At 45.5% G+C, this 108,354-nt stretch overlaps 1 protein-coding gene across 7 annotated transcripts; it reads right to left on the bottom strand.

Annotated features, from left to right (window-relative positions):
- Positions 1-25,056: 25,056 nt before the first annotated feature.
- RALGAPB (Ral GTPase activating protein, beta subunit (non-catalytic)) lies at positions 25,057-89,831 on the bottom strand. 7 transcript variants are annotated; one of them, XM_010564531.1, is made up of 30 exons: positions 89,603-89,831; positions 82,316-82,528; positions 81,437-81,639; positions 77,055-77,218; positions 76,226-76,412; positions 72,309-72,440; positions 70,961-71,139; positions 66,986-67,134; positions 66,659-66,875; positions 59,540-59,741; positions 57,950-58,117; positions 56,756-56,870; positions 56,360-56,507; positions 53,703-53,767; positions 53,381-53,513; positions 51,218-51,351; positions 48,506-48,688; positions 45,418-45,569; positions 43,579-43,766; positions 41,326-41,432; positions 39,532-39,684; positions 38,691-38,900; positions 37,571-37,729; positions 37,090-37,255; positions 35,869-35,991; positions 34,986-35,122; positions 34,083-34,191; positions 31,727-31,805; positions 31,018-31,166; positions 25,057-29,265 (listed from the first exon to the last, which is right to left on the bottom strand). In XM_010564531.1, exons 2-30 carry the CDS (start codon positions 82,496-82,498, stop codon positions 29,072-29,074), a joined length of 4,488 nt encoding a protein of 1,495 aa, XP_010562833.1. In that variant the 5' UTR covers positions 82,499-82,528; positions 89,603-89,831; the 3' UTR covers positions 25,057-29,071. The 7 variants fall into 7 exon arrangements, with proteins under 7 accessions (XP_010562833.1, XP_010562834.1, XP_010562835.1 ...); XM_010564532.1 differs by having other exon boundaries at positions 51,218-51,339; XM_010564533.1 differs by lacking the exon at positions 57,950-58,117.
- Positions 89,832-108,354: the final 18,523 nt, after the last annotated feature.

Below are 108,354 nucleotides of genomic sequence, written 5' to 3'. Positions count from 1 at the left end.
CGGCGGTGCGTGTCCTCGGTCCCGCGCCTCGCTCGCCGGCGCTGGGGGCCGCCCGAGGCCTCGAGAGGTGCGAAGGCGCCCGGTGGCGGCCTCGCTTGGAAAGGGCCGGGAGAGCGTGGGGGCAGCTTCGGGAGGCCGCTGGCCTGAGAGGAGGGAATGCTGCTCCCCGGAGGGGTGCTCCAGGAGAGCCGCTGAGACAGACCTGGGGCACGGGCTGTGTTAGCCACGTGTCTGGGGAGAACCTCGGCAGGGAGCAGCCTTCCCGGGTGGGTTTTCTGTTGGAATTCCTCACAACTGGACCTCCTCCGGGTGCCTGTGCCTTCCTGGTCACACAGCACTTGGGGGCTTCGCGCAGTGGCCATGGTCCCTCTTCTAGCTCAGCACCCTGGCAGCCAGACCAGTAGCACCCTTGCCTTGGTGGCCGGCAGCATCGATGCCTGCCTTTTCTGCCCAAGAAGGCGTGAGCTGCTCGCCTGCTTGGGAGGAGGACCAGGGCTGACAGTGTGGAGTCACTCCATCCTCCCAGCTGATGCGAGATGCTCTGAGCAAGTTAGCTCCGGCACCAAAAGGAAACTCTGCGAGAGCTGATTAGCTCTGCTGAGACTTGGGGCTGATTAACCGAGTGCAGTGCAGTCCTCATGCAGCCATCCAGCTTGCCCCAGGCCCCAGAAGGTTGCTGGCACAGCCCTGCACTGCACCCTCTGAAGTCCTGGCTTGTTCAGCACCAGCTGGCACTGATGTCCTGCGCTGGCTGGCTGGTGCATTCCCTTTACACCTCCCGGCTTTCCCCAGATGCTGTTCTCTTCCACTTGTCATGACAGGCTCCTGGGCAGAGCAGGCAGCACCACTGGGCAGTGCTGGTGTGGTTTGGAGGTACCTGTTACTGCACAGGTGTAGGTCAAACACAGAGGACACAGCCAAGGGACACATCTATCGCAGAGCTACATCCACTCTGTTCCACGCTTCCTTCAGGTCCCCTGCACAGACCAGTATACCACTGTGCTCCTCCCAGCAAGGCAGGACTTCCTTCTCTGCAGCATTCCCCTTTACCCTTTCTCACTTGCTCCAGCCCGCATCTTCACTCTCCACCCTTTTTCCTCTCTCAGCCTGGCTCGTTGCCCATGGATGGCACTGGTGGACACTGCTGAGATCTCACACGTACGTTTTGTCTCTCCTGACCCCCAGGTTCAGATACTTTTTCTGTTTATAGAAGGTCAACATGTGTGAAGTATTCCTCTCCAGGGTCTTCCCCTTTCCCTAGTCCTGCCTGCTCCTTCTCCAGCCACCAGGCATGCCTGTACCTGATCTTTTCGTTTTCAACCTGCACTGGTCAACCTTTGGCCAACAAACTCCATCCTTTGCTATACCCTCCCTCTCTCTCCAGAGGAGCACCTTGGCCTCCATATGAAGAATGCCTGTAAAGGTGGAATTAATGGGTACTTTATGACCAGAAAACCAAAGCAGCTTATTTTCAGATTAACCACTTTTTGGGCAGTTGGTCTCAAAAGAATGCCTAAGGGTAGTTAAGCGACTCATTGCTGTACGTGCAAGATAGGTGGGCCAGCTGTTAGAAAATGGTAAAGCAAGACACAAACAAATCCCTTCCTGGATGAGAATTCATCCGGCAAATATCATTTGGGAAGACATTTTAACACCTTCATTATAGAATTGTGGAAGCGTTGGTGGGAAGGGACCACAGGAGGTTGTGTTAGAGATTTCCAGAGGTCCCTTCCCAGCACCACAATTGTGACCAACACAAGATGAGATCAGCCGTGGCTGATCTCCTGTGTGCTAAGGAAGTCTTAACACCCTTCACGGCCAGAGATTCCCCCACCTTTCTGATGACCTGTGCAAGGCTGCACCATCCTCCCAAGGAAAGGGTTTTCCTAACTGTCATGGTTTTACCCCAGCCAGCAACTAAGCACCACACAGCCACTCACTCACCACCACCACCACCCAGTGTGATGGGGGAGAAAATAGGGAAAAGAAGTAAAACTTGTGGGTTGAGATAAGAACGGTTTAATAGAATATAAAAAGAAGAAACTAATAATGATAACGATAACACTAATAAAATTACCATAGTAATAAGAAAAGGATTGGAATATACAAATGATGCACAGTGCAATTGCTCACCACCCACCAATCGACGCCCAGTTAGTCTCCAAGTTGCAATTCCCCTGCCCCCACCCCCCCAGTTTATATACTAGACATGACATCACATGGTATGGAATACCCCCTTGGCCAGTTTGGGTCAGCTGCCCTGGCTGTGTCCTGTGCCAACTTCTTGTGCTCCTCCAGCTTTCTCGCTGGCTGGGCATGAAAAGCTGAAAAATCCTTGACTTTAGACTAAGCATTACTTAGCAACAACTGAAAACGTCAGTGTTATCAACATTCTTCTCATACTGAACTCAAAACATAGCACTGTACCAGCTACTAGGAGGACAATTAACTCTATGCCAGCTGAAACCAGGACACTAACATCCCACCTGAACCTTTCAGGACTCACTTTGTGGTTATTGCTCCTTAATGTATCACCAGGCACTGCCAAGAAGGATATGACTCTGTCATCCTTGTAACTGCCCTTCCAGTACTTGTAGACTGCTGTTAGATCAGCTCCTAGGTACCTCTTCACCAGAAGAAACCAGCCCAGCTCCTCCACCTGTACTCAAGAGCTCTTTGCTCGTCTTGGTCACCTGTTGCTGATGCCTTTCTGGCTTCTCAATTCCCAAAATTGGACACAGTGAGGACAGAATGCATGATTTTATAATGGAAACTCATCTATCAATCCAGTCTTAATCCAGGCCATGTCTGTTTTATTATTTATGGAGTGGGATTGCTGTGTTTTGGACAAGGTGTTTTAGAGAACTGTCCCAGTATCTGTATTTCACCGTGCTAGCAATAGCCAAACAGGACTTAGTGGTGCACCCACCTGGTCCCCTCACAAGGCCAGCGTGAGCTCTGTTGTTCGGTGGCCCCAGCACCCTTTGACGCCAGTACTGGAAGTGCCCCTCAACCTCTCTGGAAAGCAGGTTTAAGTCCCAAGCTCGGCTATTCACAAATCCTCCTGGGCACAGGATGTAACCTCTGTGAGTGCAGGATGCTCAGCTGAACAGAGCTGCAGTCAAGCATCACCTGGAGCACAACCTTGCTGCCAGCAGCCATTGTTGTGCACAATCTTTGGGATCACCACCTTCTGATTTGATTTGAAATAATAATAGTAATAGTAATAATAATAATAGTAATAGTAATAATAATAATAAAGTTTTGGCCTCTCTAAAGAGGGATTGTGACAGTCTCCCTGGGCAAACTCCTTTGGACTCAGGATACCCCCATACCTCACTGCCCACAGGGGACCTGCCTCCTCCCAGGGAGCACAGCCAGCTCTGCACCCGGATGCATGGCAGGGCCATCGTTACCTGCGATGTGCTGGGTGGAGGCTACTGTGCTGTCCACCGCATGCATGAACACCCACTGTGGCCCTGAGTTACAGATGTGACCCACCCTGAAGGATAAATGTGTTACTGTTACATACTTACCTTGAAACCAATGTTAACAGGAATCAGGAAAAGCAAAATGCAAATGAAGGTGGTTACTCACAGCATCTCAGCTAGGCAACAGGGAGAAATGCAAAAGAAAGCAATGAGAAAATTAAAGAAATAATACACTTTGTTGGCCTTCACAGAATGTCAGTGGGAAAGGCAGAGTCTGCTCTGCAGCCGACTCTCCTGCCGCGACATTGGCTCTTTGGGTGCCTGTGCCTTTCTCCTGGCCAGTGTCCCTGAAGCAGGAGAAGCAGCATCACTTGGGGCCTGGTGGTACCTAAGATGTGCTCCTGCTTACAGAGAGGCCCTGAGGACTCCCAAGGTCTGCAGGGAGTTGGGCACAGTCTCCTGGGCTATGTCCCAAGGTTGGTGGTTGTGACCTGAATCATGTCCCCTGTGCATCTGGGGCAGTGACTTTGCTGTAGCAGCTGCTGCACACCAGCACCTACAGCCACACAACTGCCTGCAGGCCGCTGCATGCAGCTCTGCACCTGGGTGTGTGAAGAACAGCGAGGTCTGAGCTTGCCACCAGGGACGGAGACCTCCAATGTCGCATGCCACTCTTGAAAAATGTCACTGATTTATCCAAGATGCAGATTTTGCAGCAGCAGGTGCAGGATCCCCATGCAGGAGCACCCAGGCTGAGTGGCAGCGCAGTGCTGTGCTGTGCCTGCAGACTAGTGCTGACCACGCTGCTTCTCCTGGACAGGAGCCCCAGAGATTTCCAATACCTTCTTAATATGCAGTGGCAGTACAGATTAGCCAGGCACACCTCAGTGCCGCAGCACATTTGGGCGGGTGTGCCCGGGCCAGTGCACCGCAGGTCTGTGCAGCCCTCGGGCAGCCTCACACACTGCGCTGGGCATGCTGGTGCCGCAGGGACAGGCACTGGCTGCCACAGGGACAGCTTTGGCAGCAGGAAGGAAGGAGTCCCTTGAGACTGAAGAAATGCCAAGTGTTTCCAGGATAAACTTGTCCTCTTGCTGAGAGGAATGCTCCAGTGCTGCCTGCAAGAACTGTGCCTGTCTGGCCACTCCTGTGCCCGGGGTGCTGGGGTTTCTGCCCATCTCGCAGGTAGGGGCAGGCAGAGCGAGAGTGGTTTCCCTCTAACTGATGTGCTACCCTACAACACAAGCCCAGGGAGATAAAGATTTTCTCTCTAGTGGCAGCCCTTATCCAGGAACAGGGCAGCCACTCCACAGGTTTTGGAAGCAGTCTGAAGAAGTCATTAAAGGAGCAATTAACTGCTGTTAGCCATGGGAGTTTTTTAGGTAGAGGGACGCAGGGCTTCCTCCACCTCAGTGTATTAATCACAACTGCTGATGTAGCAGCCTTTTGCTTGCTGTGGCCATCTGTACATTTGCACATCTCAGCGGGGTCCTTCACTTGCCTGGTTCTGGGGAGGATGGTGTGTCTCTGACCGTTATCTGTGGCCACTTTACAAGCCAGTGGCTTTGCTGGGGCTCTGGAGCTTTTACGCACAGAATAGTCTTCCTGGGCTGTCGTGGATGTTTGTCCCAGCACAAGGCGAGTGAAGGATCCCTCAGCTCCTTTCTACCATGCATCCTCCCATGCCAAAGGCTTGGCCACACAGCGCCGGGTCCAGGCTGGAGGAGAAACTCGGCTCTCATCACCACCAAGTTGCTCTGTCCGACCTCCGTCCAGGCTCTCCAGGTAGAGGTCAGCAGGAACTGAGGATCAGGAGCCTCAGTTCTCCCATCCCCCCTTGATGATAAATTCGTAAAGCAAAGCAGAGGAGTACGTTTGTCTAGAAGTTGTCCAGAAGCTGTCCTGCAGATTTTATAGTGGACGCACAAGATTGTTTCCAAGTCTGGACCTTAGATTCTGAGATACATATACCCCTGTCAGATGCACATCAGCAGACAGTTCTGGTTTTACTGCATCCTTTTTCTCTAGAAGCAAATTTCAAGACAGTTTGCTCATGCTGATACAAACCTGGGCAAAACCAATAGGGTTATTGCCCTGGAGTCATTGGCATGAATGGACCATGTTCTGGCCACAGTGAGGCATCATGGCCATCCCAGGTGTGCTGCACCTGGCAGTCAGGACAGCTCAAGCATCCTCATGCATCCTCTCTCTATACACACCACAAGCACAACCAGAGAGTGCCAATCAGTCACTTCAGACCAGAGTTTGAGTGTGACAGGGCTGTTAGGCTGCTCAGCCTCTGCTCTTCTTTTCCACCTCCAATGGTTCAGACATTGACAGAAGGCTTAAAGCAAGCCATGGGGTTTGTACACCTATTCCAGTACGAGCCCTGTGTCTGTGAACCAGCAAAACTTAATGTGTCTGTCTCCCCCCTAGAACAAACCCCCTTAAGTTGATTCAAGAATGTCACAAAATTAATTTTTATTTTGCAAAGATTTGCACTGCCTGAAGCAAAGATCAATTGCTTTGGGAAACGCTTTGGCTAAACCCATCTCTGCCTGCATCAACCATCTCATGTCCTAGAAGGGGATTTTCTCTAAGGCTGAGCATCTGAAGGCTGGAGCTGTGGGAAGGGTGCTCCAAAGTTGTGCTCTGGCATCAGAGATGGGGGATGGCATCCATGGGACCACGGCCCCATGCAAGGCACAGGGAGAACTGCCTGGGTCCCACCACCCAGCGAGGCTTGACCAGGACTCTGCAGACAGGCCACAGGAAGACTTACCAACCCTCCTTGCTGATGCTGTTACATCCCCAGAGCAGATGCATACTTGCTGCTTCTAATGGTAGCCCTCCCTGTGCGCAAGTCCATCAGCTGCAGCCACAGGTCCTTTTCAGCAGCTGGGGAGAGGGGGCCGTGTCAGAGACAGGAGATGGGAAGCGGAGATGGGGGCTGTAGTCACACCAGCAGTAAAAGATCAGTTATGTTTACAAAGGTCTTTTGGTAGGATTTTGCCTGGAAGCACTTGATGGTGAGCAGTGACACCCAAGCAACCTGGTTAAGGGGGACATGCAGGTCCAGCTGCCAGGTCCTGCTGGGGACGGGGGTGTCAGCCCAGCCCCTGCCATGCTGCAACGTGGGTGAGAAGCAGAGCTCAACAGCCAAGTACCTCTGGTGAGGCAGCAAACCAGAAAGGAGCTGGAGCTACATGCAGAGCAAGCGGGCAGGGAAACCCCTTTCCACCAGCTGCAGCCGTAGTCAGGTCCCAGCCAGATCTGGTGCAGCAGGAAGGAGAGGGAGTTACCCTGATGCAGCAGCATGAGTCCTTCCCTTCCAGACTGCTGAAGCACACCTATGCCCCTGTGAAATACAGAGCCTGCAGAGAGCTGGAGGGGGAAGGAACAGAGTTGTAAATACCCTGCGCAGCCTGTAAGCATGCATGAGTAATTAACCAGTGTTAGCATCAAGGCAGAATTCAGCATCTTAAAGACCGGTGTGGCAGGTCAGGTTAAAGCAGGCTGACTTTCCAGTGCAAGGTATGAAGAGCAGTTCTGAACCCAGGTGAGATGCTTGGATGCCTCTGCTCAGGCCTGCAGGCACCGCAGGACCCCCTGGCTCTAGGAGCCACCCTGGGCTGAGCCTTGTTGAAACTCCCATACGTCAGATGCCCTTTACTGGAGTTGCCAGCAAGGAGGTGGCTGGCTCCTCCGTGGGCAGCTGAAGCAGTGGCCAAACCGTGCGTGGGATCAGAGACACCCCAGCCCAGATGCCCCTTGGATCTGGCCTGCAGGGTTATCCTGCCAGCACTCCCTGCTGCTGGGCTGTGGCAGGAGAAGCCAACCTCCAGCCTATGCAGGGGACCCCAGGGATCCCACAGACCAGTGTTTCTTCAGCCTTAGTCTAGGGAGTCTCTAAGGCAGGATTCAGCTGGAAAGTCCCCATTGAAGGATGGAGGTTTCCTTAGGTGTGGTCATTTGAGGAAATTCCCCTGCCCTCAGGAGTTTCTATCAAGTAAATTATGTGATGGCTGTTGTAAATTTCCTGTGGGATTACTTGGGATTATTAAGTGGTTTCCTAGTCTTTGCTGCTGCAGATGATTGATGGAAGAGGAGATGGGGTACTCCCAGGAACTGGGAATTTCCTGGCCAGTCCCCCACACCATCGCATTTCCCTGGAGCTGAGCTGCTGTGCATGGGGCTGTTGCTCACCCTGGCCCTGCGTTGAGCCCTCTGCTTTGTCGTTGCTGTAAACCCAAGGACTGTCCCACACTACACCCTGCTCATGGTGTGGGTGTAAATTTGTGATGGATCACGCAGCAAGGACCTGGGACCCTCCTTCCCTGCAGGGCCCCCACATGCCCCAAGGGAGGGAGGCTGTCCCAGGAGGCATGGGGCTGTCCCTGGGGCACAGTATCACAGCCCACCTTATCTCACAGACATATATGGGGCACGAATTACACAGGAAACTTCATGTCTATGGAGATCTCAGCCTTAATCTCCTTTTACTGCTGCTCTTCTGTGGCTGCAGTCCCAGGCTGAGAAGAAAAGGACTCTGCAGGCTGTTGTGATGTGCTGCATCCTTCTGCCCCACGCCTGTATCGGCACCCATGACCCTCTCTGTGCAGACCCCACATGGCACTGCCATGGCAGACGATGGTGACAGGAGCTGTCTTCTTCATCTGGTCAAAGCTAACCCCAGGGCCACCCTGTGGGCAGCAGCTTTAGCTGGGAGGAGAAGGATTTGCCAACAGCAGTTTCCCAGTGCTCTCTATGGAATCCCCAGGACTTACTTTCTGCTCAAGTTTTGTGGCTCCTGTCGCTTCAGAGCTGCCAGCTCACAGGTGCTTTTAATCACTCCTCCAGTTAACTAGAGTGAAAGGTGCTTAACATGCTGCTCATCATTAGCCAGGTCCTGAACACCCATCACCCACCTCCCACGTGAGCTGTGCTCATCCTGTGCGTGCAACTAAAGCAGAGCCACTGGCCATGACCACCCCTAGACAGAGACAACAGAAATAATTTCACAAATTCAAATTACACAGCCCTCAGCAATTTAAACACTGTTTCTCTCTCAACACATTTTCCTCTCACTGACTCCAATTGATTTTGCTTCCAGGCAGGTTTCCTCACTAGGCTCCTCTTTCCCCAGGCTCCTGGTGAGCACCCAACATGATGTGGGATCTGCTGCCTACATGAGCTTCACCTGCTTTGCTTTATCTCAAAGGTGAATTACTGTGACTTCTCCAACCCTGGCTTCACTGTCAGTTCCTGGGGGTGGGGGGGAAGCTGGTTTGACATCCAACACCCAGCACCTCCCTGTGTGGCTCTGTGGGATGATGCTGGTGTTGCCCCTGTGGTCCCTACAGACACTTTCATCCCTTTGGGTCTCTAGGGGTTATTTTCAGGGCTTGCCCAGTTGTTCTACCTTTCCTTCTTCACAGGACGTGAGCCAGCCAGGCCTGTGCTTTGAGGGTTTTCCATATGCTTGTACCCAGAAATGGTAAAATCCTAGAAAGGAGGGAACCTTTGGGACCAGCTAATGCTAATGCCAGCTAATGCCATGCCGCCTGGGAGCTGGCTCCCCCAGAAACCTTGGCAATGGAGACTCCAGCCCTGCCCCCCTCATGACTGGGGGGATTTTTTCCCAGTGCCTACCTTGAATTCCCTGTGATAATTTAAGCCTGCTTCTCCTTGCATTATCCAGCACAGACAGATTAATCCTTTCCTCATTGCAGGAGTCATTTACATTCCTGCAGACTGCTGCCGCAGCCCCCACCACGCTCTCCTACCAATTAAGCAGCCCCACGTCTTGCCAGTTTTTCTTGACGGTCATGTTTTCCAAGTCTCTGACATCCTTCCCTGGATCCAATCCAACTGGCCCAAAGGGCAATGTCCAGACATAGCTGCCTTCTCCAGCCACTGCTTCCCGGTGCTGTGGAGAAAGGCAGAGTCATCTCCAGCATCTCTTGAAGCCCTCCCTGGTTACACATCCTGGTGTTATGTTTGCCCCTTTTTTGCTGTTACCCCCTGCGCTGTTGTGATTTATTAGAATGTCAGGTCCTTCCCCCCAAAATTACTCACTTGCTTCCCATTTCTTCTTTATATGTTGGCCTGGTTGTGCTGGGGTGCTGCCGGCGTTGGGCTGTGCTGCACAGTGTCCTGTTCCCCAAGCCTGTTTATCTAATTTGTCAGTGAGGGTGGCACGGAGGGAGAGTTTGAGGTTAGGAATCTGCCTTCCAACATTATTCCCACTCTTCTTGTCTTCCTATTTTGTCTGCAAGTCCTGCATCCCTTTATCTCACCTGCTGGCAGCTGCAGCCCAGAGGCGGTTATCCAAGCTAGGACCAGCACTCATTTTATAGCAGGGTTAGGCTGAATATGATCTGCAACTTGCTTCTGAGCTTCTTTGATGAACCTCTGACAAAAGCCCTAAAAACATCGAGATATACACACTGCGTTTCCCATTCTTCTGTCAAAGGAGAAAATCAGATTGGGTTTGCCCATGAGAAGTCAGTGTCGCTGCCTGCTCCTCCACATGCTGTCCTGCGGGTCCTGGGGCTGCTTCGCTGCTTGTCCTAGTGTTTCCCAGGAGCCTGAATCTGTGCTGACCACTGTGGTTTTCCTCTTCTTTTTAAAGAGCTGCACAGCATTGCCCTTCTGCTGCCCCAGCTCCCCCCCCCCAATTTCAGCTACACACCTTCTGCTTCAGGCTCTCCTGCTCCCAGCTCTGCCTGCATCCGCAGAGATGTCTGCCAGGCCTGCCCTGCCTGCACCACTCGGTCTCTCCAAGCTCCCCAGCCCTGTTCCTGGCAGAGCCGTTGCCCTTTCACCAGTGCTAATTGCACACTCCGGCTGATCCCGGCTGGTGCCCTGAGGCAGTGAATGCCCCTGGCACTGCAGTATCCCTGTCAAGGGCTTCCCCTTCCCCCTCCACTGCATCAGCCCTAGCTTTGCCTGTCCCCTTCTTCCCCACATGCTCTCATTGCCTTGTTCACTGAATCCTTTTCTTGTCCCTTTGGCCTTCTTGATTTTGCATTTCAAGCTGATTCATTTACATTCAAACGTGCCTGCCTGTTTCCCAGCCACTCCCCAGTGACCTGGTCCAAGGCTTGTAGTTTGGAGACAGCATGGGATGCTCGCCACCTTGCCATAGCCTCTGGTGTGGCCTTTGGCATGGTCTCCCCACAGCCTCCTTGCAGCCAGGCTGGTGAGATGTGGACAGCAGAAATGCCCAATAATGGGGGGGTAGGAGAGGGCTGGAGCATGGGACGCTCAAGGTGCACAGGGGCAGGACAAGACCCAGTGAGCTCAGGGAACTTGATATAAGGACATGACTTTCCCCATGAGGGTGTTCAGCCCCTGGCCCAGACCTCACAGAGGTTTGGGGTCTCCCTTTGTGAGGGTATTTGCACCGTACCTGAACAAAGCCCTGAGCACCCTGGTCTAACTGGTGCTGCTCAGAGCAGCATGTTGAACCAGGCATCCCTGGAGGTCCCTTTTCTTGGTCCCAAGCTCTGGCTCTTTCCCTCTGCAAGACAAGGAGATCCTTCATATCTCGGCCACATTCATCCCACTTTTCCCCCCACCCTCTGTATCCACGCCTTGGAGGTTAGAAGCAAAGCCAGAGCCTTTCTATTCTACTCACCTCTTCCTGAAAAAAATCACTTTTAATGCCTTAGGAGTGTTTGCTGGACAGTCTGTCACTACCATCCTGATTCAATACCAGCCACTCAGGCAGGGACATTCTCCATCACCATGATGTCCTGGGCTTTGGGTGAGCTCAAAGTTCAGTTGCTCACCTAAAGCCCATCGGCATGCAGTGCAGCCGCTCTGGCGGGATGGCAGCCAGGTTCTCTCTGGATTGGAAACCAAATGTATCCAGCCTTAATATACAAAGCAACACATTCCTCCTTAATCCCCTGCCTGCCTTTCCATTACAAGCTGCATCCTTCCATATTAATATTCCAGTCATGTGGCTGAGCCCACCAAGCCTTTGTTATGCCAATTAAATCATAATCTTGATCACGCATTAAGACTTCCAGCTCCTTTTGTTTATCCCTCCTGAGCGCCCCGACAGGGCAGGCATGCAGTGGGCTGACCCCCTGTCTGTCTCTGTGCCCAAGGGCTGTGCTGGAAATGCTACCTCCTGGGTCACCTGCAGCTCCTTCGAGCTGCAGACATGGGGCTGCAAACCCACCCACACACCAGAGCCAGTGCTGGCCCGGTCCCAGGGGAGACGGGCAGTGCCAGGGCTGGTGAGGCTGGCACCCCTTCTCCTTCCATCACTGGTGCCAGGAGGTGGAGTGAGGGTGGCTGGGGAGGAAAGCAGAAGGAGGGTGAGCAGCAAGCACCCAGGCTGGGCTCTGAACATCATCTGGCTCTGTGATGCAGCCCCCAATGCTGCCAGAGGCAGCTGTTGGGCAGGGGTGATGCTGCCTGGGGACTGCCTGTCCCCATGCAGGCGTCACGGCAAGGGGCCAGCAGGAGGGACCGGGCCCCTCTGTGCTGGCTGCAGTCAGTAATGGTGCAAGAAAGGGCTCTGTGTGTGTGCATATATGTGTGTGTGACAAGAGCATCCATCTTGGTCTGGGGCAGACTTCCAGCACAGCATCAGAGCCGGGAAAAAGCCAAGTTTGAGTTATTCCAGCTGCAAGGCAATACTTGGGCATTTTAAGTACCTGGTGTAAATCCAAGCTCTGGACACGCTTCCCTGGGGCATAAGCCCTCGCCCGGAGCTTTGTGCTTCGTTGTCAACACTGGCCTGGAAAAATAAGCCCCCCCAGCCCTGCCTTGAGCAGCCCCAAGCAGTGGGATGCTCCTGCCCACGCCATGTCAGCGCGCCCTGTCGATTTAAGGCAGGGCCCTGCTCAGACTGGCCGAGTCTTCATTACCTAGAGGCAAGCCATCTCACAGCAGAGCCCAGGGAAATCAATAGTGTGAAGGAAAATTAGCTTATTAAACAGCCATCAGCGCAAATGCGAGGAGGACTCGTATCCTCCTGCTGCATCCATACGATTGTTTGCTGCATCTGGCTAGAGACAAACCCAGGTGCTGGGCAGGTAGCAGCAGGGGACACATTTGCTGGTGCTCCCTGGTGTGCCTGGCACCCATATGGGCACTGGACATCCCGGAGCTGGTGGTGGGTGAGTGGAGCAGCTTTTGGGAGCTGCTCAGCTGGAGCAGCCCAGGGTGAGGGACAGAGCTTGGCTGTGTGTACAGCAGGGCCAGGCAGCAGGAGTGAGATGTGCCAACCAGTCCTGCCAGCCCCCCTGGCACGGGGAGCACCCCGGCCCTGCTGCCAACACCTCCATTTTGTCACAGCACCTTGCGGAAAAGGAAAAAGCCATTGGGACACACTGGCCCTTTTGGAGAGGAGCCCGATCCCCCGAGCACCACCCCGGGCCAGGCTGTTTCCACAACTTTCCAGGAAGTTTTTTTCCCCGTGGTGCCAGGGGACATGATCCAGGTGTGAGCCAGTGGGCCCCGGCCGCAGGGGTCCCACAGCATCCAGGGCTGCAGGAGTGGAGCCAGAGCTGGGCTCTTTGCCTGTGTGGTGGGGGGACAAGGCTCAGCGGGCAGATGCTGGGACAAGAGAGGGTCAGGCTGGGGCTGGATGCCTCCAGAGATCCCATGCGTCACCCTGCCACCCTCTGAGCCATGGTCTCTGCTGAAGGTGAACAGGGAAGAAAATAATAAGGGAATTTTTTTAAGGTCTCGTATTTTAGGGCAGCAGTGCTGTGCTGGAGCTGAATGCCGTGTGATGGGGAAATTTCCTCTCTGAAAGCAAAACTTGTTTTCATTCTCCTTGACACAATGAAATAATTTACTCCTTTTGGCGACATCATAGCAATTCTTAGGGAATTAAAGCAATTTAATTCCTTATCATTTTGTTACATACCTTGGCAAACCAGCACAATTGTTTAGCAGAAATTAATGGCACTGAATATTTCCATGTGGGCAGAGGGTTGTGCTGTAAATCCCCCACAGTGCACCTCTTGCCTGCCTAAAAGCTGCCTTTCAATCAGCCACCTGTCCCCACTACCGGGCAAGGGGCTGGTTGACACTTGCGGTCACCAACGCCCAGCCTGGTGTGGGACCTCATGGGTCCCACTGCAGGCAGCACCCTGGAATGGCACCCCAAGACCCCTCAGACACCCCACAGCTACCCAGCACCATGCAGCCCTGGTGGGTGCATGGCGCAGCCCTGGGGCATCGGCTGTGTGTAATTGATGGGGAAACCTAGTCAGAGAGTGGCCAGGCTGTCACCTCCTGCCCAATGTGCCTGTGGAGGGGCCGAGGCTGCCAGCAGCATGTCCTTCCCCCTGCCAGACAGGGATCTGGAGTGGGAGGCTTGGAAAAATGAGCCCCCCCCCAGCCCCATGCCAATGCTCTGTGCTGGGAGCACATGGGCACAGCCACGCTTAGGGCACAGCCATGGCCGAGGGCCCATTAAGCAACAGCCACTGAAGAGAACAAAACCCAGAGCCACAAGGGTGTCAGTTAGCAACCGGTTCATTACTGAGCCAGGTGCTGACATGAAGGGCGGGTCTCACTCACCCCGTTTTTTTCCTGTCAAGGGGAATTCTCACAGGCAGACAGTGATGTGGTGCCATCACTGGCAGCACCGTTCCGGAGGAGGGAGGGTGGGAGGACAGGATTTATTTGGGCCCAAAGCAGATAAGTTGTGGGGGAGGAGGAAAAAGGGGACGGGGCAAGGCAAAAGCAAACAAGAAAAACTTCAGACACATATTTTTGGGGGCAAAAGTGAGGGTTTCCAGCAGGACTTGTCAGGCAGGTAGGAAGGAATAGGGGCATGAGGAGCAGCCACCTCCAAGAAGCTTCCGGCAAGGGCAGAATCCAGGGGAGCAGGAGGGAGGGTCTGGGGGTGCAAGTGTGCTTTGGGGAGCTCCTGGTCCCCTTTCAGGCTGAGGGACGGGGAAGGAGGACCCAAACCTCAGCCCAAGGTTGCAGCACATGCAGGAGGACACCATGAGACACCATGCAGGGAGGTGGCCATGCTCCCCTGCATCTCCAGTGTCCCCAGCCATCACCTTGCCCTACTGCTCGCCAAAGATGACCCCATGTTCCCTGTCCCTCCAATCCTGGGTGACCCTGGCTCCTGCAGCTGTGCAGGAGAGGGCTGGTGTGTGGCACCCAGTGAGCCAAAATTAACTTGTCAGCTGCTGCCCCCCCTCCAAACACTGATGGCTTTTATAGCCAGCATCTGGCTGCAGGCTGGGGCTTGTGCTGCTTGTGAGAGCAGTTGTGCTGGTGCATGTCAGCAGCTTGCAGCCACAGCTTCCCCTGCACTGTTGCTGTCAGCACTGTCCCTGTGAGCACCATTCCCTGTGTGCACCACCCTTGTGTGGTCATGGTCAATGGCAACTCAGAGTTGGCCATGTGCTGTGGCAGTTTTCTTGCCATCTGAGCTGCCATGAGGAGCCCCGTGTAGGAGGGGGCTCACGGCTGGGCCGGCAGCACCTCTGCTCTTCCACTCCGGGGCTCCGGGAAGCCCTTGGTTTGTAACACAAAGGGCCAGGCTGGGCCATTGGCACGACGGTCTCCTCACCACCCATGATCTCTGTCTGTCTCCCTGGAGGGGAGTTATTCATAGAGAAAACTCGAGTCAGGAGCAGAGATGTCTGCATCAGGCAGTGAGTGGATCTTTGCTAAGCCTGGGGTGATTTTCTGTACCTCTCATTGCACCCTGCCCCCCAGGGAGACCTTCAGGCTGCCCAAGGTTCAGCCTGGACCAATATCTCTGAGATGTCCTCTGCTCCAACACCAGTGTGGTGCCCTCATCCCTACTGCCATGAAATGCCTCTCGGGTAAATGCTGCCTCCCTGCATTCATGAAACCGCAGTTTGGGGTTCATAGCTGGAAATCCTGAAGCCAAATATCCCTAAAATGCTTCAGCAAAAGTGAATGTGTCCAGGGGTGCCTGACAGCAGCAGCGTGTCCCCCAGCGCAGGGCCTCATCCTGCCCTGGGCGGATGGCGCAGAGTGGAAGTGGCTGCACAGCCCTCACAGAGACACTTGCTCTCATAGTTAAGAGGCAGTAATTAGGGTGCTCCTCTCTGCCCCATGCTGTGGGACACTGAAGCTGGGGCTGCTTGCAGGCAGCACAGGCAGCTCATGGCCTCTCATGTTGCCTCCCCATTTCACTCCTCCATCCCAGGCATTCTGCTGGTGCAGGAGGAGGATGGGACCGTGGTGCTGCTGGTGGTGCCCAACATAGCACAACTCCCGGTGATGATCTGCCTGCCCCGCTGTCAGGCTGTGCCTGACTCCCAGTGTTTCTAGGGGAGGTATTACTCCAGCTGAAAGGCCACAGAGAAAGTCAAACAAAAACCCAGCGAGTCCTTCCCCTGCCTGCCTGCCAGCAGGGCTGGGGCTCCCCTTCCTCCCCGCCATGGGCAGGCTGACGCTGCCCATGGCTGTGGTCTTGGCACTGGCTGTCCATCGCAGAGCTGGTTTCATCAAACCCCATCTGCAGAGGCAGTCAGGCTGTCCCTGCCCACCATGCGGCGAGGGGGGAGTCAGCACGGAGCAGCTCCCTGGGACACCCAGCACCCACCAGTTATCACCGCCAGGGTCCTGGGACAGCCCAGCACCAGCCACCCCCCCACGTCCTCTTTGGCCCCTGCCGCCGTCCCCACCACTGGAGAGCCCCAAGCGTGGCAGCACTCCACTCCAGCCTGCCCCTCATGGCAATCAATGGCCATAAATATTGCTTAGCATCTGAATGGCTAAGCAACTGCTTAGAAAGTAAATTACTGCTTAATTACATGAAATTATGAAGAAATTTATTTTCAGAGTGGGTCTGGTCTGATGTGAATTCCTAACTACATGACATTATTCACCCTGGGAAAGAGAGCTGCTGCCATGCCGGGGTTTGTGCTGGCACCAGGACACAGTTCAGCACAGTTTTGCTGCAACAAGTTTCTGCAGAATAAAGACAGGGCTGTGGGTTACAAATGGCCCCGCCAGGGTGTCCCTGTGTCCCTGCTGTCCCCAGCCTTGTCAGGAACATGCAGGGGATGGATGTGCATGATGGCTCTGGACCAAATAACTAATCCCAATCCCAGGACAAACCAGCCTGTAACTATTGCTGGTGTTTCAAAAACAGCTATTGCCACGGTGGATGTGAAATTTAAGGCAGAAAAGCTTTAGTATTCCCAAGGCAAAAAGGCTGCTGGTGGGCAATGTGCGCTCACAGCCCAGAAAGCCAACCATATCCCAGGCTGTATCAAACAAAGCACGGCCAGCAAGTTGAGGGAGGTGATTCTGGCCCTCTACTCCGCTCTGGTGAGAGCCCACCTGCATTACTGTATCCAGCTCTGGGGTCCTCAGTACAAGACAGACATGGACCTGCTAGAGCAGGTCCAGAGGAGGGCCACAAAAATGATCAGAGGGATGGAACACCTCTGCTGTGAGGAAAGGCTGAGTCAGGATTGTTCAGCCTGAAGAAGAGAAGGCTCTGGGGAGACCTTATAGTGGCCTTTCAGTACTTAAAGGGGGCTTATAAGAAAGATGGGGACAAATGTTTTAGCAGGGCCTGTTGTGACAGGACACAGTGTAATGGTTTTAAACTAAAAGAGGGTAGATTCAGACCAGATACAAGGAAGAAACTTTTTACGATGATGGTGGTGAAATCCTGGAACAGGTTGCCCAGAGATGTGGTAGATGTCTCATCCCTGGAAACATTCAAGGTTAGGTTGGACAGGGCTCTGAGCAACCTGATCTAGTTGAAGAGGTCCCTCCTTCATTGCATTGGGTTGGACTAGATGACCTTTAAAGGTCACCTCCACCCCAAACCAGTCTGTCATTCTATGATTCTATAAGCACAGTCAGTACATAGGGATGGAGCAGGAGCTGTGCGAGGAGGGCTGCGTCCTCCCTGTCCCTCGTGGAGGGCAAAGCCAAGGGACAAAACCCAGCCTGTTCTGCCTGGGGCCTGTAGCCCTGTGCTCCTAATGGCTACTTTGAAACCATGGTGAGAAAACTCTGCTCAGTGTCTCTGATTTCCCCCTCCTAGCGATGTGCTGAACTTTCCCCTGCATTTTTTTTTTTTGTTAAACCTCCTTTGTCACTATTCCAGCTCATTCCTTTTGCTCTCTGTCCCAGGGAGGTGTCCCATGGCAGCAGGACCAGGCAGGGTCCATCTCCATGTGGGCAGCCCAGCAGTTGGGGGGGACCCTGTGAAGCTGGAGGGATGCGTGTGGGGCTGTGGGGCCAGGCTGACCCTGCTTGGACGTGCTCAGCTCCGGCACAGAAACTCTGGGTCTAGGGCGGGCCAGGAGCTGGAGAAGTACCCAACACCCATCCCAGCCACTGTCCTTCTCACTGCCCAGCTGCTACCACCAGAAAACAAGGAGGTTTCCTTGGTGTGGAGCTATCTGGGGTTTATTAAGCATGACTGTGGTGAACAGGGACCTAGACACATCATTTTGGCTGTCCCAGGCAATGCTGCTGGCCACAGGCAGCAGGAGGAGGGCTCTGCCCGCTGTGAGAGGCAGGTGATAGAGCTTACATGGGGCTCTGCCCAAAAAGATGTTCCTGAAGCACATGGGAGCTTCAAACAAGAGAGTTTTCAAGCTCTGCATAGAAATGAAGGTAGCGGTGGGTGATGGCAGAGACTGGGGGCTGTGGTGGTGGCAGCAGGGGCTGCAGTGCCCTTGCGCCCACCGGGCTCAGCACTCACCAGCTGCATTTGCAGGGCTTTTCCCAGGGGGACAGCTGGTGGCTTGCACAGCCAACATCTGCTCCTGCCTGCTTGGGGGCATCTGTCCCCAGGAATGGCTGGGCCGGGGGTTGAGTGGCTGCTGGGGTCACCACCATCCCCACCAGCCCCTTCCACTGTCACGCTGACCCCAGCACCAGCACTAGCACTGGCTCTGGCCAGATGCTGGGGCTCCTGGGCAGGTACCATGTCACAGTGGTGTAGGGCTCCCAGGGGCTCAGGCTTATGGGGTGATGAGGTCCTTTTGGCTGGACGGAGCCTCAGGACATGCTTAGTCCCAGCTGCTGCCCAAAGCAAGGTCACCCATGGGGTCAAAGTGGGCTGCACATCGCCCATGGTGGAGCCCGTGCCACTGCGGGAATGTCCTCAAAGGGACAAATATTTAGACTAGAGGTTTTGGAGTAGCTCCGCCTGGGAGCACGGGGCTCACTGGGCTTGGCACCAGCCACATGGGCAGCAGGCCCTGCCTGCCCGCACTTTAGGCAGAAAACCATGGTTCCTGTGCACCAAGCAGGCAGCCATGCCAGGGCTGGGCTGCTCCCTACTCCCCTGGCACACACCACGAACCCCGTCCTGCCAGCCAAGCCCAGGGCTGTGCCCATGCTCCCTGGGAGCTCCAACCTAAACCATTTTGGGGCCATGCCTGGCAGCTGCGCCCCCCCCCCACCGTGCGCAGCCCTGCTCTTCCGTCCAGCTGCCCCCAGGGCCCCGAATGCCCTGTCTGAGCTCACCCTGTCCCTGTCTTGCAGCTGGCACTGCCTCCTTCAGAGCAGTCTCGTTGCCATTCACACCTCATAGCCCTGGGCAAGTTTATTACCAGGGTTTGTTTTCCCTGTGCGTAGCCCTGCTGCCGTCTGTGCCTCAGTGCCGGTGCACGACCCACCGGCGAGCTGCTGCGTTAGAGCTGCTGACAGCACGGTCTGTGCCTGCAGTGGCCGGGGGATGGGGCACTGTGGCCCCCTCTGCCCAGTGACACTGGTGGCACCCTCCAGTGCTGCTTTTTCTGTGTCTCCAGCATGGACCCCATTCAGACCAGTAAGCCAGAAGGAAGCATCTCTTTGACCAGTCCTCAAATCCTGTTCATCCCTCTGGGTTGTTTTAGGGCCAAAGCCACGAAAAGCCACCTACACAGAGAACTGTTTCCCCCACCCTAAATTCCCCAGTGGTATAAATTATAGGTGTTATTTATGAGCAAAAGGCTGGAGGGAGCAAAATGCATCCCCTACCCCATCCTGCCCATGCCGGGGAAGGGACACGGGTGCCAAATCCGAGGCCAGGAGCTTCAAAGCCCCCAACAGCTGCTGCCCGCAAGCCAGCTGTGAGCTGGAAACAAGCTCCAGGAGCCATTGGCGGGCGTGTGAGTGTGTCCCAGGCCCCCCCAAACGCAGCAGCTCCTGCCCGCTGCCAACACCCTGCTTAGCACAACCTGCAGCGCCGCAGCCCAAACTGCTTGAGGGCAAGGCTGGCAGCCAGCAGCAGGCAGCACCACAGGTGGGACCTGCCAGCCCAGGGTGAGCAGTGGCTCTGCTGACAGCCACCTCTCAAACACAGACAGCTTTTTTCCCAGCTCTCAGCCAGAGGACCCAGCCCAGGGGCCCATGGGGAGGGGACCCCAGCTGCATGCTGGTGACAGAGGGGATGGGGCAAAATAAAACTGGGGGCAGAAAACCCAGCAGATGCTGCACAGGGGTGCTGGGGAGCAATGGCGGGGTCTTAGCATCCTGCGTTGGCTCCTGCTGACCAGCTGGCTCTTAGAGCAGGAAACCTCCGATGGAAGCAGGGAGACGTGAGGCTCTCCAGCACGCCGACGGACGCTGCTGCCCTGAAGTGCCTGTGGATGGTGTCCAATAGGAAGGGTTTCTGCACAGCACCATGCACAGCGCCCACCCTGCACCCACCCAAATGCTCCCAGACTCCTACAAGGTGCCAGGAGCTGCTTCGGGCACATGGGGATGGCCAGACTGGAGCTCAGGATCACGAGGCACATCCTGAGCAATGAGGGCCCCTGGGGAAGAGGAGTCTGGTGGGGGCAGCACCCCTGCCCTGCCCTCTCCCCTGCCATTATAATAAATTGACAAAATAACCTAATCTGGACTGTAACTACATTTTCTTAATCTGAAAGGAAGAGTCCTGCAGTCAATAAGCGACAGAGTCCCCAAGGGCTCTTGCTGCTGAGGAAGAATTGAGCCACTGCTATGCTAACAAGTATATTAGCTAATGAAAACAGTATTTAAAATAATCACAATATTTCTTTATTTGCATGTAAAGATGACATAATAAAAGATAATTAGCAGCATGTGAAGCAGTTCTACTACTCAATTTTCTCAGTTTAGCTAATTAATTATCTTAGTAAAATGCATCATTATGGCTAATTTTAGAAAATCTAGCAGCTGCAAGGTCATAGTGGGAACAATTTCAATTTGTAGTTGGAAGAAACATGAAAGTGAGTCAGATAATCTTTTATTAGATAATAATAATAATGAATCACACAGGCATGTATTTAAGCACTTTAAAAGGCAGAAAATGCACTGAGTCATTTAATAATGTCATCAGCTGTGTTTCCAACACAGGCTCTTGGGGAAGCATGAGGGCACTTGGCCCTTGTCCCTGCCTGAAAGGACACATGTCCTGGTGCCGGCTTGGGGAAACCTCTGTCGGCATGTGGGGGGCTGGAGTGCCATGGAGGAGCTGCTCTGGGCCCCCCGGCCCCCCCAGCCTGTGCCTGCAGTGCTCCAGGGCTGGGCAGGAGGATGGCTGGACAGGGGTGTCGCAGCAGATCACCCTCCTACCAGGTTGGCCATGGGGCGATGCCCTGGGCCCCTCGGCCTTGCTGACGGCGGAGTACCCCCAGGGCTTGCTGCAGCCTGCAGGTGGGGGGGCAGGGGCAGTGGGGCTGTGGGATGCCCCAGCACAAGGCAGGAGGAAGAGCATGTGCTGATGGATAATGGCTCCCGGCGGGGGTGCTGCTGGGGATGCTGGAGGCAGGCACGGTGGCACGGGTGGCTTGTGCTGGGGGAGTCAAAGCCCAGTCTGGGGCTGGGGCCAAGACAAGATGGGGAGGGAGCACAGGACCCCTGTGCCAGTGCCCATCAGACGCATGTGCTGGCCCCATCCCCCAGCCCCTCTGGGACACCCCTGCTGCTGCTGGGGCTCTGCCCTGCAGGAGGAAATGGTTTTACCACCCAAAAGCAGCCTGATCCCCCCAGAGCTGGCAAAAGTGGTGGTGCCAATGCACCGCGGCTCATCCCATCCCACCAGCACCAGCTCCAGGAGCAGCCCAGCAAGCCTTCTGCTGCTGGGATGAATTGGCCCATCTATGCCTTTCCTGGTAAAACCTTTGTAAGAAAACCTGGTGTGAGCCCCAGACCCATAGTGCATCACCTCTTCTCATCACCCCACCATGTGGCTTAAAGACAGAGCTGGGCCCCCCGTGTACATGGTGGGTGTTTTTGACACAACGCATATAATAAAGCAGAAAATATCACTGCTCTCGCAGGAAGCAGACAGCAGGTTTAAACTTCGCGTGCACCCAGGTGAGCCTCCACCCAGCTCCCCCTGCCATGCCCCAGGTTCTGCCCACAGCTTCTGGAGCAGTGCCGGGAATGGGCGGTTTCCCCCAAAGCAGCATGCAAAGCCACACTGTTGCCCCAGCTGAAAGCCAGGGCTGAGACCCCTGGGATGCTCCTGGTTGCCAGGGCAACATACTGCCCTCCTCCATGATACTGTGATCAGGCCTGTTGTCACTGCAATGACCCAACCCACAGCCCTGGGATACCCTCCCAGTGTGGCCTGTGGACACCCCAGTGTCACTGGCACAGCCCAGGGACATCCCAGCAGCACTGATGTGGCCCAAGGACATGCTGGTGGCACCAACATGGTCCAGGGATGCTCCAGCAGCACAAGCACAGCCCAGGGACACCCCATCAGCATCTACCTGGCCTGCAGACAGCCCAAGGACACCCACAGCACCTGCACTGTCTGGGGGACACCCCATCGGCACCCACCACCAAAGCGGGTGCACTGGAGGACGCCCACAGCCACAACTCAGCCCAGCTCCATCTTCAGCTTCTTACCCCCTCTCCTGCGCATGTTCACTGCCAGCAGTCAAATATTTTCTCAGCTTAAAGCAGTAACTAAATTACATTTCACCCTGGAAAACTATTTGTAATGCAATTTGGCTCCATTTGTGGTCAGAATTAGCCATGCTGTGGAGAGAAAAACAGGTGTATTAGGCATCAGTGTGCAGTGTTTCTCCTGCTTCCGCTCAGCAAGTTTACAGGAATTCAGCTGGCAAAGACAATGGCAGAAGGCGTTGGGGACGAGACATCTCTTCTGCATCTCCCATGGCAAGGCTCCCAGGTCCCTCCGCTTGCCCAGACTGGGCAGGACAAGGGGTGCAGGATGGCTGCGGGGTGCTGCTGGCTGCTGCGTACCCCATGGAGCAGGTCCCCTCAATTAACAATGAATTAGAAATTAATTCTAATTTCTGGCTGTGGCAAGACAAACTGTCCCTGGGCTGCTCCACGCTGCGGCCACTCCTGGATTTGTTACTCCTGTTTTTACAGCAATTGCCTGCGTGGTGCCTCCAAAATGATGTCCTAGTGCACTACAGCAATTTGAAGGCTCTATTTACCACCTCAGCATCAAATACCTTCAGTGCACAGGAGCGTTAATAAAAAAACAGCCACCCAAAGAGCTGCTTCATGCTGCTCCCAGCACAGCTCTCATGCCCCGAGGAAGCCAGGCGGTGGAGGAGCCACTTCAGTTGCCTTTGATCTCCTGGGCTTGCTTGAAGCTGAAGTCTGGTCACCACCGCACACCCACACAGCTCCCCCTGCACACAAAACACTTCCCATTTCCACAGGTTCTGCTGGTGAAAAGGCACTTTCAACCTGAGGCCCTGAAGTGAGCTTTCTAGCCTCCTAAAAGAGCTCAGCAGTGGCCGATCCTTCCCCAACACCCCTCCTCCAAAGGGCCCTGGGCTGGGACAGTGCCCTCAGCCCTCCAACCAACCCCTATGCCTGCCAGGAGCTCCCCTGGGCACCCCCCCACCATCCCTCTGGGCTGCCATGCAGGATGGGGCCAAGGAATCAGGGGTGCCCACTCCTGCCAGCAGCACGAGGGCCAGCATGTTGGCAGACCTGCAGGCAGCTCCCAGCCGGAGGACAGGCATCCCCATGCTTGCCAGCACAGCTCAGGGTGGGGAGATTTATCTAACACCCAGCTGAAGGCTATCAGCATCTTTATCAATAACACTGGGAAAAAAAAGAGGGGGGCTGGCAGTAGCTTAGGATGACAAGCACTGGTGCAGGATGAGTCTGCAGCACCCCAGGTGCAGCGTGTGGCAGGAGGGATTTGGGCTGTTGGGTGACCTGCCACCAGACTACCTGCATTTCAGCGTGGCCAAGCGCAAGTTCATTTATTGAGGGACAAAGAGCTTGTCCACTTCGGGCTGAAAACCTGTATTATGAGCACCGCAGCAAAGAAAAGGATTTTTGCAGAGGAGCAGATGTCAGCTGAAGCGCAGCTCCCTGTACAGCTGAAGCATGGCCAGAAATGGCGCTCTGCAAAATGAAAATTGGGGAAAAGCCACTGGGAAAGCAATAGGAAGAAGCCTGCAGTGGGTGAGAAGCCTGCGGCAGCAGGCAGGACACATGGCAAGGACAGCCGAGGTTTCCCTGGCCCCTGGGAGAGGGATGGACCGCTCTGCCCGGTGCCCTTCTTTTCCTTTGTAGGGAAGGAGAAAGCATCAGACCCTCAAAACCAACCCCAGAAAGCCCTCTCTGCTACTGACCCTATGCTTTGGACTGCAGAGAAAGATATTTCACTATTTATCACTCATTTCTGTGATTCTTCAGAGATCAGCGTGGGACCTGCCCTAACCTTCCCTGGAAGCAACATGGCAAAGAGCTCAGGCAGGTGGCCCAAGGCAGGGGGGAACCTGCTGAAGTTATCAAAGAGGGAGCTGGCAGGAAAACCAACATTCATGTTGCCCTGTTTGAGGTTCCTGGAACCATCATCAGTTCAGTGGTTTTGTTCCATGTAAGTCAACATGCAGACAGCTGATGAAAGGCTAACGTCCCAAAGGTAGCATCTCACATTCAGAGCTGCAGTGAAGGTAAAGTGCCATGGACAGCACAGGGTAACTGACGGGTAACCACCAGCTGGTGCCCCAGCAGCAAAGCACTGAGACACACAGACAGGGTCCTGCCAGACCAAACACCGCAGCCCTGCCCCAGGGAACCCCCAGAGAGAGTCAGCAAGAGCTTGTCACCTCCCTGGGGAGCTTAGAGATGGTCCGACAACAGAGGGGCACTGACAAACCCTACCTTCTACCACAGGTTTCCTGAAGCTTTCCTAATCCCCCAGAGCTCACTGGGTGCATCGCCTTCGCAGGACACAGGACGCTCCTGCACTGCTGCCCAGCTCTTCTCCTAATCCAAAGAATTGAGCAGTCAGATTCTTTATCCTCAGCCTGCACAGACATAAATAAGAGCTTTCTCTAACACTAGCAGGACTCTCTGCTGCATTTTAACCACACAGCTTTATTGTGGGAACTTCCCCAGTCCTGCTCACAGGGTGTCAGCAGAGCCAGCTGCGCAGCCAGGAGACCTACACCAGAGATCGGAAGCAGCATCTTGAGCAACCGGAGAATATTTGCATTGCAGGAGCATTGGGTCTCCCTTTAAAAGCTGTGTTTCCATGTTTTCATTCCCCATACCATCAAGATGCAACATGATTCCTTAAATATAAGCTGGTACACTGTTACCATAGCTGCTGCGTTTACTACATCCATCTGCTATTTCCCTGGGAAACATCTCTATTGGCTGATAATTTCAACCAAAGGCACTGGAAAATATTAAAAATCGACAATCGCAAAGTTACTAGATAAGAATCTTTAAAATTTATTGGACTAATTGTATTACATTCAATATTTGATGTGTTTCTCCTGGACAAAGAATTGGCATAAATACAAACAAGCCTTTGTGTGCCTTCCCTAAACAAATAAGAGATAAAGTACTAGACAAGGAAACATAGTTCACATCTTCATATTTACATTTTGCCTTTACTTTACAACTTAGCGCCAGGAATATTTACAGAAAAATACAATAAGAACAAAAAGATCATGTCTTGGCAACATACAGAAATTCATACAAATTGTACATGATTTGAAGCACATGATATCTGGCATTCTCATTTTTAATTGCTCCTGCTAAATTCCATGTGGAAAAGGTCTGTGTTTGCCTTCAAAGACATCACTCAATTACGCAATCATTAAATCACATCAAATTTGTCTGTTAGATTGAAATTTAGTTCTCTTGTCTTTCTGAGCATGCAGAACCTCACAGGAAAGAAATACAGTCACCTATGGAGAACCCAGCACATATAGCCTGTTGAGCAGTGAGGGGCTGCTCTTCCCTATGGCCTTGTGCACACATTGCTATCCACATAGACACCTCAATTTCCACAGGCACTGTCCTTCCCATCTCCCGTTTGCTGTAAGGTTGCAACACCTTTTTTAAAAGTACCTTTTAAAAAATGCTTTTCTTTAAAAGAGTCTTTATTAAGGTACTAAAACTTCTGTAATTTCAACACTGTGTTTAACAAGGTGACAATGGTCCCCCCTCTTTCTGCACCATTAAAAGGATGCCATCATTTAAAGCAGAATTATGAACCCAAACAGAAGGGTCTTAAGAAAAGAGAAAGTCTCAGTTTAGTTATTATGGCAACATCTGCAACTCATCTTTTGCAGCACTATGTTACCCGCAGGGTCTAGACTAACATCAAGCTATGCACAAAGCAAGTGGTCAATACTTGTCAGCTCTGATCAATAGGAATGCAAACCCAAGCCACACAAGTTGTGAAGTTGAAAACTCAATACAGCAGTTTGTGAAGAAAAAAAAGTCTGGATTCTTGACTAACATGTTCTTGCAATCGCAACTGCAATAAATCTCATTTGCTCTAACCTTTTTGGGGAAAAAAGCTCAAGGCTGTACCCTGGACTAGCTGAAGCCATCGGAGTTTGGCCCCTGACTTTGACCGGACAAGGATTTCATTCCCAAATCAGTGTTTTACATTTTATTATGAGGTTGGAGACCTCTCTGTGCACAGGGGAAGGAGGGACACTCCTTGCAGACACCTTCCACCGGCACAGGTCTGCCAGGGGCACTTGCTGCTGCAACTGGCATCCAAACCAAGTGGGATGGCAATACATTTCTGTAATCACAACACTTTTATACTAAACTGCAACTTTCTTGAAGGTTCACCTTTCAAGGTAGTAAAAACCAACACTTATGGCCAGGTCACACCACTAGTGTGTAATATGTTAACCAGCTGGTTTTACAAATCAAATTAAGCAGATTATAAATGCCTACTCCCCCAGCAGTGGGATCAGCAGCAACAATGTGCGCAAAAGTTATCTTCTTTCAAGACTTCTGAAAAGTTGCATTGCTTTCACAGTTGTTACTGCTCAAGTGGGTGCCATACCCATGTTTTAAATGAACATGGAAGCAGACCCAAGACTATTCTTCAGCCAAGCACAGACCTTTTTAAAAAATTAAATTTTCAGGCAGTCCATTTGGCTGTCTTGGGACTTTGGAAAATATCCAGGGTTTCCCCAAATGCACACACCTTTACATTACTGAGTGTACCCAAATGCCTGAAAGTAGTATCTTTTGCAGCTCATTACTATATAAACCAGTGACTTTGCATATAACATACACTTAGCTATGGTACATGGGTTCTGTTGTTATGTTATTGAAGATGTGCAGACATTTGATTGCTCAGTATGTTTATTTGTTACACATGCATTGGTCATGCGTTTTAAATCAGTAGACTAAAGTGTGTTTGGCCATTAATTAGATCCAATAGGTACATACAAGATGTGGGTAAATTTAGTGTCCGTGCATTAAATTGATACTGGCAAGAGTCTGGCAGAGGAATGAAGCTGTCCAATTTCCCTTCACAACTTTGCCAATACACCTTAATACTGCCTTGTGACTCCTCCTGCCATTTGCAACCTAGGCATCGTGCAAGGGTGGGCCAGCCATCACGCTAACTTCTACAGTAGTTTTCTTTATGTGGTTTCACTTTTCTACTTGCGATTCACTTGGATCAAAATCCAGAGCTCCGGAGTTGAGAGGCTAGTGCGCCTGTCCCCTGCAACAAGCACACGTCACCTAAAACCCCTTCGGTTGACATCCTGAAAGTCCTTTCACATGTATTTTTAGGGGGCTGTGTTTCCATTAACTCTTTGTGAAAAACCACATGAAAAGACAGGAGCAGGGTGCGTGCTTGGCAGGTAAGTTGTAATGAAACAAGTAAAACTGTTTCAGGTCAGAACTGTTGAAAAAGTAACTCTGAAATATCAAAATTAAATGACTGACAGGTATTACTGCAATGCATATTAAAAATCTAATAAAAACACTTTTGGAATAACATGAGGAGATCCCCAAATTCCTGCTCACACTCATAGTCTTACATTACCTGCTTACTGGAAGGAAAAGGACACGTGTTGCTGCCAGTGATCACAAACTGCATCTACCCAGGAGTGCCAGTGATGATTCATTACTGCAACACAAGTTAAGATTGCGCTGGGAGCCTGAAAGTGCTCCCAAGGCTGCCAGCGCCCACTGCAGCTTTTATATTCCAGGTATTAAATTTGTAGTTGTAAACATCTTTTCCCAGCACATCCTTCCAAGTCCCGAACACATGAAATCCACAGTCTGAAAATGAAAGCTTCTGACCTAGGTGAAAGGGAACCACCACTGCTGAGCATGAGAAAGCACAGTAGATTCAAAACAATTTTAACTCCAAAGGGGCTTTCACGGAATGGCAAGTTAATGAGGAAAAAGAAGAATTATTGAATTTTCTTTTCAAGTTGTTTTAGTCTGTTTAACAGGAGCTTCTGAAAAGTGTTGTAGAAGCTGCGAAAACTGCTTATGCTATAAATATCAGGCAGGAGGCAGCCCCACAATCTCAGATTTCAATCCAAGGGAAGGAAAGCAAGTGATGTTTATGCTTTTTATGGAAACAGTGAGTAGGCGATACAGACACTTCAAAATAAATTAAATAGTTGCATAAAAAAATTTAAAAAAAAAATCAAGCTACTAAAATTAAATGTGACATTTTGCAACAGACCTGAAAGTCATAACCTTGTTTTCATATAACCAAGAGCTCTTATCTAGTAACAACTCATGTTGGAAAGTCAGGTAATTTCAGGCGGTGTTTGTTGTCAGCGTGACAGAAATCTCCTATGCAGATGGACTCGCTCCCAGCCACAGAGGGAACTGTAAAATACAGCATCTTGGCTATGAATTTCATGACCTGATGTTTCCAAGCAATCTTCCTCCTCTTGCTTTTGGTACACAAATTTGTTACAAGCAGTGAAGGATCTTCTGTTGAGCTCTGAAGCGGGGCTGAAAATGTCTTAAGTTCTTGCAGGGATAGTTAATGCTCTGAAACAGACTCCTCAACGGAGAGATCCTGGCTCCCTTCTCCTTTAACATGTGGGTGTAGTGAGATGTCTGAAGGCAGGTTTGTCTGTATTTTGTTTTCCATCCTTATATACAGAGATGGCTTTGTTTTGATTGTTTTCCTCTCACAGAATGAAACACAGTTCCTAATTAGTCTGGAATAGATGATTGGGTGAAGAGATTATGTTGCTAGCATCCAGGAAGACTGGAATTAAGTGATCTTTTGAGGGTAGGTGAATTAAGTCAATATCCCAACTGCAATCTTTTGGATTCATTTCTCATTCCTCCCACATGGTATCTGCTGACTTGTGCTAGAATATGATTTCCTGAATTCCAGAGGGCTGACAAAATTGTTGTTGTTATTTAACTGTTTTCATTACTGTAGCCACCAAGCTCTGATCTAATTGTCCTGGAAGGATAATGACCTAGGGGTTGCAGTTCTTGAGCCCAACCTCCTGGAAAAGCGAGGTATAAAATTCTGGCTCCAGCTGCCTGTTCCGGTATTTATTGACAATGTCTGCTATTTTCTGTTTTCGGCGGACATGTGGGGGGTTGTATGAATCACTTTCCAGCCTCTTTCTCCGACAAATATTTATTACTGTCTGCCTCACTAAAAAACCTGAAAAAGAAACAACATTTGAATCAAGTTTAAACAAATTCAACTCTGTCCCCCTTTGCTGCCTTCGCAGCTAATGACAATTTTGGGTACAGTCCCATCTAGAAATCCAGGGGAGATGCTCAGCACCACCAAGTGAAGAACTTTTCTCAATGAGTAGTTGATAACAGATAACCATGGTCCCAGGCCTGTAAGGACATTTTACTGTGAGAAATGAGTAAGAAATGGACTAAGTCATTGGTACCCTAAACTGGCTGGACGAGGAGGAAGATTTCTCTGTTTTGCCAGAGCCAAGCAACTGCCTGCAACAGCACCCTCAGGACCAAGAGGGGAAAGACTCCAGGGCAGCTAATAAAAGAATCACAGTGGTACAGTCCCTAGCCATGGAGCATGAGGACTTGCAGAGCTCGGGTAGGCCCTGAGGTTGCACCAGGTAATGCCAGGGGAGCCTTCAGCATGAAAAAAGTACCCATCAGTACTTTTTTCCAGTAGGAGTTGCAGAGCTGTCTCCCCTTGGAACAGGGGATGAGGAAAGACTTGACAAGAATGTGGTGGGGAACAGGTTCCTCACTGCTTTGCTACTGTTACCTCTAACTTATACTGCTGTATATGGCAGGGAGGAGAAGGTTGGGAATCAAAGCAGTAACATTTGGTCAAAGCTGGCAGTAGACTTGATCCTATTTTATTCTAAAATGAAATTCATATGCCTCTAATGAAGTAAGTGTCTATTAACCCCTTTGCTGTTTCACAAGGACTTTCTTACAGCACAGTGTCTTCTTTATCTAGGAGACCTGATTCCTGACTGCACACAAGCCACATCTGCTGAATTTAGAGACGAGACAAATTTTATTATATTAATTTCATTATATTAATAGTCCTTATGCAGCTGAAAAACCAGCCCAACTCTAGGAAAACACACCTGATTCTTTTCCAGTACAAGCCATCATCATCAGCTGCATTCACAAATGTTGTTTAAAGGCCCAGTCTGGCTTCAATTTCCCCATCACTGAATTAGGCATGCAAAAACCAGAACCTGAAAATTAGCCCCAACAGACCCCTACAACATTAGTTTTATGGTTACGTACAAGTATCCTAGTGTTCGTTTATTCATTTTGCTCTGTCTTGTGAATTGCTCTCACTGGAGTAAGATTTCCAGTTACTGAAGCTATAGTAGCACAGATACCAATACAGATCCATTAATCCATCCAGGAACACAGCAAAAGGCAGATAGCACACACAGATCCCTGTTAACACATGCCTGCACTGTAGGTTAAGTACTTTTATTGAACACATTAAAAAAATCCTCAATTGCTGTGGCTTTTAATCCCTATCTGGCTTTAAAAACAGAAGGAACAAACACAGCATGCCAGCACAGTCCAAAAATTCAGCAGTACCCTCTGGCAGTCAACATGCAGTAGCACCTTGGCTCTCAATGCTAAACACCAGGGTCACATTTCTGATCTCTCTTATCTAAGTAACAGGCATTTACCTTTTCCTTCCACCATTACTAGTTCCAACCCTTCACTTCTCTCCTGCTACAATTGCAGTGGAGCCCTTCTATGCTGTCAGCTAAATGCTGACCACCTGCTCCCTCTGCTGTTCCTGCTACCACTGTTGCTGCAAAAACCATGTTTTTATTTCGCTCTGCCATGCCCAATACTTATTTCCAACGAAAAATTCCAGACCATGTATTTTGCAGATACGTTATTTAAAAAAAAAAAAAAAAAAGATTGTTCCTAAAAACCTTTAGCTTACCAAGAGCTCTCCTACTGACTATCATTCCATCCACCAATGGAATAACCATATTGAATTTCCCAGTTGCTCCTTGTAGTTTTATCCTGAATAAGCCAGTGTTTAAAGGATGGATGAAGATCACAGGAACTTCCTTCTCAGGAATGGTAGATCTTAAAAGAAAAACCACAACTGTTAAATCAGTTTTATAGCACTGTTTCAATTAATCTACAGATGAAAAATGACCACTTTAAGTGTTAAAAGAATGTTAAAAAATGTCTTGTGGCTAAACCAGCAGGACTCCTGGGTGCATCCTCTGGACTTCAGAAAGGTTTTATCAACTGTACTGTTTCTACGATCTTCTGTCAGAACAGAATTTGAGAACCCTGCAGACAGGGCTTTAAGCCTCACGACACATATGCAGCATTAACCACCTCACAAGGGAGTAAATCAGGAGGGAGCCTAATCGCAGACTCAAGATAAGATCTACCCATTTTCTGTTCCTTAATTTATGTTTAAACTGCAATGATATGAAAAGGTCTTTCATTTTTTCAACAAAAATATCCACTGAGGAAACTCATCTGTCTTTTTTAACATGACTAACTAGAGTTTTTGGGGTTGCCTCTAAAAGCTGAAGAATGCAAATAATATTACTCACGACTTCTTCTAAAGTGCAGCCTAAACTGCTGTCCACAAGAATCAAGAAAAATAATGAAAAGAGCAGCAGTCTTACCTTAGGGAAGTGCTACTATTGGCTGTGGTTTCCACACCAGTGCTAGTCTCAGACACCAGATCAGCAAGGGGGAAGTTTTCTGTAAGAACAGGCAGCACTGAATAAAGTTTATCTACCCCAGGTTTTGGGTTTTTTTCTGTTTTTGTACAAAGAAAGATTATTTATCATCAGCCAAAACCATGCAGTCCTCAAGCACTTACACCATGGATGTTCTTGCACTGCTAGTGATGCAAAGTCTTTGTTTTTAAGCTTAAGCATTCATGGAGTGTCTAGACACACCTCAGCCATCCTGTGCTCAACAGATTAGGTAACACATGTCCCAGACCCTCAATTCTCTCAATCCCAAAGACCAAAATCTCTAGAGGAACAGTGAAAGCAGAAAGGAGGTCAAGTACTTCAATCACAAACAGAGCTTTCAAATTATTATTCAACAGCATCTTCACCTATCCACAAGTAATCAGCCTCAAGAACAGTGCTGGGAATTTCAAACAATACCACTTCTCACATCTACAGTTCCCTTGAGCCCTGCTCCAACAAACATGGTATCATTCCTCAAATCTAAGCTCTGTAGATCCTCACCATAACCTACAACTCCGCTGCCATGCACTTGGTAACAAGTGACTGCATAATGAAAGTGCAGGAGAAGGAAGTAAGAGCTTGGATCCCTGGACAGGTACGTGGCACTTCCCATTACCTTGTCTAGGGGCAGGAACTGAGAGATGTTGAGAGTCATTCACAAAAGTACAGTTCAGACAGCAGGGCAGTGCTGACACCTCTTTCAGCAAAAAGTATAAGGCCCCAAAACAGCTTTTGCCATCAGACCTGGGATGCTAAGAGTATGCAAAAGCTGGAGCTAGCAGAGGGAGAGCATGGAGGGCCATGGAAACACTTTGAGATGGAGCAAGAGGAAGGACAGACAGTTGTAGTCTAGGCTATCACCCCCGTGGCAAAGTGACAACTTTTCCACTGTCCAGATTCAAAGATGTACAAGAAGCATAAGGCAAAACCCAAGAACATAAGGAGGATAAGGCAAAGCCTCTGGACTAGGAGCCACTTTCAAGAGCTGCCCCCCCTCCCCTCCCAGTCTAACTGCCATGCCTACTGAGGCTTGCAAACTCATTGCTTCAGGCCCAGAGCTCTGGGAGATTCCTACAGCTGCTGAAAAAAGCAGCCAAGCAGAAACATGCATGTGTAGCACAGTTGCTGCCTCTGCAGTGAGCTGGCTTTAGCTGCCACCCAGGAAAGTAGTGAGTCAGGGACACCAGTTTGGGAACCAAAGCGGCTGAGGGACTCCGGGACCTAAGGGAACACCCTCTGGGCCAATGTCTGGATAAGGGAATGATGCTGCAGAACTTGAAGTCCACCTCCTGGTTCCAGTAAAGCTCTGAGGGATGTGCTGTGGAGAAGGTGGTCTTGAGAATTTACACCTACACTTTATAGGAAGCTTCCTGTTGATAACTCCCATTCTCTTGGTTGCTTTCCTCTGGGAGGAGCTAAGGGCTTAATTAAGGTCCACCCTTACTGCCAGACTAGGAACCAGGATTAGAAATGAAAGATAAAGTATCAGTTACTGGCCAGTACTACAAACTCTGTTGGGCTAGGCCAGTACAGAGTGGCTGTCACATAGCACTAAAGCCAGGCCATGGCTTAGAACCAACACACAAGAAGCTCTTGGAACAAAAGGACTCCTCAAGCCTAGTAGCCAGCTGCCCACCATTGTCCACGCCATGGCTGTAACAGGATGGGCAAAGCTGGGTCTCTCCCAGGTCAGCCAGTACCCAGAGTCAGAGAGGAAACACGAAATTAAGAAACATTAAGTTGCATGAGGAGCAGGACCCTGTCTGAACAATGGAGCAGAAAGGAAGCTGGACTGCATAGCATGAAGTGGGCACCCTGAGCACAGAATAAATAAACCCTCCCACAAGATGGAACAGAAAGTTTCAAAGGTACCATCAAACCAAGAAGGATGATGATCTCTTCAGTACAGAAGCAGAAGGTGGCAGAAGTAATTTTTTTTAAAGGAAGAACAACAGATCCACTCTGAGGAGACAGCAGCTGAGGGGAACTCAAAAACACACTGGCCTTGTGTGTTAAGCTTAAGAAGGTGCATGACAGCATTTCACATGTACTGTCAGAGCTAAAATAATCTGCAGACCTACATGCCACTGATTCATGTACACCCCATGGACCACCACTCAAATATCAAAGAATATTTTAGAAGAATGTTTTAGAATCTTAAAAGACTCAGTTACAGACATTAATAAGGAGTTAGCATTTTACAGAGGAATGGAACAGAGTTTTTCCTCTGGTTCCTGCCCTGTTGTTAATTTAGCAAACAATAAAAACTTCTACGCACCTATATCATCATAACGTTCCACCCAGACCACATACACTTTGGTTTCAGGTCCCATTGGTGGAATGGTCCGGCCCTGAGGCACCCTCTTGGATCTGGAGGTAGGACTGAGCTGTTTTGAACACAAGGGAAGAGCAGCATTTGCAAATGTCCTGAGCTCAGTAATGCATCCAAAACGCATCTCCACAGCTGCTCCTTAATCTTTCAGGTCTTGGACAGGTACAACCTATTGAGATGGGGCAGCTGCGGTGGAACTATCCACTGAGAAACAGTAATATGGGTCTCCACAATATTTATATTCAACAAATTAATATACTCAATTTTAAAAAGTTGGTTCAAATTTTTCTTAATGTTCTCAAAGATCTTAAATCAGTAACTAAATATACATTTGGAAGTGAATTCTATACAAGAAATAAGCAGTTGTAAGTCCTTTGCTGTTACAGCAGTCCATGGTTTTCTGCTTTGCTACCATACAAAAGCAACTTCACATCTGATACTTCAGACACAACTGACACATACTATTTTAAACTGCGTAGGTATGAAAAGTGTTCATGTCTATCCATCCCAAATTTCCAAGCATGGATTTAAGTCTGAATTACTTTGTAAATACTGCATATGCTTTTTCCTGCATGCATTTCAAGATTTCAGTATGCAGAGTATTACTACTTAGTATGTTTAAGTTTTATATTTAATTAACATAATCTTGCAAGCTCCTACTGCAGGTGCAAATTCTGGTACGACCAAAGCAGATGTTAAAGATTAATGGCTAGGAACAAGTAGCTCCACATGCTAGGAAACCAAATCATACTATCAAAAAATGCTGTAGCATTGCCAGTGTGCTTCTTGGAAAAAGAAAGAAAGAAAAAAAAAAGCAAAAGCCATTTTTCAATGCAAGTTTTGCCTTACCCGCTGGGAGGGATTAAGGTTGTCTGTATGATTGGGGAAGAGTTCAAGTGTCAGAGACTGCTGCTTCAATATTCCTGGCAGCAGATCCATGTTGGAGTCGCTTTCTTGGTCGGAGACATTGCTTTCCAGTGAATCAGCTGTAAGCCAGAAGAAGAAAGGTGGGTTTTGTCTTTTCTTCTGCCAAAAACTTAAGCTGTCGTCACATGTAAGGTTTTGAAACTAAAAAAGGTTGGGAAGTTTTTGAAACTAAACATACATAGATTTATGGTCAAGTTAATACAGTGCTCAAAAAACAGGAAGAGGATTCAGTAGTGGACAACTGCCAGTTATTCTGGCAACAGACTGCAATTAAAGCACTCCCTGTGGATTTAAAAGTGTCCCATCCATTCTCCTATGGAAGGAGTCTCCTCCTTCCCATGGCTATCATTTCCTCACAGCCCTTTTATGCCATGGAACTATTGCACACAGGTTTTAGTGTGCAGAAGATGTCATGAAAGCTGTTGCTCACCTACATAGCAGTTGCGTGCATGCTCCTCCATGTGCTGCAGGAGCACATCATCAAGACAGGAGAAAAAAAAAGCATCACCAGTTGATGGTGAACCATACACCCCAACCTAATGCACCCAGGGTAACAGCAATACTGCTGTGCAAACCTGGACATATATTGAGGCTTAGACTGAGAAAAAGGGTCACAGAACAGATAACCACTTTAGGAAGGAGTCTAAGGATAACGAAGTTTAATTTAAACAGCAGCAGCTTTCTGACAAGGATCTTGCTAGACATACTACTAGTTAGCTTATTTAGGTTCTGCTTCTGAAAAAGCTCTCTAACAAAAGAAGTGCTGTTTCGGCTTTTGTAAACAGCATGTACAAAGTGATCTTACTTAGGGACTCCACTGGTGATGGGACAACAAAAGCAATTTCTGTCAGGGCATCCGCATAATACAGCACCTTCTTCTGCCCATTGAAGATACTTGCCCCAACATCTTCTGAAATAACTAGATCATCTGAAATGGACAGAAAAGGAAAAGTTTAGTCAAAAGGAAGCTCTACCTCTATACACTGCCTCAGGAGAAGACCTTCCAATACAAGGTGCAATCAAGGAGAAGAAATCACACAAATCATTTTAAAAAATGAAAAAGATTTCACAGTCAGGTCTCATGACTAACAACTATTTTCAAAAAAATGTTTTTGCTATCTTGAAGGAAACGGAATTTTGGACTGGGAGAGGATTTATTTTGAACATATTTCCATTGTACTGCATACCCTATTTCCCTCAGATTGAGTAATCTAGTAAGCACTTCTGCCACAAGAATTCATCTAGTAGCTATTTCTAACCATTCCCTCTAACAGACATCATTCAGTTAGTCATTAAATTTCCAAAGGATTCTAACATTTGTAACTTCAGTCTGATACTATTCTAGAATTCAAGCCAGTTTCTACAGACTATCCTTTATTTCTTTTCTTCTGCCAAGGAGAGTTAGAAAAAGGCTCTCTTAAATCAAACCCAATGCAAGAAAGCTTCTTGTTCTCAGCCCCCATTTATTGCCTTATCACAGTTGGTCAGTGCATCAGGCCTTCACAGTACAAAGAAAACAATTCTTTGGTGGAGCCATGCTGTAAGTAAATTACAACCCCCAACACCCTCCCCTTTCCCGCTTCCCCATACCACTACCAGAAAGACTAGCAAGGACTTTAAGCTGAATGATTTCTATGATCCATTTTACAGAAGGGTTCCTGGGATAGCTGCCTCAGCAAAACCAATGGAGCAGTGAAATTCAGCATGCTGACAAGAGAGGTGGCTGGAGGCATGCAGGAGCCTCCAACCCATGCTTCACCATCAGGAAAGCGTTCCTGCATCTCCAGAGGTATTTCTTGCCGAGGCTACTTCCTTGCAACAACATACAGACATTAGTTTTGCTCACTTTGACTTTTGCTCACTTTAATATTTACGCATTCCTTTCTAGTAAACATCAGCATTTATCTGAAAAAAATATGCAAGTGCTCAGATAGTAAATTTAAAATTTCTTGCTCCTGAATGCCTATCTCCTAAAGGAGCCTAAACATTTTAATTTAATATTACACCATATATTACTATGTGTTACCTTGTTCAGGTCCCTCTTCATCACTGCAGCTATTGATTGACCAGCTTGTTGAGACATGGCCAGTCCACCCAGGGTGCTTCCCCACATCAACGGACCAGCCAAGAGACAGCAAGAACTCCAGGAAGTGTGGCTGAACAATTCTGGAAGACTCCATGTTCTTCAGGATCTGAAACAACCAGCAGCACTGTGATAGGTACAGGAGACTCCAGGAAGCAGCTCTCTTCCTCCCCACTTTTTTAGTCAAAATTTTGTGTTACCAGCATGGCTTTGCCAAAATATAGCTATTTGGCAAGCCTAGAACCCCTGACTTTCTACATGGACACTACTTCCTGCTTCCCAGCATCCTTTGTAAACAAACAAGAAGCCCAGAACCCCCGGTTCTGATACTCCACTCTAGTCATTAGCAATAATGCTTTATTCACTTGAGGATTACTGGAAACAAGACAATATAAGCTAGTTGGCACTCTACACTTCCACTTACCTCCTGGCTTGTTTTCTGGCCTGCCTTCATGTAGAAAATGAAAACAGTATCAAAAGGACGACATGGTAATAAATCCAAGTAGCCAAGGTCATCAAAAAACCCAGGAAGAGCAGAGTCAAGTGCAATCAGGTGAGGAGGAAGACGACTGTTAGCAGGTTCCTATCCAATAGACAGAGTTTAACAGCTTAAAAAAACCCTTTCCTAACTGAAAAGGTCTTTATGGTTTCAGTAACAATCCATTAAAAAATAAAAAGACAATTTCCCTTTTCTCCTAAGTGCAAAATCATACACAAATTTCTGATGCAATATAATCCTGTTACTGTAAAAGAGTAACAGCAAGCATAATAGTTTGACAATTTGCTGCATTCTACTCTCCTCATTAAATAGAAAGGGTATTTTGCCAGCAAAATGGATATAACGTTTTGCTCAAAAAGAGTGCTAGCTACTACAACAAAAGCAGCAGATACTTTCAAAATATCACAACTATACACAGTCACATGTGTAGTTTTATATTTATTAACTTATACACCAATAATATGTAAAATACTAAGCACTTTTAGACACTGTTTTTGCAAAAGCTCCATTATCTACTTTTGTCGATGGTTTTCTGGAAGGAAATGCAACAACTAGAAGGCAGAATTTCAAATTAAGAATATGGATCATCTCTATAAACTCTTCTTAACCTTAAAAAGAAAGCTCTATAACCTATATGTACTCCCAGGTGTTTATATACGACTAGACCACTTCAGCACAATCATCTCTGGAGCAGAACTTGTAAGGCAGTCATTTCAGAAACTCTTAAAGTACCACCCCAAAACCTAATTCAAGATGGGGAAATGATTTAAAGTATGAACACATGAATATGATAGCTGATATACCCCCTGCAAAAATAAAGATACAGCTACCTCTTCAGAGCATGTTCAGCTTGAGGCATAGCCTTTCACAACCCTGCTCTCAATCCTGGAAGACTGGAAACCATCACTTTATTTGTTTAGACTAGAGCTTAACAGTAGTTGGAATTACACAGAAAGTCTTCCACTAACAAAACAGTTTTCTTTTGCCAAGTCAGACCATACGGGTACTGAGGGCATTTGCACAACACTAAGAAGTATTAGGTCACCTTCAGTGCCTCTAGTGAGAGAAACCCAAAGTGAGAGAGGAACAGGCGTGCTGTCTGGAACTCCTGTGCCGGTGGTGGGGGCTTACACTCCGTGATCGGATCGGGAAAGCTCTTCTTCCGCCACTCCTCTTCACTTTTCTGATCTATGGAAGTCTCAAAAATAATCTGCTGGGCCATGCCATTCCTCAGCTTCTCATGTCGGTCTTCAAGCTGAAAAACATCGTATGAAATGCTGATTCCACCAAGATCACCAAGATCCACTAAGAAAACAGCTCCATCATTTAGGAAAGCTGTAAGTCACAGGTAAAGCAGCAGCTGCACCACCACCACGATGTTTACTAAAGCACTATCAACTTGCAGTGTTACAAAGTGAACAGCTAAACACCCTGTTTGCATGGGAGAGCTGTTGCAAATTTATGTATCCAGTACCAGCTACAGCTTCTCTCTTTCAAGTGAACAGAAACTAACACATTTGGCACTATGAAACTTTAAAATATTTTTTAGACATGTACCTCCCTCCTCCCCCGGGAAGTCTCAAAAAAGCCCCTTCCATTTCCCTAGCAGCAACAAAATGCAAGTTATTGCTTCCTAGCAATACCAGGATATTAGGATCTGTAATAAAACAGGTTGAGCAGTGCCTCCCAAAAAACACATCCAAGGCATTATCATCTTCCTGGAGAAGTGTACAGATTTCATTAGTTTGCAGAGGTTATTATTCCATTAATATGAAATTAGTCAAACTCAAGAGTAAGACTATTTACAGTAAGACATTACTGTACAATTCATGAACAGACAAAAAACCCCAAGAACAAAATTAAGTCAGAGACTAAGAGTTACTTACTTCCTCATTGACAATTTCATGTAAATCAGGAATGCTCAAGTCAGCTTTCACAAATGGGATCTTGTCCACTTCTTCAGGAAAAGGGCGGTGCTTCACACTGTATTTCAATCCAACATCATTTTTAGGAGCTGGTCGAGGTTCTGGTACAAAAGTCTGATAAAAAAGGGGGATAATTTTTACATTCAAGGCATTGTACCACTAGACAATACTTCATTATAATAGATGGAAAATGTTCCCTCCCCCCTCATGATCAGAAATACACTAATCCATTAGTGAGAGGTATCATTAAAAAACATTCAGTAACTACTTTAAACTAATAGATTTGTATTAAAAATGTGGCTGTAAATTTTGAGACACAGTTCTGCCCATTTTGGTGGCTGGACTCCTGGAACCTATGAACCCTGCTTACCACCTAAGCTCTAAGCAGTTGCAAATCCCAGTAAAAGTGGCAAGCTTACGTGGCAACATCTTATTTTCAATCCATTCTAACCGAATTGAGCGAAAGCTACCAACTGTTTGAGAAGCCTCCATTTTAAACCTGCTGACTATGATGTTCATGACAAGTCCAGCTGAGAAGTCCTGGAAGAGAACAGCAGCAACGCTGTGGACCAGGAATGAGATGCACTGCCTGAGTATCAAAAGGGCTTGCATAATGTATGGTAACGCAACTTTGACATTGTTACTAGATTATGTTCTAAACTGTTAGTATGTAATTCAAAACTTGAAGTTACCAATGAAAGCAACAAAAGATCTAGGTGCAGGTTTGCAGGTGCATAAGGTCCAAGCAAGCAAGACCTTTAATTACATCTTGAGTGCTGCTTTATAAATTTATTTACTACCATTACACTTCAAAAGGGCAAAACTGTTAACGTTAAAGTTACAGAATGCCTTTCAGTTTGAAAGGTTCCCTTAAAACTGGTAAGGAGGTCAGCAGCCAGGACATGACTTCTACTTTGGTGTGGAGGTAGCACACTCGGACTGACGCTATTTAGCGAAATGGCTCAGCTTCAGTGACAGCACAGTTCCAAAGGCATCATGGAGAGGGTCTTCCCAAAGGCTGCTTTGCAGAGACCATATTCATCTAAATGTGAACATGACAGCTGAAACTGACAAGCCCTCATTTCAGCTACATTATTATTTCCTTTATTCTACTGAGGGGCACATGAAGAGTTTGAAGATTTGGAGAAGTTCGCAAACAGACAGAAATTTTGGTAACAGAAGGACATGCTCCACTAGACAACTGCAATAAGAAATTTTACTATAAAATGAGATTGGGGTATTTCTCCTCCACTGTTCCTCTCCAGAGCCATTCCAGAGTTCATCTAGATAATTATATTTTTTTCACAGCAGGTTTACAGCCATCTTTGCAACATTGGGCTTTGTAGCTTGAATAGCTGTTCTCTCTGCAGCATCTCATTCTACACCTCCAGACTTTGCTCCATCTTCTGCAAGGGCTTTGCCTGACATCCTAAAATCAGTACCAACACCCATACCTACACAGTAAATATGCCATCCATTGCCCCATCACCTTGGAAGATGGTTTCAGAAAAAAAAAAGGAAAATGTCTCCTCCCCTTGAACAAGTCTAGAAGACAACAGCACTTTCACAGCCTGTATTTAATATTAATCACAAGTTGTAAAGAGTCACCAGAGATGTGTCACATTACCTACAGCTAAAGGCCCCGTGGCTCAGCCTTAATGTATAATCACCAGCTCTGTGGGGCTGTCTCACATTAGTGGAATTTCTGCTGAACATCTCTAAGTTAAAGATTTCTTTACGGGCTTTGATAGAGACCTTTTGATTTGCTTTAGCTCCTCTTGGTAAAAGACAGAGTTGCTGGGCCCATGCAAATCTTCCAGATGTCCCACGGATCAAAACCGTGACAGAGGGGAAAGAGTCATCTGCAAAGCACATGGTTAAGAGAATAATACATTGTCAGAAATTGCAAACAGTTCACCAGAAACACAGGCATGATGACAGACATTTTGTTTTCAAGGTTAACTCCTCCCTGACCCTGAAGACAATTCCTGGCAAGAAGTGAGCAATTGTCCTCTCTGCAGCAGGAAGTACTAGTCTACTTTGTGGTCTGTTCAGTAGTTGCCAGCTCAGTTTCATCATTAAAAGTTTCATCCAAATTCATGCAGATCACTGTTTCTCTCCAAATTATTTCCAGGAAGTAAAAAAACATTGTCCAGCCACTGCCTGTTTAGGTAAGACAAATGACCATATGGAGAGACAGTTTCCATGACCTTCCAGAAAGGTCCCACACAAATAGCAGCAATAAGAACAGTGGAAGGACAGGAGATAATGGTCAAAGTAAGACAGGGGAAGATTCTGACTTCACATCATGGAAAATTTTTCACCACAAGGAACAGGGACACAGAGAAGCTGTCCTCACAGGTTTTCAAGACCTACTTGGACAACGTCAGGTTGCATTGTCCTGGTCTGAATTCAGTATTGACCTTGTTTAGAGCAGGAGGTTAGACAGCAGATTCCTGAGGTGCCTTTCAACTTGCAGAATGATAGTTTTAACATTGCAGGGATTTCAGACTTCCTTTGAGACTTCAAAGGCCACTGATATTAGCCACCTTAGAAGAGGGATCATCATACCTCTACAGCTTTTCTTTTTAAAATTATTTATCTTTCGTGCATATAAACCACAAATTGACACCATCAGGTAACTAGCAGATATATATTCCTTCCCCTGTATTTCATGGGAAGCACAGGGTGCAGCATAGCTACAGAAGCACACATATAGACAAACCAAACCAGCTACCCACAGTCATGCACTTCAGTGATCTGCCTCAAAAGTGATTTGACATATTTGTGCATTACTGCAATTAATCTTGTAATTGAAAGGGGATTTGTAAGCAAGTTATGCACAGCAAGAAAAGCCAATCTAATCTGAGATTCTAATAGCTTTACAGGAGTCCTCAGTAATGCATTTAGCAGATGCAGAGTAAGGATGAGAATTGCTCAGCCATTCCAGCACGCTCTAATCCATTCTATTCAGGAACATGCTTGCTCAAACACAGACTGCAGGTGAACATGCAGCAATGGCTCCCAGCATCAGCACTTTCTGCAAGATCTATTCAATGATTCTCAATGAGGTTGGAGCACTCTGGACTACAACTCAAAACAACAACTTCTTAGCCAGCTCATGAAGTTCTGTGCAATCTCTGTTTTCAAGACTAGTATCTAGACTCCATTCTGTCCATAGATGAAGAAAATATATCTGTTGCAGAGCAGCAGATCTAACACACATTAGTCTTAAACTGAAGTAGCATACAAGAGAATTTTCATCTATTCTGTTAGGTAATGCCATGATACATGAAGACTTACAGGGGGATCAGTTATTCAGTTCAAAGCTTCATGTAATTTAATACCAGATTTTTTTAATAAATTCTTGTTGGTCAAAGCATATGAGGCTGAAACTAGGCAGATTCAGCTGTGAAAGCCAATACCCTGTGACAGATCTCATTTACAGTAGGTGTCATTGATAGAACAGGATGGTACACTGGAAAGTCATAACAGCTCCTAAGCAACTAAAACCCATTTGAGCTGAAAGCACCCACAGAAACATTTAGTAACAGGAGACCTGAAGCAAGCAAAAGCAACTGCGCAAGCATAAAGGTATCACATCAACCATCACATCACCATCTGTTGAGCACTTATCACTATCAAGCCTCCTATACTCTTTATATTTTCATTCTTTTATGAACAAGGATGTTTTCAAAATCTAATGCTATTGCTTTTGTCCACCAGCAATAGTTTAGATGGCAGTCAGCTGCAAGTATCTGATCTAACTGGGTGAAAGAAACAGACAACTGCATGAACAATTTGGATGAGCTTGTGTATGTTGGACTATCAGTGGCATTAAAGTTATTCCCACCACTTCATCCCAGAACAACACTGTTCAATCACATGCCCACAGAACAGGTAAGCCCCTGAAATGTGAGAGAGACACTTGATGAAGCACCTTTGTTTTGCAGCTCCATACAGAGAGTTTTAACCAGAGGAAGAAGGAAACGGGAAGCAGGAACTTACTCTGTTCATTCCCTAGAGGCTGCTCCAACATTGCCAGGATGACACTATTATCCAAAACGAAGTAACGGAAGCTATGCTTATTTATGGTAGGTAAACGAGAATATTTAATTAATGTGGTTTCATTCACCAAGCTGCAAGGAGAAGCAGGGCCACTGGGAGAAGGAAATGCTCCAAGTAACTGCATAATACTGCAAGTGAGAAAAAAAAATTAACAGTTATGACAGATTAAGACAACGAACTGTTCCAGCCAAGCACAGACTTTCATTCATGTTTTTAATTTTTATCTTGACATAGCAGTTACCCTACTCTATCAGGGCAAGCCTGCCCTCTCCCATCAGCTTGTTTTAAAACAGAACCAGTAACTTCAGAAAAACACATGAAAACCTACAAAAAAGTACTCTGCCTACATAATGAGTTTCTTTATAACCTACGTTATAAAGATCTTAAGATGTGCTTTAAAGCACAAAAAACTTTACCCTTCCACAGCTTTTTTCTTGTTCATTCTTATAAGAAGAATATGGATGATTGGAGATAATCATCCATATTTTAGCCCACTCATATCAACAAACAAGGCAGACATGGTAGATGCGCTAGTTATTATTGTCTTTGGTTTCTTCGAGTACAGATTACATTAACTTTAAATCCTTTAAGAAAGACCCAGGATCACACAAGCATAACTACCATAGATTGTAACCTTCCCTGGCAGAAAGCCTCTAGGTGTGGTCCAACAGTGCCCACCTCCTTGGAGCCACAGCCTTGGGAGGCTCCTAGAAGTAGTGCTATAAACCATCTGAAGTTGTATAGGATCTGCCTAATACCATTAGAAATTGAAAATTTCTACAGCAGGAACCAGTGATGAGAGCCATCCAGTGTCAGACTGAAGATCACATGATCTAACTCAGGACTTTACTCTTAACACCACCACCCAGACCAAAAGTAAGTTTATTGATCTCCTCCCCACACTTCCACTTTACTCTGAGAATGGATAGTTTCATCTCTCTAAATGAAAAGAGGCACTTTTAGGCAACAAGAAAGGTTTGTCCACAAGTTCCAATGAGTAGTTGTTTTTACTAACAGTAAAGTTTATAACAATTTTACTGCGAAGCAGAGCAAAAAAGAATGCAGCTATTGCCTTTTGGAAAACATATTTATCCTACCCATCCTCAGTCTGTCATGTCTACCATCATGCTGTTCATCCAGTAAAACAGTGCTTTTCAACTTCTCTGGAGCAAATCTCCATTTTCCTCTCTGTGCTTCCCCTCCCCAACCCACACATTATCTGTTACTGCATTTCCAGCAGAACCTCTCAAATACATTAAGCAAGCCCAATGCTGAATGACATCCCATCCCACACCAGTTTACATCTCCTGCATGTGCCCTTCCCTGCTGTGTCAGTGTCTATCAGTTTCCCAATCAGTGCAAGGATGGCATATCTTGTCAGGCTGAGGAGAAGAAGGGGGAATGGAAAGACAGGATCACTAGGTCAAGTGGGAGATAGAGGGATCTGCTGTCTGCAGAGAGGACTGGCTGAGAACAGAACACCAGGGGCTGCGGGAGGGCTTGGGTTTTGCTCTCCAAGGAAGAGAACAGGCAGGAAGGGAAGACAGCAATCACAGGGATCTTTTTTCTGTTGAACACCTGTAATGGGAGGGACGAAGACAGCTAAGGCAGAGCACAGGACAACCCTGCCCAAAGGGCAAAACAGAGGGAGCTTCTGGCTGACATTTCAAATGCTCTTGCTACATCACAGAGATCTCACCAGCTAGGAGAGACTCCTAATCAAAACACTCTCAGACAAGGCAATACCAAACAGTAAACATGCTCTGACAAGTTACATACCATGTTAGTGTAGCTTCAGCAGCATCCTTCACTCTCATGGATGCAGGGTTAGGCTCCTTATCTCCTTTGTACTTGACCTCTTGTTCACTGTTTTTGGATTTACTTCCCGAAATGCCCAGCTCCACAATCTCCAGTACCTCTTTTAAGCAATCCTAAAACACAAGAGGAACCACCTTAAAGCAGAAGCACTCCAATAAATGTCTCCACGACCTCAGTGAAACAGTGATATACCATCACTTAAAATAAAGTACTGCTGGTATATGAGCTCAGAAATAAAGACAGAATAATCTTCTAACAGACAGTGTTGGAATAAGATCACATTTGCTATAGGAATGATGTTTTCTCCACCTATAGATGTCTACTTATGTTTGTATTCTAATGGTACAAAGTGCTCTAAATGAATATATAAACACAATATATTCCATTACGTATGTACAAAATTGCCAAGAGGACTACTAAGAGTGCAACTGAAAAATGTAAACATATTTAAAGAGATAATAAATGCATTTCTGAGACCCTCTGCAGAACTTTTAATTAAGTTCTAAGCCCATTAAGAATGAACTTATATGGAAAATTGCAAGAAATCCTTTTCCAAATCTTTCAATTGCCAACAGCTTTCATAAGTAAAATATATCATGGTATCTAATTCATCAAGAGAACAATATTCTAAAAGCACACAGCAAAGCTTCAACAAATCTATTGCAGGAGAGGCCAACACTCAGTAGAACTGCAGGTATGACTCACAAGTATTGTTTGTTACAAAATCATTTGCTGAAAATACTTGGATTGCTACAACAAGGGTTCAAATCCCATGGCTTGAGCTATAGAGTAACAAGGAAAGCATTCTCATGAATAAATAACTGGCTAAAGTCTGAACGCAAGTCAGTGGTCAGTTTTTACCAGAGACCAGGCAGGCTTCTATGCCTTGGCCTATGTCCTTCCTTATATTCATAACGATGTAGAAGAAGAGGTGATGAGGAAGATTGAAGTTGTCTGACAGAGCAAAATTAACCAGGGTCAAGATGCAAAGAATAGCCATGAAGAATTACAGGAGGAGTTTACAGCATTGGCTAGTAAAATAACAGGTGAAACTCAAAGCAAATATAAGGTGAGGCACCTGGAAAATGACAATTCTAATTCCTGCAAATACAAAGGTTCCCATCTGACTACGATGACTCAGGAATGAGCTACTAAGTGTCCAGTTTATACTGCACACAGTAGCTAACAATAACATGATATGCAGTGATGTTTTGGGTTTGTGTGGCAGGGTTTGGTAGTGGGGGAGGGGCTGCAGGGGTGGCTCCTGTGAGAAGCTTCTAGAAGCTCCCCCAGCTCCAAGTCAGACCCCCACTGGCCAAGGCTGAGCCCATCAGGGATGGTGGTAGTGCATCTGGGAGAACAGATTTAAGAAGGGGAACCTACAGCAGAGGAGGAGGTTGGAATGTGAGAAACCCCTGTGCAGATACCAAGGTCAGTGAAGGAGGGGGAGGAGGTGTGACAGAGGAGGGGATGCCCCTGCAGCCCGTGGTGAGACAGTAGGCTGTCCCCCTGCAGCCACGGAGAAGGACCCATGCCAGAGCAGTTCACGAAGAACTGCAACCTGTGGGAAGGACCCATGCCAGAGAAATTCATGGAGAACTGTCTCCCGTGAGAGGGACCCCACGGTGGAGCAGGGGACAAGTGAGCAGTCCTCCCCCTGAGGAGGAAGGAGTGGCAGAGACAACATGTGATGAACCGACCCCAACCCCCACTCCCCATCCCCCTGCGCTGCTGGGGGGAGGAGGTAGAGAGAACCGGGAGTAGAGTTAAGCTGGGAAGGAGGGAGGGGTGGGGGAGGAAGGTTTTCTAAGGTTTGGTTTTACTTCTCATTATCCTTGTTTTGATTTGATCGGTAACAAATTAAATTGATTTTCATTTTGGGTTTTTTTCCCCAAGTCACATCTGGTTTTTGCCTGTGACCATAAGTAGTGAGCAATCATACCCTGTCCTTGTTTTGACCCCCGAGCTTTTCATTCCCACAGCGGGTGGGGCATGGGTGAGCAAGCAACCACATGGTGCTTTGTTGCCAGCTGGGCTTAAACCACAACGAGTGATAATTAAAATAAAAAGAGAACCTAATGTAAGGAAATAAAGCATTATGCAACTGAAGAAACTCATGCTGTGGACGACCAGATAAACCATCCTCTCCTAGTCACCTACTGCCATGCCAGTATCTCAAAGTGCATGCAGAAAGCACCTTTATTTAAAAGTCCTCCTTGTGGGCTTTCAATTTTCATTTTTTTAAAAATATACATATTTTATATATGCTATCAAATATATAATCAACATAAAGATATATAAAATATACATTCTATATAAAAATATATTAAAATACTATATAATATATATTAATACACATTCTATATAAAAATATAGAAAGATCACCAAGCTGCCTCTGCAAGGAGACCAACAAGGAAAATATGCACTCAAATTTTTTTTTTTTTTTTTTAAAACAGCAGGACAGAAGGCTGTTGGAAACATGCATCTTTCATTTCCTGTTCTTTTCAAGCTTCCCAAGCAAATTCTGTCTTGGATTGACCTGTACCTTGCTCAGTTTCTAGAAAACTGGTTTCTTGGCGAAACAAACTGATTATCAAAATATTATCATCAAGGGAATTCCATTAAGTCTAGAAGATGCTTTAGTCAGGTAAGAGCTGAGAAATGAGAAGAAATGAGAAGAGACATGGCTTTTAGTGAAGTTTATCTGCAGCAGGTAGCTATACTTTATATACACCATTAACTCCCATATTTCTCTTTTCAGTTTCTATTTTTTCAGGTTTTCTTTTCTTTCTTTCTCCAGTTTCACAAAGCGAGAAAGATCAAGACATTCTTAGAAATATGAAAGGTGATTTTAAGGCCAAAAACGTTCTTGGTGAATTAAGAGCAGAAATCAAAATTCAAAACTACTTTGCACAGAAACTGGTTTTGAAATTCCTAGTATACTTTTGAAAACTAAGAAAACCACATCAAAGTATCAAGAACAGGCAGGTCAGGCATGAAAGGCATTACAATTTGGAGTGCTCAAAATATATACACCAGAGACTCTTACCTTCTCATCCAGCATGTCAGGGTGCTCAGTGAGCCAGACGCAGAGGCACTGGAAAGCTGCAACTATCATGGAGTGAAGGTCACGGGAGTGGAGCGGGGCTGGGCGGCTGCACTGGTACACTATGTAGCTGCACACTGAACTAATAGCTCTCTTCCGATCAGAGGAATCGACCACGACTTTCACCTGCAAAAAGCAAGCAGGAGAGGATGACAATTCCTCCAAAAAAAAAAAAAAAAAAAAATCTTTCGGAGGAGAAATAGTTTTTAAATGCAGTTTTAAGAAATAGGAATAAACAGTTGAGCTCTTTTATGATTACAGCTTAAAAGCTCTGGGTAAAAACATTTAACAGTAATGGATATTGAAACTTAAAGGAAAGAAATGCCGCACTGAGGTGCCACCACATTACATAGTTTGGTTTCCAAGAGCAAGAGTGGTACCAATATGGTCTGGTAAGAAATTAACTGCAAGCTGAATAAATTAGTATTTTAAACTTATTTTCAGCAAATACCTCTCTCCTTCAGCTGTAACAACCCATTCTGTATCTCTGAGAACCCACTCACTGCCAAGCCTCCCTTCCACAGGGCTTCATTCTGCTCACATGACTTTCTACTAGGCATATTTTTTCAGCAGAGTAACTTTCACCAGTGAAAAAGGGACAGAAACCCCATCCTCAAACAAGCAGATTGGCAAAAAAACCCCCATAAACCGTCCGCCAAAACTTACTGCAAAATGCCCTCAGCTTCTCTCCCAGCTCAGGGCTTCACGGAGCAAGGCTCCAGACCAGAGGGTTAGTGAAGAGCCTTGTACACTGAGGCACAAGGATCTACATTATAAAACTAACTGAAAAACTGAATTTGTCTTTTCTTCCCAACCTGTGACTTGGTACAGGAACAGTCAGTTAAAGCTGGATTTTTCTGCTCTGTAGCATTTGACCATGCCATATAAAGCTTTACTTATTAAGGTGCACACTTATCCAAGCAGGAAGGTGAATGGTCTTGCTGGTGACACCACCAGAGCCAAGCAGTTGTACTGCACAAAGAGGGCTGGGGGTGGTGGGGTGGGACAATTCAGAGCCCTACGATGAAGGCAGCATTCCCTTCAGAAGCATAAGATCTACGGCAAATAGTCTCCTTAAGATGAGCTTATGAAAAGCAGGCTGGTGAATGAGCACTTGCAGGAAACAGGATTTTTGAATTTACCAAGTGCCACTAATAACCTGGTGCTGAACAGACACAAGACAGAGCATCCCCTAACCTGAGAAGGGCTTTGGGAACTGCCACCTCCAAAGGCACAAGCAGAATCAGTTCTCCACTCTGCTGTTCTGCAGTAAGAGGTGATCTCTTTCTACCCTCTTAGTTATGAAAGGGAAAGAGATCCAAGATACCCCAGAGGAAAAATTACTTCAGTTGCATGAGAATTATACAAAGATTACAATATTTAATATAAACTTGGTTAGGCATTTGAAATATACATTTGATATATTTGATAATATTTTTTCACATTCCCATCTCATTGCAAGCCAAGAAAAAAAAACAGTATCCTGGCTTAACCACACAAGCTGCAGGAACCTCTGGTTCTGTATGACACTCTAAGACCCAATAACCATACATTAATTCATTGCAGAACACTTTCAAATGCATCCTTCAGCTCATGTTGTTGCAGTAATAAAATAAGCACCCAGTCCAACATGGCTCAGTGCTGACTCCATACTCTAAAAAAAAAATAAATAAAATAAATGCGTGAGACACTTATTCCAAAGAGATCTGTCGAGTTCCCAGAGGAATATAACAGGAAATGCTGAATTGCCACACCAGGTCATCGTGGCTGCTGTAAATACACTAGACTTCTGCTTAATAAATGTCATGAAGTCCAGCTTGGGGACAAGAGCCCTCAAGCAGAAAAAGGCATTTTACTTCTCAACAACCCCCCCTCCCCCCACCTAGTAGCTGCTGAATCAAGAAACTGCGTGCAGATAAAGCTCTGAAGAAGGCAACACCTTCATGTTAGAAATACGCTACCATTTTCTAAGCTCAGAAAACTATTTCCAAGATGAGATGAAGGGGAAAAGCAGGTATAACACTTCCAAAAATGGCAATTAAGTTGTTTAATACCTACATATTTGCAATCTGCCCACTAACAGCAACAAAACCTTGTTTCCAAGTCCAGTTACACAGTGAACAGACAGACCAGCCACCCAACCAAGCAAAGCAATGATAAATGGTTCACAGCAGGGTTGAAAACTAGTGGCCCAAGACCCTACACTTGTCACTGGAAGCTTAGTGGCAAGTTTTTCCTCAACTGTGCAACCTAACATGGCAGATGCATTCCCTGTAGTGTAAAAAAAAACCAAACAAAAAACCCAAAAACCAAAACCAGATACACATGGGAATCCATGAGAAAGGTTAGGAGACATCCAGCTAGCTCAACAAAACCAGCCAGAATCATACAGTACAGCCACCTGTATCTGAACAAGGCACCCTGAGCTTCGCTTTCAGCCAACAGGCATTTATAGGGCACACATCCCTTGAGCCACAGAGCATTTATGTTAGGAAAAGATAAAGTGCAAAAGGAGTACTATTTTTTTCTCGTGTCCAAACAGAACATTTGCTGACAAACTCAGACACAGACGTCTGTTTGGTGGCATGACTTCCACCTAAACAGGACTATAATCACTCTTTGAGAGGAGACCAGAGCACACAAAACACCTCTCACCTTTGCCAGTCCAGACAGAAGCTCCAGTGCAGCCAGAGAGATACTCATGTCCTGCCTCCACTGCGAGTTGAGTCTTTGGGTTACCAGATGAATACTGCGTATCAGTAGTCCAGCAGCTGTATCTGTATTAAGAGCTAGGATATAACCCCAATACCACATACCACAGGGAGGGAAAATAACTAAGCATTAGTGACAATAAGCAAAGCACAGGCACAAGCCAAAGCAGCCACAATACACACATAAAATAAAATTATACCCAACCCAGAATCTAGAAATCGGGTTGGTCACTTTTGTACAGGCTAACTCCGTTATATACACCACCAGACACTAAACAATTATATTCAGACTACCTTATCACAATTTTTTTTAATTTTTTTAAAAAGACATTTTGGATAATCCCAGCATTCTGCTGCATTTCAGCAGCAGAATAGCTAGCATCAGGTTTTGCTATTGTTTGCTATTGTACTTAAATTGCTGCGATGTCTTGTAGTCTCAGAAAAATTTAGACATTGGTAATGTATATTAGACATCAGTACTTCTATATTTAGGCATCAGTAACGAACTAAGAGCACATGTAACTTCAGATATCTATGCCAGAAGTTACCCATTCTTTCCATATTTCTATGTTTATCAAAAGTTGTACTAGTTAGATAAGTGTAGATAATGAAAGAATGAGTCCTGGAGAAAAAAAGATGCAATTATTTCTAGACCTTTAATTTCCGTGAACCTCTAGCTCAAAATTAAAAATAGAAAGTGTTTTTCATATCAGTTGTTCTCATTTCAAAATATTAGGAAAATAAATGCTATACATGCTTGTTAAAACTGAAGTAGGCAAATTAATTTCAGAAACAAAACCAGCTAAATGACTAGCTTAAAGACACATGAGAACTATGACACCTAAAGTATATCCTTCCCCAAACTTAAATCATGGTATTTAACATTCAAGAGCTAAGTACAATGTTACATTAGTAGCAGATTCAAGTGTCTGCTACAGTTAAACAGTAAAAATAGATCATCTTGCTTGCAATTTTCTCTTGTTTGAAGCACCCAGCAGAAACACAGAAATTCTTTTCATAAATTTCTTGCAACCTTACCCTCTGCACATAGGAAATTAAAAATCCAATAAAATGAATATATTACAAAAATATCTTTCAAGTTATGTCATGGTTTAAAGAATCAGTAAGTCAAGTATTTAACGGGGGGGGGTGTTAACCTTACAAATAGCTATTTTTACAAGCAGTTGTCAATGAAAACCCATACAAATTAAACACACAATCAAATGGTGTGCTGAAAACTAGCACTTCAATAATTTCAAACAAACAAATCCTGTAGGGAAAGCACCAACATGTTTATATGAATCCCTAGAATATACTGAAGTCTTCCCTGCTAACCTCCCTCCTCTCCTTAGATATAGAACTAGAGAAAAAAAAACTTTTGGTTGGCAAGAACAGAGTCGTCAACTTAGGCTACAATAAAATAACAGTGACCTGTTCTCACATTTCCTTGGTCGACATCAGTTAAACTGATGGAGACCAAAGGAGCAAATGAAATTCCAGGATCTCAACATTTGGCCAGCTTACCACACACAGATTTAGAAGAACATGGATTTTATCACAAAGATTCAGAAATGCACGGTACAAGACATAGCAATCTAAAGTTAATTACTAAATTCTCTTGTTACAACAAATAACACGTCATAAGCATTCTGCTTACTTGCTCTATAAAAATAGGAGTCCCTCAAATACTCTTTAAATATAGTTTAAGAAAAGGTGCTGCAAGAGTCAGGTAAGCATTTGGAGTGCTACCAAAATGAATGAAGCAATTAATTTACACTCGATGTACATTTATCCCATTATTGTTCATGACAACCAAGTGTCTTGAAAACATAAGTTAAAATAAAGCAGTTTGCAAACACCTTTTTCATAAGCTTTTACATTCTTATTTTTAAAATGTTAGCAGAGTCCTTTAGTACGATTAAAAAGCAACCACCAAAAGGGCACATATGAGCACAAACTGGCAATAAACAAAGGGGCTATCCACTCTGGGTTTCAAAACACCCATGCACATTAATGTATTAGACAGAACAAGGAACAGAAGGAAAAAAAAACCAAAACCATTACCCTGGTGTATAATGAGAGTTTTTTCCAAAAGAGCTATCCTTACCATAATCCCTCAGAAGGGCTTGTGCTGGTCTCTCACTATCTGGTGTTGTGGGCTCTGTACTGCCTCCACTTGCAGTGCTAATGCCACTGTTAGTACGACTGTGGCTTTTGAAGAGGTTATTTTCCCCACCATTCTGCAAATTGAAAGTCAGTTTTGAGCAATGAGAAGATTTTTCTGAGTTCCCTATACCAGAGGATGCTCTCAGATACAATGGAGAAATAAAGATGATCAAACCTCAAGATGCTAAGTGCCTTACAACAGCAGATAAAATGACTAATGCATTCTTTCTGAAGTGGTAACTTCATAAACAAAAAATACTTACTGTTTCCATCTGACAGCCAATGGCTTCTAACAGAGCTGAATCTTGAACAATATTTAACATCGCACCTGAAGAATCAGATACAAGAAGGTAACTAAAGACTGCAGTAGAATATTCATTGCTAAAATTCACAAAGCAGCACTGAAGGTCTAAAATACAGGATCACCATTCCATTTTACAAAAACTCCTATAAAGAGTTTCATAAAACACAGGATTTGCTTCAGGCTTAGCCATTTGAAGCAGGTGAGAGCTAAGACAGAGAATTCTTTCAGCTATTTTAAAAATGCTTTGAGCATAGGTTTTTTAAATTCCTCAGTTCAGAAGGATTTTGGTTTCACAGAAGGGCTGGAATCGTTCCTTGTCTCCTATCAGATTGTGCTCATTTAAAAACTCAGGTTACATTTAAGGATATTTACTGATTCTGGGAATAAAATAACAGTATTTGTTAGATAACAAAGCACTAAAATGAGCTGCATAGTCCAAAGCCACCTCAAGGATTATATAGTGCTGGCCTTGGCTACATTCTTGCCTGGCACAAAGAGGCTCCCTTCCCCAGTTTGGCCATGAGGAGCCAAAAGGCAGCTTGTGACTGGCAAACAAAAACATGTTTTCAAGTCTTAATGTAACTACCAGTACATACAGCAACCTGCTGGAAAACAAAGTGAATAATGTCTGGTCCACTCAGCAACTCTTAAGACATCAGCGCAAGGGACCATGCTTGTTCTCATACTGATCAGTGACTAGTGAAACAAACCTGCAAACCACTGTAACACAAGTTTTATTTTTATAAAGACATTTCTGCCTCCCCCCCCCCCCCCAAAAAAAAAAAGGCCAGTATTTGCATCATTGATAATGAGTGGGTTTGCAAAGCAAATTAAAAATTGCTTTCATTTCAATTTGGCTAAAACATAAAAACAACTTCCTAAATCAGGAGGCCAGTTCATAATCTGAGGTGGGATACACTGAAATTCTCTCTACCTGGAAGTCATCCCCAGCCTCTCACCTTCTGTGCTTTGTTTTCCATCAGTGCCCAAAATACTGTATTGAAAAAGCTGAAGCTCTAAGTGTGGGGGTAGTCAACCCTACTGCATCCAAAGTAGCCAGCAGGTACTTATCTCTTCCATCTTGGGAGAGATAACTACACACAAGTGTAAGACACTGTTAAATTAAAATTGCCAATGCATTCTGGGTGCCTTAGGTAAACTGGCATGGACAGCCTGTACCTGCTTGGCAGCATCAGCCCCAGGTGATGAGGAAAGAAGCAGTAAGGACATAGACCTGTAACAGGCTGACACTGACACACTCTGATTTTGTTGAGAAGCTGGTGGCACATGTGATAATCTCTGGCTAAACTGGAGATTCATGAACCCTCTCCAACCAAAGCCAGCAGGAAGTAAACTCCTGTTTCCATATGTGAAGGTAACAACAGGAATACAGGGGAGATGGACTGGTATGGACTACTGTGGAAATAGTAATGGTAAAAACCCGTTCAAGGCAGAACATCTACCCCGCCAGATGCAAACACCAGCTCGCAGTGGAGGGGTACAGGAATGCATGGGTAGGATTTAACAGAGCATCACCTTGCGGTTCTGTAGGTGATGCAACCCTCTGTGCACTGATGCTCTGTGGGTCTCACTTGGAGAATCACTTTGAAACCATAAATATCCTTATCCCTTCACCAGCATTGATTGTAAATCATTCTTTTGTATTATTCTCCTCTAGTCTTTGCTAGTAAAGGAACTATTTCAATTGCTGCAAGGAAATTTTCCAAAAGTCTTTGCAGACTGGATTTGTTTCCCTTCACTTCATTGCTCATGCCATTTTCTTGCCCTCCCCTACTAATCAGGTAGGCTCTCTGTCTCCCAGAACAAGGCAGATCCCTCCCACAGCAGTGCAAGTCTGTTTCCTTTTTAAACAGACAAAAGGACAGTGGTATTGTCATTACTGAAGTACAAGAACACCATAATATGGAAAAAGGCACTTCCAAAGACAGAAAAATAAGGCGAGGTAAGAATAAAAGGCAAGTACACTTTTTACTTGTCTGAAAATATATTTAACTTGACAGATTATGCACTACTCTAGTTTTCAGCTTCTACTTACTTTCTAGGTATTCAGAATAATGTTAATACACTCATTACCTCAAAGAACAGTTTGTTGCCAAACTACAAAGCATCTCCAGACTCTATTCCAAAGCTTTTGTCTGAGGATTTACACAGTGCTAAACAGGTCATCTGTATTTTACCAGTGCTGGACCACCAGTCACCCAGTATTTCAATTTGTTTCTAGACTTAATCATGCCAAAAACTAAAATGTTCCCTGTAACCTATTAGTCAAGAGTCCTTCCCAATATTAAACCAACATTTTTTCCTATTTCCATTCCTAGTTATGACTGACTCTTCCTGCTAGTACATGCTTTACTTGCACCGCTACTTTACAAGTACTATTCCACATTTGTAAAAAGCGAGAGATTATTTTAACAAAAATGTGAGGCTTTTCAAGATGTTTTCATAGTATAAGAGAGATTATGCAGATGACAACCTGCCAGGAATTTCATCTTTTTTCTTACGAAGCAACACATTACTAATAACCTGTATTTTTCCAGGTCAGATTAAGACAGACACTTCTACAACACAGTCAATAAATAAAAAAGTTGAAATAACCTAGTATCATTTGAGTGTTGTTGGGATCTGTTTCTGTCTGCAAAGCTCCTATAAGTATATTCACAAGCCTCAGCTTCAAGGAAAGGAAGGTTACTGGCTTATCATACGTTGAGCTGTCGTCATTGCTGAATTTCCCTTCCAGGACAACCTGAAGGAAAAATATATTTATTTCAGTATCAATTAGAGATCACACCAGCATGGTATTGGTTTCAAAAGTCAATAACCACAGCACACATTGCTACTGACAACTTGTAATACAGTCTTACTGTTACAGACTTGCTATAGAGTTTGTGCTAAACAGAACACCGGATACAACCCACAAATCGTCCAAATCCTTCTCCAAAACAACCAGGAACACAAAAATGGAAATGCAAAACAAAGCGGTAGGCTTACTACCTCAGACTTTACGGTTCCAAAATGATGAGGGAGAGGCAACAGAGACAGCAAGATGTTAATCGAAGCTCTTCTTAGCTCTGTGGGGTTTACATAGATTTTAAACTTTGAGAGTTCTCTGCAAATCAAAGCATCATACAGTTAATCAACTTTCGACAGGAATTTGGAGCCAAATTTAATTAAGTTAAATACACAGCCACCCAGTAGTCTTAAATAATTTGCAGTATACAATGTAGCTGTTTCTTTCTAGGCTCAGGATTTTTTAATTATTTTTTGGGGGGGGAACAGCAGCAATAGCACAATGAATTCATGCAGGAACCATCACTTGCTAAGGATTATGTACCCCATATAAAAACAATGAGCTGATGAAAGTATTATACTACATCTTCAAAGCAGGAAGTTTCAATCATGAGCCTCTACCGGCTTATTACAACTCAAAGCAACCCAGGATTATCAGAGATCTGTAGAATATGCTCATGTGTATACTGCATAAAACACAAACTGCTCAGCGAATAGATCAACTTTTTTCAGTAGCCACCAGCAAATTCTTCTACTTAAAAGACCTATCCAAAAGCAGTGGCTCAGATTTAAGCCCAGAAGTAATATTTTATGCATAACTTCAAAATGAAATGCAGTACCAAGACATAAAACATTATGTTGAAGAAGGCATGCACAGAGTAGTATTACTTAGCAAAATGTCCAGAAATCTATAAAGCTCTGACAAGTGAGGTTATATCTTTTTGTTTAAGAACCTCTGCCAATTTCACCAGCCTAAATTATCAATTTTTCTACTTAATGATGTGTAGGATTACTCTCTTAGTTCACCACAGCAACAGCCACTAATGAATATCCTGTGAAGTTTTACTTAAAAATCAGTAGGCTTCCAATATACTTCAGCTAAATCATTCGTTTTTCCTATTCTTACAGATATGCTTTCCATCAATGAATATGTAGATAACACAACTCACACATTTCATTTAAAATAAGCACTATTATTGCTTTAAAGAAAATTGCATTAAATAAAATTGAAAATTAGAGCTTATGAAGTTCCACTATTATCACCATCAAATATATACACGCTACGGGGCCCACATTACAGAATTCCTTCAGTGAAAACTACGCAGGAATGACAGAAACCCCAGAAGATAAACACCTTCCTACATTTCTGGTGATGTTTATATGGAAATAGCAATTTACCTGTCAGGTAAAATAGTTTCAAGAGCCGAAATGAAATAAGGAACCACGACATCAATCCCTTTCAGGTCACAGCAGAACAAAGGAGGGGAGTTTAGAATAACACTGGCAAGAACGGGGTGGCAAACGAAATCTGCTATCTGCAAACCCTGAATTAAAAGCATGTAAAATCTGACAAAGAAAGATAAGATTAAATTATTTGCACATAAAAACAATCAGCATCCCACATGAACAAGAATGTGCAGCCACTATTTGTCTTTTCTATATAAAACAGAGTAAGTTTCAAAATCAGAGCTAGAAAATGTTTATATGAGCATCCCCCACAAGTTACTTTAGCACAGGCATACACACCTAACCAGCTTAACAAAAACCCCTCACCAATCACATGTATTTCATGTGAAAAGCCAGTACAGCACAGTTTTATTGAAAACTCTAACACAGACTGGGAGCTGTGCAAATACAGCCCAGATGGTTACTAACAGTGCTTGGATCACATGCTCTCCCACTACTCCCTTCCCTATGTAAGGATGGGCATGAGACCTTGATTTTTAACTCCTCAACACAAGAAAAATACTGCAAAGTCTTTCGGGGCAGGGGGAAGAGGAGAAGACATGCTGATCAGCAATACAGAAAATGAGATCAAACTTAATCACCATAACCAGTTCAAATGAAAAAGCAGGGGGGCAGGAACCTAGCTGCCCATCAGCCTGAAGGAGGTAGTTTCCTTTGCAGTTTCTTGTTAGAGAATACTTATATCCCCTTTCTTTTCTTCTTTTTTTTTTTTTTTTTTTTTTTTTTTTTTTTTTTTTTTTTTTAAAGGCTTGCAAATACAGAGGAATCTCACTGACTGGGTAAGAGAAACACAAACTATCTATACACAAAACACTATAACATACAAGAAATTAAATAGTTCAGTCTTCCAGGAAGTTTTGATGCCATCTGGGACAAATGTACCTGAACAGTTTGAGAGAGTCATGATTTGAAGTTGATTCTCAAGTTTTGTTCAAAAGTTTTGAAAAAAGGTACACTATGATAGGCAAGACTGCCTCAGTTCATTAGAAACAAAACTGAAAGCAGAGGTAGTTCAGAACACAACTCTTAAATAATGGAATATTAGTGCATTTCTATATTTAAAGAAAAAAAACAACCACAAACACATTCCACCCCAGTGTTGTGGTATTTGACAACATAAGACCCTTCAAGTCCTAATAAAGTGTACAAAGTCTTATGTCTACACACTTTTTTCTTTTTTCTCTATCTGAACAATATTCAGTGACAAATTAAAAAAAAAAAAGAATACAAGAGGCAAGAAAGTATCAAAAAGACAACGTTCCTTCCAGCTGGGAGGCACTTTAAGGGACTTCCTTTCAACTGGAACTTGAAGAAAACCCAATGAAAAACAGCATCGTTGAGAAGACAAAAGGAAATCACTACTCTGTTTAGCCAGGAATCCCCACCTACAGCATCTGAAGGCTAACCAGGTTGTTCTGAACTTGTAACAGAGGATTCAGACAGTAACTGAGTGTTCTTTACTGTGAATTAATTTGCACCATGAAGTTATACCAATAAAGCAACTGGAAGATAGGTTAGTACCGGGATAGGTAAGCTGGTAATATTTCCTCCCCAGTCTTCTTGCTACAAAATATCCTACACAGTGTCCCGCATGCCTCTGCCCTTCCCGCTTCATAGTTGTCTGGGAATTCACTTGCATCAAACATGGGATTGGAAGCCATTGTGTCTGTGGACATTTGTGATCCCTTCCGGCGAAACTCCATGCTAGCTTGAGTTGCTATAGCTGAGAAGAGAAAAAACAGCGTTTCACAGTGTTTGTTAACATATATAATAGGCTCATGGGATCCTGGACACAAAGATCAAGTCAAATTTAGTAGTTATCATGAAGCTGTTAGTTCACTATGTTTGAGTCAGTGCCTCTGTTTAGAAAGTATTTGTGGGTGTAACTAACATTTTTCTTTATGAAAGTCAGTTGTTGTCATCCCTATATTCTAGAGCCTGTCCCAACTTTCTGCTGGAAAGGGCACATTTATATCCAATATTAGCTTCCTACCCTCTCTGGAGGACAAGGATCTTCCCTCACCTAGTTCTCATCTCCAGAAAAACAGAAGTACACCTTGCCTTGTTGCCTTCAAATATCAAAACACATTTAGGTGGTGCCATTACCATGACCTCCAAGCCAGTGCTTAATTTTCAGGTGGCCAACTAATCTCTTACACTGCTCAGAACACCAAGCTGCTTTGATCCAATTTTGTTGTATAAACATACTTATTAAAAAAAAAAAAAAATCACAAATTCTATGGACCCATATCAGAAAGAGAAGTTTGCTGAAACCCACTCTCCTGATTTGGTCCCCCTCTCTCCTCACGTGACTACAGAAATTGCCAAATGAAGTTGAGGTTAGACAGCCTCCAGAGAGCAGCTACCAGGGAGGCTGGCCCTCTCCTACTCCCTATCCCACAATATGCTCTACAAAAGTCTCTCGGGAGCCTGCTGTTACCTAAACAGGACATGGTTCTGCCGAGCTTTGTGCTCCCTCCCTGTAGGATGGTTCTGCCAGTCCAAGCCAGTTAAATTCCTGTCTTCCTAGAGAGACCTCTGGTCCCCTTTCACACATCAGTATCACATGCATACGATGCAGGAGGCTACTCGCTTTACTAGCTTCATCCTTTCTTCCAGGATGGCAACCAAAAAAACCCCATTGCTCTCAATATGATTTTTTTTTCCTTCTTTTTTTTCATTTTTTACTTGGACAACTTCACTCTTGGATTGCTAATGGCAGAAAGAGCATACTCGTTTTTAACTAAGACTGTATTGATATTCAAAACTTCTCTAAGCTACAAAACAAACAACACAGTGTGTGTGCTCCTAACAGAAGCAAGCCAATGTAGTTCTACCAGTACCAGAGAACTTACTCTGTCTCAAGCCTGGGACACTGGGGAACATCAGGTTCACGATCTGTCTTGCAAACAAAGGCCCATTAACACTTCGACAGTTGGAATACTTGTTAATTTATGGATAGGTTGGTTTGTTTTATTTTTTTAAAGGAAGCATCCTAATGACAAGTGTCTACTCCTAATTTTTGTCTTTAAATTCATCATTTAACCTACTGTTACCTTATAAATTTTCACGACATAAGCAGCAAATAAGCACAAATCTTTATGCATCTTCCCATGAGCCATTTTTTGTCCTAAATAAGCTATCCAGCAATATATTGTAGTTGGAAAAAAAACACTACATGCACAATGCATACAAATCAAACACTAGGTCTGTAAAATAAGCTTTAAGTAAAAAAAAAACATGGTTAGTGCAAAGTCCTGAAACTCATGACATGATCACAGACTAAAGTACAGAAAAGATGGGACTGATTCAGGCAGATTAATTTGCTTTTGCCAACAATCCTCCCCAAAGACACACACAAAAAAATTACTTGTCTTTTTCAAGTAAAAGTGCAAAAGCTACAAGAGACAATGAGAATGAATTTACAAATAAAATATGGGTTTATGGAAAAAGAAAAGCATGACCGCAATTAAGGAAAAGCTACTGGTTCCTACTTACAAGATTTATAAGAAAGAAGAATTTGGATAAAAGATGCTGCAAGATAATAGAAATAAAATGGAAAAAAATCAAAGGACAGCAGTAGTTATAAAATACTTTTAAAGATGGTGAAATTGTAATATAAGTTAAGAAGCTTTTAGCTTTTTTTAAAAAAATAGATTAAAAGCTTTATGATATAGCAAGCTCGTTAAACACACAGGAAATTGGCATTCAGGTCCAAAATTATGGTTTTGAAAGTATCATGCAAAACAATGAACAAAAAGTTACAAAACACTAATAACATTTAGAGCTCTTCGTATCAATGTACATCAGTTCTTTAAAAAAATGTATTAACCCTTCCCAGCTCAAGTACATTTCCTTATGTTGCACTGTATATGGAATATATACTAAGCTATCATAAGGCTTCTGTGATTTGGGGTACGCCTTGTAGGGGGAAGGTTACTTACCTGCAGAGCCTCCTTACAGCAATACTTCTGCTTCCAAACCATGTGTTCCTGACAGTATTACAGCTCCATCTTTCCTAAGCCAAGTTGCTAATAATGAGTATACCCAGGCATACCTCCCCTGACCACCAGCTCAATCAAAATCTTCCAAAGCAGAAATAAAAGGCAGAACACTACCAGAAATATCAACATCTCAAAAACAATCCCCAGAGAAAGAAGAGAGGAAAGACTCCAGTAGCCAGGTACCAGGAGAGAATGCCACCACCTCTTAAGAGCTGCTTCTCTGAATGTGCAGGGTCAGTTCAAGACTTGTGACCAAGCCCCACAGTAACACTCAAGATGTCTCTAATCTGGCCTTCTTATAGCTTGCTCCTAGACCCTCAGAAACATTCTTTGGGACATTAATATTAATGACAATAGGGCCAGAAGAAAGAAGGGTAAAACTATACCCCAAGACTCCCACACTGCCAACAGCACCTGGGTGATACGAGAAACCTGCCTGGGTAAGACTCCTTCAGGTGCTATAAAACACACAACTGGCAGGCTTGTGACTGACTTCTTTAGCTACAAGGATTAAGAACAAGCCCATTAGATTGGAAGATTCAGCTGTTGAAGTGCTGGCACAAGGTATTCTTGAGTTTCTCCCAGTTCTCACAAGTTGTTGAGGACAGCAACTAGCAGCAGCATGCACTGTATGTATGGCCAAGCTTGTCTAACCAAAACGCATCCTGCCAGTGAAATTACATTCAGCACATGCAGACACACCCCAGAACTGTCACATTCAGGGTTAACTTCATAAAAAAGGTTTCATAGCAAATTTCTTATGAAGGCATTTTCTCAAGTACCAATCATAGGGAGCTATTTATGCCACACTAAGAGCTAAATAAATACCATGCAGCCATCTAATTCTAAAGACTACACCAGCAGGATGCAGCTCCTTTCAAACCAACTATGCATTTTCAAACACATCATTTTTCCCCTCTCACCACAATACAGAGTAATGTTCATTGGCTGTCTGCTATAAAGCTTCACCATCAAGGTCTCGGTGCAGAAACTAAAACCTGATACAGGACACTCCATGCACAAAAGCATTACACCAACAATGGCAAGATCACCGTTTTGCTTCAGAACCCAAACACCACCACAAGACTATCTTGAAGGACAGGGCTCAAAGAGCAAACAGAAACACTGCTTTCCAGGTGATAACTCCAGCAGTACTCAGCCATACACAGATGACCTCCAGCTAATCTTGTGTGAGAGAACAATTCTCTCTCTTCCCAAAGAGAGACAGACAAAACCACAGCAACCACAAATGTGAAATACCTATGGTTATCCTGAATTGTGCAAGGGTTGGTACAAGAATTTTACCAATGAAGATGCCAAAATTGAACAACAGTGGGGCAGCAGTTATATTGACAGAACCAGAGAAGATCTGAAGCTGGAGGGGACCTCTGGAGATTACAGAATCAGCCCCTCCCACCCCCAAAGCAGAGTCAAGTAGAGCAAGTTCAGTTACCCTTCCACCCATCCAGATATTTTTCATCTCAGAACCTACAAAAAGCTGGACATTTTTTCCACCAGTCATTTTTCTTGACTTCCTTTCTGGAAATTAAGGAGTTCCAGAAGATATGCAAGGCTCCAGGACAAGGAGAAAAGCAAGCATAGATAGGTACTCATTCACATCAGCCTTGATCAACTGCTCATCAAAAAGACTTATGTCGTAAGATGGGAGAAAGACAATGTGCTAGTCCATGTGAATCAGTAGGGTTCGTTTAAAAACTGAACTAAATTCTGAACCAGAACTTGAGACCGCAGCTCATCCATAGGGTTACTTGTTAGGCACTCGCATTTAGCTCATGAAGAGCATTAGCTCTTTAGAAATCATGTCACAGGGGTTCTCATTGAGAATGTGTCACATGACAGAAAAGGAATAAGAAACACACACTAGAAAAATGCAGTGTTCCAGAAAGATGTCCCAGGGCAGGGGATCTCTCTGCGGGACCAAGGAATAATCTGCATCAAGATACTTCACCTCTTTCTTTTTCAAGATATTTCACCTCTTTCAGTACTCCAGCCAGCAACAAAACAGAGAAATCATATCAGAGAGCTATGACAGAAGAAATTCTTAACAGCATGGCATTGAAACCAACTGAACTTGGAAGGGTTTAAAGCTATTGAAGTCTTATACAGCTGCAGTCCCAGACATAAAAGAAAAATTGTGCATATGGGCAAGTGGAAGACAACACTACAAAGCAAAGCTGATTTTAAGTGCAGACACTTCCCAATCATAAAAATATTTAAAGCATTCATAAAAACAATAGTGCTTCCTGAAGCTAATGCAAAGATTATCAACAGCAGTGTCAAACATGGTAAGAATATTCAAGCTAGTGGCAAAATTACTGTACTAGGCTACAGAGGATAGCAGATGGACAACGATATACAGGTACAGCCAACCTGCAGCCAAAAAGAAGATTTTTGTCCTTTCCTAAGGGTAGGTAGGAATTGTGGCAGCTAACTGTCCCTTCTCTGCTGTTCTCTTTCTTCAAGCCACATCTATACTGGGTAGCATGAGCACAGGCACATGGATAGGCACAACATGCAGATCTGATTATTGCTGATGGGCCCCCCTTGTGTGAGTTGGGGGGACCACAGTACACAACCTTTCCAGCCCACCTCATCAGCCCAACACAGCACCTCCCGCCTTGCACTGTTTGAGGAGGAAAAGACTTCACCTGGAGGCATCAGGCTTCACAGATTAGACTGCCAGAACAGAAGCTTTTCAACTTGGACTTAAACCTGATTTAAAAGACACTGATGTTTCAAGTCAACAGAAACTGCAGGAGCCTAGCCCTTTATAAGTCTTGCTACATTTTCCCACCTAAAGCAGAGGCTGAGCAAACAGATTTATCCAAAAGGATAAATCAGGCAGTTAGACTTAGGTGCCTCTACAGAGTTTCAGCAGTATGGATCCACCTTCAGTTTGCTCTCCTTCTGACAGCCTGCCATGGCATTGCTGTGACCAGTACTTTACACAGCAGTAACAACACTCATGGCATCCTGGAAGGGCAGCAAACACTTGACTAAATTCTTTAAGTTAATTGTCTTCCAAATGGCTAGAAAAACAGTTTTCTGGGTCTCCACCAACAGAATTCTCTCAGATCCACTGCTGCTAATAAATGGCAGAATGGGTGGCATGCAAAGACTGGTCACACTAAGGACAGCTCTGAAGACCGTGGAGGAAGAACAGAATCAAGCGATTTCCAAATAGTTGTTTCTAGTTTTCAGGAAGCTAGTAAGTCCCTCTTTAAGGCTAGCAATATTACAATTTTCTGACTGTAGTTAGGCGACTTAAGACATTGCATATATGAATAGAAGGGCCTGGAACCTCTTCAAGGAAGTCAATCATTTTGATTTTAGATGACTGTACTTCTGCTAGAATCACAACACATCTGTTTACAGCTGACACTGTTGCATAAGCAGCATCACAGCTGATATCCTTTTCAGGTTAAGCACTTCATTAAAATTGCTCAAGATACAGGTTATGTCAAAATTAAAACGATCCAATCAATCTGAAAAGCATTAAATACAGAAATATATTAGCTGCATATGCAACTGAACATACCCTCGAATTATGATTTACTCATTCCTAAGCTCAGCTATTTCTCTAGTAATGTGTCATGGGCCTTTTACAGAGGGACTTAAACCTCCTACCACAGAAATCCACAACTGAACCCTTTGAAAAACCATACACTGCATACCTAAAAATACCTTTAACAGATCCCAAATCCTAAACCTATCACCTCTACACGGGGATTTGTGACACAACAAACAAGGAAGATCATCAGTTTAACTGCTGCTGTCAAGTCCCACTATAAACCCAACTTGCTACAACAAACCTCTTCCTCCTATTTTTCTTACTTAGGCCAGCAAGCTCCTGATAGATAGATCTCTTGGAAGAGTTTAGCAGACATTCAAAATACTACATGAACAACAGGAAAAATGCCAAGAGTGGGAAAGTTTATTCTTTTCTGAATATTATCACCAAAAGGAAGAAGAGTGCTAAAAAGCCTCTCTAAGCACAGTACTAATTCTGCTGTCATGTCTCAAAACATTTAACCTCTGAAGCTGAACAAAGCATAGGAGACAAAAATAAACCTAGCAGTTAAGGACTGAAGACAACCAAGGTATCAAGCCATACATGGAAACATGTAGCAACAGTCACTGAAAGGCAGCAAGTTCACTTGCTATTTTAAGGACTTCTGTTTTCACAACACTCTCCAAAAACAAGGAGAAGTACCACTTTGTACAGTATCTGGAGTGATGTCTGACAATTTTTCAAACTTTAAAGAGTCACTATAAAGTTGCTATTACTCAGAGATACTCAAGCATATTTCAAATTAGGAAGTGGACTCCTATCACATTATTTCCTTCACTTAATAAAATTTTCCCCACTAGCATAATTGCAACTGCCATGCTTGTTAGAGCAAGGGAGTGTTAAATAGTAAAAAGTTGGGTTTTTTTAGTTTTAAAGCCCCCAAACACCCGCTCAGCTAATAACAGGCTAGCTCACCTGGGAGGGGTTAACCACAATACAGCACTTCAGATTTGGTTTTTTGATTATGCATATATTAATCTTGCAGGTAGGAAATGTCAATAAAACAAGGAAAAAAGCGTACATATATTTTTCAGTAATATTTACCAGTCATGCTGTTGTCTCTGTTTATTCCATTATGAAGTTTACAGTGAACGAATGCTGCATCAAATAACCACGACCCAAAGAGGTTCAAGATGCTGTTAACCCTCGGCCTGCGAGGAGCTGGTAGTGGCCGTGGCTCAGAACTTGTCTGGTTTGGGCTAGAGAGTGGAGAAGTAGAGGAGGGTTGGTGCTGTACTTTTGAAGTATGCGCACTAGTTACCTATTTGAACAGAAGAACAGATCAGCTCCTAGAAGCAAGGAAATTACTTCCTCTAACAGAGAAAACTATCAAAAGAGTCAGCTACTTAAAAACAGGATATGAAGTCTTACAGTACTAGTTTTCATGGTTGCTTTATTCACAGTCACTGCCCGATGCCTTCGGTTATGGGGTGGAGTGGTGTTGGTAGCAGTGTTCTGGGGCATGCTCAGCCTATTTACTGGTGTGGGTGGTGCGCTATCGGACCGGGGTCGTGAAATCCCTGTAGATCAAGAAATAAAGCAAGTGTTCAGCAAAAATTCCATAGGCTCATATGCAGCAGCCCAGCTGGCAAGCATCTGGGTCTTCTGTAAATAGATAAGCTTTCCCCCACACCCCAAACAGCAGTAGTAAGAAAAACATCTTTCCCCTTTTACTATTAGCAGAAATAAATGCACAAGCAAAAGAAAACCCTGCTAACATTAGATAAGCAAATGATTAAAACACACTAGAGAACTCCACACCTTAAGAACATGGGAAACGCACACAGGAGGACCAAGTCTAGAAGGAGGCAGAGGGAAAGGGGCAAGGTTCATTTGCCAAAGTCAATTTAACAGCCAACTCCTGCCAAAATTCAGATGCCTCATGTTTGCCTGCCTTTCCCAACCATACCTCTCACACCCCATTCTGAGATACCTCTAACCCTTCAAAGCCAACTTAGCTCGCTAAATTAAGATGAAACCCATCCACCATGCAGTTTTCTGCTGGTTTTGTGAGCTGAATCAGCTTGCTGATCAGCCAAACACTAAGTCAGTACAAGAGGTGGGGTAAAAAAGCAGAGCAAGCTATAATTTTTCTGGCAGTGGCAAGACATTAGATCAGTCTTTACCCAGCTTCAGGGAAGTACTAATGGTTTATAAAGCTACTCTTGCCAGTCAGAATCAGAAGCAACTAGCCCTCTGCAAAACTTCAAGTGAAAAACACCACTTCTTCCCATTTTAATGAATACCACCATCCTCACACCCCATTTGAAAAACTAAGTGTGGAATTGCAATGTGTTTGAAGATTTGCCACAGATTTTTTTTGCCCACGTTAATTAAAGCACCCAAGTACTTTTCGTAACACATTACAGAACAACTAACTCCTGCTAAACCGTTAGTGTTACACCTCATGCAGAAGGCAGAGTATGCACTATGAAATGTATTGTTTTGCTACACTTTTTTGGAAAAGAGGATGTAGTATTTTGCCAAACGCACACGTTATGTACATACGCATCAGTGAGGGTAAAATAAAAAAACATGTGCTTTAGCACTTGAGGTAGAAGGAAGTGAGATCTCCCATTAGCCTTAGCTGAAGGGGTCCATAATGCAGTTCTAAATCTGCCTGAGCACACTCTCATGTCCATACCTACAGCTTCACTTTAGTTTCACCAAGAGCTCTCCTGTGCCTGAGTGCATCACAGTCTGTAGTCTATGTCTTTGAACTCCAGGTGGGCTATAATCACCCTAGGTGTTCCATCTTGCTAGTTGAGATCTTCCGAAGTCTGAAGTCTCCAATTCAACATCCTACTAAAAGCTCATGTAGGCAGAAAGCTCCTGGCAAGCTTCCAGGAGAGTCTGGGCTGCCAGGGCCCGCAGAAGCGCTCCACAGCTGGCCAGTGTGGAAGACCTCAGCCCCAGATACAGTCACACCCCCCCACTGCATCCAGACAAGGAGTTGTGTATGAACACTGTCACCCCAGTGGGAATGGAGTCTCAGGCAGCCAAATGCAGAACACAAAAAGGACTACCACACCATTAGTGGATTAAAAATCTCAGGTAAGAACCCTAAACTATTTTTAGGGTCCAAGAGGAATTCACTACAACAGCTATCCCAGCAGAGGAGCATGCACTGTGCAAAGCTATCAGCTGCTCAGCTTCTTCCTCTGCCTCCACTTCAAGATGCACCCTTCACGAGTCTTACATTACAAAATATTTTCTTCACTGAAAATTAATTACTAACCACACTTTCACAAAAACCTTGGACCTAGTATGTTTTTCCTCAATATATACTATACTTAACAGCTTTTACAAAAATTTAGTTCAGCTTACACAGCCAGTAAAAGACACTTCAGAGGAACACCTACCAATGCCCAGTTGGACTTTTTCTTTTTTTTTTTTTAAAATTATTGTTTCAGTGCTGACTGCCAAATCATGTTATCATAGGTAGGAAGACAGAGTTTGACAGAGTAACATAAGGAGATTGTTTTTGTAGGTTAGGCCATATATTGCCTATATACAATCCTCCTGTATTGGGTCTGGCTGAGATGGAGTTAATTCTCCCATAGCAGCCCTTGTAGTGTTGTGCTCTGCATTGGTAGCTAGAAAGGTGTTGATAACACACCAGTGTTTTGGCTACTGCTGAGCAGTGCTGGCACAGCATCAAGGCTGTCTCTCCAACATTTTTGCCCCCCTCAATGGCAGGCTGGGGCTGGGCAAGATCTTGGGAGGGGACATAACCAGGACAGCTGACCTAAACTAACCAAACAGATATTCCATACCCTATGACGTCAGCTCAGATATAAAAGCTAAGTAAAGGGAGATGGAAGGAGGGCATTTTTGTCTTCCTGAGCAACCACTACGCGTACCGAAGCCCTGCTTCCCAGGAAGTGGCTAGACATCACCTGCTGATGGGAAGTAGAGAATAACATCATTTGGTTTTCTTTGCTTTCGCATGCGACCTTTGCTTTCACTTTATTAAACTATCCTTATCTTGACCCACGAGCCTTTTGTTATATTTTCTCCCCCCTGTCCAGCTGAGGAGGGGGAGCAATAGAGAAGCTTTCGTGGGCACCTGGCGCCCAGCCAGGATCAACACACCACACCTCCTTTAACAAATTATGATATTATTTGACAGACTACTGAATATTTTAAATCTCACATCTGGTATTAGTAAAAAGCAATCATTAAAATTCCTTAAAATTGGTGGCAAGACAACTGGAAGAACACAGTGCACACAACAGGTTTCAAGATTCAATATCACAGCTTAAGAAAAATGACCATTTGCTCTTTTACATCACTTTTTAAACTAAGCTATTCCTACAAAAGTGAAATCTGTAGTGACAAAAACTTGTTTGCAGTGGGGAATACTGATAAACCTTTTCCTTGCAATATTTTTTACAGAAACACAGAATGTATTTCTAGTAAAAAGGATCTTATAATTCAGTGAGACAGGAGGATCTTAAAGTGCTTTGCTTAAAAGGACTACACCATTCAGGTTTTTCCAAAAGACGAACGTGTAAAAGCTGACAGTCTAATTCCACAGCCCATTTTTTTTCTGAACAGTTTACATATCTGCTCAAGTCTTCTGCAGTCTCACATCAGCTCACACTTGTGGCAGATGACAACATTTGTTTGCATACATTTAAGCAAAAAAGCAGCAGGAGACAGGCAGCTCTTCGGAGTTCACAATAGCACATTTTCTCTGAAGAATTTTTAATAAGTCTGAAGCATACTAAGAATAATGCTTTAGATTTCAGGTGTTAGTGTTACTTAAAACTTACCAGCCAGCGTTTACATCTACTTTACCTTTCAAATTTGAGCTACTCTGTTACCAGCAGACACAAAGAAACACAGCTTTTCTTCTCAGCAATACTAGTCACCCACTAATCAGAAACTGAGCGAAACTGGCACTTGTAGTATAAAGATTAGTCAAAATTCAATACCTTATAAAAGCAGGCACTACACACAGCTATTGCCACAAAATTTATAAACAAAATGGTCAGTGCTCACAACATGCTAAAAGCATAACACTTGCATTGTTGATTAGACAAAAAGAGAAAGAAGCCTTGTTTGGGGAAGAGAGGTTGGTTTTACTTTAGACTTCAGATTTATTTATTTATTTTGCATTTGAAACTAAGGCCATCTACAACCATGCATTCAAATATTATTATTGTGTGTACAGATGGTCATTTAGAAGTGACCTGAGGTCCCTTCCCTATCAATTCCAGGATATACTTGCAAATAATAAATTGTTATGACTGTATTTATGGAGAAGACAAGATTTAAAGAGAATAAAATAATGATTAAGTTGCTATTCCTAGCTACTCACAGGTAAGACAAAAGCATTACCTAGGAATGCATCCACTAAACAGCTGATCCCACGCATGGCACGAAAGAATATTTGAGGCAGATGTTTAAGGCAGGGGTACTGATTCAGTTCTTGAGTCATCCCACTCACATTCAGAAACTGCTCCTGAAATTTCGGGGTAGAGCTAATAATGGCTGGGTTACTCAAATCCACAGGATTACTGCACACAAAAAGAGCAAAATACATTTCAGTCAGTTTAAGAACAGCTGTTAGGACTTTAAAAATACTTAAAGATGCAATAGTTTAAGGTATTTAAGTAACAACCTAAAACAGCATCCAACATCAATATATTTTTAGCTGTTACTCCATCACAGGAAGTCAATTTTCAATTCCTGGTTTGGCAGTACTTAATTGTCTTCATTTCAAGCATTACCCAAATACACTGAATAATTTTATTAAGATCTAATGAACCAGAGCATACACTTGATAGAATAAACCCACCATTGCAGTAATACTAATTACTTACGAGATCTTTCGAACTCAGTTTAAGAGGTCTTTACATTATTACAACTATTCTCAAAATGTAAGCAATGAATTAAATATTGCCAAACAATGACAAGAAAGGGAGTGGCTTGTAAAAGTTTGAGTAATTTTTCCTCACTGATACAAATCCTGTAACAGCAATTCCAGATTTGAAGAGTACAGCACTTGTGACATTACTATCACAAATGAAGAAAAAGAACAGATTTTTTGTTAGTTAAGAAGTAGATTTTAAACAGTCTAATGCTTATCTACATTTAATTAGTAAATAATGCTTTATAGGAAAAGCTTAATATTCTGGCCATTCAGAACATTAATGCAATGCCATTCCCAAGTATCTTTAAAACCAAACATGCCACTTGATTCTCTTGTGTGTTTAAGGAAGAATAACATGGATGTTAAAATTAACTGTATAGCTTTCTTCATAAAAACAAAGAGATACACCCATTTTAAAAGTAGTCCTTTGTAGGTTAAATTTAACACTCTGGAGAATAAATGGAAGCAGTATACATCTCAGAGCTATTGTTCTGCTTTTCCTGTTTGCTATCTCGGGGAAACAAAATTGTACTGAAGTCTTCTTTTTCAGAATCTCCAAAATGCCAAATAGCTAAAAACTTTTTAATTAAATGAACCAGTATACATTCTGAAAGAGTCAAAGAGTTCAAAGTTGAACCACCCACTCACAGCCTTGCCCTGAACTGCTGCAGGGCACTGGTACAACAAGTGTCTCACACTTTATTTTATTTAGGTGTTTAATCTTAGCAATCTCCAGAGAAATTTTTCATTTGTCATCCAAATTTACAGAAATGATGCAAGAATATGAACAATGGATGGCTGTAATTACAATACCTCAGCATATGTAAAAAGCGAAACCAAGTTTGTGCAATGCACTCATTATCCATTTCAGGAGGAATAAGACCAGCATCTTCATCAGGAATTTTAAATGGAGGAAATGAAGGTCCGTATGTAAAACGCAGCAATCTAGAAAGTAAGTCAGACAGATCTGTCATTCAGTTAATACTCCTGAAAAATTTAACAGGGCATTTGAGCCTCAAAGGAACCAGCAGTCCACAAGTGAGCCTGCAAGCAACAACACAACATGCCCAGTTTTCCTGGAGATCCCCATTTTATACAATCATTTAGCCCTCTTAAAGCTTTGAAGGGTACACACCTTGGAGCCTGCCCAAAGGTCTAACCAAATCAAAGAGCTGTTAAGGCATAACACCCCATAGCAGCTCTCCTATCTGTTTAGCCAGGGGGTTACCTATTAACATAGACACAAACATAACTGACAAGGTGTTACATAAGAAGGGAGAGGAGAAGGAAAAAAAAAAAAAAGGAATTTAAGCCCTTATCCTCAAGGCTCTTCAGCTAAAGTGTCCAATGACACCAGCAAGTCACATTAGGTTAGAGTTCTAAATTCCAAGTTCCTGATGACTTACAATTTACACCAGCACACTGAGCAACACTTGATGCCATCCTACAAGCAGCATGGGATTTGCAATCCACAGAGTAACAAGCTCTTCAAAAAAGATGCACTATGTTTTGCAGAAGCTGGGAGTTGCAGAACAGTGAAGAGCTGTCACGGTTTAACCCCAGCCAGCAACTAAGTACCATGCAGCCGCTTGCTCACTTCCCCCCCACCCAGTGGGATGGAGGAGAGAATCAGGGAAAAGTAAAACTTGTGGGCTGAGATAAGAACAATTTAACAGGACAGAAAGGAAGAAACTAATAATGATAACAACAACAATAATAAAATTACAATAAGAATAAAAAAAAAATTGAAATATACAAAACAAGTGATGCACAATGCAGTTGCTCACCACTCACTGACCGATGCCCAGTTAGTTCCTGAGCAGCGATCCCCACCCCCAGGCCAGCTACCCCCAGTTTATATACTGGGCATGACGTCACATGGTATGGAATACCCCTTTGGCCAGTTTGGGTCAGCTATCCTGGCTGTGTCCCCTCCCAACTCCTTGTGCCCCTCCAGCCTTCTTGCTGGCTGGGCATGAGAAGTCTTTGACTTAGTATAAGCACTACTCAGCAACAACTGAAAACATCAGTGTGTTATCAACATTCTTCTCATACTGAACCCAAAACATAGCACTATACCAGCTACTAGAAAGAAAATTAACTCTATCCCAGCTGAAACCAGGACAAGAGCAAACCCACAGAGGGCTTCCCAACAATGTAATATCATGAGGATAATGGCTTAGATAAATGGAGATCTTTCTCTAGTAGTGCTGTAACTACCTGACCAGTCACCAATAAGGTTCACTGAGCCACTGTTGTCTGATTTGACCCCTGCTACATCCCCAGCTTTGCAAACTTATAGATCAGTTTCCCCGATCAACATAACCTTGGTGCTCTCTAAAAGGATGGAAGAGATCCAAGCTGCACCTTCTCAATATCCTAGCATTCTCAGAAATCAGTTTTTGTCTTTCCCTAAGCCAAACTCACTTTTAGCATCATTTCTTGCTTCAGTTATCATACCCTTATTTCTAAGGGTAGAGCTGCTTATAATGGACAAGACATGTCCATTCATCATTGCCCACTTATAAAAACCATATAGTTTTATAGAGATAAAGTCATTACAGCTAGAAGAAAGGCGAGGAGAGCAGAAGTCTACAGCTGACTCCTAAACCAAGAGTTAAATAGGCTGAATTACTATCTTCCACTTCCCCTAGTACTGTGCACTACAGTAACTTGCAGCCAACTAATGCAAAATACACTCAAAGTGTGTTTGGAATTGCAGTCTATCATGGTAACTAGCTTGGACAGAAGAGCAAATGAGCTTTAGGACACAAGGCCTTTTTCAGGTCCAAACCAGGAATACATGCACCAGTACCAGGCAGCAACTGCTTTCCAGTATGCCACACCAATGCCCCAGCAGCCATCTACATTTAGTGCCCCAGAGGCATCACCCCATAGCAGGTTTTTGCTGAGGAACTACCTAGCTCCAACAAACCCAGAAGAGTCTGGGTACATCCCATGCAAAATCATGCCCCACATCTCTGTTCAGCAGTAGACTGCGCTACTTCACAATTCTCCCCTTATGAGCTGTAAGAAATTGTTTTTTTTCAAGGAGCATAGCCAAATCTTAACTGAGATTTGGGACATTTTCAAGAATGACTGAAAACAGAAATAAATTGCAATCCACACATATAAGACAGTTAATAGACTTAAAGCACCCTAGACAGGTAAAACTAGTATCTATTGGTATGGCAACACAAGTAGGACCCTAGTTTTGTCCTCCTATGAAGTCCTAGCCATGGATACAGGTTAACACTGCATATGTGTACAGATTTGCAAATATAATTTTCCATACAGTTTTGAGATGTTTATTCTCAGCTTATTGCTAATATCCCAATTCAGAAAACTGTTTACTAAAACAACACTTTAACTGTTTGAAGCTGGAGCTTCACTTAAGTATTGAAAGTGAAGCTTAAAGTACCACTGAACTTAAAGTTAACCTCAAAGTTCAGCTTTCTATATATTACACACAAACCAGCATTACTGAACAGCAGACTAAAACATTACAGAAAACCTGCAGATTACTATGCATCAACAGAACTAAGACTGTTAGTCAACAGTGGAAGATAAAGTGTGGGCATAGTGCATGGAGCAGAACACCAACGCATGTTTTGAGACAGAGCTGTTCTTTTCAGATCAGTGAATCATAAAATATTTTCTGTTATGCAATGCTACATCTAATGAGATAAAAATAGCTAAAGAAATAGCGTGGGAAATATGCAGAACTTGTTGCAGCTTTATTTCCCATAGGTTTAACAAGCAGCTGCATAACCTGGAAAAATCTATCCACACTTGGAATTTTGACAGGTAATTCAAAAGCAAAAGTTTTCAGAGTTAAAATAAACCCTTGCAGAAAAGCATACTATTGAATTTTTCATAGCTCAGCAATTTTAATACATCTTTGAACTCTCACAGAAATGGTCATTGACATCTCAGGAGAGCTGGAAGGAGGAGACACAGACCCCTGCTCCTCACCAATTAATTTAGTTCTTTCCTCCAAGAGGCTAAGATTTGTCCCACAAAGACTTCATACCACAAAGACCCCACTATTAAGGGTACTGAGACTCCCCTCACTGTTCAGACGCTTTTACTACAGCCTAACCTCTCCTGCAGCACACAGATCCTCACTCTTCCCATGCCCAGCAAGGCTTGGTACAGCTCTCCTCCAATACTGCCTGGAGGAGAGTGCCACTGCTCAGAGGAGAGCCTACAGCCTGCCCCTGGCCCATCACATCCCTACTGCCAGGCCACAAGTGCCAGGCAGCCACAGCATGGCTTCAGCTCCGCAGGGCAGGACAGGCAGAGTCCAAGAGTCACCTCAAACACAGCGACATGCAGTTGCAACAAGTGCCTAATAATTTTGGTGGTGACTGCCATTAAATACACAGACTATAATGCTACACTAATATTCATGACTCATTCTTCACAGGACATGATGAAGTCACAGTGATGGAGACTAATATACACACACTGTAAAGTGCTCAATATCAGAGAGGTGCTGAGGTTACACAATAACACAGACAATCCAGTTCAATTTTTCACTTGCAGAACAAAGACACACACATACACAAACAGTAAAAGCCAAGGACGCTACCATGATCTCTCACTTTGTTTTGCTCATTTACTTTTGGATTGCTGTGCATTCCACAACTAAGCAACTCCAGAGAAAAACACGTATAACCATGATTATCCCCATACATGTGTGTTTATTTCCATGGGATTTCTCCTACCTGGAAGTAAGGGCACAGATGACCTTGCTCCACTGCTCAACTACTGCAGGGTGATGCCGCCAGTTGGCCACCATCTCCTTGGCAGTTTTCCAGTAAGGTGGTGTTGGAAAGCACCGCGTACAAGCTAGTAACCACACCTCAAACAGCACGCCAATTAATTTTTCAGCCAGATTCTCAGCAATGCCACCTTGTAACAGAAACAAAGTATGCCTTTAGTGAGTATTCAATCTAAGTAACTTCAAATATCTCCCCAAGGAGATTTCAGTTTGAGTGCATAAAGATTCTGAAGCTCATTTTTTTCATAATTTTTCATTTAGAGAGCGATTCCCAATTGTTTCCTGCAGCCAATTGCTAATTGTCTTTTTACAAGACAAAACATAATAGACAATGCCCAGCCACATATGTATGTCACTAAGGGACACTGGGAATTCACCAATCATAGGCTGTCTTCTATTGCACTGTCTTTTTTTTTTTAAATAGGTATAAACTGATAATATTCTTTTCTAGTAGGCAGGCCAAACAGCAAGACACATAGTGGTTTAAGGGAAACAAATAGGGAACAACATTGTCTGAAACCATTCACAAGTTGTTCCTGTACATAGTCACCATTATGCAAAAATATGTTCAGGAAAAAACAACTCCAAATCATTCAGTCTTTTCTGACAATGCTTTATTTCAGAGTAGTGTAGCAGAATTAGGAGTGAGCTATTGTGCTTTGGTGGCTACTAAGAGCTTTTAACAGGTTTCCCTCCATCCCCCTGGCAGCTCAATACCAAGTAGAGCCAAAGGTTTTTCCAGTAATTGAACCAAATGGAAGTTGAATATGAACCTTGCACAGTTGGAGCTGCTAGCAGAGTGTCATTGATCTGAAGAAGAAATAATAGCAAAACCTCCCAGGTTTCTCTTGCCATAATTGTTGATTCACGAGCCAGTTTCTGGACAGCTTTCAAAACCTGCAAGCACAACCTAATCTGACTAGATCCTGGGTCTGGCCTGCAAGAGAAGAAAACAATACCTGAGTCTCTAAACAAGAACTTTGAAGTGTTGCATACAATAATCTGAACTTTGAGCAATTACAAGAAGAAACATCAATATTATTGAATGAGAGCCAAGGACATGAGCTAATACACTTCTATGCACCGTAACTCTGTCTCTAAGCATCCTAACTCTGCCTTAATGAGTACAAGACGTACCATAACATTCTTCTCTACATGTCACAGAACTCACCACCATAGACTGAACACTAACTGGAACAAGCACAACCCATTATTGCAAAGTAATTTATCTTAGACCAAACAATGAGAATGTAGTTGAGACATCACTAATTGTTACATAGATAATTCAGAAGTGGCAAAATTAGGAGAAAATATTGTTAGCAAATTAATTTAAATTCTTCCTAGTTCTCCTCTTGCTTCCAAATGTAGATCCAACTCTTACCCCCAATTCCGTGGATTTAGGGGGGAAAAAAAAAAATCTAGAAGAGGGTCATTAAATAGGAAAATCAGACTAAATGAAGAAGGTGTAAGTAAGGAAGAAAGGGAACAAGTTGGTATTATCAAGGTTCTCCCTATAGTAACAAGTTCCTCACTGTCACTGCTGAGTCACTAAAGTGTTACAGAAGCAGCACAAAGCAGCATGCTCTCTTCCCATCAGTTAGTTTGGACAAGGCAGAATGGGTACAGAATAGTAATGTGAAACTTTCTGGACAGTATCTGAGGATGCTGGTAAACAAAGCTGAGGAAGCCTGAAAGATTAAAAAAGAGTGCAATATATGCAAGCCATATTTCAACTTGTACACTGTTTCCTCATCCCTCCTACCATTCACTGAAGGGATGACAAAAAATAATCATAAAAATATTACCTTCCACTGGACTACTAAGTAGTATTACCAGATTCCTACCAAACAGTTTCAATGTGGTATAACCCACAAGTGATGCCGCATGGTAAGCGTCTCAAGAACATGCTGATCCACTAGATAGAGATCTACTTTTCTTCAAGAAAAATAGCTTGCATTGAGATCACTTATTGACAGACATGGTTTAAAAATACCATCAACTCTTATCTTGATAGAATAAATGTTGTATTACAGTACTGGCAAAAGATTACAAAGAGACAGGATAATATCTAATACAAAATTGCAGACTACTAGTCGCAGTTCAGGACTTCAGCCGGTTGCCTGATGCTAGTGCTTGACCCTAACAGACAGTCTCCATAGAACAACAAAGCTTGGGACCAGTAAGCCCCACCTTGGTTATAGCACTGTTTTTTCCACGAGCAAGAGTAGATACTTAATCAAATGATATCCTTAATCTTGATAGGCTTGAAGTTTCAAAGACTGTTTCAAGACTTGTTTCCTTAATAATTTAAGGAATCTATAAAAAGGGGGCTTACATGTAAGAGCTCCATATGCAAGATGACTAATAGGATACTTCTGAACTAATCTGGTAAAGGCAACTCTAAATGTCCATCTATCAGCTCCTCTTATCCACAAAGTCAAACGCATGCCAAACTTTGGTTGCAGCATTTTGCTAATGTCTAGATTTCCACAGAACCTGGTCTTTTGGTTCCCACACTCCTTTGCAACAAGAATTGTTCTCATGATTTCATATGAGAAGCAGAAGTTATTACAAAAAAGTGTCTATTACACTTGGACAGTCACATGTTTGGAATGGTCTCTCAAGCAATTCCAGACATTTTAGTTGCACAGAAGACCCTGGTATCTACACCTCAATCTCCTGGGGAGGGGAGGCAGGGCGAGAGAGTTCTCATATTTTCTTTCTGTTCTTCCAACAAGAGTTTGCTGCACTGGAACTTCATCAGACAGCAGTAACTACCACTACTAGTTAAGTAATCTGCAAGGCTTCCTGAATATTGTAGGGTTGCTAGAGACAGAAAGCCTGGGGGTTGCCTGGGGACTGCTCAAATACATCAAGAAAAGAAGTGGTCATTTCATCGGGGTGGACGGAAGGTCAGTGCTGGAGAGAAGGATGCAAGCACCCTCTCTCTAGTCAGTCCGGCAGAGAGAGGAAAGGCAACTTGACTCACCCATCTTTCACTGTTCTTATTTTTCAGCACCACACTATTTCAAGGACTGTGCATGTAAACATTTGATTCAGCTGAGCACTGAAACTAGAATGATTTATACACAAGTGCTTTGTATTTGGTGTATACATGTTCCTGAGATGCTATTTAAGTTGAACTGCTCACTTAAAGCTGCTGCATTTCACACCTCAACTATACATCCTCCTCAAGGTCTGAAACCCTCGCCCCAACTCTGGGCCACTATTTTTAAGGCAGCCAAACCAACAGCTACATTGTTTCCAGGAAAACAGGATGAGGAAGAAAGCTATTTTAATCACAACAGTCCATAGGACATAGGCTTATAGGAAAAGCTTAGTATTTTCAACACAAGAACAGATTTTCTCCAGGAAATAGTTCAATGCAGCTTGCTACAGGAGCTCCTGGGTAAATATTCTACAAGAGCCCATCAGCACTAGCAACCCTCATCAGCTGGGTAAAACCAGAAATTATTCTCCTCTTCCCCACCACAGGCACATAAGAATGACCCTTTGCTTTCACTCAAGCAAGGTGTGCACAACTCAGTTCTGCATTTAATTTCCATTATAGAACATCTTCCTGTTGCTGGAGTGAATTCTGAACACAGATTCCTGGAGGACAAAACTTGAACTTTAAGTTCTTTTTCTTGAAAACAGAGTAGGGACTTGAACATCAAGTGTTGACAGCAGCAGCCATGAAAAAACAGTTTCAGATACATCTCAGATGCTTTTGAAAGAAAACAATAGAACAATTATACTGGGGGGGCAGGGAGTGTTTAAAATAATGATTTTCCAGCCCTATCTCTGGATGTTAATTATTTCATTCGACAGCCATCACATGCAGTCTACCACCCCACATCAAGCTCCATCAATGAAGCTGGGAAAGAAGGGTAGAATGGCAGCTTGTACCCACAGCATGCAAGAAACAGGACTAGAGTACTGCCTGCTACCGGGGTGCCTGGTCTAAAAGCAGTCAAAGGATCATAGCAAGAACTATTTAATGGACTAGTGAAGAATTCATTCTCTACTGTGCCACAGGAATAAAGGTTCCCAGACAGTAGACTCTATTTTGCATGTGTTAAAGCTTAGAGACAACCTTCTGCAGAAGTCTAATCTGGAAGCATCCTCAGATTTGTGCTGTTGCCCTGACCATCCTTTAATGGGAATTAAAATGCCTTTTTCACTACAAGTTAAGAGCAATGACAACTAAGGTTAGGTAGTAGACTTTGAAGCAATGAACTCCTCATCTGAATTTGTATGAGTTATTATTCAAAGCCCTTTATTAACAAAGCCTTCAGGTAAAGTTAAGAGATCCAAGTACAGCAGACCACTTTGAAGGCCACTTGCAGTGATACATTATTAATACTGATAAAAGCAGATGATCTGGTACTTACAGACATATACTAAACACTGATCTGAAGTAATTTCAGGTAGCTAATATTTAAGTACTGTTTCACAGGGCACCATTAAATAATCTCTTACTTATCCAACATGTGTGTTCAACAGCAGCAAGTAACCTTGTCATAAACCATAAACAAAGTATAATGTTTGAGCACTCTGACAATATAACTTTTTCAAGACCTATAAGCATGTGTATCTCAACATTATCATCCAAGGATGTCTTGTGTAACACCACATTTTCAGATAGCAAGCACTCCTCTGCAGGATTCTTTTGAAACTAGGAGCAAAAGACAGCATAATTATGCCCATTTAACAGGCAGCAAGATGCAGGCACAAAGCAGCCACTTCCTGCAAGATCCTCCAGCACATCAGAAATGTGGTCAAGTATTGAGTAAACAAAAAAGAATGGGATTACCATGACATGCTCTTAGTTATCTCAGTTTTACACAATACCAAGCACACAGTCACACAGTGATGCTACTTAACCTCTCCCCCCACCCTCCAGTCATCTAACAGAGATGGTTCTTGAAGCTCTTAGAACAGTAAACATTCCTAAACACAGCAGCAACAACTCAATTTGCGACTGAAAAGTACAAAACAGGTTTGGAAAGATACCTTCCTCATAACTTTGCAATGATAGCAGTCTTATTTTAATCAAGTGCCTCCACAGCCCATCAGGCCTCTTTGACAGGTTACCTCCTGACTACAGGTTCGAACTCCTGTGCCTCCTAAGCATCCCAGACCTAACACTCACCTCGGTACAAAGAGATTTTGGAGATGTTTGAGAATGCTTTGAACATAAAGGTTTGGTTCCTTAATAACTGGTAAAGGAATGGAGTCCTTAGGTAATACAAGAGCCATAATCCAGTCTGTATAGACATCGACACAGTATTTCACAGTATCACTATCCAGAGGGAGGGTCAGTCCATAACAAACCACCTCCATAGTCCATTTTACCTAACCAAACACAAAGCAGAAGTTACTAAAAATAAATATTAGCAAGTAAACAATGGTCAGAGTACATTGGTTCTAACTCAACAAAATAACAGTAGTTATGTGGTACAGGCAATTCTATTTAATATACGCTGCAAGAAAACACCAAGTCATTAATTTGTATATCATGACATTATGAAGATTATGATAAATGGTAAATCACTCTAAAAGCTGAATCTCTTTAGTCTAACCTGTAGAGAGAACTTTTGAGAACACACAAGGGCTGATGTAATGGAAGATTTTCAAATTCTAGTAGATACTTGTACTACACAAAGACTTTTTTTTTTTTTAAAAGTCACATACTCTTGCTTCAAAAATGAAGATAATTAGAAAGGCTTTATGTGTGAACTGCTAAATTCCTTGGTGGGGTTTTTTTTGTTTGGTTTGGGGTTTTTTTTTGCTTTAGCCTGAACTTGCTGGTACAGTAGCTCAGATGAACACTTACTACTAGGTCATGAAGTACGTTGTTGCTATGAACTAGCTGTTAATAGTAGCCTTATGTAGATTACTAATGTAAAAATATAGCATACCTCATAAAACTTGGACGATTAAAGAGAGAAAAATAAAAGAGGTTATAGAAAATCAGTAAGTTGCTGCTCTAGCATGAAGGAAACCACAATCTCTAAGGAAATGCACTTACTTCTTTGTCCGTTTTTAGTAAACTCTCACTTCCAACAGATGATGTAATTAAAGCTTGTCCAAGAGGACGCACCACTGCATTTGCCACTTCTCTCCCCACATTTTCAGGATAGCTGTGAAGTACACTGGTATTCCCCTGATCATTTTGAATGACAAGATGTAAGGATCTCCACTCTGAGTACATAGTGCCTCTATGCTACAATCCAAATAACACCTGGGGGGCAAGGAAGAAAAAAAATATAATTAGTAGAAATGTCTATGACATGAGTTACCAAAACTGAGGCTGTTTGCCATGATATAGACCCTTGTAAATTCAAGATGCCTGTGTCCATGTCATAGATTTGAAGACCTGGAAGAAATTCCAACAGCTGTTTTTCAACCTTAATATGGTTTTGGGGCAGTTGTTTTTGTTGGTTTTGTTTGGTTTGTTTTTGTTGTTGTTGTTTGTGGTTTTTTTAAGTATAGCTGTGAGCTTTTTTTAAAAAAAAAAAGATTACAGTATGTTTCAGTTAGGGCCTAGCAGCCCACTGGAAACACTTAAACTTGAGAAGTGACTTCACATCACACAACTTTCCCTTGTGCCATCCTTGCAGGAAAGATGCGCTTACTTACATGACAACCTTGACTAAATAGAGAATAGTTCTAGAAGTATTTTGTTCATACAAGCAATGGCTCCAATTCACACCTTGTTCCCTTTTTCAGCTCAATAGCAGTTAAAAATATATACCAGGAAACTTTCAGGAAAATCTTAGTCATCCCAGAAGACAAAAATTCAGCCTCTTCTTACATTCATAAAGTATTTCTCCTACAGCATGCACTATTCAAAACTGGTGGTTGAAAAATTTGATTGACTGTTGATGAAGAGAATACTTTATCTGAAGTGATTTCAGGACTGACTGAGCCTTGGTGGATCACTAATTTAAACCCAGTATCACTTCTAGTTTCATTATAATATCACATACTGGTACCAAACCTAAGGCCTTAGAGTACACCCTAATGCATTTCAAATCCTTGTAAAGTCAAAACACACACAGAGAGTCACTCCCTAATCTAGATTTGTTCCAAAGATTCAGGATAGAAAAGCCACTAGAGAATTTCCCAGGTAGCTTTCTCAGAACTAGACAGGAGAAACAGAGTTCTCCTTTCAACAGTGCTCCCAGCACAACTGCAGTTATGCATTTTCCTTTATTGCAGATTGAGCCAGCTCAGGCAGCCAAGCTGACAGCAAACTAACCAGGTTTTTGCAGTGGTGACTTTTGGGGGGTTTGGGGTTTTTTTGGCATTGTTGCAAAACCACAACCAGGAGAGGCAGATTAGAGGCAGAAAAAGTTAAGCTACACTTCCACAGTCACTCTCAGCCTGCATTTGTCCAGAAGCATGGCAGGGTCTGCCCTTCTGCTCCAAGAGCAACGGATCGTGCTGCACCATCAGCACGTACGCAACACCTACCTGCTGTACAGGAACAAGCTTGGGAGCCTGGCCAGAGCAAGCAGCCCCAGGCAGCAGGGAGGCACAGTGTGTGACAAGGTCAGCAGCTAGTCACAGGACTGCCATCCAGTCTCACTGGGCAGCTCAAGGAGATCTGCCATGCACTGCCTGTTTTGATCTACACATCAAAACATTCAGAAAGCTAAGCCAGCACATTTTTTCTGCTGAGAGTTTTTAGCGGATTAAGATCTGATCTAACCCAGGTGAGATGGTGCCAATACAAAGGAGCAGTGAGGACACGTGGCCAGGAGGGGTGGCAGGAGCATCCCTTCTGGCAGTAGCAGGCTTTTGTACCCACTCACAGCAACCTTAAACTGCTGCTTAAGCAGGCAGTACCACGGCAGCCTAAATCATCAGAATTGGGACTACGCCATCTCCCACATTCCTCCTCTCCCACCAACACCAGCAGTCTTTTATCAGTTACCTAAGCCAGGTGACCACGTGGACAATAAAGTAAGGAAAACAGGGTTGGCACAGGATAAAAAACAAGGAGTGTTCAACAGCCACAGCTTAGATTAGCTCAAACTGTCACAAATGGCACCCTGAGGACCGTTTGCAACTACACTTAGCTGGCACATTTTGGAAGCCAGTTAGTTATACAGGGAATGTTTTGAATGCCTCCCTTAGACATTCCTTGGCCCAAAACCAAACAAGAAGCCAAGCCTGGAAACACACCTTCTTAGGGACAAGTCACTGTTTAAACAGGTCTGCCTATTTAGCTGACACCCCATGTGTTTATTTACACCTAAAACCTACATAAAAAGCCTGATGATTCCCTTCAAGGGAGGAGGGAAGCTGAGGCAGCAAGATCTTGGTTTTCCAAACTATGTCCTTCTGGTCTGAGGCAGCAATGACACGTGCTCATCTGACAGCAAATTAATCAGAGCAGCCACAGCCTGCAGGAAGCATATCCTCTCCGTCCTTTAAGCATTTTCTCTCCTCTGTGGTCCATGGCAGGGGGAATGCACGAGCCACTGCAGTCAAAATACTTAGTCTTGGAACTGTGGTTTTCCTCTAAGCCACTACCTCTTGGGACACAAAGAACTCACAATTAAAAAAAAAAAAACAAACCACAAACAAAACCCCCAAGATGAACATGACACACAATCCTTAGTGATGGCTTCAGTCACTCATTGCATAGGTTTCCTTACTGATATCTTTTCCTTTCATATCCTATACCCCCAGGGCCTCTTCTTCTTCCCCTTTCTGTCCCATCTGAACACTGCCTTAGTCTGCAGCTTGTGTTTGGAGTGGAAGAAGGAGGGACAGAAGTGAAATATCACCACTCTGTAAGATTTCCCCTTCCTCTCTCAGGCCCACATCACTGCCCAAGAGCAGTACGCCCCTTCCCCCTGCCCCCAGCTTTGCTGCTCACCACAAGGGAAGGGCGAAAGCACTCTCCATCCCTCCCATTTGACACTCAAGTTCATTACAGAAGCACGTAACACCATTTGAGGAGCATTGGTTTAAATAAACTGATTTCAACTGATAAAGCAGCATGTACTTTCTATTGCTGCACTCCAGCTGAAGGACTAGCAGCTAACAGCTCATGGCAGGAACTTATCAGCATGCTGATAACTGCAAGCACACTTAATTGTGGCTGCCCTTATACCAGAACAGGCTTCTCAGAAGCATGGAAGTGTTGCATAGCAGAAACAAATTGTACACAGTGCCTATGTAAGAGCTTTCTTGTCTAGAAGACAAAAGTCATCAGAGAGGACAAGGATTCCCAAATCCTGCTGCATTTCAGAAAACCGTCACTGCACTAGGGCAAGGCAATGGGAGGATGCAATCACCTGCCTTCACGCAGCTCCCTGCCATACTGAAGCAAAGATGCAAAGCTCTTTTGGGTGACCCTTCCATACTTCTGAGAGAAGCACCATTTGTAACAGATACAGGATAGATACAACATGCCATGTTTAAGAGACATTTAGCAGCAGTACAGGGTAACCAAAACCACATACACCCAGCCTGCTGCCTGACCTTCATACGTAAATTTAATGAACAAATCTGTATCTTATTAATATGCAAGACTTCCTTTGGTCTTGCCATAAATCTTCTGTTATTATTATAGTCTACATTCTTATCAATATACAAGGAATACTGAAACAAGTAATGCTTCAGATTTAAAATCCTTTTGAGGTGGGATTTCCTAGGGTATTGATTTATTCACCCCTTACACTTAACAGTAAGAAGTTTTTATTTGCAAGGACTAGAAGTTACTTTTCATTTAAGACTCCACTTCAACTGCTATTTTAATCAGAAATTGCTGCCATCCGTTAGTTTTGGGCTATAGCTAAGCCCACCTAGTATGCAGCTTCTTATAATTGGACATAAGTTAAAAATGCTAGTAAGTCTCCCCACACAACTGTATTTGTTACAATGTTCTGTTTTGACAGATTCAACATACTGGCTGTTCTGTAACTTGCTTTAGACAAAAGGCACCTAATGCTTTGTAAAAGCAGGACTCACTCCCTCAGAAGAGGCTGTATTAATCACAAACTACTTAAACAGCAATAGCAAATTGAAAAACAAAAAAGCAACTGTCACACCACACAAACAGCATACCCTGATTTTTACTTCTGGTTTTGCAATGCTTCTGCATTTCAGCTTCAAAAAAGCACTCTCACTGGCCCAAATAACATCTATATTTCATCCAGCTGAATATTCATATTTCACATAAATATATGTCTTACTGAGGTTCAAATCACTAAGGACTCTCAGAATGACAGGCAACCTAATTAAGAGGAGAGGCAGGAAGAAGAATAAATAAAACCCTGAAGTTTACCAAGCAGTTTTACACACTCTCAAGTTTGGAAAGGGGTTGTGTTTATGTTCCTAGAGGCTGCGCTAAATAAAACATCTCCAGATTCTCAGAGACTGACAGATCTGGAAAGAAATTGTCAAAATTAACAGAGATGTGAAGTTAAAATATTTACCATCTACTATGAAACTGAGCGTAACTCCAATATTCCTTTGTGTGGTAAATAATTTGGGTTTCAATATATTCCCTCCAGATCCATCTCAGCTTAGTAATTTTAGTAGCTATCACCATACAAACCACTGAAAATGGATGTTTCAGCATTTAAGATGAAAGATCCTCGGTTCATAAACACTGCAGAAGTTGGTGAGCATGAAAGAACTTACTAATGAGCCCATAAAACTCCAGAAATAAAGATATTTAAGTTCTACTTCCAGTCCCCAAAGACTTAATATGAACAGCTGCAGCCAAAATATTTAAACTCCTGGATCAGTAAAGTTAGACAATGAGAACTACCTAACTAAATAACAGACCCACATTCTGAAATTACTTTGAAGGAATATGCAGGAGCTCAGAGCCTAAAGCAGAGGTGGGGTTTTTAGAGTGTGTGCAGGGGAGAGGTCAGAGAACCAATATTATTGTACAAAGCAGTTCTGCAGAAAGCATGTGCTGGGTGAGGGGAGCATTGGTGGCAAACATGAACATTTAGCCCTTTGTATGCAGCAGCTTCATATGTAAAATGAAATATTTGCCTACAATGCAAAAGGATTTCAAGCACAAAGACAAGCTGTCCCAAAAACAGGTGCTTCTTGGGTTTTACATGAACCACAAAAGCAGAATGGATGCAATTATTATTAATACAGTAGATGCAAAGACCATAAACAGAGAGATGCCCAAGGAAGGCTGAAGACCTCCTACAGCCTAAAGCAGAGAAGCATCAACATAAAGGGTCTACACCATAAAGTTCTGGGACAGTAGATATACTTTATAAGTATTACACAGAAAACAAGAAATCCCCCTCTCTAACACGACCCCTACTACACCAATAGTACTAACATCTGCTTTCTAGAGGCAACAATTATTGCCAGAAAGCCATCCTGCCACAATCCCTTTTCCCTGGATCACATACCAAAGAAGTTTATGAGCAATTTTTGAAGCCAACTGAGGCCTACAACGTCCTGAGCATGGACAACTGCCACATGCCCACTTGCCCCACCTTGACGCTGCTGCCCCTCTGCCCTCCAAGCTTCTGCTGGAGAGACCAACTTAGATCTTGCCAAGACTAGTTCAGCACCTCTCATATTAAGCCCACCAGGACTGAAGAAGCACAGACGCCTCCAGGGAGCTCACCTTTGGAGCCCATCCAATTGGTAGGCTCTGCCCTAGGCACACACAACATGTAAAGGACAACAGGCAGAGCAGATAGCAGGCAAAAAATTAAAAAAGGCAAGAGCCAAACACAAGACCCATCTGAAAAAAACACTAGCAGAAAGTTGGTATTTTGCCAAGTCAGTATTTTGTTAAAGAATAAATGGAGATGCATGTCAGGAGTACTATTAAATGAAAAAAATGTCTAGATTCAAGGCAGGAAGAGATCAGGCACAGGAAAATACAGGAACTCATGTCATCCTTTCCCAGGCTGTTCAGCCACAGTGCTCCTGAGTAGAGGAGAAGAAAATCACAGCTCCCCTTGCCCAGGGAAGATAAGTTTGTCTGATTTTATCACCTAACTGTAGCAGAAGTTAATACATGAATCTGACACAGGGAAGGCTGGGTCTCAAATGTAAGGTGCTATTTAAGCCACAAGGCTTGGGTCTCACTCTCCCCAGCACTCCCTACTCACTGACTTCAGAAACCCCATCACCATTCTGGTTCCCAAGAGCACCACTGGACACCAACCTTCCCAAAGCAGGAAGCAGGGCACCTGCCACAGAGAAAGCAGCCACCTAAAAATTACATACTGTAATATCTGAAGATTAACAGAGCCATAAGAAAGCAAAAACATCAGTCAATTTTGTATGTTTTGGCTATTACTCTGCTTTCAAGCTTCATTACTCAGACATCAGTACCACTTTGCTTCTCACTATCATTCTCATCTTTAAAACCAGGATTGAGAAAATTATCTTGCAGGCAGGTCATCTGAGAGTTTGAGTTTTCACATGCCTCACTTGTGCCAAAAACCATGTAATGAACTCCAGCACAAAACAGTGCACTTCCCTGGCCCAGACTGAGAATAATTTTTATTCAGCGGTTTATTTTACATTCACACTTCTTCCTTAGTCCAGTTCCTTGTGCAACTCTACAAATTGCTCAACCAGGAAGGGATCTCCTGAAGCCGACAGTCCCCTGAACTCAGGCAGCAAGCCTTGCTAGGCTTTTGCTACTGCTCACCACTTTCCAAAAGAAATCTGATTCACTGCCCACAGGCCCTGAAGATCAAACCAGACGAAAAATAATCAAGGGAAAGGAGAACCACGGCAAAGCCCGGGAGGCCTGCAGCCTGGAACGCAAGGCACCACTGGATTATCTGCAAGACAGTCGGCAGAGAAACAGCGACAAAAAGTTTTCCCTCCCTCACGACCGCACTCCTGCTCGCGGGAGCCGGCATTCGGCGGGCGGGAGCTCACCGGCCGCGGGTGACACCTCACGCTCGCGTCGGGGACCCGAAATGCGGCTCAGAAGCGGTCCCTGCGGCCGGGGACAGGGCAGGGGCCGCGAAGGACCCCGGGGCCGCCGCCCGATGCGAGGCGGGGCCCCGAGGCCCGCTCTCGCCCGCCCTGCGGCGGCTCCGCGGTACCAGCCAGGCCCCCAGCAGCTACACGAGGCGACCACGGAAGCCCTCGGCGGCAAGCGTACCCCACCCCGACACCCGCTCCAGCCCAGCCCCGCGGTGCCCGCAGGCCCAGCTCTGCGACGGGCAGCGCAGAGGTCAGCACGGCGGAGGTTCCCGGGCGGCGTCCCGCCACCACAGGCCCCGCTGGCAGCAGGAGCGGGCTGGGCACGGGCAGCGCCGCCGCGGGAGGGCCTGGGCCGCCTTACCTGCGCCGAAGGGCCCGGCGGGCATGTCGGGGCAGGGCCGGCTGCTCCGCCCTCAGGCCGCCGGCTCCATGGTGCCCGCGGCGGCCGAGGCGACACAGGGGAGACGCCACTCCGCACTACTCCGCTCCGCTCCGCTCGGCTCGGCCCCACTCCGCCGCAGCCGCTTCCGGCAGCGCCACAAAGCGCACGGCGGACAGCTGGGCCCCGCGGCGCACCTGCGCATGCGCATAGCCACGCTGCAGCATAGCTCACCACCCAGCTGCGCGGCCCCTCTGCCGGGGGCGCCGAATAAGTCGCGGGGGAAGGCTGCGCGCGTGCGCGGGTCGCCCGCGGCCGCCGCCATGCTCTTCTTCTTAAAGGGGCAGCGCGCGCCTCGCCTGCCCCATCTAGTCCCGCCTGCGAAGCTGCAGCCCCCAGTGCCGCGGGCCAGACCCCGGTGCCGCGGGCCGGCCCGCGGCTCCTCGCTGCCCTCAGCTCTGGGGAGGCTTTCGTCATCTCCCCGCTCTTCTCTGAGCGCTGCCGCCCCTGAGCTAAGGGCAGGGCCCCGCGAGGGCTCACCGTGACTCCACGTAGGGCCGGGGGCAGCAGCCTCGGCGTGGCAGCAGGGCCCGTCTGCCCCTGGGCCTCCCCCCCTCCCCCGGGGCGTTAGGAGCTGCTGCTGTCCGCAGGGGATAGAGCCGGGCCTCATCCAGCTGAGGCCTCGCGGGCGCTGTACCCCTCCTGGCAGCCGGCGCCTCTTCCGACCGCTGAGGGGGCCGAGTGGTCTCTGGGGTGCGATGGCGTCCGGGCTGGCCGTCACCCTCTCCTCAGGCACCGCTGCCGGCTGACACCCCCAGCAGCTGCAGCCGGGGCCAACCGTAGCTGGGGGAGGTAACGCCGAGCAGCACCAGCTCCGTCTCCCCTTGCCGCGGGCCGCGTCTCTCCCTGCCAGCTGGCTTTATTCTGTCCTGCTCTCGTTTGCTGCTGCCCCGGTCCCTTAGTACTGATAGAGGTTCTCTGCAGGCTCTGAAAGTACTGAGCCACGGCGTTAGGAGTTACCTCTACCCAAACACAGCCGGGGAAAAGGCAGTGTGGGGCACGCTGGAGGGAGCAGCGCCCACGCCAGCGCCAGGCATCAGTTTGTGTGAGATGGCAACTGAGACCACTGAGGGAGGGTGTGAGGGTCATGTAAGCCCCTGCAACGGGCCGGAGGGCAGCAGCATGGCTGTTTCAGCATCACCACTTGCAAGCAGTTGGTGAACAGCACAGTGCAGCTAGCTGTATACCCCCATGGAGGGCACATCATGTTCACCTCGTGTGCAATATTCTCTGGTGTCTGCAAAATGCTTCAGCGGGTGCACTGCTGGGGAGGTCAGCCCACTCTTACAGATCCCTCATCGGCTGCTTTGCAGGGGTCGGGGCTCCTTCTGTAGCATTCACCTGCGCTGCTCCTTGTTCAGTGCAGCAGGAAAATGTTAGCCCGAACAAACAGCAGCCTGCAAAGATATTTTTAACACCTTCTATTGCCATCCATTGAAGGAACACCATGTATCATAGGGCAAACTGTACCCCTGTCCTGCAGCAAGACCTCTGTCCTTCCACACACCCTGTGCGCAGGAGGCTGCTGATAGCAAGGGGCAAGAGTTTTGCAGTAAAGATTTGCTCAGAGCTTTCATGGTAAATCTGTTCTTCCCCTGAGGGGAGAGGGGGGCCCTTGCAGGACACAACACTTCATAGTACCATGAATCTCTGGTGCCTAATAAAAAAAAGAAGTGCTCTGGAGAGGTGTTAGTGAGGCTGCTGGGGTGGTGTGTGCAGCAAGGACTGAGAAGGCTGAGCGGAAAGGGAGTTCGGTGCACAAGCAGAGGCTCAGAGAGCCAACAACCACACATGCAGAGACATGATGCAACTAAAACCATGCAGAGCTGGCTCACGGATCCCCCGTCCCCCCAAACCACAGTCTGTTTGCTGAGCCCATCTTCCTCTCAGCCCCTTGCCTGCTATATCAGAGGTGCAAACACTCCTTCCAGTCTCCTACATTAAGCCTGACAGGGGCAGAGGAAGGGAACTTGGCATTTATCTGCAGCAGCCCATGACAAGCCACTTTCTGTTCTTTTCCTTTGCACTCTCTACATGTGGTTTTCAAAACCACTGAGAATGGCCTTAGGGCTGCCTGCTGCTGCCTGTGCGCTGCCGCCCCAGCTCAGTGCAGTTTGCCCTGCTTGGATTCTCAGTGTCTTATCACAGGGTTCATGCACCTTACCATTGTCATGTTACCTGTATTTACGCATAAAAAAGTTAAGATTGCTGTCTCTCTTCCTTCCCTGTCCACGCAGGGTTCCCTCCCCAAACCCAAGCCACAGCAGGACTGCTCCTGGAGCACGCTGGAAGATCCCCATCTCCAGCACCCACATTGATCCTGATGGGAGACTGCTGGGCACTGAGGGGCTGGTGACCCACGCAAGTGCTGACTCGAGGGGCGTGGGCCTGGGTGTGCGCACCACAGGGGAAGCTCCATCTGTCAGACCTGCGCTGGGGTGCACGCACCTCCTGGCCGCAGGATGGGCTTCGCCAGCTAATTGCACCAAAGCCTATAGGCAGCTCCCACTTGGCATCTGGCAATGACACCACTGGCCTGTCCTTGTCTTTATCTTGAAGTGAAGCAGTGTGTTTTCATTAAACAGCCTTTTGCTCAACTGCAGAAATGAGGAATGGAGTTGTTTACTTTGGGGAAAACCCTATAAAACCCTAAAGACCACGATGCCAGTGAACCTCTCCCCTGCACCCTGTGCCATGCCCTGGCTGGAGGTCCATGAGATGCTGCATGACTCGGAATTCCCAGCATCCAAAGGGATGTAAGATTATACCTTTTATTCTTTCTCCTGTTATCTCTAGGTCTTTTAATTTAAAGGTATTTTTAATCAATACCTTACAGAGTCCAAGTACCTTTCTTGCTGGCATCCCTAACAAGCAGCAGCCACTGCACTTTATATTCAGTGTTGGTGGCAGGATCCTGGCCAGGAATGCCTTTCTGGAAAAAGGGCAGTGGGGAAAAGAGTGCTGGTGTACCCAGCTGGCCCCACAGGCAGCTGTCCTATGGCTTTTGGCCTGGCTGACCCCCCCAGGGAGCTGGGAGAAGGAGTTATCCGTGTCTCTTACTCCTACCGAGATATTCCCTTGTCTCCAAAAAGAAGGGGCAGGGAAAGGAAAGGCTTAGTCGGAGTCGCACTGTGTGCAGTGGTTGCGGGTGTGCTTGCAGCAGACGTGGCAGTGGTTCCATCTCACACGAAGGCGAGTACAGGTGCGGCAGTGCAGGGGGCCCCCAGGGCAGCGGGCAGCAGGGCAGGGGAGGGGTGCATGGAGTCTCCTGCGAGTGGAGCTGTTGAGGCCCTAGCCGCTTGCCATGGGTGTGGTCGATGGGATGAGCACCTCTGGGACTTGGGTGCTGAGGAGTGGGCAGAGGCTTTGGAGCATGAGTAGGGCAGCAGCATTGCTGCTCAGCTGTCAGTGATTAACAAAACAAAGGGGTCCCCGGGGGCAGCCCAGCACACCCCTGTTTTCAGACAAACTGATTTGCAAAATTTGGCAGGGGCGATGGGAGAAAGGCTGCTGCATGCCTGGGACCTTGGGGCCAGCAGCGTCCATTCAAACCCTCAACAACTTGCTCGGGAGCCACCTCCCCAAACCTGCCACTTGCCCAGTGGCTGCGGGGACCCTGTCCCTCGCCCTGGGATCAGGGCAACAAAGTAGTGCTTTGGAAAAATACAGGTGAGGCTTGCCAGGACGTAGGGGAACTTGCCACACAGCAAGGTGGATATCCATGCAGCTTGGTAAACCCCCTCAGGGAACCTTTCCCCCATGGCGTGAAAAAACAGGTATTAGCAGCTGCCCTATTTGCTCTGAGGGCACCTCTAGCCCAGCAGCATGGCAGCTGCCTGGCTGAGGGGAAGGGAAGAAGCTACAGGTCATTGCAGGTGCAAAAGCAGCAGAGGATGGTGACTCAGGAGGAGGAGGCATTGCCTGCATTAGTGCAGGTAGGGACGCACAGGCAGCAGGTGGATGGCAAACCAATTCCTGTCTTGCAGGGCTCATATAAATAAGCAAATGGGAAGGGGCAAAGGAGGGGTGCTAGGGCACAGGTCCTGCCTCCTCTGACCGGTGTGTGTGTGTGTGTCCCACCCCACTGGAAGCAAGAATAGGGGACAGGCAGCCCTGGGCCTGGGGGCCATCACCCCTCCGCTCTACCTGTAACCACCGGGGCTGGCAGAATGAGTGCTGGGTATGGATCTTATAGATGCCAGGGCTGAGTTAACTGTAATAGACAGAAATCCATGTTGTTACCCCAAGAATCAACTGATGAATATTAACACACTGGGGAGCCAGGGGAGGGGGTCGACCATCTCAAGAAACTTTTCAAACCTTTGCAACTAGAAAATTCCACCATTTACTGATCAAGCGTGGATTACCAGATTCCTGAATATATCACAGCTGGTCATTTCTTAGTAGCACAGACTTTTACTACTGCTGGGGTAAAATGTCCCTTTGGGATCCGATCAGTCTGGGCCCAGGCGCTCATCGCATGGAGGTTCACCCCCTGCAAAGCCTGCAGCCTCAGAGCAGCACACTCAATTCCTCATAGCCCTGTCTGTGTCCTGGTATGGGACCGTGTCGCAAATCCCAATTTAGGATCCTGCTGACTACACCAATTTGTCATGGATGAGTGATTTAGATCATGTAAGGAATCATCATCAAAGGTATTGGCAAAAGTGATTTTAATATGATGTTGTAAAAGTGTGACTTAACAAGGTTTGATGGCAAGATTCACTCTATTACTTACTACATGAAAGAAACATACAAAGGAAAATTGGGTTTGAATCAAGCTAGAATGATTTACACAATTTACACAGAGATCAGAGATGGAAAAGAGTAAGGGAGACCCTCCCATTGAGTCACAAGGTTCAGGGTGGACCACCCTGCTTTTTAAACTCCTGATGGAGCTTAGGTGTGGCTAGGTCCAATCTTAGGCTCAGACTTGGTCAACAGTTTATGTCTAATGGAATTAATGCAAAGGATAAGGAAAACCTCCCATTGAGTCACAAGGTTCCCCTTGCTTTCTCAACATCTTCTCAGAGAGGACTCTAGGTGCGGCTGGATCCAGACTTAGTCCCAGTCTTGGACAATGGTTTATGTCTAATGGAATTAGTTACATGGATTTCATTAGTATTAATTCAGCATGCTATCAGTCACTTACCAAGGATCTGTTGCAAATAAGGAGTCTCTCCGCGTTGGGTAAGGAAGGATCTCTTAGTCTCAGGCATGGAATCTCAAACCTTGAGAGGTGTCCCTGCTCAATGGGAGAGTTGCCTGGCATGCTGTCCAGTTGCAATTCAGGGAGAACTTAAATTGGGCTCAGGCAACAATCTGTCATTGGTAAAAGGTCTCGCTGCCTCAGGGAGCAACCCTGAGAGGTGTTCCAGCTCAAGGGGAGATCACCACCATGCAGCCACACTGCCTAGCAGGGAGAGCTCAAAGAAGGCTCACTTAGGCTGTCATATTTATGGTTGGTTCATAGCCAAATTGCATACAATGGGAAAGTTATGCACAAGACTCTTTATACCCACAACTTTCTTTGTTCTTTGATAAATGGGTCTTGGAAAAACCACCCACTATTCATCTGTTAATCGCATGATCGGTGATCCAAGCTCATATGTACCAATACTCACTGTGTCACTCTGTTCCTTCATGGGTTTCCTAGGGGATTTCTTGGCCCGGCTATGGCTCAGGCCTTTACCTCCTTTGGAGTCTGTACCAAACTACTGCAAGTTTGGTTAAGCGGGGTCGAGTGCATCCATCACAGACCGTCAGCCAGCGGGTGTGAGCACCACCCAGGGCTGTGGCTGCTCTGGTAGTGTCACCCTGCTGGGGCCAGCACCCAGCTTGGTGCCACCAATTTGATGAATGCCTCCTTCAGCATCCCTGGTGCCATGCAGTCACAAGCTGTGGTGGGATGACCTCACAGATGGGGAGAAAATAGCAGGAAATAGAGAACACTCGTGGATTGAGGTGAAGACGGTATAATAGGTGAAGCAAAAGCTGTGCATGCAAGCAAAGCAAAGAAGGGATTTTTTTCACTACTTCCCATCAGCCAGGGGATATCCAGCCACTTCCCAGAAAGCAGGGACCAGCACGCGTAACGAGTCCTGGGGAAGACGAACACCATAACCACACATGTCCCCTTGTACCCTGATGGCATTAGGGTGTGCTCTGCACTTGTGTACCCCATAGCCCTATACGCCATGGATCCAATGTGCTGGGCCATTGAATCCACACAGTGCAGTAAATCTGGTCGTTCCTTTCACCCACTGAGCCAGAGTCAGGGACCCTCTATTGCTGGTTGTTGTATTCACTGTTGGACTCCTGTGGTTTCAGACCAGAAATCCCTTCACCAAGATCTGGAGGAGAAGTGGTCTCAGCCCTTCTTCTGCATCCGTAACAATGATGTCATTGGTGTACTGCAGAGGCTCAGGGGCATCACCCTGTTCCAGTGCAGTCTGGAGAAGTCCATGACAAATGGTAGGACTGTACTTCCAGCCCTGGGAGTCAGTTCCAGGTGTATTGGACAGCCCTTCACGTGAAAACAAACTGTGACCTGCACTCTGCTGCCACAGGGACTGAGAAAAATGCATCGGCAACATCAGTTGTAGCATACCACTTGGTTGGCTTGGACTCCAGTTCATACTGGAGCTCTAGTACGTCTGGTACAGCAACACTCGGTGGTGGCATGACTTTGTTCAGGTCACAATAGTCCACCACACTTAGTCAGACTCTCACACAAGCCATATGGGACTATTAAAGGGTGAGCGAGTCTTGCTGATCACTCCTTAGCTCTCCAATTGATGAATCAGCTCATGGATGGGAACCAGGGAGTCTCAGTTGGTGCAATATTGCCACCAGTCCACCATCATAGTAGCAATTGGCACCTGCTGTTCTTCAACCCGCAGCAACCCACAATGGAGGCATCCTCCAAGAGGCCAGGCAAGGTAGACGGCTGTCGAATTTTCTCTGCATCTATGGCAGCTACACCAAAGGCCCACCAGTACCCTTTTGGGTCCTTGAAGTACCCTCCCCTGAGGTAGTCTGTGCTGAGGGTACATGGGGCCTCCAGGCCAGTCACCAGAGCTTGCTTTTGCCACTTGTCCCCTGTTAAGTTCACTTCAGCCTCCAATACAGACAACTGTTGGGCTCCCCCCGTCCTTTCCTTCAGCTTTTATTGCTAAGCATGACATCATATAGTAGGGAATACCCCTTTGGTCAGTTTGGGTCAGCTGTCCCAGCTGTGTCCTCTCCCAACCACCTGCCCATCCCCAGTCTCCCAGCTGTTGGCGGGGAAAACCCATGCCTGCAGAAACTGTGGCACATAGGCCAGGAGCATTGACTTCATCTTGGAAGAACAAGCAGAGATCCCTCACCATGTCCCTCAACATATGTAGTATGTCAAATAATTTATTATTTGTTTTATATCTCATGGAGAACCGCTGTGTGGAGCTTCACCCAGGTTTCACAGACAGCTTTCACTCACTGTGTGCTGTGTACCAGCAAATGCAAAGTGCTGTATGCCCCTGCCCTCCAGCCACTCCAAAGCTCCTCCTTGGCTGCTGGACCACAGAGGACTGCTTGGAGGAATTTGCACCATCATCAAGTTGTGGGGCACGTGACTAGGAATGGAGCTCAATGGCTCACAAGGGCGCAGGGCAATAATCTCAGGCTGCACCAAGCGGGAAAGGGGGTAATCGGTGACTGGACCGTGCATAGAAAAAACTTTGATTTTGGATGATAACCAAGCACAAGTATATATTAGGCACAGCTGAACTTCCGAAATGATAGCTCTAAATTTCTTTTGTGTGGACCACACATTTTATAACACACCCACCAGGTACATTGGTTAACTGTTAACTGTTAACTGTTTCCTTTCCCAGGTGAGGGCAAAAATATACTGAGATCCCAGATGCACAGGAATATGACAAAAGTTGCACACAAATCAATTGCTATAAAACACTTTGCATTAGCCGGCATCATGGTTATAATTGTTGAAGGATCAGGAACTACTGGATGTGGTCCAGTTACCAATTTATTCATTGCTCATAAGTCTTGAACAAATTTATAAACTGGTTTTCCATCCAGGCCTAGTTTAGGTTTTTTAACTGGCAAGAGAGGAGTATGACAGGGATACTGACAAGGAATTAAAGTCCCTTTTTGCAGAGAATCTTCAATTATTGGTCTTATACCTTCCCTTGCTTCCTGAGACAATGGGTATTGTTTTAAGGAGGGAGGTTTGCCTCCCTTCATTGCTATCTGTAGTGAATCAGCTGACTTTAATAACCCAGCTTGAGGTCCATCTTCTCCTTAGGGCACACTGCTCATGTCCCTTCTCACAATTGCCATCTGGCCATCTAGGCTCAGCAGTTAACCCTTCCATCACAGGTACCTCAACAGCTTTATACAATAAGGTCACAATTATCACCAGCTGGGATGGTTGACTTTGTGTTGTTCCTATAGACTACACTGTTTTTTGTAGTACATCTCCAGTTCATGAGTGTCACAATAATGTTAGTGTGAGAGCGGTTGGTAATTGTGCATATCACACCTGACACATCCTATGTCATGCAGTCTTTACATGGAGCCCCTAACACGGACCCTCCTTGGACTAGGAACAGGTGGTTTCCTTAACAGCACTCTGTGGTCCACAAGAAATTTAAAAGATAACATACAATCATTGATAGAAACTGAACAGCAATGTGATGTAGAAGAGCAAGGTTCTGTTGTTGATGTAGATGTCTACAACATGATGTTGTAGAAGTACAAGTGTTACACCAGAGTCAGCACCTCTTCCTCGCCACAAGGCAAGTAGCTGGTGCTGCTGCTGCCTGATGGTGGGACACTTTTTGTGGGTTTAGCTCCAACACCCATTCTGTTGTACACCTGTTCTCGCACCCAACAATTTTTTCACTTGTTGCTACTCTTGTATTGCTAATTGTAGTAATGACTTTGTATATAAGGATCTTTCTAGTAGCCAAAAAGCGTACTGATGTGAACTGCAAATAATAGTATCCTTAGGAAAAGTCAGCCAAATGTGGATCAAGGGGTGGAGTGTAGTGATCCTAACGAGAAGACCACTGTACATCAAGGAGTCAGTGATCCACATAATGGCTGACCTGTGTAGGAGCAGACCTGCGCCGGGCTGCATGCACCTCCTGGCCGCAGGATGGGCTTCGCCAGCTAATTGCACCAGAGAAGCCTGTAGGCATCTCCCGCTCGGCACCTGGCAATGACACCACTGGCCTGTCCTTGTCTTTATCTTGAAGTGAAGCAGTGTGTTTTCATTAAACAGCCTTTTGCTCAACTGCAGAAATGAGGAATGGAGTTGTTTACTTTGGGGAAAATCCTATAAAACCCCAAAGATCACAATGGCAGGGGCATCAGGCTGTCTCTGCTAGCCTCTTTTTCCTTCTCATGTTCCCTCCAGTAAAGGTATTTTAATCGATTCCTCACAGAGCCAGACCACCATTCTTCCAGGGGCCGTACCAAGCACCTGCACCAGGGCAGTGAGCAGAAGCCCGGGGCGGGTGGTAGATGATGACGGCCATGCAGGCTGCAGGGTGCCGGGCTCCATCATGGCAGTTACATGACCTGCTATAGGGAGAGATATTTCTATATACAAACCTATCTCTACATATGCAAAGCTGTACAAATATGTAGAAATATATTATACAAACACACTTTTACTTTTTTTTTATTTGCAGAACCTAAATATATATAAAAGCTTATCCATGAAAAGGTTGTTTAATAAGATGTGAACTTAATAATTAAAGTTTAACTGCAAATAAAAAGAAAATGAAACAAGAAGAAAAGGCAAGCTCAGGTGTAGCGTTTGCTACATATCAAGGCCCGGACCAGGGAAAGAGACAGATAACACACACAGTGTGAGCGTCAACTTCCACTTTTTATTGCGCAGTTAATTCCTTTTATACTAACAAGGGTAGGCGGGATTACAGATACGTCATAGGGCTGCAACTAACCCTCCATCTTTCCATGACATCGCGACATCTTCCGAACGCCAAACCCTACACTCAGGGACCGTGGTTTGCAGGTCTGCTAGGCAGTCCTGACCCCATGGGGTGCAAACAACCCATACATGGCCAGGCCTTGGGGCCAGGCCTGTGGGCTGCCCAAGAGGCACCCACCCAATGCCAGCCATGCAAAGGAGAGACCAAGCCTGTGTCCAGTCAGGAGGCTCCCACGCATGGCTCCAAGCCAGCTAGGTGACCAGCTGCTGTTACTGGGGCAGCCTTTGGTGTTTGTGCTGTGCAAAATACAGGAATGTCACCACAGAAATGGAAAGCCAGAAATAAACACCAAATTCCCAGAAGCGTGTGTGGGGACAATAACCCCAAAGGGATTCCGGGAAAAGACCACATGTGCTCAGAGAAAAGAGGGCTGGGCCAGGGGATTAGAGACAGAAAACTGGGGTCGGTATCAGGTGGGGGTTCCCTTTGCCCACAGCTGTCAGTTGAGCTTAAAACCACTTGTAATCACTGTTTTGCAGTACCAGCTTGTGCTAGCTGTGTTCCCTTATCCTTTGGCCAATGAGGATTTTATGGTGTGCTTTCAAAACCCAAGCCTTGCTGACCGGGTAGAAGACAGCAGCGCTCAGCAAACAGTCTTCATCCATGTTTGGAACCACAGCTCTCAAAGGACAACATCAGAGAAAGGCCACTGGCATTCAAAGAACAAAAAGAAAAGGCTTGTTTTACATTTAAGGCCTTTTTGCATGCTAGAGAATGTCATCTGTCCACTAATTGGGCTATTAACTCCGAGAAGCCCTATTGTGGTTTACATTGCATGCAGCACTAACTGGGACAAGATATTACTTAAACTCAACAGAGAATGGGGAAGTAAAAATGCAGTTTTCAACTCCTTCTCTGAAAAGGTCCTTTCAAAATTCATGGCTTGTTTTCAAATCTTATCTGAGACGGTTTGGTCTGGAGTCACTGGTTTCACCCATCCAGTGACTCGGTACCGAGAGCTGCAGGCCGAGGATCATCACCACTTGCACCCCATCTCAGCTCCCTCGTGCTTCTCCCCAGCAGCACAGCCAGGGCACTCCGGGGTGCTACCACCCATCGCCCTTGTGACGCAGGCAGTGAGCACAGCTGCCAGGGAGCAGCAGCCCAGCCAGGAAAAGGGGATGGGGCTCAGCCCTGGCCTTGCTGCTCCTCAGCCAGGCACTCTGCTCTATCTCCTGGCACCCAGATGGACCCATGCCCTCACTTGTTGGGGACCTCCAACCTCTCTGCTTCACCAGTGAAGCACTTTGCCCTCTGTAAAACCATCATGACTCATCACTATTTTACCATATTTTTTCCATATTTCTATCAATTTACAGTTTTTGGTATAGCTTCCATACATTTGCCTGATAGAGACACTAAACTCAATGGTCTGCAGTTCCCCAACTCCCTTTTAAAAAGTGGAATCGTTTTTGCCAAGTCCCATTTCTCATATCAAGGGCATTTTGTTTTATGGTTACGTAAGCAGGTAGGTGACTAATTTCTTGTTTAGTCTAGAACACAGGAGTAAGCATGATCTAGTACTAGCAATTTCTTCTTATGAGCAATTTGTCTTAAGATTTCTTCTACTTACTTCAGCAATGCAAAGGCCTCACTCAGCTGGCTTCTCGAAAACCATTCAAATTTTCTCTCTGTGTGAACCTCTATGTATTTGGATAGTGGACAGAGATAGGGGTCACCTTGACCTTGGGCCTCTTGGAGAAGTTTATCATCACACTTGAGTCCAGCTGTTCCTCCCGGGGTCTGCCTCTCCCCCTGCCCACTCCTGGCACCCAGCTGGGCAGAAAGCCTGGGACCATCATCCCACCCTGCATGCCCAGAAAACAACCTCTGCCCACAACTGTCTACTTCAGAGTCAGCTCCGAACCCTGTGAGGAACAGGACTGCTTCTGCCCAGCTTGATTAGGCACTAGATTTGTCACTGTCATGGTTTAACCCCAGCTGGCAATTAAGCACCACGCAGCTGCTCACTCACTTCCCTCCACAGTGGGATGGGGGAAAGAATTGGGGAAAAAAAGTAAAACTCATGGGTTGAGATAAAGACAGTTTAATAGGACAGGAAAGGAAGGGAAAATATTAATAATAGAATATGCAAAACAAGTGATGCGCATTACAATTGCTCACCACCCACTGACTGATGCCCAGCCAATCACTGAGCCACAGTGCCCCCCCAGGCCAACTCCCCCCAGTTTATATACTGAGCATGATGTCACATGGTATAGAATATACCTTTGGCTGTCTGGGTCGGCTGTCCTGGCTGTGTCCCCTCCCAACTTCTTATGCACCCCCAGCCTCCGCTGCCAGGGCAGTATGAGAAGCTGAGAAGTCCTTGACTTAGTATAAACACTACCTAGCAACAACTAAAACATTAGTGTGTTATCAACATTATTCTTATCCTAAATCCAAAACACAGCACTGCACCAGCTACTAGGAAGAAAATTAACTTTGTTCCAGCCAAAACCAGGACAAGGAAGTGTTGTGCTGTGACCGAGCAACACACTGATGCTTAAGCTTCAGGAACTCAAATATAAGCTAGAGCTCTGTTTTATAAGCATTTCATCAGCTCCTCATTACACCACACCATGCATTTTCTTATAGGCTGTCTTCTGGCGTTCATGTTTTAATTTGCTAATTATTTTTATACACATTGAGCGTATTTCCAATCCAAAGCTCCAGCCCAAACTACTCAGTCTCCAGGACCATGCATTCAGTTAATTCTATATCTATATTACATCAGTTCACTATATATCATACATATAATGCATATAAGTAATATATCATTAATATATCTCATATGTAACATACCTATAATCATAACCATTCATTTAGGTACACATACATATATTTGTATAGCTTTAATCTGGATATTTTGGCTACTTCCTCAGCCTGCTCTTCTGCACCAAGACAATACCCCAGGTGCCTTGTGAAGATTTTCTTCCATCCTTTACTGTAATCCTAGTGTTGCTGTCCCACTTAGAGCTTTTTCAGAATAAAAATGTGAAAAAAATACTTTCCATCAGTTACATTCTCACATTTCCCATTACTTCCACTGCACACCTCTAATACATAGCTTTATTTTCAGGCATGCTTAGCATTCATTGCTTTATTTTCCATTAATACTTACTGGGAAGTGAACACAGAGAAAGTAAATACTAAACATTTACTGAAGAAAAGGCATGGTTTTATAAAAGAAAAATGAATCTGATGCGGTCTCTTTTCTGGGCTGGAAGATAAGGAGCCACCCCTATTTTGCACACCAAGAGCCAGCACTGCCAGCTGCTGTGCCCAGTACAGGGCACAGCTCAGGCAGAAACAGGAGTTCATGCTGAAAACGAGCAGAACAGTCTTTCATGTTCAGTGGAGCTGCTGAGCAGGTATACAATCCTTTCACGCCTGGTCTGTGCCCCTCAACCACAAACCACCTAGCCCACAGAAGACAGCCTTCTGCCTTGAGAAAACAGAGCAGCCAACCTCAGTGTTGCCCTTTTTTGCACAGTAAGCTGCACTGCCCCACTTAGACTTCTCAGTAAATGGCCAATACAATGGACATGTAGTGATGATGTGGAAAGTGTTTTTCAATGTGCCAATGAAGCAAGAGGAAAGCTTCTTTCCACTCGTCCACTTTCAGGAAAGCCCCAGAAAGACACAAGTGAATCATTGGCTGTGATACAAAGAAATGAGGTTTACTGACAGCAACTTCGCAAACCTGCCCTGAGAGCATTGCGTTACAGTGCTCTGTCTTACAGGGAAGGAGCAGCCTTTTGCAGTTCTTTGAGCAGCCAGCTTGAGTCAAGGGCTCCTTTTGATGCCAGCACAACACAGTGAGCTTACCAGACTTGAGCAGTCCTCTGCTTCGGAAACACATGCCCTTACATCAGGTCCTCTTGCACAACTTACCTTACAGTCTTGCCATTCTCCATGTACCTCTGGCCTCACAGTGTAGCACAATTCTTCATTCCCCATCTGTGACTGAAGATGAGCAATCATGACTTCTGTAGCCTGGGAAGATGCTTGAAAAGTCCAGCCAGCAGGAGAGACCCATCCAGAGAGGCAGAGCTGTAGGCTGTTCCTGCAGGGGAGCAGGCTCCAGCTGCTGCTGCTGGGACAGCTCTGCCCTCTGGACCCAGACAGCTTTTCTCTCTGCATAAAACTGGAAAGACATGGGAAATCACACGGGCCCAGTAGATTTGAATGAACCTGATTAGGCATGTGTATGTATAGATGGCATATAACTATGTTTGTAGCCCGCTGTTCCCCTGACTACCGTAACAGAAGACAGAGGTGCCTGCTAAGGGCCAGCCCCAGGCTCCTCACAGGCTGTTACCTGGTCCCTGCTGTCCCTTCCTGGTGTTTGGTGGAAACAAGCCATCCATCACCCGGGACAGCCTTCAGCGATTCAAATGAGTTTCCTGTGGGAAAATTAATGGAATAAGCTCCCCCTACCTTGCACTTCAGCTGCATGTGCTACATGCTTCCTTCTGTGCTGTCACAAAAGCTGTCAGAGGGAGAAATGTTAGATTTTTAACTACTTGCAGAATCAGGCCACTCACAGCAGCCTTCTAGCTCAGTTAGATGCTTTGATGGGGAGTCTGTTTCATCAAAGCTGGTATCTCTGGCAGACACGCTCTCCTTAGAGAGGGTTGAATGTAAATATGCAGGGAAGAGGCTCTAACATCTCTGACTGCAACAAAAAAACCAACAGTATTTGGGAAAATCTGACTTGGATTAGGCAGAAGAGAGGTTGGCAGAGATAGCCTGAATTCTAGCTGTTATTTTCCAAATACAGCTTTCCTCTGAATGCAAACACTCCAAGCATTTAGCTGCACTAAATATGCACATTGTACAAGTGATGGATGAGGGTTAAGTTGGCTTAAGACAGTTTTATCAGTTTGTAGTGAACAATTAATTTTTCTATAAAGCTTGAAAAATAATTAATTGGATTAAAAATACGATATCATTTCAAGACTTTCTTAGTATTTTGAACTATGGACCTAGATGTGTAGGGTAGTTGCTTCATTCCTGCTGATCTCCTAGATCAACTTGTGTAAGCTGTAGATTTTGGCAAGAAAGAACATTCAGCCAAAGCTTTGTGAAGGATTGAGGCTGACATGAGAAAGTTTGCAGTTATACCCTGCTTGTTTAGAAATAAACGACGACCCATGTTCTCCTGGTGTGAAGTCAGCTGGCCCATCCAGGGCTCACTTGAGAGCTGCATTAGCAGCCCCACCCCCCTTGGTGCCTTAGCCCAGAGCCACACTGTGCCAGGGCACAGAAGACCTGTGCTGACATGTAACTGAATGACTGCAAAAGCATCCAGGAACCCCAAGCCTGAATGCCTTTACAGCCAGAGAGCCCTCTGCTTCCCAGCCCTCACTTATGCCCACAACATGTTTATTACTACATTGGATCCTCAACATAACAGCATATGGTTCTGTAAGTCATTTCCAGCAGGAGTTCTTTTTATTAGTGTGTTCTCTGAGAAAAATAGGAAGTAACAATCTTTTCTGTGAGGATTGCAGAAAAAAAGACACAGGTCAGTCAAAAACATGTGGGGAGGAAGTGGTGTTAGCCTAGTTAGGTCAAATGCTGCAGCCTTTTGCAGGGTCCTGGACTGCCATGCTGCAGTACATGCACAGGTGAAATAATCCATGTTGACAACAGCAAGCACAGCATGGGGACCAGCCGCACCAGAGAGCTTAAATACAACTTCCTGGGCTGGAGGACTATTGCAATGATTGTACAGTCTTGTAGTGGGAAATTCCCCTCTTTCCACCTCTGTTCAACAGCCAATTTAGTTTACATAAGACCTAAAAATCTAAGCAGTGGTACTGACTGTTTCTGCATGTAGTGCCTGCACAGGTCCACACTTACCCCTCTTCCTTCCCCTCTTCTTCTTGGTAGTCCAGGCAAGAACAACAGTATCATGAAGAGCTAGAGTTATGCTTGGGCCTGTGCACTAGGCATGTTATTCTTTAAATGCTTTTATACTAAAAAATATCTTTATGAAACAAAAGTAAAATAGAAAAAAAATAATTGCTCAATTAAGATAAGGTTGGTGGGCTATAACATACATTGAAGGGATTCTGCCCAAGAGATAAACTACTTAACAGCCAAGGTCCAGCCAGGAGCTGAGGCGAGAGACACAGCTGGAGACAGGTACCCCCTGCAACCATAGCTCAGGCAGGGAGGGAGGGCCTGGAATGGGGCTCCTGGACCCATGGGTGGGGGTCCCAGGGGAGGTTGGTCAGGGCCACTCAGGCCTCTGTTGGTACACTCAGGTCCATCACAGGGCCACCTTAGCCAACATGTTTAGGGGCTGGGTGGTGCCCAGTGATCGCTTACTGCACACTTCTCATATCTTAAGAGGGACCTGAAAGAAAATCACTGCCCTTGTAGGTGAGGTACAGTAGGTACAGCTGGTAGTGCCTACCTGAAGTGCTCTAAGACTTGTTGGAGGCTCCCAGGAGGGAGCTGCAAGAGGGGAATCTGGCAATGCTGGGTGTAAGGAGCAGGGAGTGGATATCAGACCCATGCACAGTGCACAGGGTAATCCCATACACAGATTTTTTGGGAGGTACTGCCAGGGCCCTCAGTATACTAATAGGCCTTAAAGGCCTTGACCAGCCTCATCTGGGCCTTTCACCCACATCCTACCCATGTACCCAGGAGTCCCATTTAAGCTCAGACCTGGGCCTTTAGTCCCTGTCTGAGCTATAAGAGAACCATTCTCTAGCCTTGCCTCAGCTATGCCTGGCCCAAACTGATCCTGACCCACAGACTGACTTTCCAGCTTGATCTTGTACCTGCCTCATGCCCATGGACCTGCCCAGCAATCACTGGGCTGCATCTGATCCTGGTTATTCTCACCAGGCCTGACCCCAATCCTGCAGATAGATTGACTTGGACCTGCCTTATCAGCATGAACTTGCCTGGTGACCTGGACTCTCAGCTGAACCTGGATACCATCTTTAGGTACCTTCTGTGGTAAGTGCACACTCACCTTGGATCCTGTTTTTTTGTTGGCAGTTCCTTAAAAGAAGGGGAATGTGTCTGGGTTGAACTAGGAAACTTATGGAAGAGATGGTCACCATACTACCTGAATTTCAATACATAGCTCTGGTGAAGCCAGGCAATGGTGCACTATAAATGAATGGGTGTGTTGGGAGAGTTGTACCAATCTTGGCTGGCAAAACAGAGCGCTGCTTGCCTCCAGGCTTGAGTGAGTGTGTAACGCTGCCTAACTCTGTGGTTCTGAACTGAATCTGACTCCCAGGAAGCAGACTTGACTTAGCGTTCAATACTGTGACCTACAATGAAGTAGACCATTGAGGTGGATCATGCAGATCTGCAGGGCTGTCTCGAAAGACCTGAGACTCAGGCAAGAACTGGGTTCACTCCAGCACCAGGAGCCTGAGGGACAACCAACATACTCCACCTTGCTACCAACCCCTGGGAAGCATCATGTGCCTAACAAAGCCAAAGAGCTGGACTTGTCTGCCTGCTTACAGGGGTGTTATTTACCTAAAATACCTCCCTGTGCATTCCCTGTATTGCCCTCACTGGGTTTTGGTGGCAGGAGATTAGGCTGCAAGTACTTGCAACTGTATGAGTGGAAGCTTCCCCACTAAGGCAGCTTCTTCTGGTATCACCTCAAAGGTGGGGACTACTGGCAAATGAGAAGGCCCTGGCCTGATATTCAGCTAGCTGGATAGGGTGGGAGAAACTACTGACAAATTACTAGAGGTAACAGGTAAGTGGGAAAAGGTGATAAAGTAGCAGCTGGTGCTGAGGGAGGTGGCAGGATTTCACAGGTGGTTCAGGGGAGTGGTGTGAGGGAGGGCTGAGACTCAGAGATAAGGGGAGAGGAGCACAAGGCACTCAGTGATGCTGTGTAGGGCTGGGATGACCTCAGTGGCAGTGTGGTCCAGGACTGGGAATGGTTTACCTACATACCATCTCAGCTCTGCCTACCCTCCGCCGTTGCTGTTCAGTAACAGCTTGTAATTACTTAAGAACTAAGGTAGAAGCAGTATGAAGCACCACAGGGTGGCACCAGAAACCGGAATATGGATTAAGTTTTGGCAATACCTTGTTTTTAAATGTTTGGGACAGGGCCCTACTAAAGGGAAGGTGAGACGTGCTGAGGATGCCACACTGACCTGGGAACCAAGTATTTCCACTTGGAGACGCTCCCGAAGAGGGGCAGGCAGGCAGCAGGCGGTAGAGGACAGCACACGCACCCCTTCGGGGTACAGCTGAAACGCCAGGGGTTGCACAGAGCTTGCTGTCCGTTGGGGATGGCTGCCTTCATGGACTCAGGCAGTGGGTACAGGGGGATAACCGTGACCTCGGGGAGGGCTCCCCCAACACTCACACTTGCACATTGCCAGAATCTCCAGTGGGGGAAGGAACAAGCAGATTTGTTTGGCCTTCCAAGAAACTAGTCTTACCTCTGGAGGTGAAAAAAAAAACCCCAACCAACCTAACTAAAACCAACGCAAGAGGCGTTTCGGGTTTGGAGCGGCTCCAGGGCTGGCTGCAGGCAGGCTCCCTTAGCTTGCAATTCGCCTGCCTCCGGCCTCGGTGACGCCGAGCCCCAGCTTCCCGGGGTGGGTCGCTGCCCCGACCTCGCTCACCACTGGGACGCAC

Source organism: Haliaeetus leucocephalus, unplaced genomic scaffold (assembly GCF_000737465.1).
Source record: "Haliaeetus leucocephalus isolate CR32 unplaced genomic scaffold, Haliaeetus_leucocephalus-4.0 Scaffold182, whole genome shotgun sequence".
Taxonomy (NCBI): Eukaryota; Metazoa; Chordata; class Aves; order Accipitriformes; family Accipitridae; genus Haliaeetus; species Haliaeetus leucocephalus.
This window is presented reverse-complemented; position numbering and strand designations above follow the sequence as displayed.

What these genes read in the sequence shown, in the direction of transcription:
- RALGAPB (XM_010564531.1), bottom strand. Translation starts at nt 82,498, where the DNA reads ATGTACTCAGAGTGGAGATCCTTACATCTTGTCATTCAAAATGATCAG. An exon ending in TGAAGAGGGACCTGAACAAG is followed by an intron (nt 35,992 to 37,089) that starts GTAACACATAGT and finishes TGTCCATTTCAG; the next exon opens with ATGATCTAGTTATTTCAGAA. An exon ending in AATAGTAGCACTTCCCTAAG is followed by an intron (nt 31,167 to 31,726) that starts GTAAGACTGCTG and finishes TTTTCTTTTAAG; the next exon opens with ATCTACCATTCCTGAGAAGG.